General features: G+C 39.6%; 3 protein-coding genes across 4 annotated transcripts; 1 reads left to right on the top strand and 2 right to left on the bottom strand.

The window, feature by feature from the left end:
• Positions 1-4,602: 4,602 nt before the first annotated feature.
• Positions 4,603-63,543, bottom strand: TENT4A (terminal nucleotidyltransferase 4A). 2 transcript variants are annotated; one of them, XM_053990994.1, is made up of 12 exons: positions 62,340-63,543; positions 48,568-48,691; positions 47,113-47,159; positions 46,071-46,191; positions 44,436-44,543; positions 43,615-43,743; positions 42,337-42,550; positions 35,789-35,915; positions 28,231-28,331; positions 27,808-27,980; positions 16,371-16,529; positions 4,603-6,829 (listed from the first exon to the last, which is right to left on the bottom strand). In XM_053990994.1, exons 1-12 carry the CDS (start codon positions 63,155-63,157, stop codon positions 6,650-6,652), a joined length of 2,301 nt encoding a protein of 766 aa, XP_053846969.1. In that variant the 5' UTR covers positions 63,158-63,543; the 3' UTR covers positions 4,603-6,649. The 2 variants fall into 2 exon arrangements, with proteins under 2 accessions (XP_053846969.1, XP_053846978.1); XM_053991003.1 differs by lacking the exon at positions 16,371-16,529.
• A 17,547-nt stretch (positions 63,544-81,090) lies between these two features.
• SRD5A1 (steroid 5 alpha-reductase 1) lies at positions 81,091-92,402 on the bottom strand. The gene is made up of 5 exons (XM_053998233.1): positions 92,020-92,402; positions 89,848-90,014; positions 86,768-86,869; positions 84,495-84,645; positions 81,091-82,375 (listed from the first exon to the last, which is right to left on the bottom strand). Exons 1-5 carry the CDS (start codon positions 92,343-92,345, stop codon positions 82,309-82,311), a joined length of 813 nt encoding a protein of 270 aa, XP_053854208.1. The 5' UTR covers positions 92,346-92,402; the 3' UTR covers positions 81,091-82,308.
• A 203-nt stretch (positions 92,403-92,605) lies between these two features.
• On the top strand, positions 92,606-112,640 carry NSUN2 (NOP2/Sun RNA methyltransferase 2). Its single transcript, XM_053994819.1, has 19 exons — positions 92,606-92,717; positions 92,799-92,956; positions 93,130-93,234; positions 93,344-93,449; positions 94,039-94,110; positions 96,632-96,716; positions 97,583-97,775; positions 98,161-98,235; positions 99,327-99,457; positions 102,479-102,552; positions 105,553-105,683; positions 106,261-106,357; positions 107,469-107,644; positions 108,161-108,253; positions 108,639-108,774; positions 109,998-110,078; positions 110,299-110,437; positions 111,375-111,414; positions 112,072-112,640. Exons 1-19 carry the CDS (start codon positions 92,643-92,645, stop codon positions 112,475-112,477), a joined length of 2,373 nt encoding a protein of 790 aa, XP_053850794.1. The 5' UTR covers positions 92,606-92,642; the 3' UTR covers positions 112,478-112,640.
• Positions 112,641-137,101: the final 24,461 nt, after the last annotated feature.

Here is a 137,101-nt window from a genome sequence, read left to right on the forward strand (position 1 = left end):
TCACTGTTTGGAAGTAGCTATAAATTCTCATTTTCCAGCCCTGTGCATTATATTTCATCCCATATCTATTTACTCAGTACTACAAAACTCCAACTCTGTGTACAGGCCATGTTTCCCATATTTTTCACATTAGGACACTCAGTTCATGCACAGCAGTTCTTGTGTCACAATCATTAGTAAACACAGATAAAATAATCTGTTTCCCAAGTTAATTTTCAACTAACTGCACCACTTTGACCCAAAAATTTGCACTCAGCGCCATCTATTGATGCTCTCCGGGTTAAGAACACCCTGGCTCAGTCACCACCTAGCACTGAACCACACCACAGGCTTTACCAAACAATTTAAATATATAGATATTAATAGCAGCAATACTGGGTTAGGCATTAAAAAAAATTGATAAATCAGAGTTACAATTTGCCTCTGTTTCTAGTTAGCCCTAGTCTGTTATGTGACAGACATAAAAATTAAATACTGATATGAGTTTTCCAGATAAGGACTTTTGACATGTCTTGCCCTTATTAGTATCTTAGGCATCCTGGAACTGTGCTCCATACAACATACTTCTAGTAGTAGCACTAACAGTAGTAGGGGGTGATTAAGTTCTTATTAATAGATCTGCAGCTTGGCATGTCACAATTTCCATTCTGCTGAAATGGTTCTTTTATATTTCTGGTAAAGATCATTAAAGTCTTGGATTCTGTTTCCTTTTTCTTGGTGGAAATTTTCTTTTCTACATATCCACTCTTAAAAAACATTGTTCAGTCTCACACTTCTATGGTGCATTGTAAGGAACAACTCTGACCTAGACAGACACAACCTTTAGTTATTTAGATAAAACTTAGGCTAATAGCAGCTTCCAAATCTTACCACTAAAAAAGCCTTTTCATGATGCTTCCAGCTCCATCAGCAATGTTTTACAAATTTTCAGGGAGTGTAAGTAATCTACGTACTCATGAATTGCAGAATAAAGACAAACAAGCTAATTTTAATTATCAAAAGTTTCCATTATGAATCTTTGCAACTCCCTGGAAAAAAAAGGTGAAAGACTTGGCAATTTGGAATATTTTGCTGATGTCCTACACAAACTACTACTCCCACACACCTTTTCACTGTGTTACCTTTGCAAATGCAAGTTGACTGAAGTCAGAAAAGTCAAAAATTGTTACCAGTAGTAATCATCATCATACAGAGAAGATACAAAAAATTGTATTTCTTGATTAGTAATTTCTGACTGGGGACTACTCATTTCCAGGGATTATCAACTTCAGAAATCACTAGGTTTTTACCTGTTTCAGTCTATTTGTCCTAGAATTTGTAGATACATTTTCACAAGTGCAGGACAAAGCAAAAAACCAAACAATACCTACCTGACTTATGTCCTCATTAAAAAACTTCATAAATCCAGCTGAGAGAAAGTAAAATTAAAAAAAAAAAAAAAAACCAAAAAAAAACAGTTATCTTTTTTTGTGGTATCAGAGAAAAATTTAAGTAGGAAAAGCCCTACAGAGGTGAAGTGGTCCAACAGAACTGACTGAAATTGGAATGGTTTACCTGAAGCCTTGTCCAGCCAGGTTTTTACAACTTCAAATCTTACTACCAGACTAGAACACTTTTATTCCAGTGCTTAACCACACATAATTACTAATGCTCACACCCACACAGCACATTTCCCATAACCTGACTATTCTTTTTTAACAGAGGAATGGGAGGAAAACAGCAAATAATTTTGTTCAACCACTGTCTAAGGAACAGGTCAGAAAACGCTTGCACAGACCTGCTGTTACCCCCTAATCTGAGGGGCAAACAAACCTGCTGGGCTGCCTTGCCTCCCTCCAGGGCCCTTGTGAGGACAGAACAAATCCTGCTCTTGCAGCTGGGAATCTCAACACTGCTCTGCTCATCTACAGAAGACTGCATACACATGTATGAATGACTGACAGAATGATCTTCTTGTCTGTTCTTAAGTCTCTTAAGAAATTCCCCCAAGAGAACAAAGATAATTTGTTGATCTCACCCACAATTACACAGTAATCGATACCCAAGTGACTTTTACAACCTGGACATGCAAACCTTAACAAGGGTGAGATTGCATCTATTCATTTTGGCTCCTGAAATTAGCCAGATGTGTCCAATGGCAATCCTGAAGGAGTGGATGTAGCCCATCTGAAGATTCAGCTTTTCTTTTCTGGACAGGAGGAGCATGAAGCAAGGAATTTTCTGACAAAAATTTTCTCAACAGAATATCCATTGAGGATCAGTGCCAAAGTTTTCACTAATAAAAAGTGGTAATTTTAGCACAGAGGTTATAGACAGTTTAAATATCACTTTCATTCTGTGACACACAAAATCCTGTAATAGGAGCTCCTAAATCCTGTTTGGTTTAGGTCTGAATATGAGTGAGTGAAGTATTTATGTTTTAGTAAATGTGTATTTATGTTTTAGTGAAGCCATGTTTTAGTAAATCCATAAATTTACCTACTGTTCACCTCTCCTAAGTTACTGAAGCAGGAAGCAGCTTGCTGCTTCCTAAGAATTCACGTCAGAAGAACACATCACATTTTGGTGGATAAGGGGAAAAAATAGCTGGTGTTGGAGGAGATGCCCCCTTTGTTTTTCCTGACCTCACACACAGCCATGCATATCATCAGTATGCCCTGCACATGGGCCATTCATAATTTCTTTTTATACTCAGGCAACAATCTGTCAATAGAAAAGTATTATGAAAAAAGCAAATACTTTTTTGAGAATTCTTAATTGATTTGAAACCAAAAGGCTACTGTGCCATAGGCAGCTCTAAGCCAAAACTTTTGCAGTAGCACAACACTGAAAACTGTGAGCAGAGCTTCAGACAGGCACTATCAGTTAAGGTTCTAAGGCATCCTCTGGTATTTTTCTTCACACATTTTCATGTCATCCAAGATACTTTTCAGGCTTCTAAGGCTACTTCCAAAATCCTCCTTTTTTGGTACATCTGCTTTCCACAACACTTCAAACCCCAATCAAAACTGTGTAAGTGCACAAGAGCAGCCATCTACTTGATTGCTCTGACATGTCTTTCAGCTGAAGAATGCAGGTCATAACTTTGGTTTAGTCCAAGTATTACTAAACTTATAATCAGACTATACCGGCAGCAGTCAGCAAGTAGGCAGCTTCCTGTCTTTGAGAGCACAGAAGCTGACACATTTACTTCCCCACACATATACACCAAGTGATCAGTTGCCTGTTAGCTCACAATTTAGGCTTTTCTTTTTACCAACAAATGATGAAGAGCTCACATTGCTTGAAGATAGGCTGTTTTCCAATGGTACTCTGAGTATTGCTATGCCCATTTGCAAGAGGCTGCTCCCATGGAAAGAAACAGTGCTGAATCAGGGGCACAGTACCAGCTGTCACATTTCTGTCTTCTTACCCTGCCTCAGTGCACAAGGATGGAGTTACAGGGGAAGTCCAATGCAACACCAGCATTGACATCTGTTGTAAACAGGAATAGACCACAACTGAGCTCTTTCTATGATGGAATCTCTGGGTCCCATCCCTCTATTCAATTTGCAGCCTCTTCCACTTTTCCAGTCCATGACTAGTTTTGCCTATGAACAGTGTACAAAATAGTCACTAGGGCTGGGATCAAGGAGATTTCTCATATTTTTATCAGAGAATAAGGGTTCAAGGGAGAACCCTAATGCATTAAATGCACACTACTAACAAGGATAGACAGTTGAGCAGAATCTGTGGGAGGAATAAAGCAAAATCAGCATCTGGGACAGAAGGAGGGAAAAGGTGGAGTCTAGGAAGTTACAAAACCAATGTTGCTGCATTTAATCTTCATGTCTGCAGAGATTATGTATCCCTCTGTCAGCCATGTCCCACTGGCTGACTGACAGACAAAATAATCGTTTATTATCCCATCTACTACTAAGTGCTTATTACTTTCCCTTCCCACTACTTCTCTGCTTTTCTCCAGCAGATACTCATTAAGATTGACCAAGTATTCTCCCTGATTGCCAATCCCTAGCCCTGCATTGCTGTCTATTAAAACTTCAGTTCCCTTTCTTGGCATTCATATATATATATATATATATATATATATACACACACTAGTTCCTTCCAAAGTTGCATTTTTTTAAATTTTTAATTAGAGTCAGCTATTGACACTTCAGAGTCCTTTCAGAGGGTTAACAGAACTCAACAACAACAAAAAGAAAGATACATCCAATCTTTGAGGAGGTTGAAACCTAGATGAAGATTTTGAAAGGAATTTAAAAACTACAGGGAGGGACTAGAAAAAAAAAAAGTTAATTAAAAGTTACAGAATCCCAAGTTGATCTCCTCTTGAGAATACTGCAGGCACTGCCTCCAGCTCCTCTGCTTTCTCATTATCGAAGGACCAAATCCACAACTACAAAAGAAATATCCATGCTCATTACTCCCTTTAGAAAAACATCACCATCAATTGAGGGCACCCATCCACCTTCCAAGCTTATTCTGAAGGTGCTCAGCATGAACAATTTAAAGCAGATGTTCAAAGTGTACATCAAAGAATAGGACAAGGTTGAGTGTCACTTCATCCATTAAGTATCCCATAAAAAAAGTACAGAAGAGTGACTGGTCTCCAAAGTTTATTAAAAATCAAAGAATAGAAAACTTTACATAAAAATATGTCAATTTTAGCTTCCACATAGTTGTCCACACAAAAAATTTAAACATTTTTTTAAACCTGTAGCACATAACCACAGTGATAGCCAGGCCAATTCATTTGGTTCACCATGACTGAAGTGTTACATGATACCACTTTTCAAATGAGTTTTGCTTTAAAATGGACACTAGTATAAGACACCAATTAAAGCCTCTGAAGGCTCTTTAATGTAGTTATGCTCAATATTGCTAGTGTGTGAAGACTAAGCAGTACAGGCTCATGTAACAGCCCTTAGATATTATTTATGAATCAGCTCACAATTTTTAGAACTTTTTTATTGTGATGAGTCTGAAGCTTTAAGACAAACTTTCTGCAAACAGATATGCACTACTCGAGTTTGGAATGTTGCCCTCTCTCCCCTCAAGGACCTGCTTGTGTTTGACAGATTCAGTAATAACATGAACTACTTCTGCTTCTAAGGCATACAGCATATTAAAAAGCTTCATGCTTGACACCTCATTTCAATATTCAGATACCAGTTTTAAAACCTTCTATATCTGTACACAGTATAGATGTCCTGTTAACAGGATTCTTCAGCTTTCTCTGCTAGTGGACTTACATAACTCACCTGTAGTTTTCTGTATAGCTTAAGAACTCTCACTTAAAAAAAGGGAAGTCAGAGGGCATGAGATGTGACCTACTCCCAGGACAACTGTGGTGCTTTAAAAACTCAGGGTTAGGCAGGATGTACATTTTTCAAAAAGTTAAAGACAGTGTTTGTCATGGCAATACACACTTGCATAGTATACCTGTATGCATCTGTAAATTAAGTGCCAGCCACTCATACTGTGTACAACACTGGGCTGTGCTCTCCTGCAACACATTAAAAGATACTTCTTGTAATGCTTAGAGCAGCTGAAGTACTTTTTATATATTTGCTCTTAACAGAACTAATGCATACTACTATACAGATTCCTTAATGGAATCAACATATTTCCTTTCTCCACATTCCTTAAGCCGGGTACCTCTGTATAATAGTGTTGTTTCAACCCAAACATTAACAGGTTATGTTACTAAAATGCATCAAAGCATGAAGTTCACAGCTTTTTATTTTCATATCAGGACTTGAACCAACCTTTTTCCCATTCCTCTCAAAAGTTTTACTTCTGGTACTACAAATGTTCGATTTGTTGTCTAGTTAAAGAAAATTAAAACTCATTGGTCAGAGCAAGACGATTGATAGAGGCCAGACAATGAGCTAAAAAACACAGGGTCAAAACGCTTTGGAGCTTAGTAAATTCTTAAAACTGTAAGCCAAATCGCACTTTCGTTGTGAATCAAGAAGCCTCAAATATTACCAAATGTCATGTTTATAACACTGCTCAGACAACCTGCCGAAACTATGACCCCAACTTAGATAATGCAACCTGGGAAAGGATCTGTAAATTAAAAAACCTCTTCCCCTTAAATATAACTTATGTGATAATATGAAATTAAATTAAAAATTCCAAGTTATTGCACAAATCATACTTCCAATATTTACAGAGAAAAAGAATTGAGCTTTGAAAAAAAAAAAAAGCAAACCAGGAGAGCAGCAAATTCATTTTTATGATTTCCCAACTTGATTTGCTGCAAAGAAGAAAAAAAAATAATTCCAAGGGGCTGAAGTTTCCTTCACTTCTAAAATAAAAGAAAAGGAACAGATATAGCCACAGCAAAAAAGCTACAGCATTTGTAAATGTCCTTGAAGTTCTATTGTCAGAGCTGCTTCGGCACTGAATGAACCATTGTGGGAAGGCAGAAAACAAACTTCCACATTTAATAAGGCTTCACAGATAAGCACAACTACTTCTTGAAGATGGACTGAACCACCACACAAAGAAACATGCAAAGAAGTCAGCTGCAGATATTTGGCAACACCAATAAAACGATGTGCTGGACGCTGGTCTCCATCCCTCAAGTCGAGTGGTACTCAGTTTGTCTGAACAGGGAAGGTCATTCTGGCATCTGCCATTATCTGCTCAGACTAATAGGCAAGCTGTCTCTGTGTTTTTTCCTTCTCCATATATTACGATTGTACTGGTGGTGTCCACGGTTACCAACTGGTTGCCTCATGCCTCCACTGCCAACGGGGCTGTAGCTGTTGCCTTGGTTATGTGTTCCTTTCATGGAAAACTTCATTCCACTGTGCTGCTGAAAAAAAATAAAATAAGGTAAGTATTCACTTAGGCATAAAAACAGCAAACAAAACATGTATTACCAGTTGTATTTCCTCAACATATACGTCACTTCCACGAAACACTGCTTGAAGCAACTGGTCTTTTCATGCTTGTTTATTTGTAGCTGTGCAAGTCCCAAGGCACTAACAGCTTACTAAGCGTTTTCTGAAGAAAATGTCCTGCAAATGAAATGGTGCAGATTTCAAAGCATCCTTAACACCCTTGGATCTCAGTATGAAATACACTCACTGTACAACTCCCTTATAAAACCAGAGAATTTCCACATTAAATACTAATTGTGACAGATGTGTATATTTTGGAGTATCTCAGCAAGAATGTTACCAAATGAGATACTTGAGTCCTTCAGAAACATCATGGAGAAATGTAAGGGCATGATCACATGAGCTGATGCATAGGGAGTACAAGTCTGCTTTCCCCATAATCTCAAGTCAGTGACAGGCTAATTAAGCATGGCTTGTGAGGAGCTTGTAAATCCTACTGGTCTGATCATCAGCTTACAGAGCTCCTAGACTGTACCTCATATACAGACCAAGGCAAAACAATTAAGTGATCAGAAATATAGCATAACACTTTCTTTGGGGGATCTCTAATAACTTGAAACAAAAACTGCCCAGAAGGTTTAGTAGCAGCCTGAGTAAACCTATCCCACCATAAGGTACTACAAGCATCTCTATCACTTAGTAGCATACAGTAAGTTGGCTTAATGTGTATGTACTTAAATTAGGTACAAGAGTATCAGAAGATGAAACTGAAAGACTTCCTACAATGCAAGCAACCTTTCCTGATGTCTGACAGCAATAACTCAACAGACAACTGATTGCCTGCAACAAGAGCTAATTCTAACCTTGAGGGGTTGAACAGGAACACAGAGCTAACATTTTGGACAATTGCTTGGAACACTGAAGTAGCTGCAGGTATTTCATATTCTGTATTTCCAAATTAATGTGAAGTAGAAAGAAACGAGAACACCAAGCTACCATTACAATTGTGTGCACAAAAAAACAGTTATTGAAAGCATAATTCCATAAGCAACACTTTACTGTCAAACTGTTACTAGAAGAGACACTGAGCATCCAGAAAGTCAAACTGGTGAAGACCAGTGTTGAGGAACAACCACAGTTAACTGCAGGGTGGCAAAAAAACCTTAAAATTATTTTTGATTTATACAGTGTCCTACAGCAACCTGATCAACCTTCAACATGCAACTTCTAAACACCAAGTGCTGTTCTCAGAGTACCAGTGGCAAAATAATTCAAGGACAAACAGAAAAAGGAAATGCAAGCTGAGAATTTTTCATATTTAAGAGACACTACTTTCCAAACATAATTTATTGATATATGTTTCATAAATAGCTTCTAGTAGATATTTTAGCAAGTAAACAACATAAAACTATAAAAAATTAGAATGTTTTCTATTTTTGGCAAGTGGTCCTTCAAGCAAATACACCATGTCACATCCTTGTGCAAAGTTTTCTAGTTAAGTAAGTATATTTCTGATTCAATTATATACAAACATTTACTTGAAATTACATCAAAATACTAAAAATTACTCTATAATAGTAGAACACTAAAAGTAGCCAGTTGTTACAGTGACCCTCAACTGCTGAAGAAAGACAGAGGAAAACTTTAGTATTGCTACTGAACAACCAGAACAAAATTGAACAAGGAGCACACAAATTTCCAGGAAGCCTATCCATCCACTTCAGTTGAAAATGTGAAAAATCTGAGAATTTCTTCTTCAATATGAATGAGGATTCACCAAAAAAAAACCTACTGGGAGCAGGATGGCAGGTGACCCCAAGATCAGACAAGCAGCACAGCAAATATGGCAAGTGCATCTACCTGTATCCTAAAAGATATAATACCCCTTGTTTGCTCAAAAGGTAAACAAACCTTCAAAGAATGATTAATAACCCAGCTGGAATGTGGACTCGAGCTTGTGATGAAGCATTCTGCATTGTTTTTAAGCCATCAAGATAAACACTGTCAATCTACTGGACCAGGATCTGAATCCATGAGTCTTATGAATCATCAGCTGAGAGAGGTGCTTAAGGAAGTTGACTCAGGGACCACCTCAGGCAGAGATAATACCTTATATTTACCAGTTCTCAATGACATTTTGCACGCTAGTTTGTTCATTTTTTTGAAACCATCAGCTTTTAGCATCATGCATCCTGTGCTATGGCATTTCACAGCTTAAATGAGCATCACATTTAATTTGAGCCTACTACGGGATGATCTATCAGTTCTTGGAGAAAATAATTTCTTGTCAATCTGTTCTCTAACTTTTTCATATACTGCTGATGACCACAAAGACCTCATCCTGTCGAGGTTAAACAGTCATTCTTTCTTCACACAGAAGCAATTCCATGTGTTGGATCACTATTAACATCTTTCCCTATTCTGCTTCCATTTGTGTTTTGACTTTCCTCTGATGAGGAAAGAAATGTCAAAATTATACTCACTGTTGGTGTTCTGCAAGGTGTCATCTTTGCAAGATGTCATATTTACAAGATGTCATCTTTACAAGAAACTGTCTGCTCAGGACATACCACTCTCTGCAAAGTTTAAATTATTTCTCTCCCTCCTAGTGCATCACCTTGAAAGGTCCTTCTGCATCCTTTCTCAAGTAGCCCTTAAGGTGCTTCACACCACCAGCAAACTTCACCAGGCTTCATCCACTGCCTTTTAGGCATTAGGCAGCACAAACCTCTGCAGGGCTTTTCTAGTGAACTCTATCTTTTACAAAAAATTAATTTTTTGTTCCTCATTTTCCAATTAGTTAATTGTTTAAAATGGTACACATATCATTCACTTCAGGAACTTCTTTCAAGATCTTTGATAAAAGAAATTTATTTCATGTTTCTGGAAACCTCAAGAGGCTGTATCAAATATCTTTCTCCTGTGCATAAACTTCTGGACGTTCCCATGCTCAGGACTCACACAATCACTGAGAGATGACATCTGTAGCAGATGATGTCTAGAGAGATCAGATAACCCAAAAAGAAAGCCCTTCATCTGTGATATGAGAGAGAAATCTTTGATTTAGAAGTTTCTACTTCTTTGGATCTATTTCTCTAGACAGAACAATGTCTCCCATCTTAAGGTTATTGATTCAACAAATGAATGACAGAACCGGTTTGGTTTTTAGCTGTGTGGAATAATCTGCAGCATCTGGAGGGTAAACTAAAGAATTCACATTTAAGACAAGGCTGGGGGTGGGGGTAAGGTGAAATTCTTCATCACATACCAGGTTAAAAAAGCTTCCAGGAAAAAAAAAATTAAAAAAAAATAGAAAAACAAACAAACAAAACCCACAAAAACCAAAAACAAAAAAAAAACAAAAAAAAAAAAAAAAAACCAACAAAAAAACCCCACAAACCACAAAAAACACAAAAAAACCCCACAAACAAACAACAACAACAACAACAAAAAAAAACCAACAAAAAAAAACCACAAACCACAAAAAACACAAAAAAACCCCACAAACAAACAACAACAACAAAAAAAATAAAAAAAAACACCAAAAAACCTGGAGGAAAATGAAAAAAAAAAGCCTCAAAAAACTTATGAAAACAAATCTGGTTGCAATAGAAATACCAAGTAATTATTTGCTAAGGAAACTAAATTTCTATTCTTAAATACTGGCAAATTTACTGTACAAAACTGCTGACATTTAAAGACTGCCATTATTCAAAAAGAAAATATATAGCAAAAAAATTCACTACAATTTGAAATAACACAAGTAACATAACAGAGCTGAAGTCTAAACATAAACAGGCTTCTGAATTGTTTTGGTCGGTTTCTTTTTTGCCTGATAGAATTTCTAAAGCAAGGAGAAAAGAAAGGCAGAAAAATGTTGGTAATAAAGTATCTGTGCTCAACTTAAAAATAGATTACACATACAGTGCTCCAAAATGATTGGTAAGTACTTACAGAGGTAAAGGAAAAGCTTAGAAAAGGCGTGAGACAGTTTTGAAAGATCACATATTTACTGTTTTGTTGTTAAGTGGATTAAATGCCACGACTGAATCTAGTCTGCAGCTGATCAGACTTGTAATCAAACTCACACACCTCAAAACCATTTCATGTGAAATACCAGAGTAGTATTCAGTGCTACCTTATGGTACCATTGACATTTTAAGTATCTCTTAAATAACCTATCATGCTTTCTCAAAATCTTTCACAAAGTTTGCAATATTTCCAAATCCTCTATTTTAGGCTTGTAGCACTCACTTATTGACTTTTTGATCATAACATCTGTAAATACACTAAAAAAATTTAACTTCTTTTATGAAATAGATTCATTGTTTTGCGGAGAAATAATGGACAATGACCTAACCAACATTTTAGTCCAATGACATGAGAAATAAGCCAATTATTAGGCAACTTAGCCTCATTACTTTAGATTAGTTAATAGGATTCTGCAAGATATCTGCACTGCTACCTGGGTGTACTCTTAACCTGGTAAGATTTCTATGTGGTTTAGAATTCTAAGCTGAAGTGGAGACAAAACAAAATAAGTTATTCCAAAAGTTGTTCAGTATTGTCAATCTAAGGAAATAAGTCTCAAAGCACAGCAAACAAAGACTCTTCTTTTTGGCACCTACAGGTCACTTTCAGCTACAACTGATAAAATCTTGAGTCCTGAATAGATTTTATAAAATGAGCCCAAACTCTTTTCTGCAGTTATTAAAAGGGGAGATTTATGGAGCCAACCATAAGAACAGCAAAGAAAAGGAAAATCAACATGGGGACTAAAAAGAGCTCAAAAGCAAGAAAGATTTTAGATGTTTCTTACCTTCCAGCACAAGAGAACTTGTAAAAATAAAAGCTTCAAGGGAGCAGATTATTTCAATATTTCATATTTTATTTCACTTCATTACAGATTACTGGCAGAACTACCACACAAGGGTCAAGGTTGTCTTCACCTTTCACAAGAGGTTAGGCAGTATTAGTATGAGCAGCTCCAAGATAAATTAGTATTTGAGAGAGCAGAGGGCCTAATCCCCAGAATGAGGGACTGACAGCAGACAGTATCATCAGCATCACAGCAAATACTGAACTACATTATGGTAAAGAAAGTAGAATGACACATGAAATAAATACCCTTTTTGATCTTGTCAGTACTCTAGTTTCAAAACTGAGGGGCAAGAGTCAAAACAATGCTACAAGAAGACAGAACTCATACTGCAACTTTGCTGCTGTTGTGACATGGGCCATGAAGTTTATCTGCATATTTGTCACTACAGAGAACAAGAGATAACAGCTTTTTTAGCAAAAAGCTGACAGTTTCAGACCTTAAAGAGAGATCTTACCTCACTGAGAATTCTCACTTTTGATTTGGAACAGAAAAACTATTACTACAGTAAGAAAAATCCTTTCCAAATGATGAGGTGATACCAATACACATGAAAAAGTCTGCAGAGGAAATACATATGTGATTATTCAAATCAATCTCAGTTTGTAAGCAAAAATCTGATTACAATGACACCGGAAGATAAAGGAGTACTATGTCAACAAAAGGAAGGTGTGACTTCTGCATTTCCCCAAGTCTTTTATTTATGGTGAGGTTTTTTATGTTTCTAAGAAACTACTATTTAGATTTTCCTGCAACTCAGAAAGCACTCAGGAAGCAACCGCCAATGTGGCCAGAGGATTTCTTACAGTCCTATAAACATCTTGACTGGATGTTTATATGGAGACCTCTGGAGACCACTTAACCCAACATTCTCTTGTAAGCAGTCAGATTAGGTTATCCAGGGTCTGGTCAGGCTAAGTCAGTTTCCATACATGGAAGGATAACACCACATAAAGATTGTCTGTCTAAGTATAGGGCAACCTAGGTGAAAAATCTCTAGTACTGTTTTCACCTGAACAACCTCTGAAACTCAGGTCCAGTTTTTTCTTCTCTTCTTTCCTTAGAAAAGAAAAATAAAATATCATCTTCTCCTAAGTTTTGCATGTGTTAAAAACCAAACGATGTTCTGTCACACACAGAAGATGGGAGTCTGACATTTAGAATCAAAACTGTTTCCAAAGTAGACAACCATAGCCTACTTCCTATGGAAGCGCATGGGCACTGAAAAATTATTCCACCCTAAATGAGAGCATTTTCAATTAAAAAAATAACAAAAATGTCATTTGGTTGAGTGAAGGAGTCTTCAGTACCTAAACAGCTTAAAAATGCCATTGAACATATCAGGTCATTTCTAAATTGAAGTTGACATACTGAAAACATGGAAGTATCTCAATATACAAAGGGAATTTGGCATATTTCTGCACTGACATGAATTAAAATGTGTCTTTACAAACTTATCCTTCATCCAAGTGAGCTACACTTTACTGTTTGCACTCATCTAAAAGAAATTTTGACTCAAGTCCCTGACCAATTTTGTTTGTAATGCTGCTAACTTTCCAGCAATCACCTCAGAGATACAAGCAGTATCAGCAGTACTAGTGAGAAAAAGCAACACCATTAAAAATTGTTCTGGATAAAAGCAATCTCTGAAACAAAGTACGCTAGCCACAGAAGTGCCTGTAATGCAATATAAAAAAGCAGTTTAAGTTTAAATGTTTTGCCTTATTTGACCAAACTCAAAAGAATCTGAAAAAAAAGATTGCAAGTCCCTTTAAAGGTTTTGACTGTAGTATTTCAGCACTGACATTAAGGTTTCACTTCCTAGTTGTCTCCACAGCAACGAACATATTCCCAATCAGACACCACTCATCTTTACTGGAGACTTCCTCGGACACACCAGAAGCCAGCCAGTGCAGCAGAGGGACTGGTGCTTGCTGGCTTTAAATACTTTGGAATCAAAACATAGCCCTTTGGGGGAAAAAAGAAAGCATCTTAAAAGTTAAAGGAAAGATTTCTTCTAACCTAACAAAAAGGAAGTTTCTTCTGTCTTCATTTTGGTAAACTAGTGAACAGTAATCCAGCATGAACTAAACTTATCTCAAAGCAGCAACAGGGAATGTAGTCCCCTCCTCTCCTTGGGAAGTTACCAAGCAACTTCTGCCCCCTCTACTCATCTGGACATGCATGTCAACATGTTTTCCTGCTTATTTCTAATGGGCAGCACTGCTTCATAAACTGTTCTGCTCCCCCAAGTAAAATTTCAAACTGCTATCAGCAGAGTAGAAGAATGATTACCTTGGAAAAAAGATGGATGATAATGATCCTGAAAAACACACAGACCTGTGCCAGGAGCTTAATCACTCCGGAAACTATCTGGAAATTCTCCAATTAATTATGCAGTACATAAATAGAATTGGTAATCACACCAAACGTGTTTCAGAAATGAAAATACCAGGAAGCTTTAAGAGCAGCAAACTTGCCTAGAAGGCAGTAATTTGTTCAAAATACAGTCAAATGCTCTTGGCGCCTCCTGCTTTTGAGAGTTGTATTTGACACCTAGGTACAGCCTTCCAAACTGAACTGAGGTGCAAAAAGTTGCCAGGGAGAAAGCTGAAGTCACCATGCAGACAAATGAGTCCCTTTCAAAATTTTTTGACTATGAAAGAAGACTTGCTTTTAAGAAAGTCTTACACATGTTCAAATCTATCAGGGCAGGAGTCCTCTAGGTAGAGTGCACTTAATTAAGAGTTATAAACTAGCTGAGTCTCATCAACTTAAAAGAAAAGCCATCAGCCTAATCTAGCACAGTCATGCTCCAGAAAGTTGGAAGTGGAAAGGAGGTATTTACAGTATTCTGGGTAAAATGATTTCATTTCCCACTTCTGATTCAATCATAAACTTCATCAAAAAAACCCACTTCTACTTCACAAAATATAAGCTTTTGGTAAATTCAATGCAAATAGCCTTTTATCCTGTTTCTAAACTACAGGTAGCAAGAAATTCTTCTGATTTAATGTGATTCTCAAAGGCACATCTTTGTTAAGCAAAGCCACAGGAAAAAAAATCCTGCTTTTAAACATTTAAGTACTATAAAACTACTAACAGAACAGTAAACAATCACTTGAAAGGACAGCCAAGGAACATAAAGCCAGAAAAAGTGCTACAAAGCAGTTGTTTTCCAAGATTCAAAATTCTAGCAGACATCCAAAATTCACACAACACATTGTCTCTTCACAACTGTGGCAAACACTCTGAATGCCAACTTGTTCTGTACTAACAACTGCATGCCTCCCAACTAGCTCCAGGGTACTTCTTCAGAAAAGCAGAGCTGTTAAGGAAAGAATAATCTACACTAATTTAATCTTTTAGATGAAGTTTAATTTAAAATAATTCTCCAGTTTTAGTCTAAAAAAAACTTCTAAAGTTTCAGACTGGACTGTATTCACTAGCCAGTGAATACTCAATTGCAGACATTATAATAGAAATATATCATTCTATTAGCTTCTAACAAATACATTTCCTATGCAGGTAAGTTGGTATTGCCGACGTGGGACTGAGCAGTAGGGAAAGGAGAGGAAGAATCTGTGTAATCAATTAGAAGCTTAAAATCAAAGGCAAGTCAAGGGAAGTGATAATTTCCCCTCTACTCAGCATAGGTGAGGTCACACATGGAGTGCTGGGCCCAGGTCTGGGCTCCCAAGGAACAGAAATATGGACAAATAAGAGAGCATCCAGTGAAGATCCACAAAGTAGGTGTTGAATCAAATAAAAAAAGGCATTAAGTTGAAAATCTCCTGGCCCTTGATTCCCAAGAACTCTGACAGAAGGACTTGGAGAAGTCAGAAGAGAACCTGACCAAAACTAAGTTTCAAACAAACCAGCTCACTGTTTTGTTACCATAGGCAATCTACAACCCACAATTTGCATTGAGCCTTGTGTGAGGCATGTTTGACTAATAGCTTTAATTATCAAGACTGAGGGAGTGTTTTCTTGCAGAAAGATGCACTGAGGTTATACCAGAATGGATACATTAGCCAAAATACATTCAGGTCCCAGCACAATTATGCACACATTAAATTTTTTTGCAAAAAATCTTGTGCACGTGTCCATAATTAATCTTCTGTTCTCTATCTTTAAAATATATTATAGAATATTACAAGTGTAACCAAATCTAATAATGCAAAATCAAGACAAAAAAAGTAAGTCTAGAAAGGTCAGTACTATTCCTTAAAATTCAAAAACTATCTTACAACTCCACCACCTATATGGCCATATATGGTGGCCTTAGCCACCTATATGGTGGTGGGAATTAAAGAGCCTAAAGATCTACAAATATCCCACAGGCTGGGCACCAGGATTCTCAAATACAACTTAAGGAGTCAGACACCTGACACACCTCCTTTAACTTGCTCCTAGGTGTCTGTGTTGTGGAGAGGCTCTTCTACTCCAAACCCTTTCCCACCCTTTGTTCTCCCCACACCTCTGACACAGCAGTAAGTATTTTCATGACCACATGAAGCTCAGCACATGCTCTATGAAGGCTATCCTCAGAGGCTTTTAGACTGACAGCACAGAGCACATGACCTGCACCTGCCGTGTGATTGCTCGCTCATGACAGAGTTGCTGGCTCATACCTGATTACTGGTGGCCATTATCAGGGCTCTCGGAGGCGCAGATTGGGGTTTACCACTTGGCAGGGGCAATGCGGGTGCTAAACTGGCCATAAGCTGAGTCGGTGCTTGAAGACTGAACTGGTAAACATTAGGAGCTGTGCAAGGTGGTGTATCTGATTCCTTTTGGCAGAGAAAAAGGGGAAAAGAAAAGCAACTTTACAGAAAGTACAGTATATACAGACTATGCATGTGAAAACGCACCCAAATATCAACTCAAGTAAATACTGTAAAATATAATGATTTTTGTTCAATAGAAAAAAAATAAAATAAAAGCCAGCACTATGTTTACTTTATACATCTAGCAAAAGTTTAACTGAATGTCCATTAAGAAGACAATGTCAACAGGTCTATGGCAATCACAGGTCAGTTCCAGTCAGCACAAATCTAACGCCAAAGGTATGTCTCTAGCAAATTCAAACTAGAAGACGAGAACTACAGCTGGGAAAAAACAGAACAAGAACAGCAAGACCGGGTGATAGAAGGACAAGAATTTTAGTTGTCATGACAGATTCGGTCCTCAGAACAGTGTTCTGGAGTGTACTGATTTATATGGCAAAGTTACTCACTGTAATTGCTACAACCTTCTCCCACTCCACCCAGCAACAGCAAAGTTAGGGCTCCACCTCCCAAGAAACAAGCTGATGCTCTGGCCCTCAAGACCAGTATATATGTACCAGTCACACACACCACTGCTCTTGGGGAGTTCTGCTCCCCTCACTTTCCATCTGAAATCTGAGGGACAGTTCTTCAGGGAAAGCAAGATGAATTCAGGATAACAGAAAAGATACTGCAATGGAACTGAAATAACTGATTACTATTCTTCCTCCTTCCAGCCTGATCACTTGCAATCTCAGATGCATCCAAAGCAAACATTGGTGATGCTAAAGTACTGTGTGTCTGGAGCACCTAACATCAAGGAGGCAAGCACAGATCCAGGGGTTTACAGGAATTGCTGAAGTCTGAAAATACCCAACTACCTGAGTTCTTAAATGGTCAATTATTTTCTGAGTTGAAAGGTGGAAAGCAAACTACAACCTTTTAAAACAACTTTGAACACAAAAACTCTTGTAAAACTTATTTTTCAGCCATAACACAATGGCAGAAGTAGCTTCCCCTACGTTTCATTGCTGTTTTTTACCACATTCTTAACTCCAAAGCATTCTGAACTTAAAAACAATGGAAATACCTATTCTTTATCCCAAACCACTAGTGTTTTTTTCCACTGCCAGCTGTTAGGTTCAAAATACAGCAAGACATGGGGGTTGGCCAATTAGTAGTTTAGAAGTTACCACATTAAAAGGCATTATTGGCTCAGGTCATTGCCAATCTTTACTGTTGAAGTAATTACTGAAGTATTCTATTGCTCTGTCTCTAAAGATTAATTGCCTGGAAGCAAAGACTCTTCACTTAAATCACGTAAACTTCAAATAGATCTCCAGCACTACTACTTGCCCTCAAATGGCCTTGTTTTCTAAATTAGATTCTTTAGTTAGAGAATAGGCTGCTCAAGAACAGAAACAAGAAAATGTTTAAAAGCTTTTCTTGAGGAAGAAGATTATATAAGCAAGACTGACAACTGTGAATACTGAGCAGCCTAAGCAATGAGCTATTACAAAGCAAAACTTGCATCCCAGCTGAATTGAATACTCACAGTAGAAAGAGTCCTCAATAAAACCAATTTCTTAGAACAACCGGTCTTTTATTGGTCTGTATAAAGTTGTGCTTACTGAAAAATAAGATCCAGAAAGAGAGGAGCTGCTCTCCTATTAGTTCAACTAGTGACAGAAGTTACAGTATGCCTCTGTGAAGCAGATAAGTGCATCATGAATTCACCAGAGACACATACTTGTAAAAATAATCTGTGCAGGAAGTTTCTTATGTATGAGATCAGATATTTATTCTTTAATAAATATGTTCATCATAGAGGGAAACTACATGCTGTAGCATTGACCAAAAATTAAGCTTTGTTGAGGCCTGGATTAGATAGCATTTTTTTCCTTTGCCCAATCCTACAGTATCAACACTGTGGGAATGGTCTCCACAAAGATGAGTTTCCTTGGACACTTTTGGTCATGGAATTATTAAAAAGCTAATGAGAAGAGGGGGAAATGAGCAGACAAGTTCTAAGTATGCTCACAAGTACCCATGAGCTAGCAGATGGGATGGAAAAAGGGATCTTACTGTCTAGCCAAACCAATGTGCAAATCTACTGCAATGCAGCCTTCACAAACCTGACCAATGAACAATTTCAGTGTTTCCATTCAAAGGATCTCCCCTTTCTCTTCTGCTTAGATCCCTGAAGGTTCACATACCTAACTCAGATGGGATACTTCTCAATAATGAGATTTCTAAAGGGGTTTAGAGCAACAAAAAGTTGCTCAAAAGAAGAAGAGGAGCAGATGGAAAAGAGCATCACAACATTTAACTGAGATTAGGATTCACCACAAACTAAGCTTCTGTTGCTTTATTTTAATTTTGTAAAAGGTATGTTTTTCTGCCTCAAGTGTTATTTACTGAAACACACCTCATACAAGCAGATTGTATCATTTTTCCAGGGCAATCCTGCATTGCCAGTGGCATTACTGTATGGAGTTGATATTGACTGACTTATATTACTGATATTTTGATGCTCTTGATTTCTCAAGAGCATCAAAATCCTTCTGTAAAGAGTAGTATACTCATCTTAAATTGAAAGATCAAAGTTGAATCAGAAAATTTAGCCCAAACAAATTGAACAAATCTGATTTTCCATAAGCACAGCCTACACTGAAGGATTAAATCTTTCTTGGTCTTCTGGACCAGATTCTTAAGTGTAACATGCAGACTTAAAGCACTACAGAAGTTCAGATGACCTACAAGTAAATAAATGGAGGTAACACTTTTGACACGTTACGTACACATCTGGAAGACAAAAGCTCTGACCACTACAGGATGAGGACTACAGAGGTCTCTTTAAAAAAGATAAATGTTCACTAAAGGGGTAAGATCCCTCAATTGATTTTAGCAGATAATGTGGGGATAAAGCTACAAGACTGCATCTCGTAGCAGTACCTCATCCTGCAAGGAAAGTATCTTATAAAGATATGCTTTTGGAAACCAAGAAAGACTAACAGATGCAGGTTTATTCTCCTGGGATCTTTCCATTTTAAAACATGCTCTTTAACCAGTTTCAACTTCCTGATTAAGAACTTGGTATGTGGCAGGAAGGTTTCTACTACTCATAGCCTTGATTACGGTGGACTCTAATTTACTTTAATGCTGGAAAAAGAGAAAATATGGAAGACACCTAGAAACTGAAGTGTTACTGATGAACTTCTGCCTAGACAGAAACAATGAAACACTGCAGTCATATGAAAGATGAAGAACTTAAATCCAGACTTCTCTTCCTGACACAGGAGGAAAACAAAGTAAAATCATTTACTCTTCTGCAAAATGCATCTCCCATTATAAGACGACTCAGGACCCCATCACTACGAGAATGTTTACTTGCCAAAACCTCATTACTAACTAGGTCTGGCCATAAGAGTTTATTTCAATTCCATTAATAACTCAAGGCTTAAGATACCTGGTAACTTCTCAGTTAACAACAGCTACCATTTCATAGCTTTCCATTTTCAAGACAGCATGCTTTCTTAAGAGCTGAAGTCACCTAAGATTAATTCACAACCCCAGTGTGTTTAAGTTCGGCTCAATGGTAAAGGAGTCTAACTATCCTAAAGTCAGTACTCAGAAATAACAACTTAAAACAATAGAATGCAAGTTTCCTGATAGCGTGATGAATTTGAGTTTTCACCCCCACCTCCAAGAATGAACTACAAAAGTCTTGGCAAAAAGATCCTTATTGTTTCCACCCTCAAAATTTCTTCCACTAATTAAACAACTTTTTCTCTTTCCCACAGCATTCAGGAGCTGGAAGCTGTGAGAGAACAATGATCATTTCAGTAAAAATTCTGTTCCATCTTTGAAAGCAAAGAACTGAAAATTGTTGTTTATAGTTAACACTTTATACTGTACATTTTCAAGTGTTCCTCTCCTTACTTAAAATTACAGTGTTTTAACAGATGACTGCTGCCAGTCTTACTCCTTCTGCCTCTTTTCCTGTTCCAGCCTTCTCCATTACCTGTATTAGCATCTGACATTATTATGTGCTAATTCACAGAGGTGAACCATAGAAACAGTAATCACCTTCTTACTAGTTTCACTTTCTGAATCAGCTCACCACAGGATTAGGTGAACACCAGTGCAGAAAAGCAGGGGCAGCTAATGACAGGAAATTTGGCTAGCAAATACATCCTGTTACTGAATTGGCTAGTAACGTGCAAAACCACACTCCTTGGAACATAAAGCAACACCAGAGGATTTCAGACATTTCATAGCTTGTAGCCATGCACAGGAGAACTTCAATGCATGCTCTCACTGCAATGGCTTTAGCCCCAGCCTACTTAACTGGTCTTGATAAACCACCATGCTTCCAAAGGCGACTGTATGATCACCCCCTGCCCTCATCCCATTTCTTCCACATTGCCATTTCCTTTCTTGGTAGGTGGAGCCATAACTTCAACTATGATGTAAATAAAGTAGAATGGAAACAAACAGAATTTCTACTTCTATGGAAGGTCACAAAATAATTTGCATCAATATAGTTACTCCACTTCCACTGGCCAGCCTATAAACAATAAAAGTCTTGAGTTAAGGTGAAATTGGTTGATTTTTCTGCCTTTCATTGCAAAAAGAAAATATCTTGGTCACTGTGACTACCGAAGGGAGGAAATTAAAGAATACGGGATACACAAGCAAACTAAAAAAAATGCATCCTCCAAAAGCATTAGTGTTTGTTTTACAGAAAGACAATTGAAAACATCATCTAATTAGCACGTACCAGATTAAATGCAAGCCCAGTATCCCTTCAACCACACCTCATCATACCCTGAGAGGCCTGACTGCAAGCTTATTCCATGTTTTATCAATATTCACTGGATTTCAGATAAGCCATATTAAATAAAAAAGATCTCAAAAGTGCATAATTTAAAACTTCCTTTGTTGCCTCAATACTTTTATTTCACAGGCTTTCTCAACTGGTCGATATTGCTAACAATATAAGAATATTTCCACTTTGGCTTTCAAGTAATGCACTAAATTACAGGACTCATTATGAAAGCTGAACATGACCATACTAGACTATAAATACTGAATTTAGGTTTTCTTCCATCCTAAAATGGCTTAGGTACCTCTGTGGTTTTTTTTCATGGGAGGGAATGTTTAGATATACAAGATTACAGCTTAGACTGTGACATCAGAAACTAGTCTGAAGTAGACTCTTAAAAAATTATGTGCTTCTCTCCTTACTTCACTGACCTCACAGCATTAAAATCCCACTTGCTGAATTACAGATTCCCTCTGTATCCTCTGCTGCTTAGAATAACTTATTAAATAAAATTACTTTAGAATTTTGTATTCAAAATTGCGCCTTCTGCAGCTTTGCAGAATTTTCACTTCAGAAATCTTACTTCAAGTTGATATGGAGAAGAGACTGCTCAAGGAACTGATACAGAAGAACTGAAGAAGAGCATGAGACAGTATAAAACTCCACACTATCAGAGATACAGGTTAAAAACTTCAAAAACAAACATGGGGCCATACAATGAAGGAGGAAAACAGGCCAAAGCAGCACTGGGAAAATTTGTTCCCCTCTAATCCATAGCAAGTGTTCATAATCTACCTAACAACAATAAGAAAAAATAATGGCATTTCAAAGGATTTGGAGGCTTAAACTCTTAAATGCTCCAAATCAAATGTCAATTAAATGCTTTCCCCCAGTTAATACCAGGTTGTCTGTGTCTCTGCACTGAGTGTTGCCCACTGCTTTATTTGGAGACAAGCTGTCTGCAAGTCAGCACTTACATCTCTCTGAAGAGAAACATTGAGAGAGGCTTTTTAAAGAACTTGTCTGTAGTTGTTCAGGAAGGGGAGAAGCTTAGAACAGAACCTGCATTATTCTAAACAAATATGATCAACTATTTATACATATTTGAACAGTTACTTTGGTTAGGACACGAGAATATACACGCACATAAAAAGAAGAGAGAAAAATTTGTCTAGCTCCTGCTCTCAAGGCTGAGATTTTTATTAGGCAACCTCCTTTTGCCCCCACTCCTTATACACACAATTTCAACTGCAACTCTATAAATTAATCAGTCATTACAATGGATTTAACAAGACTTCAAGAAGAGCTGTTATATATTCTGAAGTGTCTGTCCTTCTACTGAAGATAAGCATGCCTCATGCCTGCAGATTTAATCACTTTTAAAAAGCACAACATTTATCCAGACAAGATATTTCATATACTCTATCACCTCTCTGTGAAGAAGAACAATAGCTCCTGCTAATAAGCTGAAATTTAGTCTGGCTCATAGCAAGGAAGGTTAGATGGTTGATAACATCATTAGGCATGTGGAGTTCAAATACTAAACCACCATTACTGTAAACCAAGTTACAGTTGCAAAAATCAATGTGGATCTTGGATGCATTCAGCAGAACTGTAAGAACAATGAGTCTTATTCTTAGTCATATTTATACATTAGTCTCAGAATGTAAGCATTCAATGAAGGTACTGAACACAAAATACTTCAATACAGTGAAAAGACAGATTCACAGAACACTGAAGGTTCTGCTCAGCAGCATATTCTCTAGCTGATGGGGCTGAACCATGAGCAGATCAAGCACTGACATTCTGATGAAAGGGTTAGCACTGGCATTCTGATGAAAGGGTTACAGTTAATTTCAAGAACCCTCTGAAAGAAGCTACTGTAAATGTTAAAAAGTTAGAAAGTGGCAAGGATTGTGTCATCTCCAAAGCTAGGCTACAGGGGTACTTTGTTCACTGAAACTTTAACTACACTGACATGACTGCAGAACTCAAGAGGTCTTCATAAAATTATCTCATCACAGAAACCTACACAACATTATCACCAGAAACACTGAGATAAGGTGTATGAAATTTGGTAAAAACAAATTTCTAGCAGACAACTTGGAGTTTCGGTGATGGACTGGATATGACATTATGTATCTATAAGGTAACAGGAAAGGGCTTTAAGAATTTCCTGTAAGCCATTTTATCTGCTACTGATATGCGGACATCACTGTCACATAAAAGCTTAAGCTTTATTTGGCATAACATCATTAGAACTGCAGAACATACTTAACACCAGAAATCAAACCAGACCAAAATGATACTGCAAAAACATACCTAAGATTATTTCTTACTTGGCAGAGACTGTTGATCGGGCAGTAGATATTCTCTAGCACTGCTCTAGGACTTCCTGAGCTACTGAAAAGCATTTTTCCACAATGCTTAAGCAATAAGAAATCCTGGTCACCAGTTATAGAGCGCAGGTCCAGAATGAAAAAATGCACACAGAAAAAAAAAAAACCCAACCAACCAACACAGCATTTTCAAGAGGAATTTGGTCACTGCTTGATTGCAAGACTGACATCTGTAACTACCCAAAGCAAGTAGAGAGCTGGGGGTGAACATAGCTCGTTCCATCTGGTTTTAGATTTACATAGCAATCACTTAACTCAGTATGAAGGTGAGATTTTTTTAATGCCAGAGGCTTGTTTTCTGTTGTCAAACAGTTTGACCCTGGCTTCCATACAATCAGAATTCACACACTTTGCGCTGTCCTTGATGACAAAGACATCTTCAACATTTGGTGGATCATGTAGGAATGCATCGTATTGTACAACTTACCTGTTTGCAGGAGTGAGGAATATACCTGGTTTTTTTCAGGGCAGCATAGGGTATTTGAAATCAGCAGAAAGCTTCATTGAGAGAAAACTGACTATACAGATCAGTTTGATAATTAACATAATTGAAAAAAATATATGAATGGTCTAATATGTTCTGATTACCAGATTCCTTGTATCCATAAGTTTTTTTAATACATGTTCTTTAGTTTGCTCCTGATCACTAATATTTACATTCTTCACAGAGCCAAGGTAACAAGGCAGGAATTTTAGTACTCAATATTTTGCATAGAACTATATTAGAAGTACTGCTGAGTGAATCAGAGCTCTGTATTGACATGTACAATGGGACAATCTCATAAACTGAACAGCTCTCCCACTAATAGTTACAGCAATACCTGAAAACAGGCTTCTCTTACACAATATCTTTGATCCAAAATTTACTGGCCCTTTGAAAAGCTGTCCTCTGTGGTTAAGATTTTGCAGTTGACTGGAACACCTACTAAAGACAGCACGGCTATAATTTCATTGGCCAAAGAGTGCTAGACTAAGGCATTTTGTAAATAGCTTTGCTGCTTTGGGAAATCCATAAAAGGATACCTTTTGCTCAAATTATGATCTGGTGTCATTAGATCAAGTTCTTAATTTTGGGCTGTGTAGACACAGTGGCCCAGAAGCATGTTCTCCTGCAAGTTAGTCCTAGATATGCAAAGTTGAAAGCAAACATCCTCCTGAGTTTCAGATGGTATGCTGAGAAAAAGCATTTAAATCTAAAATATATAGGAAAAGAGAAGACCATCCTTTAAGAAGAAAGTTCTCTTGCTCTTCAGTGTTACTTAAGTTCTCATCTTCAAAAGGCTGCCACCAGTATAGAGAACTCAGGGTAAGCTCTTACTACTGTAATCTCATTTTCTTCCATTTTTCTGAGCATATACAGACATTGAGAGGCTGACTTCTGAATGTTATGTCTGGTTTATAGCAATGCAGTCTTGAGAAAAACATGCTCCTTGTTATTGTTCTGTTTTCCTGCTGCCAGTATAAGTCTGTAACTATTGCTTTAGCTGACAGACCCATAAGTCCGAGACACCAGAACAATTATCCATTCAGCTGCTGAACCATATTTACAGATTAAAACCTGTAATGCTGTCAGAGCTCCAAGGAAGCAAATCTGTAAAAACCATACAGCACGCTGCATTGCAACCAACTACTAAACTATAGGGTTTAATAAAAATTCTAGCATCCCTGTGAGCAATACTGCACTGCTCTGATAATGCCTGCACACTCAATATATACTGCCAATATTGTTTCCAGGACACGTTGACAAATATATTCAAGGCCTCCAGACTTATTACCACTGAACAGTGATGCGATGGCTTCAAAATACAGCTACTACTTCAGAGGATGGCTGGAGAGGGGCAATGTGAGAAAGTTATGTCAGAAGTTTTCAAGCCTATTTCCTCTTCCTCAACACAAGTAAGCTGACTTCTATTATACTGGTAGGTAGAACTCAGAAAGAACCACTTGATCACTGCTACCAGTGAAACTTTAGCAGTAAATAGAAAAGCAAATACACTATCTAGTGTCTACAAATTTAACAGATAGGATTCTGCATCTCATAAACAGCAAAAGATATTCTGCAGTCATGAAAAATACACCTCCTGAAATAATGTCTTACTGTAGAGTTTGCTTAAGGTTAATAGTGACATAGGGAATAATATCTTGCTATTAAAATAAAACCTTAATTATTGGGAAGAGGTCAGCAAGCTCTAACTCTAGGGTCTCCCTGTCTCTTGCTTTTTCTTTATAATCTATTCCTTGCTTTCAGTCTTTCAGTACCGGAAAATTTCAGATGATTCAACTTTAAATAAACACAGAATCCTTCCCAAGGAACAATCCCTCCACAAGATCAGAGGTAACACTCCATGTAACTCTAAAGTGATGAGATGCACCATATTTATAATTACCTTCTTCTGAAGCTGACAGAAAAGCTTATCACATCCTGCCTATTAATAATGCACCAGAAGTTCTGGCACAAATACTAAATTGTCACACATGCCAGATATTCCTCTGCTGCAACCTGGGCACAGCACTGTGCCAGATCATGGCACAGATTACCTGACTATGGCACAATAGGCTTCTCTTCCTGAATCAGGTGCAGCTCAGGACTGCTCAGCCAGAACTTTCTCCTCCTCACACACCCAAGTAAGAGTAGGATGAACTCAGTCATTTGTCAGAAACCTGCCATTCCATTCCAAATTAAGATAACATGCTATCAGTCTGCTAAGGACATAATGCCAATATATTACCTGGCCTTTCTCACAAGTACATGTTTTTTTTATTTTGTTAGAAAACTTAGCATTTCCTTTTACTTTATGAATGCCCAAGTTGATTTCAGTTCTATCTTGCTGAGAGCTTCCTTTTCACTTTTCATTAATTTCTCTGGTATCAGGCAATGAAGTTTCACCTTCAACATCAGGCTAAACAGGACTAAGGCGAGTTCATAACTCACCACCCAATATTGTGCACTCCCAATGTAAAAATCAAATACTTGCATTTTTCGTAAAATTTATTACAGCAAAATCTTTCCCACTGATATATTTAAACCAGGAGTATGGCTAATAGCATCACTGGCAAGTATCATGCTGCTCTTTGCTCATTAGCCAGATGGTACAACTAAAACATTTGTCCTGTTTACTAAGGTGGCATAAAAAGGCAATTCAACACCAACAGAACAGTAGCATAAAGTAATTACAGAAAGTAACCAGAACATATATAGGCAGTGCTTGTCCCTCAAAAGTTACTAAATTTTTATTGAATACAATTCCCAATTTTTAATTCCATATTTAACTAGTTTTTGAAAGCAGTCAAGAAACAGGTACTTGGACCTCTCTTGGCATCATCTAGTTATTCACTGTCATAGCTGACTGCAAATTACATCTTATCCCATCAGTGCCTTTACCTATGACAAAATGCTTCAGAAGATTTACAATGAGCCACTCATGCCTTGCAGTGCTGTGCTTTGTAATCTGCATTGCCCAGTTCTGCACTGATTTAACTTTATACCAAAACAAAACCACCCGGCAGAACGTTAAAGAATCTAGGAACATACCTCAAGAGACTGCAGCCTCCTCTTCCAGGAAGTTATAAAGCCCAGCAATTACTTTAAAATAAGGAAGCTGACAAGACTTCATGCAAGTGCTCTGTTACCTTTAAAATATGAACTAACTGCTTGGCTGAAAATAATACGTATTATTCATCTTCACAGCACAATATAATGTTCATGTTCAATTTCAGGTATGGGGAACAAGGATCAGAATTTGACAATGGAAGATTTTGCTTAATGGAAGGATATATGAAGACATTTCTCCTCTTCTACTTTATTGGCTACCGTAAAATTGGGTTGTTATATTTCATTACATCTAACTACTACCACAAAGTGTACCAAAGATTTAGGATAGAAATAAGACCATTCAATTAATAAACAAAAAATTTTGATTTCAGTATTTTTTTCTGAGCAGAGGACATTACTGATTTGCTGTAGCAATTTAGGGATAGTATCACATTAACTGCTATATATACTGCTGTATCAATTGAGGCTTTGAAGATAATCTCTGCTACTTACTAGTTGAACCCATTAAAAGAAAAAGCTTACAATGTCACTGCTGGAGAGCGATGACACAGAAGAGGCAGATGAACCAGAGGATAACTGCTGTGTACTGGCCAATGACAACGCCAAGTGCTGATTGTAAGATGGTTCAGAGTCTCTGTTCTGCTGCTGTTCTCCATTGCAGAGAGACATCGGGTCTCTTATTTTCAACCTATTATCTGTTAACAGAAAACATAAGTATCATTTAAGAGCACAGAATACAAACACATGGGCCTTGAATCTAAGAAGAGCTGCAGTTTAACAAGCTAATTGAAAAACAGGCTCAGAGAAAACTAATCTTGGGTTAGAAAGTTACAGGTTCCTTCTATTTTTTTCCTGTATATCTGAATGATTAATTTCAAGGCATGAGTATTTTGAATTACATCAAAGTCAAGAAAAAATTTTAAGTTGGTTTCCTGCTATACCTACCAAGTTCAGGTGATAAATTAATTTTGCTCCCCCACTTCTTTTTAATCCAGGCCCTGTAGTCAATCACTTCTTGGGTCACTTTGATGATTCTACCTAATGTGCTAAAAAAATTTTTCAATTAAGTATTAAACAAAGACTGTTACATATTTGCAAGCATTTTAACAAGCTACCAAATTACACTAAAAGTCAGTTTAAGATATCCCTAACCAAAGAATCATCTTGAACCTTCTTTTTTTTAGCACACCATTTAATCCACTGAAGCACCACTTATATTCATACGATTTTTCTTTTACCATACTAACATGCAAGCAGTGACACACAGGTAAGATTTTTACTCTGTATTTCTAAATAGAGTGCATATTAACTATAAAGACTGCAGATGCTGATAACAGTATATTTGATAAAAGCATTTTATGGTTCTTGCATTTCTCCATACAGGAAGCTTTTCTAAAGAATCTGGATTATAAACAGGTATGGGATGTACAGAAGACAAAAAACATCACAGCACCACAACTGGCTGTGTGGAGATAGAGACCTTCACTAATCCTTGCTTCTGGATTTACAAAACAACTTGTAAGGTGATAAGGCCCCCACAATTTTAAAGGAAGTACCATGGATTGTGAAGTAGTGGAACAAGAACCAGACTGGCTCCAAAACAAGGTAGAATTTCAATAAACTCGTAACAGTAAGAGGCTCAGAGGAAACGCTTACCTGGTCCTGCTGAACAGTGACCAGTTATCAACAAAGTAGTGTTTTTCCAACACACTTTCCCAACATTCATCTATTTGAATCATACTTCTCGAGTCTTCTTGTTTGAGAGATAAATTTTCAAGCTTTCTTTTCATCAGAGACTAGTCACTGAAACACTAACTATAAACTCCACACTCAAGATACATGAAGAAATTACTATTGTACAAAAATGGGCTGTGCAAAGTTACCACTGTGGAGCAGGTAATGTTATTTTTTTAATCTTCAATGGTTACATTAAAGTTTATTTTGTACTTCACATCATAAAGGTACCTAGTACTGCTACTGGAATTTTGTTTTGGTTTAAGTATACAATGGGAAGGCAGGACATATAAAACCCTAATATATTTAGACTATCTTTACTAGGTTTCATAGTAACACTTTAGGTAGCAATAATTCTCCTACTATCCTAGCGATTACTATCTCATGCAAGACCAAATATCACATGTTCCATGTTAGTATTCCAGCTTTAAAGACATGTTACTGTTAGTACTGAAAAAGTCAGTCCAGCAAACATTGAACCAAATAATACCATCTAAATTACAAGTCTAAGTGCAGCTGCAGATGGGCCACCAGGACAGAATGCGTATCATCCACCATTCTATTTATGTAATGTGGATAAAATTACGCATGCTGGAAAATAAAATCTTGACTTTCACATGCAGAATTAAAGGTGTGGTTGTCACCACTCAGAAATCAAAGATCTGGGTTATAACAGATCATACTTTGGGAACCATGGTTCAATAGCTAAGCAGAGCACACTAAAAGAAGAACAAATGAATCAGAGGATCACATTTTGTTAATGTATACTCCCATGACATAACAGCATTTTAAATACTCAATGCAGTTCTGGTTTCTCAGTCTCAAAGAGTAAGTTGAGTAAGAGGAGACAGAATGAAGACAGGGATGACCAAAACTGCAGATTCGGCTGTGGCCCTAAAGCCACAGCTCCCAAGAGAGCCACACCAGTATGGGACTCAAAACATGCACCAGCTGGGTCTCATCAGCACCAGGACAGGAAAGGAAATCTTGCAGTTAAAAAGTTTCATCTGAGAAGGCCTTCAGAAAGTGTTGAGTTTCTACTCTAGGATTACACATAAATTTCACAACTACCACCAGCTGTGGTCTTAGAACCAGAAAGTGAACACGGGCTGAGTAACAAGCTTATTACATACAAGGAATTTGTCAAACCTGATGCTTCTTGGAGTACTGTCCTGGAAGTAAAGCAAGAGTCACAATTTCATAGCAGAAGCAAAATGAGCAATAGAGGTTGGTATTCTTAATCAGACTAAGTGACTGATATACCAAAGAACAGGCCAAATGGGTGAAGTGACTGCTACACCAACAATTGTGGCAGAGTTGCATACACGGAATGGGGGAATATATTCTCTCACCAGTTCCTTTCAAAGAGCACAGAGATCAAAGCTCTAAACTCTTTTTTTTGGTACAAAGGTAGAAAAAAGGAAATTCACTAAGTTATAAGGTCAGGAGTCCAAAGGCAGATCCATGCTACATTGCTTGTGCAGCAAAATTAAAAACGGTCATTATGAGACATTGGAAGCTGAAAGGTGATTAAGGTTATACAGACATATACTTAATAAAGTAGCAAAGAAAGAGGAAGCAAGTGTGATCAAACCAGGTATTGATCTCAAAAGAACACCATTTCCTATGTATGGGACTCAAGCACATCCATGGGTTCAAAGAACATTTTTTTTAAATAAGCATTTGAAAATTGTGCTTAAATTTTTTTCAACACTGAAAATGCTTAGGAACAAAAAAAAAACAAAAAAAACCAAACAAAAAAAACCAGAACTATTATTCTACCCTGCCTTTATTGTGAAAAATGTGATGCTTTTGGGGCTTTTATTTCAACTGAAGCCTGAATTTCTACAGATGTCTGAGACAAACAGTTCTTCAAATATGCTTGTTTGGAAGACATGAAAAAATACTGTTAACTGGTTAGTAAAATCAGACAGGTCTCCTGAGAAAGATGCCCCTTTAAGTTTTTTCCCTTAATAATATCATAAGACCAGGAATAAACTATTTACAGATCTAGTTTATTTTATAGTAAGAACTCAAAAGCTTCTTCTTTTACATGCTGCAAGACATCAGTTCACAGGGACACTTTCTTACTCTCTTTACAGCACAACTACTGGGCAAATCAATCTTCAGATCACTCTTAAAAGAATCAGAGTGATGACATCACCTTCAGCAAAATCAAATATGGAAAGCTCCAGCCAAGCTCCATATGAACAAGTGAGTAGCAGAGCCTGAAAAATATCAAGTCTATGAAAGAATGGTCAAAATAACTAAAATATCTCCCAGGTATTAAAAGTGCAATATAATCTAAAAGCACAGTAAGGTGCACCTGAGAATGATCTCCTTGAGTATGTGGGTTAAATAAAACCCCAAACCTAAAATCTTTACCCTACCAAATACACTCCATAGGAAAAGAAGGCATTCTAGTAACAGCTCCCAGAGCTCCCAGAACCATTTTGGCCAAACAGTGGCAACCCAAAGCTAACAGATAGACCAGTCAGCAAGTAGATCAGTTGAGATGAACATTAGGAAGAGACCCAAAAACATTCCAAGCACAGAGATGGAAAGATCACTTTCTATCTGGCTACTGTTGTTTTGAAGACTATCACCTGTAAATGACAACTCCAGACATGCAGTAGGAAACTGCCTAGACTTTCTCAAACTCTGACCTGTTGGCATGAGAGGTCTTTCCATTATCTAACTGCACCACGTCTAGCACAATACAGAAGACTTCCAAAGTCTAATTTATACTGAAGGGCATGTGACAGCAAAACCAAGTCCTCCATTCCTTATTGCCTATGACCTCTTCAGCTTCCCAAATGGGCTACAGAGCTGTTTAGAGATGCAGTCTGAGCACACATTCCCAGCCAAACTAGGTGACAGACCAGCGTGTGAGCCAACATCCACATCTGCGAAACAATTAACCTAAGGATGAATTTTTGTCACATCCGGAGCAGCACAACTTAGGGCTGTGAAATGATACAGTACCACACTCTCCCTCTTGCCCCAAATGTGAATTCCTGCTGCTTCTTTTACTTCTGATCAACCCATCATCAACCACAAGCTGGATCAACTTCTTGACATGACAGAAGCATTGAGATACTTGAGATACTGTTTGAGATACTTGTTTTCAGTCAGACTAAAAAGTCAATCTGACTCACCTTCTGACTGCAGGATTGCTAAATCTCATACAAGGCAAGATTCAGACTGAGAAGGAAGGAACAGCCCAGCTGACAGAAGACAGTACACAGGTACTTAGCCTGGGCAAGGTATAATATGAAATTACACCTTAATATAAAGGCCATGGAGAGGGTCATAACAGGTAATCCACTATTTAAATGAACACAAATCAATAAGCAGAGCTTATTGAGAGCTCGTTGTCAAATATCTGCTAAGGTTTCTTGTGGTTCATCAAGAGATAGGACTGGAAAAATGGTCACGGACTCAAAACAGAGTCCAAAGAAGGGCAGTGGAGCTGGTGAAGGGTCTGGAGCACGAGTTCTGAGAGGATCCAGGTTGTTTAGCCTGGGAAAATGGAAGCTCAGGGTAGACCTTATCATTCTCTACAACTACCTGAAAGGATGTTGTACCAAGTGGACATTGGTCTCTTCTCACAGATAAGTGAAAGCATAAGAGGCAATGTCCTCAGGTTGCACCACAGAAGGTTCAGATTAGATTTTAGAAAGAATTTCAGCAACAAACAGGTTGTCAAGCACTGGAACAGGGTGTCCAGGGAAGCGATGAAGTTACTGTCACTGAGTGTACTTAAAAGCCATGTTAATGTGGCACTGATGGACATGGTTTAATGGTGAGCACAGTAGTGGCTGGGTTAACAGCTGAACCCAATGATCTTAGGGGTCTTTTCCAACCTAAATGATTCTGTGAAAATATTATTCCTCACAGACTAAAGAAGTGAGCTCACTTGAGATGGCACACTCTGTCCCAGAGACAGGCTAGGGGCAAAGATCATATGAAAGCTGTTCAAAGCGCATACCGACACCAATCCTTAAGCAGGAAATAACCTGCCCATTAACTGTATTTCATAGCTAGACTCATGTCTCTGTGGCCCTAAATATTAAGAAATAAATCACAATTTTCAGTCACCTCGGCTGAAGACAAAACCCAACTTTACCTTGCATACAAGCTGTGTAAGTTCTAAATGGATCAGTCTCTCTTATTTTCCTAAGAGGAAACTCCTTTTTCCAAGATGACAGCTTGCTCTAATAAAATCAACCAAACTGTCAATTCAAGCTCTTCTAAGCCTTTCTCAGAAAGGGATAGGTGAGATTGACTGGGGACAAAATAGTGTTAAGGTAATTTCTGTAGCTGTAACAATTACCTTCAGGAGTCAGCTGATTACTGTTTCCACTGAGAAGAAAGCTTTTCCATGACAGGAGATAACTTTTAATTCCCACTACAACTCAGATGTTCTATTTGGAAGCCTGAACGATGATGGTGGTAAGAATGATGTGAATCTATCCCTTATTATTCTGTGGGACTTGCTACCACAGAATATGATAAAGAAAAAGTCCTATGCTGCTGAAGGACTTTTTTTTTCCCATTGGGACTATCAGAAGCAGCAACTCTTTAGAAAGCCTTGAATTAATGCAGACGTATTTTTGTGTTAGACTGACCCTGAAAAAGAACTACAACAATCACCAAGAAAGATGTGAAATCTGTTGAGTATCATATACAAAATAGAACTCTGTACACAGAAGCCCTCCCTGGGAAGAGGAAATATGAATTCAAACCCATCAGACAGTTCAAGACCTATTTCACTTAGGAAAAGGTTAGCCCCAATTAGGACCAAACTGAATAAACTCAGCCTGGGGAGTTCAGCCTCCTGCAACTTCCTATCCGTTCAAGTACTCTTCATTTAGTCTTGATCCCTCTAGTAGAACATGTTCTACTAGAAGCCAGTCCCTGGTCTTAAATGGAGCCCATTGTTTATGGTCACAGTTATGCTATATAACCTACCTACTAACAAGTCTAGAAAAGGGAAAAATGGATCAGGACAAAGGGATCCCAGACGGCCAGGTTTTAGGTCAGGCCACCAGAAAGGCCTTTATACAGATATGGACCACTCTGCCTTACAGCAGGAAGAGGGATCTACAGACATACCTGGATTACCCAAGCACATCAGGTTTAACTGAGACCAAACATGGACTGTTGATTTCTGCAACAAACTTGTTACCAAACAGCTTACAAGTCCTTTGGCACTGACAAGACTAGTGCCAGGGGAACTATTTGTATACAGAACTTTGTTGAATGCTGTTCCCCTTGCAAGCCAGTGGCATGATGGGTTCTGAGATTCAGATGTCACTGGCACAGACAGCCCAGAACTCACAGACAGGTCAGACATGACACCTGAACACTGCTACTGGGACTGCTCCACAGGTTTGCAGTTGTGAACAAAATTCAAACATTTCCCAGATACAGTAACAAGTGCAAGTCCAAGTGCACATACTCATGACACCTGAGGCTCCTATTAGATGCTGTATAAATATACTTTTTGATGCCTGTAGTAAATACTGACACCTCGTAAGAGAATATTCTTCAGAGAAAAAGAGAGAAGTTAATGGAGGTCAGGACCCAAGACAAGCAAAACTTCAGGAATCCCTAGGTTACTCTACCTGTACTTAGGTAAGAACGAAGTTTCAGTAGCAAGAACTGGCAGCCAATACACATTTAACAGTGACCTTTAATATCTTAAAACAGCAGTCTCAAATGTCAGTGTGCAACCTCCCTTTCTGTACGTCCATCACAGTGCAGTCTCAACCTTTGTGAATTTAATACCACTGAAAACTAAAGGATTTACAGGCACTCTTAAAGTACTGTCAGCCTTAAACTCACAAATGAAAGACTGCGTCCACTTTGATGTAAACTTACTAGAGGAAACTATTTCACCTTCCAATGACATTAATGCTGAAAGTTTACATCATGACTAGAGTTTGCAGTTGTACTGAGATGGTTTATGTGACATCTTACAGCCATCCTTCCCTGTAATTAGCTGGGGAGCTCAAAGCCATTGGGATTTTAGGGAAGTCTCAGGGAAGAGACATCCTCTGATCTAGCCCAAATTCCCACTAAGGGTTAGAACAAAAGGTGCTAGAGCAGATACATGAATGGAAATACCACATGGCTGCCATGCCTTCATTATCTTTCTCCTCTCTCTTTAAAAAAACAGAAATTGCAAAGGTGAGAGCTCAAAGTACTGGGTGCATTTCTATGAAAGACACTAAGAACTGCATTAAAAATTGCATGTCTAGAAGTATGCTACTTTTATGGCAGTTCTGACATAATGATCAAATGGGACTGATTCTATTAAGTTTTTTTAATACCCTATTTTAAGTCTTTTTTTTTAATTCTTAACTTTTAAAACAGCTTATGGGGGCATTTATTAAAGAACCAGGGAAATTCTTAGCCTTGTTGTCTAGTTTTCTAATTATCTAAACAAGTAATTTGATCACACACATTTCTTTCTGCCACAATACAGACATGCATCATACTAAACATTAAACCAGCAAACCCTCCTTTGAAATATTTCAAGCAGAATGTTGGACTCATCCTGGGTTTTATCATACTCTCTTCATTTCAGTGCTGCCCATTGAGGCATTGCACTCTCCTACCCCTGGGCAGGTTGAATTTCTGCGCAGATTTCAATACAATCACAGTTAAACAATAAATAACAACATTCATTTTATGAATCTAGAGCCAAACATTCCTAACTGGTTACATAGACAAATGGATATTGAAAAAGTGAACTAATTACCTCTCAGAATCTCTATTTGGATATGATCTTGCAAGTGGTGATACCGCATGGCTAAGAACAATGTAGGCATAATCAAAAACTTGTTTCACTTGCATGGCACCGTAAGAACTTCTGCCAACGTCGTTTCCTGAAATAATGTGACAGTCATCAGATCATCTTTTTTTTAATATCAGTTACCAAAACATTACTCTACTTAAAGACCAGAAGCCTCAACAATACAGCTTAACTGTTTAAACCAGTTATCCCATCCTAGCCACATCAGAAACACCTAAGTGTGCCTATTTCAACAAAAGAAGTTAACTTTAGGAATGACACTTAACATTATGCACTCAATTTACCACTTCTAAAATACTTGTATATAGTGCTTGAAAGAAACAGAGCATAGAGATCAGCTTAAAGGTCTTAGAGCTGTCTTCCAGAAGGAACCTACCAAGCTGAAAGCACCATGTCTCACTTACCAGTAGAGTTCCTGCAGGCCAAATTCAGTTTAAAATTTCATTTGTGTAACCTTCATTATGTCAGACAGACTCACATCATACCCTATTTAACCTTATCAAAACTACAGATTAATAAACCAGCACATACAGATATTTATCTCCACAGGATAAGCCAGTTTTTCAGAAATCTATCATAGAAGATTCCAGAAGCTGTTACAGTACTGTTTTTTGATCAAGTTTTTTGATCAAGCACTCTCAACTGCCCTACTTTAGGAATGAGTGACATTTTAACTGGAACTCTTTCCAAATCTATTGCCATGTGAAGAACTGCAGAAGTTCAGAACATTGTACACGTTCTATATCAGTGACAATGTACAAGAACAGATCACCCATCTGATACCTAGAACAATCTTGCTGTTACTAGCAGAAGGCATCTGGGGGCTTTCTGTGGATGTATTTGGCATCAGAGATCAAAATTCACTGTCAGCATTCAATTTAAGAAACATAAAAAGTTCTTTCAAATTGCATAAAATATGGACTAGGTCTTGAGTGGGTAGAAAGCTGCTTACAGTGAAAGGTTCCCTCCTTCAGAATGTGTGAAATGCTGTGAGAACACTAGAAAGGGACAAACCACCAAATGAAAATCAGATCAGAGCCCATGAATAAAAGAAACCAATGAAAAATCTGCTTTGAAAAATTAATGAGTAAAGGACAGAATCCATCCTTTGGAGGACAGAATCCAACAAGACTGAATTTGACTTTAGAGGAACACTTCACTCCCTGAGTGCCTTGTCCAGCAAGCCACTACAGACAAACCTGCTGAGATCTGTCATCCAGGGGAAAAAAAAACAGATTCCTTTCAAAATTCTCCAACCATAATGCCACTCTAACAGAAAAGTATAATCAATGAAAATTAACTGAAAACATAATAGCATTTTGGGAAAACAGAATTTTTCCAGTAATTCACATGGTCAAACAAAAACTGATCAAGAAATATTTCCTGTTTACTGACATAACTGAGTATCTTGCTCTGAATGCACTGCTGTGGTATACAGCAGCTACTAGGATCAAAGTTACAGAAGCCTCTCCAAATGGTTTATTTGCTATTGGACTCTATTCTGAAGTAAAAACAGAAATCAGTGTGGGCCTAGGACAGTGAATCTAGGAGGAAACACATGGTAATGTTCTTCACAGAGGGCTTCACAAAGGACTTAATCCAAAGGTGGCTGAAAAGTGACAAAAATATTTTAGTGGTCATGAAATCAGAACACAATGTTAATTATACTAAAAAAAAGTAATGATTAATTCAGTATGGGCTTTTCAGAGGTAGGACACTTGTGTCCAGCCACATAATGAAATTCTAAATCTAAATATGTAAGAGAATTAAATTGAGAAGCAATCCAGAAATGGAATACATACAAGTGGCTACACACACATAATTGCACCTACCACTAAATTCAAGTCCATATATGGTTGGACTTCATGTTAGGGCTCTTTTCCAACCTAAATGATTCTATAAATTCACATAACACTAATTAAGAATACACACTCAATGCACACTCAAAGCATCTTTATTAGTTTAGTCTAACCCAATGCCAGACAGGTACATTTGGCATGTATCCTGCATAAAGTTATACCAAAATGAAGACAGGGCTGCCACAAAATATTGGCTATTCCTCTCCTCAGTTGTCACTACCTCCTGTGTTGTGCCAGCAAAAGAAATCATAAGCCTTCCCTAAACCAATTACAGTAAACTTGGGCAGTTTAGTTTAAATCAATGAAGTTGTGTTTGAGTCTTGATTGAAGTAGATTTGAGAACCGAACCAGAAAAGCTCATGCCAAACCATGCTTGGGTTCCTGGACTAACTCATTTTGCACCTGTAACTCATTCATAAAAATGTCTGAATTAACAGGTCTTATTCAATTATACAGTCTGCAGAGCTTTTTATTTGGGCTGCAATTGGAGCTACAGTGAACTGCACCTGTCAAGTCTGTATATAAAGATGACCCTAGCCAACCCAAAAAACAACATATTAAAGAAGCCAGAAGATCACACATTTGCATTTGCTGCCCTGAACAGATTTTCTTCTGAGAGATCACTCTCTAATTAGAGAACCGTGTCTTACATAACTGAGAATCCTTCTTTGGTCACAATCTAGACTGATCAGTTAAAGCACGCAACCCAAATGCTGTCACTCTAAAAAAATCATACATACTTCAATCCTCAGATGTATATTAGCAGATAACAATGATGTGTGATTTCATGTATAATTCAATCCTTATTCTTTCTTACAAAGCCTTCATCCCTAAAGGAGCATGTCCAAAATTTCCATCACTTGCTATCAGTATTACCACTCCATCAGGTAGCCTTCCTTTACCTGAAGCAGTTTTAAGAACACGGCCTGAAAAGGTAAAGGTAAGACCATGAGCTAGAACTGAAGCAGACCCATTTATGTTAAGCTATTAGCTAGTAAACAGCTTTTTGCAACATTCAGCATTAAAGAGGTTCTTTCAAATGCTAACTTCAATGAACCTGTGTATTTTTATAAACACTTATGTTTTATACACACACACAAACATATATATTCGCAGGTTCTAATGACAAATAGCTGATACTGAAAAGCTGCAATGAATCATTCTGGGCAGCCACTAGAGCTAGAAGAGATAATCTCCTAGATGTTGCCAATCTCAAATCTATTTACTTCCCAGACTTGTGACCTATCAAGATGCGGAAGCAAGCAACATGAAGCGTAATAAACCCTCTAAGTTAAAGATTCTCTTTTCCAAGAAAACATATTGACTTTAAGGTTTAGAACTTTCATTACTGCCCACAGCAATTCAGAATGAAGAACAAACTTCCCCATGAATGGAGATGCACAGGTAGAACTCCAAGTTTTAAACTTGGTTTAAAGAGTAGCAATTTAGCTATTCTAGCCACTGCCAGTCTGAAGTAGACCAAAAATACTCCTGTTCTGAGCATCAGAAACGACTGGAGGACCTTGACAATCACCTGATTCACAAAGGTATAAAATAACAAGCCCCCCAACAGTCTGGGTAAGTGCCAAGCTTGTTTTACAACTAGAGATTAAAAGATTTGTCAACTGCAAACAGTTATGTCTTCCAAGACAGGATACTGCTGGACCAACTCCAGACAAACCTCTTCCAGGATGACATCATCTACCCTGCTCCAACATATTCCTGTGAACAAACTTCTGAGTGCCTGGCTTTGCAGTTCTCCTTAATAATATATTTTACAAAAAGGACAAGTGCTTTGAGAAACTGAAACGGTGCAGCTACAAGATGTTTATGAAAAATCCCTCCTGTAGACAATGCTAAGGGAATGATTTGCACCTCATTACCCTGTCCTAGGACACTAACTCAAGATGAAAGATCTTAGACTATGTACAAAGACCAAGTATAAATGATTACTTCAAAATGCATCACTGCTATATTAGTCTGATAACTCAAATCTGGACCTCAACAAGCTTCCCACTTGAAGTGTTGACTTCTGACATCCTTGTTGGAATCCTGGTTCTTAAAGCACACAAATTATCTTCTGGCACACAATGATTAGCCTCTGCAAATCTCTGAAGAAACCCTGCAGTATCTAACAGAATCTAAGAAAACCCACTACAACCAAAACAACAATACAATGTGGAACCTAGATGCCTGTTCCTCCCAAATCCAGGAACTAACAGAAGGTAATGAGCAGGTTAGAATGATGTATCACATCCTTCTGATGACACCTTTCATCTCTTAGCCAGCCATCACCCATCATTTCACACTGAATAAAAAACAGTTCCTCCAACTTAAAGAAACTAATCCCACTAAACACACTCCTGTTCCCTACAAGACCGCTTTAAATCTATTATTTTGAGTTATACCCTTCAGTATCCCATTGCTGAACTACTGCATGCACTCACAGGAGCAACTTTTTACACTACTCTGATAATCTTTGAGAAATTGAAAGGGAGAGTTTTGGTTTTTTTTAATCCCTGTACTTTTTGTCTCATTTTGGGATTAAGAAGCCATCTTTTCAAGTATTCTTCCAAGGCTTAACAGGAACCTTACAGACAGTACTTGTGCATTCAGTGCAAAAACAGGTTTGCAGGGGTAAAATTCAGCAGCAGCTTATGCTAATTTAAGTCAAGACATCTGCGTCCACTCTTTCTGAAAATAACTTAGTCCCATCTCCTTCACAGTACTGCCACCAACCCTCAGAGTCAGACATTGAGTGGATCTGAACACAAACTAATCAGAGATGACTTGTAAACTGGGCAAGGACCTGAACCCTTGGGAAAGATTTTTGTACTGGGACAGAAAGAATAACAGAACTAAACTATTTAACAGAATTCTAGACCTTACTAACATACACTTGACAGGCAATTTTAGTTACTGTAGGAATATGTGATTAAGTCTGAATCTAAGGAGGCTGTACTCATCAGATCTGATTCAAAGAGCCATCCTATATGAGCTATGTAATTTTCCTCCTAGCTTCATCTGGCAAGTCCTGAAGGTCTGTGGTAGCTGCTAAAAAATATCCCTATGAGACATAGCGGTCAGATAACTTCAAAATATTGTCAGTTTTCACTTCCATTGCCAAAACACTATCCCCTGCAAGAATTATATTATCTCACACCATAAAAACTCCTAATTTAATTTAATTCTTATCAACTCTGACAGCATACAGCTATTCTTTCTTCTAAACTACAGTTCTTCATTTCTGCAAGATTAAATGCTAGGAGGAACAGTTCAGAGCCCCTATTAGACTCTGTTTTTTCTTCTCCAGAGTACTATTAGCAGTGTTTAAAACACTGCGTAGCACATGCAATTTGTTCTCCTTCAGTCCCCAGCAGATAGAAAGAACAGAACTGGAGGGCAGTAAGGATTTTTGACTCTAAACAATTGTGGCTCATACTGATATTCAAATGGGTCTTCAGGCAAGTAAGTACACAGCTCCTACAGGAAATCTCAATGACAACGACAGTTCTGCAAAATCACACCCTAACCTATGCCTGGCCAAGTACAAGAGTCGTGATAGACAGAGTTGCAAACATATCAGAGACATGGTTAGACAAATGAGCATCACAGCCTGAAACCTGTTTTAGGGAAGTATGAACATTCAGCATATTGAGTATTTAGAAAGGTGCCAAACTTTAGCTCCTGATCCTTGGTATTTGCTTTAAAAGTACTGTAAATAAGCAGTCTACACACAAAACATGACAGTATTTGGACAGGACTTTGATTGCCAATGACATTCTAGAAATACTTGTGCTGAAGTCCAAATTAACTGAAAATTGACTTTGCTAAAAAGCTGGTTTGGAATTTCAGCTACTTGTGATGGTCTAAATAGAATACAAACTGAGTACTAGAAAGCTGGAAATTTTCCTGAGGCACTTAGCCAAAATTAAGCTCAATTATTTTGAGCGTTACTGAATTAAAACCAAATCTAAAAAAAAATAATTTTATGTTAAGTACTTTCAAAAGAACATGCAACTCTAACTGGCATTCCCTAAAGACCTCTGTGCAGCACAGAAGCCAGTTATGCAAAGTGCTCTCCACACCACCACCACAATGCAGCTGGTTTTTACAGATACCCACCCCTGTTCCTGTGCAGTCCCTGTGGTACTGCCCTGCAGGACAGGTTCTGCACCTGGGGCATTTCTTTCCCATATGGTGTGATTTATCTGAAGTATGGCATCACAGACTGTGGCAGTAAAACCTACACCTTCCAATCTCATTCTCACAGCAAATAATGGAGAACTGTTCTGCTACCAACCCTTCTGCTAACATCCCCTTCCAGGATTTCCTGGAATTCTTTCTTTCACTACCTCTCAGCACTGTTGGAGATTCTTATTATGTACTCAACACAGTTCTGGATCTCCAAAGCATTATGCAATTGCACTGTTTGCATGTAATCCAATTTACTCAGGCTAAGAATCTTGTGAGACCTCAGGCCCATATCCCTCAACCCTCCTACCTGACTGTACCTCTACAGCAGCAACAGCCACTTCCCAGTGCAGCTTCTCAACTCGTCTGACGGACTAATGCAAGCTGAGAGCACAAGCTGAGTGAGAGCTCTGGAATATTGCAAGAAGTGTACAGTCTTACCAGGCAGAAGAGGATCTTCAATACATAGCATGGATGGTCTGTATCCATTAGTCATGACTTTCATGATTTCTTCTTTGGCAATATAGGCACCTCCATTTTTTATTCTAATACCAGTTTTCAAGTAGTTAAAATTCCTTCCATAGAGTTCAAAAAATTCTATTAGAAGCATTCCAAGGTTTTCATCAGCTCTTCTGGCATCAATTCTTGGGTGTAGCTGTAACATAAACCAGTTTTTGCATATAAAAAATTAGTAGTTTTCAGACCATAACACAGGGCAACAAAAACGTCTCCTTTAAACAGCTGAGTATTTCTTCACATAAGTCTCAACTGAATAATTCACTCTTCATGTACTTAAACCACTCTCACACAACCTAGAGGGGGCAGCATGTCAGCAGTATCTGAAAGCCAAAGAATTCTTCATCTTTCCTCATATAGCTTTTTGAGGATTAGGGAATTCTTTTCCCTAAAACCAAGAAATAAGTACTGCATACTAAATTATAACCTAGTTAGTAACAAAGTAGTACCTGATCTTCCACAGCATATCATTCCCTCAATGTTTTCAGAAAGTGAGGGGCAATCTAGTTGCCCCAACTGAAATACAGTTTGTGTCTCTAGCTCTACTTATTACATTTGGTACACTAAATCTATAGTAATATTTCAGTGAACACTACCAGCAGCAGAATATGTAAGTTTTCCATTACCACAGCTGCTGAGAGATGCTAACCCCATACCTCATCCTACCCGTAGGAGGCTCACTATCACAAAAACATATTAAGAGAAGTTATAACTTGTTTCTAACATTGTAACTCATGACTATTTCTTCAGTCAAGTACAGCATCTGCCAGTCTTAAGCATGTCAAAACCTAACCACCATATAAGAAAAAGAAAAAAAAATAACTTAACTGTTGGATTTCATCATTTTAATAAACACTGAAATCAACTACTCTGCACATTCAGTACCAGTAGTCTGAGAAGAAAAAGACAAAATGCATCCTGCAGATTTATGAAGCACCATTAGGATGATTCAGGTACAGGCCCTGGTATAGAGAGCAATGCACAGCCTCTCACAAGGCTCCTGCTGCTGTTCCAGTTCACACAAGATAGATGCTGGATGTGAGAGGTAGTCCACAGCATCTTTCAAGAGTCAAACACTCAGATCCCGTAACAGTAATGCTGTGCATTGCAAGGGGCATCTGAAGAAACAGTACAATAAAAGGGCATAGGTACAGAACACAAAATATTTTGAAGAACATGGAATCAAATAAGGAACAGACTTACCTGCAGAAAACTAATTGCCATTAAAATTAGGCTGTAAGAGCTAATTCCACCAGTAAAAACTTCATTCAAATCCCTCTGAAGGAGGAACTGTTTTAATACTAAAATCAAGTAAGGTAGCAAAGAGTATTTCTGCAAAGCAAAACAAGTCTTAATGTAAATCTCAACATTCCAAAACAAAGAAGTACACAATCTCAGCACACAAAGATTCATCTAATACAAAAATATTTCCAGTGGTGTGCTATTCAGTGTTTCCACAGGAAGAACAGAAACTAGAAACAGATGAATAGACTTCAACTCTTATTCGATTGAAGACTTTACGCATCAAATTTATTTCCCACCTAAACAGTAAGACTTTTATATCCTTCTTTGAATGCCAATGTCACTTACTATAGTCAAAGCTTTCACTCTAAATAGTACTTTTACTACAGAGCATAAAAGGCAACTTTTAAGTGTGTAGCTACACAATAATTGTTTTTTGACAGTTCAGCAGGACAGTATTCATAACGCAGCATCACTTAAATTCAAGGTAAGCAAAACTTGAAAAGAGATTTGCTTCAGAAGCAAAGTTTAGTGCCTATTTGTAAATCTAGACATGATCATAGAAGTTCTTTCACTGTGTACAGGTTTATTCACTCAAACACTTAGCACTCAAAGGGAACACTGAATGGACACGAATAGATAATGAATTAAAATATCCGTATTTAACTAGTATTAATGAAAATAGTCTTCAGCAATAAATTGTCAAGCCATACCAAAAAAGGTTAGCTAAGCATCTAGCACATCCTTGGTAAGTAGCATAACATTCAATACATGGCTGATACCTTCATGTATTCCTTGATAAATCGAGCTGCCTTCACACCAGTTTCTACATTAAAACTGATGTCAACTTTCACTTCTGTCTCCTGGTCAGTGAGTTTTATTATTGGTACCTGAAAAGGTTAAGACAAGAATGTGAATCCCCAGAAAAACAACACTAGTACTGTCCTCTAGCTTACTCGAGACAAATGGGCATTAGCAGTCCAAATGATTGCAACTATCAAGCCTGTCTGAGAGGAGGCAACAATCCTAACCTGACTGACCACTGAATGCTTTCTAGGGAGGTGATTAATGTACAACCACATTAACTTACCATCACTTTGGTACTCTACCACAGCCATTAGCTATCTGCCTTCAGAGCTGCAATAGCAGTGTTTCATATGACAGCTTAATTTAATTAATTTACTTAATTTAATGATTCATTCCAATTAATAGGAGATCTTGTAATCTCATAACCTGTGGGAACTGCATTCCTCTGACCCAGTATTGCACCATTCACTTACTGAACTGACAGGAAACCAGCCTAGCAGAAAGTAATGCCTATTGATTTATCAAGATGAACTGGTTCAATGCAGAGTCAAATGAAAGCCAGAAGAGAGAAAGAAAAGCCACCATAATATGGCAGGAATAAATTAATATAACATGACTGAATATGTAGTTTAGCTTCACACCAAGGCAGTGCCCTACAAAATCATCTTAGAATCATAACCTAAACTTCAGCTGATAACATTTATTTTAAATTGAACTCCTCATATTTTTAATCTGAAATGGAAAACAAAAAAGATCAGAAGTATAGCACCATTTTATACCAGCATCAGAAGAAACAAAATAAGAAGGAATACTGAATTGTAAGCCTAGCCTAGTGCTGTTTTCCATCATTAACTGGTAATACAGATTCTGATAATCCCATAAATTCTCAGGTAAACCAAAGACTAACAAAGCTACTGTTATGTACTGCTACTCTAATGAAAGCCAGAGGAATATTATGAACCTAAAAGAAGAATGTTTTAGAGACCACAAAACACAAGCTTGCTAATAAAAGTTTGGAATACTCACCTTAGTCCCTTGAAGAAAACATCACTTGCTCAGTAACATAAAATTCTCATGCATTAAGTTTTTAACATATTCAACATGATTCAGGCTTACAAAAAAGATGCAAGAGATAACACACATCAGTCTCACAAGTGACATAAAGCTCTCAAATAGTATATTTTGGACAGGAAAACCCAATGTTAGGTTTGGAACACTTCACTATGCCATCAGAAACAAGACAACCTGAAAACCATGTTGAAAGCTAGACACCTCTAGTTACTGGCTTAACAAATTCCTCTCAAAGGTCAGTGGAAAAACATTATGCAAATAGTTAACTTATTTTACTGGATATTTTGCAAATACTAACTTTCAGATCTTTATTGACAACATAAATATAAAGTATGGCCTTCAGCAAACACAGTACACAGAATTACCAACATCCATATAAAAAATTCCATGCTATTGCTAAGCACATACAGATTCTACTGAAATCTTGCAGAGAGTTTAAGACAATATAATTTGCTTCAGGAATTAAGAATACTATTTATCACCAATATCTGAAGGGGTCTGAAAGTTTTTCAGTTCCATATTCCAAAGCAATTACTTACCGTAGCTTTGTCAAGTACTTTAATGGAATATGGCTCAGCCACATTGTGTTTTCTCAGTGCTTGCTCCAACAGCTGTAAAGGGGGTCGTTCCCATTTCCCAAAAACAACTAGATCAATATCACTAGACAAAAAGAACACAGCATGAAATCCAGTAAATCTGAAACACAATACACTACCAAAAATATGGTAAGATTGGCATTCTACGTATTACAAGTCATACATGGTGATCTTTTTGCAATTTAAAACGTAGGTTCCCAACAAGCTTCTTCTAGGAGCATTAAGCAAGAGAGTCCACAGTGTTTTAGGACCCAAAGCAGTATTCTAGTTTCTTGCTTCCATTACTCTGATGAGTTTTTCTCTCAGTTCCTTTCCCTTTTACCTTTCATGCTCCCTCCCCTCTGACTTAAACAGTCCAATTCCATCCATCATCTATCTACTCCTGTTGACAGGCATTTTAATAATCCAAAGAATGTCATCAGTGATTGGTATTCACAGAAATGAAATTTCCAGGGCTTTCCTTCTGAAAATTTAATTTATATAAAGACAACTTCATCTTCAAGGCAGAGCTACACAGGTTTCCACATCCAATTGAACCATTAACTGATACAAAATACCAAATTAAGTAAGACATTTTGCTCTCCAAAAATATGGAAATACAACACTGTGATGGTTCTTTTGACTTTACAGAGCAACTCTGTGATAAGTGATACATTCTTAGTAATTTATCTTATTTAACAAAACAATCTTTAAAAGGGGAAATGCCAAACATTCAGTTTCACTGTCTGTTTTTTAAAAAAGCCAAAGACTAACTCCAGACACAAGGAAGAAAAGGTAATTCACCAAAGGGTCAACAAGCAGAGCAGAGCAGTAAGATAATACATCAAATACTTATCGCAAATCCTGAAGTTTAAAAGCTCTTCCCTTTGTCACATGAAATATAAAAGTTTTACTGAAAGTTTGACACATTTGCACATTCCATTCTAAAATCCTCTTTGAAATTCATCATTTCTCTAAAAGAAGACAAGAGTAAACTATTACTTACCTAGTTGGAAGATAAAGCCCTGTACTAAAGCTGCCAAATATCTGGACCTGAAAAGAACACAGCAGGAAAACGTCTTGCAATTATGAATGCTCACTTCCTTTTACTTTCACAAAACTTCACACTTTTCTCCAGTTGTTAAGGATATAGCCAGTAAAAAAGTTACTTTACTATATACTGTCATACAAATACACTTTTTCTTACAGATGCGACTTTAGAGGAAATTGGGCTTCTTTACCATGAAATTACTACCAATACAGCTAGCAGAGAATAAATTTAAGCAAGTTCTTTTCATTATGTATTTCCCGTTTGACAGACATACAAGCTTTTTACCAATTTCCTTCCCTCCTGCTCCTTCCTTTCCTTACAGGACAGCTTTACTGAAACTGAAAGAGTTTAAGGGAAACTTTTTCCAAATTTTTATGTTTAAAAACCAGCAAGTACATCTAAACATGTCATTCAGATAAATATGAATACTACAGATTTGACTGTCAAGAACTATGAAGCAGCAGCAGGTGTTTGTGTGTGGAAAAGCAGGCACAATGAAGATACATCCACAGACCACATCAAATACTTGCAGTGAGCTTCCCATCTAAAGAATTGAAATGTTCTCTCTCTGACACAGCAGAGCCCAATTCACAAGCTCACTTAGTTTTTTGCCAGGCAACACAGGCCCTTTTCAGTGTTTACATCAATTTCAACAAGGTAGAAAAATCTCACTGTGAAGGAAAAACATGGGCAAGGATGAAGCAGATAAGCTTTACAGTATTTTTAGCTCAGTGCTGTAGCCTGAGCCCTCACTGTCTGCCATGGAAGGCTATGAAATCACAGTGGTCTGAAACATTTTTCTGGTAGCTAATGACAATGCTACAATCTGGCAATCACAAAGGTGATGCTAGAAATACAATTTAGAATACGTTCTTTTTGAATAAGCAGACTTATTCACTGGGTAACGAAGTGTTTGAAATTACTCCAGCTTATATTCCAATATATCTCAGGGAGTACAATTTTCTCACTACAGTGGGGCAAAAGCAATTCCTTGAATGTCAAATTCATGAAGAGTACAAAAAATATAATATTCAAATATATATATATATATTCAAATATATATATAAATATATAAAAAAAAATATATATAAAATATAATATTCAAAACTGAATTATACAGAGACAATTTAATAAGCTTTTACTTTAAGAAATGCACTACTAAAAGCTTCACATTCCCAGCTCTCAAAATGAAAAAACATTCAGTACAATTCATTAACCCAAAATCTAGGTTTGAAATGCCCTACTTTTTAAAATAAATTTCCAAATACTGCAAGAACTGTGATATTAAGTCAATTGCCTTAAATTTGAAGAGCTACCTGTTCCTTCCTAAAAGAAAGATAATAGCAAGGTTAAGTGAACCAAGCTATACCATTTACTAGAGAAACAAATCACAGCTGAAGCTGCACTCACATCAGCGGTAGGCCAAAGATCTTTGATGACTGTTTCTATCCTTTTTACCACTTCTCTTCTCATAGCTGCTTCTTCAGGACGAGGGGACATGAAGTCATAGAAGTCAATGATTTCTTCATGCAGTCTAATGGAGAAAGTAGGATCAGTTAAAGTGACAATTGAACTATTTAACAGTTACAATAAATTTTTCAAGAAACAGGCCATAGGCTTTATTTAATATCATCCTTTAACCAAAGAGCTCAGAACACTAACTCTAGTAGACATTTACTAAATTTCTTACTGGCTCAGCAGTGAAGACCAGATTCAATTCCTGAATCTTAATGATCCTTTTCTTTAAAAAACAAAGCTGCGTCTCAAAAACTACATGATGATGCAAATGTCAAGTAGCACAAGATCAACTAAAGTCTTCAAGCAGGTTTATTCTTCCAGCAGTTCTTACTTCTGTGTATGTAGCAGTTTACACAGACTGCAAACAGGCCACTGGCATTAACGAAATTTTGCAGAGGACAATAAAAAGGACATTTGAGTATTTCTTGATGTAAAATCAAGACACTTTGACACTCAGGCCCTTCATTAGCCATTCATTCATACAGAAAACGACCTTCCAACTGAACTCTAAGTGAGAAATGTTAAATATATTCTCAAGTGTAAAGTATTTTTATACCAATGTTACATGAGGAGTCCTGACACTGGAACCTTATACACCTATTAAGCCCTTTTGTTTCACATCTACCAATACTACAGAACTATTGCTGGCAAATTTGAGTATTCAGGTGAATGTCATGTTTGCCTTCAATGGAAAAGCATCAAGCCATGGCAAACAAAAATGCAAATAACTACTGCTGTGACATTTTCCCAAGACATCTTTTTGATGTTGACATATTTCTAAGATTTCTAACTCACGAAACGTACCTAGTCAACATCATAGTGAAATCCAAATGCTCTCCTAAACCCAAAAAATCAATCTATAGTTTATATACTTAGCCTTCCAAAAGGAAAATTTAATACCTCTCTAGTAGAACTCAACTCTTCATCTGAGACTTTTGCAATTCATTTTACTCAGTAACTCCCCTGCTAGCAGGTAACTTCCAAGAGACCACATGCCTAATATTTAAGTGTCAGTATTTCTTCCCATAGACTTTCCCATTCTTCTCACAAAGACTTTTGCAACAAAGCTCAAAGATACTTCCAAAAAGCAGAAATATTTCGAATTACTGTTTGCCCTCTTTTCTTAAACTGAGCTTGGACTCACAACTGAACATTTAGCTACACAGCAGATTGAACTAACATTTCAATTTGCTGAGGAATCCCCTTGATTCAAAATTTTAGAGCAAGACAGAAAATACAAACTAACATGCTCTTATTTTGTTTATAGAAAGTAAACTTTTTTCCTACCTTTCCAAGACAAAAAGACCAATGAATAAAATACTTGAATACACCTAAAAGCAATGGGGACAGCCTAAAGACTTCCTATTCTTCTGCCTATAATAATCTGTAGTAGGCAGATACAGGGTGAAAGCAAGAAAAGCAAAGGGGTAGCCATCCTTCCAATTCTCCAGTAATTTCATCTGGCATACGTTCAGGGTGAATCCCAACCTGATACCTATTAGCTCAAAGAACTTCATTCCGTAGATTTTTCCAGGTCTTTTAGTCCATTTCTGCTTTGTTATTTGTGGCATTCAATGTGAATTTAAGTATGCATCAGAATAAAGAGTGTTTTATTTTAAACTGCTGCCTGTTAATGATTTTATCTGATGGTTTTTTTCCTAGGGCAAAAAAAGTCATTACTGGCAGTTCATCTCAAAACACAAGACTTCTCCAGCTCTCAATCCATTTATCTCTATCCACCACTAGTCTTCCAAGCTACTAATCCTCACGAGGTTTTTGTCTCCTTTGACAAGAGGAAGTCCGAAGTTTGATCACTGCTAGCCTTCTTTGGCTTGTTTTCAATTTGTACCACGTTTTCTGACAGGTGGGCAGAAACACACAGTCAACATGTAATTCTGCCATTCAATCCAGCTCACATACCCGTTTTCATTTTATTGTCCCTACACTTGGAAATATTGCTGCTTGAGGGTACCTGAGTACACAGCTGCTCTTTAAAAGAAACCACAATGAAGGAGCTTCAAGGTGTTTTCTGAACAAAACTATCAACATAGAGCCCACTCACTGTGTGCATTCAGCCTGAATTCTTTTTCTTCAGTCATGATTCTGTATTTACTAGAATTTAATTTTACCAGCAGTTTTATAACCTAATGAACAATGAACTCCCACTGTGTCTGTCTGCACTCAGCTCTAGCTTTCTATTATCCTTTCTATCCTTTTCTCACTCATTTCTTCCCTCCAAGTATTTATGAACATATCGAGCAATAGTCTTGAGTAATTCTATTTGTAACTTTCCCTTATTATAAAGTACATAATTTATTCTTTCCTTTGGCTCTTTCTAAGCACTAACCCAGCAAACCTGTAAATGTTTGGTTTTTACACTCTTCAAAAAGAATCTCAAACATTCCTCTGAAAAAAAAAATCAGCAGTTGTGTTATCAAACTGAACACAGGAATATGGATTAACAATTAATCCTTCAAGAAAATGAGACCTGTGAGACACAACTACCTTAATCAAAACATGCACTAGACCCTTTCTTTATGTTTGGCCATGCAGGAAGTTCTGGGTTTTTATGGCATCAGCCCCATTCAACCAGTCCAGGAGATCTAGACATTTCTGGGGAAAAAATGCACTTACAGTAGCCATCCTGTATTAGGGAAGAGAATAAAAGGGGATCTGTCCCCATCACAACCTCTACCACACACAGCACAGCCTTTCAAAAGCAGCCCCAGTGCATCAGTGAGCTCAGGAAAATAGCCAGCCCACAAGTACTCTCACTTTGATGCCCCACGGAGCCTCTCTTCCAATGACTAACAGTCACAATTGTTAACCACGTTATGAAAGACTCCGAAGAGTACCACTCATCACTAGTCTACATTTTCTTCCCTCATCTGCTCTTTAATATGAAGTCAGGTTCACATTTTCTACTTCACATTGGCAAGTACTTGGTTTAATGTTTCAATCTGAATGGGACAACAGCAGAGATCTAGATACCAAAGCTCATTTAGAGCTCAAGTCATACTCATGGCTAATTACCCTAGAATTCTTTGGCATACACCACAAGACATGGGTGTATAACCGGTATTATTCTGCTGACTGGATTTATACTCTTACTGAGATTATTAAAATTGCAGTTGCCTGGAGTCAAAGCTTTCTTAAGTGTCTTAAGTCCTTCTCTGACAGAAAGCAATTAGTTCACTTAGTTCTTACTACATGGTCTGTGTTCCCCCTGGTGCCCTTTCACATCTCTCTCTGAGCCCTACTGACTCTGGCAAGTTTCTTGCTTTAGATGTGCAAGACTTCCAGGTCTTAATGCATTTGGCAAACCAGTTCTCAACCCTCTGTCTTAAAAGACTTCTATTTTGCTTGCTCTTTCTAGTTTTCCTTAATTCAACAGTTTCTACTTCTTAGAGATCATCTTCTTGGTCTATGTCCTTCTGGGTAAGAATCAATGCTATACTCACAGTCAGCATATGGCAGCACAACCACTGCCATTTTACCTTCTGGTTTACTCCTGAGGAAGCTTCTCAAAACAGAGATGCTTTTGTAAAATTTAATGTTACAGTAGTTTGCATTTTTGTAAACATTTTTGCTCAGATGAAGTTATTGGAACACTGTCACAAAAAGCCCTCTCATGTATATAAAACAAGATCCTGTATGCTGTTCATGACTAATCCCAGTATAACTTCTTACTAGCTGAAAGAATAATGCAGTGTCTGAAAAAAACAGATAACCGTGGAATAGTCAGCCAGCCAATACAGGGATAGTTTTTACTTAAGTATTTTGTCCACGTACCCTCTATGATTTTCATAAGCACTTTTTAAGCCAGGACTGTGACAGTATTTTAATCATTAGGAATACAATTTCCATCTGCAGCACATGATGTACATGCAGATCTAAGTAACATTCTAACTCTTCTTTTTTTTATAGAACTTCCCTCAACATATAGACAAGTAAGTCTTCTCAGTTTCCTTCTATCTTCTTAAAGAATTTGGATTCCCAACAGCATCACAGCAACCAGCAATCTCCCGTAGCATTTTAAGACGCCTATTGTATTACTTTGCTAACAAATGTAGGCCTTTTAATCAACTTTTTCACAAGACAGCTTTACTATATTTATAGAAATACTGTGAAAGAAACTTTTTGGTAAGCTATAACTGTACTCTTACCTAATATAAGATGGCAAAGATTAGAACACAGGAATGAAGAAGAGAGGCTACTTGTACTTGCCACATTATTCAGGTTGCTAATTTTAACAGCCTGGAGGAACCCACCATTTACTGATGTTATTACTGCTAAGCACAGCAAGCATCTGCTGCTTACAGGCTGAACTACTGCAACAAAATTAACATGTTCTGTTTATCAAAAAATTATCCCTTCTACTGTTTAAGGAAAGGCAGCCACTCTTCTAGCCTCTAGGTTAAAATAACACTCAGGTGACATTCTCACTTTTGCCATGTTTTTCCCCAAAGACAGGTTTCTAAGAAAGGAGATCATCCATTTTACTCATTTACTGCAAACATTATTATACATAAGATTGACTTATTACTTCAAGGGCTCACTTCAATGCAGTGAAATGAAATTCTCAATCACCATCAACAAATTAGAAGGTAAGTTAAAACCTACAGAGACTTTGCTCCCTCAAGTAAGCATCTGGTTCCTTTTCAACATGACTACAGTACTAAGCACATTAATGTACTCTAAAGGAACAGTACAAACGTGATTGCATCTTTTATGTGGAACAACTAATACTTCTTAAAAATATATTCTTTATTTACTAAAATGAGTATTTTTCTAGCTGAAGGCTTACACATCACCCAAGTGTGCTTATAAAAGGAAAGAATAGATGCCACAGTTAAAGCATGGGGGTCTAATACTGGGGATGCACAGAAAATGGAGGTAAAGAAATGGGGAGGTACACACAGCATCTCAAAAGAATCTCTGTTGAAATAAAGGTTACAAGTCATAGAATACATTCTTTCAATGAAACAGGAATTCCAAAACACATGTGACTTCACTGTCTCAAGACTAAATGATGAAACGCACGTCAGTCACTGCACATATTTTGGAAATCTGTTGAACTGTACCTTCACCTGTGACTAGGGCAAAGCACAATTGCATTGTCATGGAAATGCAGGTGAAATCTCACACTACAACAATCAAATGCATTCAGTAGTTGAAATCAGTCAATCAGTCTTACGGTCTAAAACTAAAGAACACAGTTCAGTGAAATAAAGGAGGAGACACATATTGATATATAAATATACACAGAGAGAGAGAGAGCATGTGAAAGCAAGAATGCATTCTGAGACAGACTTCTCCCAGTACGATCTAAGATTAAGACACCTGCAAAAGGGGCTAAAATACAGCTATGACCAAGAAGAGATGAACTACAATTCTTCACATTTCCACTCACAACACCCATCAGATGCCTTTACCTTTGTATACTAGTCCTCCACAACACCAGTAAGGCTCAGGTAGTACTACTCTATGCCCTATGCAATGCTCTAAGCTTACAGATGAGAGAAACTATGAAAACACAGTGCTGCACTCACAGACCATATTGCTGCACCAAATCAGTCTCATACTACTACATTATTCAGACAGCAATTAACTTTGTCACTGTAATTGTATGGAAGGCAGCAAACTACAATGACTGGCAGAATAAAAAAAAAAACCTCAACTATATAGTACTTATGAATCAGAGCTGTGAAATGTTTTACAGACAGGTACCCTAAATACCAAACTCAAGAAAGAATTGAGCTTACTCTGCAAGTTAGCTACAAAGGGGATATTAGAAGAAAAAAGTAATTTGCTCTCATCCACAGAACAAACAGTAGTTTATAAAATATACTGTACGTTTTCCACAAGAGATCATATTGTTTGTATTTCCTCTCTAAGCTTTCTCATTGCCCCAGAATCATGCAAGTCAGAGCCCATCCTAACTTCAGACCAAGTTTCTTGCCAATTTGATTTTGCCTCTTAAGAACACTTTGACAGTTGATGCACTCAAGAAACTAAGTTTGTTGGATTGATTTACACTGCAAATTTCCAGACCTAAGTATCAGAATTTGTCTGCATTTTGAAGAAAATCAGAAACTGAAATATTTCTGCAAACTATATCAATCCAATAAAACTCAACCAATTACCTTATTAATGGCTGGATGGGCTCTGAAAAAGCTGCATCATAAAAAAAATTAAAAATAAGCAAATGTACATCTCCAATTTGATACATGGCAATGTAGATCTGCTACATAAGCTTCTGAAGTGCATTATTCCTGACTTGGACTGATGGACTTCCCTACACCACCAAGAAAATATCACCATCATTTTGTTGCACCAGTGAAGGAGAATGTTGTATGTTAAACCTTGGGACTGAATCAGCAAGCTTGCTATGCCAATAAATAGAACCATTAAACCCTGAAATTCCTGTCTTAATACAATTCTTTTCCAAATGCTCAAAGATAGCAAGCGATTAACATCCCAGACAAGTCAGACTGCAACAGCAGAAACATATTAGTGATGAGAAACAAATTATGCCCGTGTAGATCAGGTATTCATTACATTAGGTTAGCCACTGAAACATTAAAGAGAAGCAACTCTTGACACAATTCTGAGCAGCAGACTCTAACTCAAAATGCACCCATCAAAGCACTGCTGGCAACAAACCCTTCACATTCAAAGTCAGCATCTCTGCAAAGCAAAAAAAAGCTAGAAAAGTATTTTCTGGATTTAAGTATTGCTGCAGTTTGCCATATAATAGAGAAAGCTCCTTTAAAATCATAACCAAAAGAACAATGTGTTTCAGTCTTCTAAAGATATCACACTGGTTGTTTAGTGTGCATCACTAATCAGGTTTTAGGAGAAAAAAGGAGCTTTTACTACTTTGTCATAGGATTCCATCAGAAGATGTCTTCAGAAATCCTGAAATCATATACAAAGCAGGAAAAGAGGATTGGAAGATTAAGGCTATCAACAACAATTATGAGGAACAACTTAACGAGATGCAAAGCTATGATTGAGAAAGGCTAAACTAGTTCAAGAGACCAAAAACTTGCTTCTGTTAAGTGAATTAAGTTATCAGTACAGAGAAAGTTAAGTGATTCCAATGCATGATATGTAGAGTAGTAATTTTTTTTTTAATTCCTCAGACTTCCCTGATCCACAACTATGAAAGAAGAACTTGTCCTAAACTTTTTAATAGAAAATATTCACAGCAAAACCTATTCCTGGTAATTCAGTATACACAAAAACTCATACTCACTCAATAGTGCATTTGTACCAGAACAATAAGTAGTTATCATTCTTTTTTTAATTTAAAAGGATTAGCTTTGACATTCAAAATAGTCAAAGTAGCCTAAAGCAGAATCAATGCAATAAGTGAATAGTTATGACTATATCAAGATGCTAATATAACTATCATGAATGGAAGTAGTGTCTTAGAGAAAAAAACAAACAAAAAAAAACAAAACACAAAAAAAAAAAAAAAAAAACAAAAAAACAAACAAACAAACAAAAAAAAAAAAAAACCAAACAAAAAAAACCCCACAACATTCAGAGCTACTTGGAAGAATCAGAGAACCACACAGGAAAATCTATTATTTTCTTGGATTTCTAAATGGCATTTGACAATAGCCCCATACACCCTTATGCAAGCTTATGAAGAAATTAAGCTGCCAGGGAATGAGGGGAAAGACCCCTCATATATATGAAGAAATATTTTAAACAGGAACAAGCAACTGTAACTCTTAGTTTCCATATTAAAGGAAGATCACAGGTGAAGCCTCCAAGCACAAAAACGTCAGGCAAGTCCAACATTAGTAATAAGGAGACAAAGTACAAGATAGAACAAGATAGCCCAAGATGCAGGAATACCATGACACTATCCACACAAGTATGGTTCATATGAATACCAAAGATAAAGCAGGGACTGCAAAGCATACAGAGGAGATAAACATCTAGAGGCAGGAAACAGTTTCAATACAAGAAATTATTTAACAGACTAGAAAACAAACAACTGTCAGGTGATTCAACCTCCCCCCTCCTCCTTTTTCAAGTCCCCTGCAAAAAGCACTCATGGTCTGCCTCTGTAATGCACAGACCTGCAACTGGCAGCCACTACAACCCTAGTGACAGCTTCAGGATGAAAAAAAAAATTAAAAAATCATTACATAATGCATAGCTTTCCTGAGGAACATCTTCCCACAGGTCATTACTAATCCCAGATCATAAAAGATCAAGGCAAGACACATTCATACAAAATTCATACAATAAGCATAACAATGAACTGCCTATAACCCAGGTAGTCCAAGAGCCACTAATAATTTAAAGCTGGGAGATGCTTCCTGAAAATATCACCACAAGCTCATGTTGATATATTCTTTTCCCAATATCTGGCATTGGCCTCTAAGGGTACAGCTGTTGATGTCTTTGTGCCAGCTGTCTCTACTGCCAAAGCCTAACAACTGGCAAAAACACCATGAAGTTAATGCCAGGATTAAACTGCTCCAAACATGTCCCATTCTCCTTTACATGCAGATGTGAGCACCTGTCAGGCAAGGCCTTCTCATGTTTTACTACTGTAGCTCAGCTTTTCTGACCTCTAGTACCTCTGGTGACTCTGGAGCCTACTGCTGCCAAAACATTCCTTTCATTCCACTCCCCACAGCATCAGTCTCTTAACTCTACACTAGGTACCCACTTTGCATGAAAACTTTGTGCTTTACCAAGCTAACGTACATGACCACAGAAAAAGAGATGTTCTGTTCTTCTGGACAATTCATCCAGCAGCTACCCTGGAACTTCCCTCCATACCAACCTTCAGGAATGAAAACAATCCATTTAACTACATCCTGATGCTCTCCCCAGAAATTTACTATGACTAACAGGCAACTACTTCCACACTTCTCCCTGCATACACTGCCTAGTTCTACCCTGACCCTATAGTCAAGTAAAACAAGAATTGAGTGTAACATGCCAGTGTGAGCTGCCAGCTACATTAACACTTCCACTACAGGTGTCCACCTAGCACCACAGACAGCAGACACCAAGAACTGGACAGCAGTGTGGGTGAAGCATAGCCCACTGTGTTGATTCTTTACTAGAAGGTGTTGCAGCAAGACAGCACACACAGTTAAGCACAGGGAGAAGTCAAGAATAACCACCCTCGGGAGGCCCCTAAAGCCCTTATAAGTGCTGGACATCTCACTGCAGACAGTAAAGGCTTCAGAGCATTTCCAAAGTCTACATTCTTCCAGCTCAAAGTACAAGAAAACAAAATTTGCAGAAGAGGCTGACAGTGTGCCATGCCCACACATTATTTACATCTGACAGCTCTGACAGCAGGATAATAAGAAAGGGTTGACAAACATGCAATCACAGCTATGCACAGCCCTGAATGCAATGGATTTTTAATAGTGCAATGCACTAAACTGTAATTAAATTTATCTTAGTTATATTAGTCTGAAATATATAAAAAATACAAAAAAAACCCTCTAAGACTGGAATTAGAATCACTGCATACAGGTGAAGAAATAAAGATGATCTAATATAAGCTTAGCATAGAGGCGCACCACTGTATCTCTAGACATCACTTTTTCTGCACAGTATCATTCAGCTGCAAACTGGTGAACACTGAAACAAGTCTTCTGTAGAAGCACTGTCATAAGCTTACCTTGCTTATGAGAACTCTCCCCAAGTGCCTGCTGTAGCCATTAGGGAATGCTGCCCTGAATTCTCCTTCAGTATAAGGAAATGTAGAGTTCTTGGTGCTCTTGTACTCTATGGCAGGACTTGTGTGTCATTATCAAGAGAGAGTTACAGACAACAGCTAAATAGGGGGGGAAATGAATGCAGGAAATCATCAGACACTGTGCAACACTAATTAGTCCAGGCAGAGCACCATTCCAATGTATCATAACAGTTCTGGTACCCAAACTAATCCTCAACAAGCCAGTTGTGTTGCTTCTGCACAGCACTGTAATGTGCCAAGCAGATATGCCAGGTATTTCAGCACTAATCTCATGCAACATCTACAATTTGACTGAACACTTAATTGAAGGTATTAAGCAGTACAGACTCATATTGTAAAAAATGCTTTAATTTTTTACTTACTTTGTTAAATTCATATTAAGAAATAAAATAATTAAATCTGATGTGATTTTATACTATTCACAAGCTATTACCTACATCTTCAAAGAAAGCACTCCATCAGCTGTGCATCCAAACAAAAGCAGCAGAGGCCTTAGCAAAAAGTTTAGAATAGCTTGATGCCATCTTTTGAAGTAATATTTGAACACTTTTAAACTCTCTGGATGCTTAAATTACTCAGATATATTTAAGATACTGACTTTAGAGAAACAGAAGGTATTTGCTGAACAAATACACACCCTAAGAGGCTAGATGCAGTTTTACACATAAGAGGATACTTTACAGTACCAAGAAATAACATGCAGTTCTGAATATCAGTCACAACAGTTTGAACTAACCTCATAATGTTAAAGGACACTTCTCTGCCTTGCATCTGAAACCAATCATTTTGTCATCCATAGTCCTAAACTAAATCCAGGCACACAGGAATTTCCACTATTGCTATATTAATCGCTCTATTGAAGCACTGGAATAAATATGGCTTCAATCTCCTCAATCCTTACCTTCCAAAATTCTGTTAAAAGCATGACATGGGCATCCAAAAGAACAGCTTTAGGATGAAATCTAATCAAAATAGCTTGTCACACTTGGGAAAAATTTCCTTTACCAAGACTGTCATGCTGCTATCAAAGTGGTGAAAGCATGAGGCCACTGGAAAAAAAAGGAATGATGTATATAAAACAGAAGAAAACACAGCATTTATAGAGTATTCCTAAACATCACCACACCTACCATCACAAAGCCACTGACTACAAGCAGTGTGAATAAAACGATGACTTGCAGTGCTACAGACCATCCTCAGCTCTGAATGAGAAAGTAGGAGAGCACAGTACTGCTTCAAAGCATGCAGGCAATTCATCAGAAGTACGACTGCAGCCTGGGAGAGGGCTAACAGAGATTACCCTGCTTACTCTGTTACCAGAAGACAATACAGTAACACCGTGAGCCACTGCGTATCACTTGGAAATTTCAGCGTGTTGTAGAAAAGCATTGTTTTACAAACAATATTCACAGCAGAGTAAGCTCTACCACTCACGTACAGGGTAAGCCTAAGAGCACCTATGATCAAGTCCTTCTTCAATGCCCAAACCAGAATGCAGCTGAAGATTTTCAGGACCACATTTTTCAACAGTTGCATATACCAGGACGGCAACACTGAAGATGCTCTGTCAACAGATGAGTTATTAAAGAGATACTTCAGGACCCAGCAGACAGTTCCAGGAAACAGCAGGCAACTAAAGGAACATAAGGGATCCACAAGAAACTCCTGTAGGGATCTGTCCCCATCCCAGCCTTTTCAGTGCATTTTCATTTGAATTGCCAAATAACACACCAGCCAGACTTCAGGAGAAAGTTAAACTCACCCCTGAACGGGAATTACTAAAGAAGATAGATACCTAAATCCATCCGTGAAAATATTCTTATCTCAATCATGCAAGTACTTCATAAAAATTACTAACACTAAAGAGAAAATTGTTTAAGAATATACACCTGTTCAAGATTCACCTTGGGTAGCAGAACTCAAATTTTAAGGCAGAAACTGTTTGTCATATTTAGGTCTATGGTTTCAAGATTCATGCTCTCCTTCAGCACTAGTTAGCTCCTTCTACTTTAAGGAATGCTCTGGAACTATAGGATCGCAAATGCTGCAGTTACTGGTATCCCACTGCCAGAATCAGGTCCCACTTTTGTAACAGAGATCCTTGACAGAAGATCAGGAAACACAGCTTCCCTTTCAAAGATATTTAGCAAAAAACTTGTAATTAACACATCAGCAAAAGAACTACCTACATTACAGAACTGAATAGCACAACTGGATCTCAGCTAAACAATTTGCTTGTGTATGGATTCTCTAGAAACTCATACTTGAAGAGTGGCACTGCCACTACTACACAAAAGCTGAAAGAAAATGGACAGAAGATGAAAAATGAAGTTATGTGAAGCATAGGTGGTGCTGCCTAACAGCTACAGGACAGAACTTGTAACACTTTGATTTGATTCACCGGTTTGCCATTTGCCATAGACCTGCTGGATGAACTCAGGCTGCTCCTTCCTCCACCTGCCTGGAGATCTGCCTCACTTCCACTGAGCTGACATAAATTAAATTAAAAAGTTAACTCAGTGCTCTACCACATCTCTACGAAAACAAAAAAATAAAACTTCACACTATTTTAAAGATAGTATTGGAACTTGAGACATACAAACAAACTTCTTAGTATAGGACTCAAAGCTCCTAGCGCAAGATGCTTCTTAAACATTCAAATTCTAGCTTCCTGTAAGAAATTTGAATTTTCAGTGTCAGTCTGAAATTAAAAAGCAGTAATCGTAAGTCTTGTCCTCCCCCTCCCGAGGTTATGGTTTGCAAAAACAGAACTTTTAAAATGTACTTTAATACTTCTTCATAACTTTTAACATACTCAGCACCTGACAGTACTACATGAAAGAGAAAAGGAAGACACAGTCACATAAATCTCTCACTTAAAAATCTCCAGCTCATACCCTGTTATCTTTAGCTATTTCCCCTCTACAAATATGTAATGCCTTTATTCCACAGGCATCCAAGGGTCTTGATGTTAGGATGTTCCAAGAAACTATTTTTGAAGTGACATCAGAAATCTGCTACAGTCAGTCAATGCAGCCAGCAACTTTTCCAAGAATAAAACAACCTTAACTTTAGAAAGTAGCATTTCCCCCTGACTGAATGAAATTTGACAGGTGTAATACAGAAATCTCATAAAGCATCCCAGACACACTTTGTTCAATTTTAGTCCCTTCTCCATGCCAATCAGAACAAACTGAATACTCGGCCTTACTAACTACCCATTTATATGAGAAAGGTATGGCTTACAAGATAGGGTAAGCTTCATAAAAACGTTCTCTTCAAAAAGACAAGATTTCTGTACAGGCATTGGCTGACTCAATTTATCCTAGAACTAAAACACACTTGAGAGAAATGTTCCAAAACTACATTGACTTCCATGTCTATCTCAGACAGAACTCGGCACCTCCCTTTCAAGCGATGTTGCTAACACTCCCCAAGCTAACCAGCTTGCCGCAGCTTAAGCAGAGGCATTTAAAAATTAACACAAAGGTTTTGAGTTCCTCTGAACGGAAGCCTTCCACTTCCCCCTTACAATCAGAATTGAGACCTGGTAGCTTGACAAGCATCCTGCACGCATCCTTGCTTTAATTATTGTAGGTGACCTCTGACAACTTCACCTCTCAATCTATTACAAAGTAAGGCCTAACCCCTTGATTCTACGGACTCCCTCGCACTGCATGAATCGCTGCTTCAGCCAAGAACCACCCAGCCGGCACAGACCAAGGTGATTTACAAAAGGGCACGGGTTTGTGCCCCGCTATCCCCTGCCATCGGCCTCCCTGCCGCGGCCGGGTCCAGAGGAGTTCTTATAATCCCAACCCACCGCCCCCCTTCCCGGAGGGGCCGCAGGAAGGAGGCGGCCGAGGCCCCCCTTCCCTCTGGGGCTGCAGCAGCCCCCGAGGCCCCGGCTGCTCACCCCTGCACGCCCGGGCTGTATTTTCTGGTCTTCCAGGGGGTGCCGGGGCTCTGCAGCGCTGGCTGAGGCGGCTGCCGCTGCTGGTGGGGGGAGTTGTTGACGGCGACGCCGCGGCTGCCGGAGAGCAGATAATTCATCCCATAGGTGCTGGCTTTATTCTCCCGTTTCCTGCGGCCCGGGTGGTACTGGTGCTGCTGGGGAGACGCCGGGGGCGGGTGCGGGCTGCGCGCCGGGTGCGGCGGCTGGTGGTGCCCATTCACAGCGTTCACTTTGTTCTCGTGGAAGTTAAAAAACTCCCCGGGTCCAGCCCCGCTGCCCAGCAGCCCGGGAGGAGCCACCGCCACCGCCCGGGGGCCGCCGGAGGAAGAGGAGGAGCCGCCGCCTCCGCCACCGCTGCACGATCCCGAGGAGGAGAAGCCGGGACTCTCGGTGCCGGACTCCACCGACGAGCAGGAGGACGAGGAAGACACGGAAGGCGACTTCTGCAGCCGCCGCCCTCCCTCGCCGCCGCCGTTCACCGCCGCGGGGCCGCCGGGGACAGCGGGCACCAGTCCGGTCAGTAGGGCCGGCGGGGAAGGCGAAGGCGAAGGCGGCGAGGAAGAGGAGCAGCAGGCGCCGGGCGCCCCGAGCCGCACGCAGCCGTGCCCGCGCGGCGGAGAGGCGGCAGAGTCCAGCGCCGGGGAGTTGAGGCAGAGGTAGTGCGGGAAGCTGGCGCCGCCCCGGCCCCCCACGCCCTGCGAGGTCTCCCAGATCTGCATCCACAGCGCATTCGCAGGTCCTTTCTGCTCGGGCTGGATCCAGGCCACGCGGGGATCCATCCACGCCCGCCCGCCGCCGCCGCCGTCCCTCACTGCCCGGCCAGAGCTCCGCGCCGCCGCCCGCTCACCGCCCGCTCGCTCGGCCCGGCAGCGGCGCTAGGAGCGGCCCGGCAGCAGCAGCATGTGTCGCGGGGAGGAGGGAGGGAGGGAGCGAGCGAGGGCGGCAGGGCGGCCGGAGGCAGAGCCGGGCGAGGCGAGCGCGGCTCGGGAGGAAGCGAAGGCGGCGCAAACTGTACCCGGCGCTGCCCGGAGCGCTCCGCTCGCCGTTCCAATGTGGCGTGTCCCCCTCGCCAGGGCCAGAACCGGCACTGCGCATGTCCCGCAGATTTTAAACCTTCACCGGAGACGGCCGCCCTGGCAACCGCACATGCGCGGGAAGCGGGAGGGAGACGGGAGCTGGGAATGCTCCCCCGCCCCGGCGCTCGCCCGCCCGCGCCGGCGCGGAGCGCGGCAGCCGTGCCTCAGCCGCGGCGGCGGGCGGGGAGAGCCGCGGCCGGGTGCCGGCCGCTCCGTAACTCCCAGGGTCACGGAATGGGTCAGGCTGGAAGGGACCACAGTGGTCCGGCCTCCCTGCTCAAGCAGACGCGTCCCAGAGCACTTGGCACGCGATTGCGTCCGGACAGTTCTTGAAAATGTCCAGGGAGGGAGACGCGACAACCTCCCTGGGCAACCTGTTCCAATGTGGAACAGTTCCGGTTTCCAGTCCTCCTCACACAGGAAAGAGGTTCTTCCTCATGTTTAGGTAGAACTTCTTTTGCATCAGTTGCTGCCCTTTGCTTCTTGTCCTATTGCTTGGCACCGCCAAGAAGAGCCTGACTCCGTCCTCTTGACAACTTCCCTTCAGATACTTACAGACATTCATGAGGTTCCCTCTCACTTGTCTTCTCTTCATCTCCGTGAGCGGCTGGCACAGCTGCAGCCCTGCCTCCGTGTTGGTTTCTCACAAATACTGCATTGTCTGACCCCTCCATGACACATCTCATCCCTTTGGAGAAGTGTAGCCCAGTTCCCACAAAAATAAAAAGGGTGGATTTTGAGGACTAATTCAAGGGAGAAGCAAGTGCGGGCAGACCTTCTTTGGGGAGGCTGAGCAGCGGAGAGTGTGGGGCTGAGCAGGGCTACTCCACTCCCTGAGGGAAAGGGGAGGCCTGGGTGATGTGTCCAGGCAGAACCTTGCAGTTCATAACCAAGGGAAGGCTTTCCTTGGATTGGTAGCACCAAGACAGCACCGCAAAGTGCCACATTTCCACTGGGTACTTCAGTTTTTATTGGGCTTGAGTCCAGGACTGTGGATGGACAGGGCGACAGTGCCAGTTCCAAGGGGTGTCTCTAATGGATGGGTTTCGCATGCAGTGATTACTAAGTAAAATGGACACTGCTATTGGAACGGGATCAGACACAGAGGTGCTGTGATCTGAAGATGGGCTTTAACAGTCAGCCTCCCAGAATGATGTCCGTAATGATTCTCTTTCTAATTCAGTGATTTGCCTATTCCCTTGAGCAGCTTCAGCGTGCATATGGATAAAGTGTCCTCTCCTGAGGTACCCCCAGAAACTCCAGCAGTCTAGGACTCCCCAGACTGTTCAATAGAGCCCTTAATCTGACTGCGGAACAGCACAGAGAAGAGTTGTCCGTGCATAAAGCCAAATACTATCAGGGAATTTTAGTTAGAACAGCCCTCCAATGCAGCTGCACGGTACTTCTCGAATGAACTAGCTGCCGCAGAAGGTGAGAAAAGGAGAGGTCCCGCTCTCCATAATCCTGCTAATTCCTTTCCCTGCTGCCTTGCACAATCCCTGATATTGATCAGTGAGCCAATTTAACTTTTTAATTCAGAGAAGACTGCACTTGGAAGAAAAGTAATAGTTTTCAGCAGTTCATTTTGAATTAGCTTACTTTGTGATCAGAGCTGGCACTAAGGAGGGGGTGGAGAAAGGACGAGAGAGCAAGACTCTCATTTGTTAGCAAAGGATAGCTGCACTTGATGCAGTTGTATTCTCGAACTATGCCCTTAGACTTCAGAGCAAGGGAAACTGATATGAGGGTGACAGCCTAATGTTTATTACCTGAAGTCATTCAGAAAAAGCAGGTCATTTATTTGTTTTTGTTAAGGAATAGGCCTGTTTTCAGGACTAACAGCCAAAGTACACATAAAAGTACACAATAAACCAACCAAACCCAAACCACATGAAAGAGCTATTCATTATTTCTCATGTAGGAGTATGTTCACCACAATTTTTTTGCACGGTCAATGAAGTGTTCAGATCAGCAGAGATTTCAACTTGAGTTACTGATAGCAGTCCTTGGTTTTATGGTTCATTTTCCAAAGGATTTTGGATTGTTTTTGTTTGGTTTTAATGGAACTTGAAAGAAGACAAATAAACAGGCCCCTCGACTCTGTTCTTTTTATAAATGCTATAAGAAATAAAGCAGAGAATTACACTGTCTCTTCTTTCAGCCCTGAATACTTTGCATTCCTGCGTCTATGATGGGCTGGGTACAGCAAGAAGAGGTGAGGATTGACAGTATTTCTGCAAGCATAGCTGCTGTGGAATGCTAACGGTTAGAAGAGTTATTTTGTAGATCGACTGTGAAATACTGAGAAAGCTGAGGCAGCTACAGAGCCAACATCTCAGCCTTTTTATTTTTGTGTTTTGACTTTTCATACATCCAGTAAAGGTCACATCTTCAACCTGCTGAGTTAAAACTCTTAAAATAAAGGAAAACTGATTGGTGTTTTCATAGGATCATAGAATCACAGAGTGGTTTGTATTGGAAGGAACCTTAAAGATCATCTAGTTCCAACCCTCCTGCTATAGGCAGGGACACCTTCCACTAGACCAGGTTTCTCAAAGAGGTGGAGGGGGAAACCAGAAAGACACAATGGCCAATCTTATGGACACCTTTCCAAGCTCAGCAGTTTCAAGACCTGTTTTCTTTATTTCCTTCTCTACCCTGCTGCCTTCTTTTAAAAGTCAGCACTTTCAAGAGGGCCTGATTTCCCTCTTTGCTAAAGTTATCTTCAACTTCGTTTTCAGCTCTAAGTGGTAGAGACCACTGCTTTGTAAGAGGCAGTAACTCAGAAACAGCTTTTGAATGAGGAGAGACTCTCACCAATCCCAACACTGTCTCAGAAGAGGCTAGGCTGTTTCCTGAAGTAGCCACAGAGAGAGTTGTCTCTCACTGGCTTAAGTTGTGTTGGACAGAATTTCTGAAGCTACAGTAGTGCTTTGTCAGTTCTTTGTATGGGTTCAAGGCAGCAGATACTATGTAAATGTAATAGAGAACATGGGATGGATAGCTGGAGACAACATGCTTGTAAGTCCACATTTTAAGTACTTGGAGAAGAAGGAAATCTCTGAGAAATCTATAAGCAATGATTTGATAATACACCATTTTTCCTATCTCACGATGATTTGTCAAAGCTTGTGCCACATCACTGAAATATCTCTGCAAAAAAGGAGGTAATACATGTTTCCTACATAAATGTGTACAATATGGAGAAATAATACCCGGTGGTCTGTTGTGGCATGACAACAAGAAAGATTATCATCTTCTAACATCAGCTTTTTCTCTCCTCTGTTTCTAGCCTCTCCAGTGAGAAATCTAAATAAAGCACATTTCTAATCTTGTCTCCTTAAAGTGAGAATTTCCCTCTAAAACTAGCAAGTGAGAACTTCCTTTGCAAGGATTAAGTTTTTTTTAAAGTCATGTTGATTTTAATTCAGCTGGTTTTTACTGAGTGAAACTGAAGATAAAATTCTCAGAATGTTTGGAAGTCAAGTACAGTTTGGATCAAAAATATCCTTTCTTTTCAATAAAGCTTCATTCCCACCGTTGAATTTGTGAGGATGCAGGTAATGAAAAGTCTCCCCCTATACTTGGCACTGGTGAGGCTGCACCTTGAATCCTGTGTCCAGGTCTGAGCCCCCTCAAATCAGGAAGGACCCTGAGGTGCTGAAATGAGTCCAGAAGAGGGCAGCAAAACTGATGAAGGGTCTGGAACACGAATTCCATAAGGAATTCACCTCAGCTGGGGTGGCTGAGGTTGTTTAGCCTGCAGAAAAGGAGGCTCAGGGGTGACCTTATAACTCTCTACAACTGCCTGAAAGGAGGCTGTAGGCAGGTGGGGGTTGGTCCCTCCTCCCAGCCAACCAGTGACAGCACAAGAGGATACAGCCTCAAGCTGTGCCAGGGGAGGTTTAGGTTGGACATTAGGAGGAATTACTTCACAGAAGGGGTGATTAGACAGTGGAATAGGCTGCCCAGGGAGGTAGTGGAGTCGCCATCCCTAGAGGTGTATAAGGACATGAAATATGGATTTTGGACCATATGACCTTGATTCTGGCCACCTACAATCACACTACAAGCTTCTGATGCATCACCTCCTTCATGTTCACCAGCTCTGATCTCTTTTGTAGCCTTTGTGGCCCATAGCCATTCACTTAAGAGCTGGACTCAATGATCCTTGAGAGTCCCTTCCAACTCAGAATATTCTGTGGTTCTGTGGTGGGATGGATGGAGAAGGCACAGACACTAGGGCTCAGCAGTATATCTGACCACACTCATACCTGATGAAGGCAAGGAGAGGAAAGAACTGAACAAATCAAGGTCTTAAGTTAGATAGGGGAGTGAGAGAAAGGCTGTCTCGTCAAAGGAGGTGCATGTCTAACAAGTGACCTTCAGAGTGTGCTAGTCACCAGGAGATAATGTTGGGGAGGAGGTAATAGGAAGACAGTTTCCTTAGCTGCACTATCATCACTTTTTTTTTTTTTTTCTCAGTAAATACATCCCTGAATAGGAGAGTGGAGATACAATTTTCATGTCTCAAATGTAGCTGATCACAATAGGGAGACAAGTAGAAATCCAGAACATCAGTTTCTAGTTCTTACAAGGTATGATTTGGGGAATTCTTTTAATCTGTTGTCTGGAAATACGGGCTTTTACCTTCTTCAAAATGGCTTGTGTTTCCCATTAAAGAAGGCTGGGCATGAGTAACCCTGAACAGGCTTAAACCATGTTATATTTTCTCCCTTAAATCTTCTACTTGGCTCAGTCCTTCCTCTCTTCAAGGCTCTATGTCCTCTTCTGATGAACAGTAAGCATCAGCCAAATTTAAGTTGTTGAGGTATATTCAGAGCCAATTAAAGTACAGAGCCTGAAACAGCTGTCAACCACCAGCCATCTCCTCTTCCCATCCTGTCTTCCTTGCTCTTACAAGGGCTGCCAGCCCCGTGTCAGAGAAGCTGAACACATGATAAATCAGCAGCTGAACAGCTGCAGCTTCCAGCCAGGCATGTTCATGCACATGAAAATCCTTTTCTAGCTGCCTACATAGAATAGCTGTGTGGTAAATGGAGAAAGCGTGAGAGGCGGTTCACAAGTCATTCCGTTCCCTTTGCATTCAGGGTGGGATCAGAGTGGAAGAGGGTGCACGGACAGCCGGGTGTGATTCTTGCCTCACACTGCTGGATGTGTGTCAATGCTTCTGGTGGGAACTCTGCCTCGGAGACCTTTCATCACTCTGTGCATGGTATGGATGTGCAATACTACAAAGGAGCAAGGTAAAGGTGCTGCCTTGACATTCCCACAGTCGATTTACATTGCTGTATTTGGGACTCTGATAGGGATTACTTTCAAAAGTCTGCTTTATTATGAATGTTTATCTTAGCTTGTTACACAGTACTTAAATACTTAACACAGCATATTTTAACAGTATTTGGTGACATATTAAATTCCTCTGTATCAAGGATGTTCTATGAAAGTTTTAAAGCTGTTCTTGTGTTCTATTTTGTTTCTTTTAATCATTTAGAGAAGGTTTGGGAGCATACAGGTTTTGGAAGGTTTGTTTTTTAACTCAGGGATTGGGAATTCTGCCTTTGAGACTTGTCACTTTTCATAAGAGAGGATGTTCTGCCAGCAGTAACACTTAATTGAAGACAAATCTCACAGACTTTATTTCTTCAAAGCTTTATATAGACGTGAAATTAAATGGTGATAGCAAGCACAAAGAGGGTTTTAAGAATAATTTTAGCTGTAGAAAATCACAAACAAATGAGAGAGATCATAAACAAATGAAGTTTATGCTAAATATCTATAAAGCTTTTGAAAGTACTTTTCTAAGTGGGATCTGTAGAGTTGTATGAAATCAGATGCTCTGTCTTCCTGTCCTGGTTAGCACAGAGCCCTGGAAAGAGTTGCTTTTGTCAGAAGGGTTGCTTGCCTTTGAAAGACAGGTTGAGAGAATATATTAAGGCTACTCTCATGAAAGTTCATAGTAATAAACTGGTTAGAATTCCTCCCTTACTTGTGCTTGTAATCTAGGTGGTCCCATGATCATCTTTAAGTTGTCACTCTCCAGGCTGCTGCAGAGGACAGCTGAAGGCATGCAGAATGTGTTGTGTGAATCCTGGCAGAGGAGATTCCACAATGTGATTGCGTGTGCACTAATACAGAAGGAAAAAGTAGATCTGGCTAGATTGTCTTCTAGGAGAAGAACCTATAAGTAAGGCATTGTTCCTTCTAGCAACAATATTAGAATAAAAATTCTTTCGTCATATCCGCTGGGTGTAAGCTTTCTGCTGGGGAGAGCACAAGGGGACAAGCTGTGACAAAGCTGATGTAGAAGTTGCTTAGTGAGGATGTGCCCTGGAACTCTGATCTGCCATGTTAACATGGCAATCAGACAGGGCACCAGCTGCTTCTGTATTAAACCTGGAAGGATCATTTATGCATAGAAGAATGACCATGGTTAGAATTAAGGTTACATTAGGTGTCAGCAAAAACTATCATTGTGAAAGATATAGCCCACTTTTATTAAATCCCATGCTAGATCAAAGCCTTATTTGATCTTGTACAGATTTTGAGAAGATAATTTATCTTGCATGGTCAGCTGCCTAAGTATTTATCATTGGTTCATCCTGCCCACTGGTCCTCAGCTATAGGCAGAACAGGCACGTACCTACATGAATTCACTCTTTAAATAGAAACTGCTCTATTGCAATGCACCTCCCTCTCCTTAAGTATATCTATGTCCTGCATCTCCACCTTCAAAGCTATTATTTTTAACTGTTCTTGGGCCACAAATAAATCACTTGGACGTCTCAGGAAGGAGATTTCCATAAGAGAAACAGCTTTTTGCCAATATAAAAGCACTGACCTGAGCTGTATTTGCATTGGGCCATGGATAAGTTAGCAGAGAAGTACAGAAGATCAAAGGAGAGCAAGATTTTTGGCAGGTTTTTAGCTAAAGTTGTTGTGCAGCAGCTGTAGGATAGATTAGATAGGGATAAGAAAGAATAATATGGTTTAGCTGGTCCTTTAAAATGAGGATAGGAACAAAGATAGGAAAAGCATTCATGGGTAAGAGAACATGGCTAGCAATTTTATTTGATGTAGAGAAATATCTAGACTAGGAATAAGAGGAGCAAAAGAGGTGGAGTGGTCAGATGCAGATATTGGCCAGGGAGCCAGGAAGACTGTCAGAGTGGAGGCTCATCAGTCAGCACACACATTCCTTTTGCTCTTTGAGGGACCTAAAATCAAAGCCAGGAACCAGAAGAGTATTCAGGCACCTCTCCCTCAGACTTCCTACCAGCACTCCAACTTTCTTGCACCAAATCCTCCTATGGGTCCTATACTGTGGTTCAATATTCAATTGTATAGCACTGTACAACTTTTTCTGCCTTCCTTGTGAAATAAAAAGCAGGCTCACCATCAGCTCTTTCCAGTGCATGGATAGACTGTGGACAGACATCAGCTGGGACTTCTGCAGGACTTCTTCGGCTTGTCAGTACCATTTCACCTTGGGACCTTACACACATGCAGTCCCAACAGACATGCCTTTGGGATCCTGAAGGCTGTAGATGAACAGAGCATGCCTGGGCATTCCAAACCCCCCTAGTGATGGCAGTGCCAGTATCTCCTGTCTGTGGGTGTCGGCAGTGAATCACAGAATTGTTTAGATTGGAAAAGACCTGGTCCGACCAGCAATCCAGTCTGACCTTTAACCCAGCACTGCCAGGTCCACCACTAAACTGTGTCCCTAAGTGCCACATCTACACATCTTTTAAATAATTCCAGGATCCCTTCAGGGAGTCAACCCTTGGTGACTCCACCAGTTTCCCAGGCAGTGTTTGTCAATGCTTGACAACCCTTTCAGTGAAGAAAATTTTCCTAATAGCCAATCTAAACCTTCACTGGTGCAGATCGAGGCCTCGATGTGCTGTAACTTATTGCCTGGGAGGAGAGACTAACTCCCAGATGGCTACACCCTCCTTTCAGGCAGTTATAGAGAGTGATAAGGTCATCCCTGAGCCTTCTTTGCTCCAGGTTAAATAATTCCAGCTCCCTCAGATGCTTCTCATTAAAATCGTTCTCCAGACCCTTCCCTAGTCCATTGCCCTTCTCTGAACTTGCTCCAGCACCTCAATGTCCTTCTTGTAGTGAGGGGCCCAGAACTGAGCACAGGGTTTGAGTACTCAACAGTGCCAAGCAGAGGGGGAGGATCACTGCCCTATTGCTGCTGGCCACACTATTGCTGATACAGGCCAGGATGCCATTGGCCTTCTTGGCCACCTGGGCACACTTTGGCTCATGTGCAGCTGGCTGCTAACCAGCACCCCCAGGGCCTTTTCCAATGGACAGCTTTCCAGCCACTCTTCCCTGTTGGAGGGGGTTCTTGTGATCCAGGGGCAGAACCCAGCACAGAGAAGATGATAGTTACCTGCAGTGGCAGATTCTGTTCCACCGCCATGCAAACTGAGTTAAGGAGTCTGTTCATAATATCAGTCTCTAATTTCAGCAAACATGGACTTCACAGTGTCTATGCCTCTGAGCTCCTGAGCCCATGAGCTCTATGGACATGCAGGTAACATTGAAGAAACAACATTCATTTTTTTTGTGGTGAGAGCTGAAAAGGCATGAGGAAGGGTGAAATGCTAGAATTTAAACAGATTAGGATTTCTGATAGCCTGAGGTTACTGTGCTTAATTTAAGATAGCAGAATATCTGTTGCTCCCTCCAGGCAGGTCATGGGCCAGAGCAAGGAGAGGCTGCCATTCCTGCTGCCAGGTGCCAAGCTGAAGCTCCCATGTAATTTTGTGATGGGGCAGCTTTGCTTTTACCCATGCCTTAAATTCACCACTGTCTCAAAGCATCCAGAAGCCTGGAAACAGCTCCAGGTTCCTGCAGTGAGGCTTCACAGGCTGGTGATCCACTCCACTGAGTCCAGGCAGTTCATTCATGATTCTAGTGCTTCTCAGCTGAGTGAGAGGTCTGACAGCCCTGCAGCCAGGAGCCTGCCTTGGAGTAGTCTGACCTCCATCCAGTACTACAGCTCAAGTTGAAGATCTTTGCCATAGCTGGTGACAGATGACATTTGCAATGGGATAGGCTTTACTTGCAGAGTCTCCTGCAGAGCTCATGGTGTGGTATTGACTGATGCCATCAACAGAAAGGTATTCATTCTGTGCACAGGAACATAAAAGTTCAGCTTTTTTCTTTCGATGTGGTAGCAAGTATGCATGGACCTCCTTCTCCTGGGAAACAAGTTAATTTGGACACAAGACATTTGTCCTGTGGCTCCACGCCTGCCTGGTGGGACACTCTTTTCATCACCAGGCTGTAGCTGTTTTCTCATTCAGGGTTGCCTGGTGATAGCTGTGAAGTTTATCCCAGCTGGTTCCTCATGAGGTGGTGACAGACATGGTCCATGAGACTTATTTTTGTTGGATGGAAATAATCAGTGTAGACTGATCAGTCCCTCTGCCCTCTAGTGGGGACCCTCTCTTGATCCTTCTCTTCCATAACTTACCTTTGAGAACCATACACAGTATCAGTCTGTACCCCATACTACCCAGTGAGATGCTTCAGGAGTTCCATTACATAAATCTATGTGAAGTGCAGACCCCTTCAGAGCCTTCCCTTGAACCGGATCTGTTACAGGTAGACAGGGGAACATACAAGGATCTGTCCTGAAGATGTGGAAGCTGCCTGTTTCACCTTTTGCCCTGTATTTCTTCCTGCTGTTTTCTGCTTTCAGTATCCTTGTGACAAGTGAAATCCTTTCCCCGCTCTGAGTGTGGTATGTTTCTTGTTGAGGACATGTTACGGTTAACCATACACTACTTGGCTCTGCAATATGATTCCCTTGCCTGGTGCTGGCCTGGAAACCATCTGTTACTACTAGCAATGGCTCTGGCATAGGGCTAGGAGACAGGGTGGAAGTGGTTTGACCTTGATTATACCATATAGGATAGACAGCTCTGCCTCGGCTTTCTACCCAGCTACAAAGAAAAAATTCTTGACATTTTTACTGCATGGCATAATTCTTAGTGGGGCCTGATTCAAACTCTCATTCAGTTTGAACTCTCTCATTTAGGCCACATGGAAACCGGCAAGAATTACGGACAAAATGTTTTGATCTCCCAGGAATTACATCTGCAGTTACCCACAAGGAAGAAAAAATGGTCTGTGATGTCTCAGGGCAGATCTCATCTATCATCCTGGAAAGTTTCAAATTGGATTGCTAGAACAAAATATTTACAGTATACATTAGGAAAGATAAAACCTTTTCTAGATCAAGTAGAGCTCTGGCTGAATGCCTAGCCTTGCTGCCAAACAGCTGGCCTTGCTGTTGGACAAAGAGTAGTATGTTTCTCTGGAAGAATCTGTACAGAGGCTAACAAAGATAAGGGCCTTGTCCCTGGAAATGAAAATTACCTGTAGTCTTCACAAGTATCCATTCCAAATCCTTACTGGAGAGCCTTTCAGAAAACGGATTTACTTAAAATGAAAGCCCATTCAAAGGCTGTTGTTTAAAATGCCTTTGGAGATGTGTGTTCCTAGGCTGAAAAATATGGTATTATGGAAAGCAATCTCTATAAACAATAGAGCTGTGCTCTGTATTTTGCATTTTCCCCTACATCTTATGCTACAGTCATCTACTTTAGAACATATTTAAGTTGCAAATAACTAATAAATGTAGAACTCAACTTTTCTGGTCAGTACCAGCATTTCCCTTTCTGCTTCTCCTGTAAACAGTGCTTTGCAAAAATTCACCAGGACAAACACAAACAATTCTGTGATAAAGAGTTTTGATATTATTTAAAGAAAAATCAAAAAATCCAGACCAACACCCAAACAAACAAACAAACAAAACAAAAACAAAACAAAACAAAACAAAACAAAACAAAACAAAAAAAAACACCCCAAAGTAAAACTTTGCTCTGGGTAAGCAATCTTTTCTCCACAGGAAACTCTCCAAGAACCCCTCTTAGTTCATGAGACAGTCCATAAATTCACTGTGTGTAAAACAATGTTACATGAATAAATCATAGAATGGATTTTTTCCCCTGGTGTCATTTTCTGTTTGTTTGTTTTAACTGAACGGCTTTAGTAAAAATCTGAGACAAGAACAGACTAAATATACCAGCAGCCAGGTTGCAGCTGCAGGCCTGTCAGAATTTTGCATTTCCAAGTGGTGTCAGCTGTGGAGGTTGAGGACACAGGGCCTCTTGCTGGATGCCCCCTGTGTCTGAGCACAGTCAATGGTGGATTCAAACTGTGTCAAAATGTGTCTCCATGCATGCATGGGCTGGTGCATCCAAGTGCCAGTAGCTGAGGAAGCTGAGATCCAGGGACAGCTACTGAGCAGACTGGGTGCCTGTGCCCAGCTGCTGGAGGCATCCACTTTGTACATTTGTATTGACATATTTCTCAGAAACAGACAAAAATCTTCCAAGCCCAAACAAAAGTTGTAAGCCTCTGAAAGGCTGAATTAAAAAAATTCTCTGGGTGGGTTTCCATCTTCCCTGGCCTCCTTGGCTGAGTGCTGTGACACCAAAGGAGGGTCAATGCACTAAGTGCTGGCAAGGTCTAGCTATCAGTAACTTGGTAGAGGATGGTGCCTCTTACTGAGGACTGCTATGTTGAGGGCTGGAGGGGAAAGAGATCATGAGCAGGAAGATTAGCACTCCTTGTTGTTCTACATGTTGTGCAACACAGACACAGATGGCTGGTGCAGACCTCTGCTGGTAATTTATTCATGCTTGTTTGGGGGTGCATTCTTGCCTGCTTCCCGGGTCCCTGAGCCAGAGGAGAGGGCTGTCTTTGAATTTGCTGCTGTGAGTAACAATTTCTGCTCTAGGCAGTGCTTAGAGGGGACTGGAAACTATGATGCAATAGGTACCCAGTAAGCCCACATCTGTGCAGTGCCACAATAAGACAATTGAGAACAGTGTTAGACTGAATTTTATATGTAAGGAAATGTTAGATAATCATTTCATGTTTCTAATTAGCCTAGTGTTAATGAAGACACAAAGTGGCAGAAGATGACAGTATTACTCAATGAAAAATAAGTCATGGTTTGTCATCTGCAGTGTAACTAGCAATTTATCTTTTTTTGATCTGATGCAGAAACAAGAACATTCAAGAAGATCTCTGAGGTTTAGCCACCGTAGCAGATGGAGTTGCATCTGCAAAGGAGATTGTTTTGTCTGCTTTGAATTGAAATTAAAAGCTGTTGCAATGACAATTCATCTAGTATGAAGAATTAGGAAACAAAGTGCAATTACTTTGGGGTTTTTTACTTTTAATAGTAACCATTTAAAGAGTAGTAATTACAGCATATTATTCATTGAAGTCTGGAATGTCTACATTGCATGGCAATTTCAGTTTAGGAAAACCACTTAAAGCAATTGACAAAAGACTTTTCCTACAAGTGTTAGTGTTTTATTTTGAACTTTTATAAATTCAAACATTTTATTGGGCTTGCATGGCAAGGTTTTGGTAATAGGGGGGCTACAGGGGTGGCTTTTGTGAGAAGCTGCCAGAAGCTTCTCCTATGTCCAACAGAACCAATGCCAGCCAACTCCAATACAGACCTATCACTGGCCAAGGCTGAACCCAGCAGTGATGGTGGCATTGCTGGGGCAACAGTTAAAAAGGGGCAAAAAGCCCTGCAAGTGGAGAGAGGAGTGAGAATATGTGAGAGGAGCAGCTATGCAGACATTGAGGTGTGCGAGGAAGGAGGGGCAAGGAGGTGCTCCAGGTGCCAGAGCTGAGATTCCCTTGCAGCCATGGTGTGGCAGCTGTGCCCTTGCAGCCCATGAAAGTCCGTAATGGAGCAGAGATCCACCTGCAGACCAAGGAGGACTCCACAATAGAGTAGTGTTCTCTTTTTGCTTATGAAAATAGTTCATTTTTTCTTGGTCATTTAGCTTTCTATTCATAACATTATACTGCTGTATGCTGTCTGCATAGCTACTCATATTTTCTAAACTGCTCTTCCTGGTATTACTTTATTCTATCAGTAATTATCATTTACTGCACTGTTTCAGACTAAATATTATGCTTAGTCTAATACTCTTTATTTCTGAGGCCTAGTAAAATCTGCAAGGATTATTTGAAGTGTAAAAAGGACTATTTTACTCTTTGGTTACTGATTTTATTATATCCTCATGACTGTCCTTTAACACTTGAGCACTTACACTGTACTATTTGGGATTTTCAATTCAGTTCTCCTGTTCTGATACCATCACCATTTTTCAAAGAGACAGGCAGAGAATGAAAGAGGAAATATACTTGCCTTTGAAAAACATTAAAATCCTACAAATCTACACTATTGAACTGGGGTGCTTTGCCTTGCACATTAGCAGGACCTTGACTCTGCACAGCATGTGTCTCTTGGTCTTCTGCAGCAAAAACAACATGTGGAGTGGGGACATAACTGGAAGCCTCTTGGACTGTTCACCAACACACTAATATGGATTAAAAAGGTTAGATTCCAACCCCATGAAGCAGCCAGCAGGACAGAAAGACAGCAGGTACCTGAAGTAGGTTTTTCTTGCTTACATTGGACTGGTCTTTAGTCATGGACAGTGCTGCTCAATGTCTGAGCCCCCATTCCCAGATCACACAGCTGTTTCTTTTCTGGCAGAAGTTTATAACTAAATTTGCGGTTGTTTTCCCTTTCAATAGCCCAAAAGAAATGGAGTGCTCCCTCTCAGAGCAGGTGGAACATGTGGCTTTGCTAGTGCTGTCTCTTTGGATCCAGCCACCCATGTCCTCTCAGAAACTGGACAGGTATTTCCAAAACAAGAGAAAGCAGGGACAAACAACACCACTGAGACACTCCTAGCACATTGGTAAGGCATCATCTCCAGGGAAGCGTTGCACCAAAGGATACCAAGTGTTAGGTTTTCTTTCATCTCTGTGAGTGAATAACCTGTTGCTTCCACTACCCACTTGTACACAACAATGCATCATGTATTAGCTTTGATTTTTAAGCAGACATGGTAAATCAAGCAAGGGATGTAAAAAACATGTTGTTTTAAGAAGTTCAAGAGCAAGCTTCAGTTGTGCAATTCTTTCAGATGCAAACCTTGGTTAAGGCTTTGCCCTTCAGTTGTCCTGCAATAGAAATTTAATTGCTTGCTTACACATATTTTTGTGTGGGCACATGAGCACAAAGATGGTGATAGATATGTTGCATCACTGCAAAAAGTGGTGCAATTTTAACTTGAGATCTGCCTTCCTCACAAAATGGATGTGTGTATGAAGGGCTGCCCTGACAACTGCAACTATTATTGGTAAAACTGAGGAGCATAGAACAGACTGGGACAGTCTCGTACTAAAGTTATTAAAATATTTCAATCACAAAACAGGATATAAAAACTGTGGTAGGCACTCAGGATTTCCTGTCTGCTGGAAGAATTCAAGTTTATACAAGTAATTTGCATACTATCTTCAGTCCCCCAAAAGATAATATCATGCTGAATCTCAGTTAAAATCGTTGAAACAGCAGGTGCTGCAGTTTTTTCAAGGGAGAAGTGATCCAGCAGCAGTTGAGGAACCCAAATAAGCAGCCTCTGCTTCTGTTAATCTTTGCTCTAACTGCAAGTGTAGAACATCTCAGCTACATACTTTGTTTTACGTAACTAAGAATGTATCACTAGACAAATTTACCTTGTGACTTTTAATAACTGCTTTGAGTACATCTCATCAAGATCACACATGCATCTAGGTCATTCTAATCCAATCTTGTTTTTACACTCCCCAAGATCTCAGCTGGGATAATGAAATTGTTGATACAAAAGCCTTGGTCAATCTCCACAAGTTAGAGCGGGTATTACTAACAGAAAAAAAAAAAAGTGTTCAAGCAAGACACCACAAATAATGTTTTATTAGTAAGGGATTTGGGGGAAAGATTTATCAATCTTGCTAGAAGTATCTCTATTAAAAATAGCTACAGATATACCCAATAGAAAATATGCATGTTTTCTCCCTCTGGAATGCGCAGAACAGAGTTCATTTTCACATTACATATTCTTGAGAAAAATATTTCAGTATTATATATTTTCCAAGAGAAAAATCTGTCAGAGCTGCTGAAAAGGGAAGGGCTCACAAGTGATGACAAATAAATGGGATATTGTTTAAACAAAAGACAACTCTAGCATTTGACCAAGTTGATCATATGCTTTCACCAATGTACCTGGTCTTGAAATGTGGGAATCATAGAGTCGTTTAGGTTGGAAAAGACCTCAAAGTTAAGTGAGTCCAACCTTTAACCCAGCACGACCAAGTCCACCACTAAACCATCTCCCTCAGTGCCACAACTACATGCATACCTCCAAGGATTGTGACTCCACCACTTCCCCAGGCAGCTTGTTCCAGGACTTGACAAACCTTTCAGTGAAGAAATTTTTCATAATAGCCGATCTGAACCTCCCCTGGCACAACCTAAGGCCATTTCCTCTCACTCTATCACTGGTTACCTGGGAGAAGAGATGAACTCCCACCTGGCTACAACCTCCTTTCAGGCAGTTGTAGAGAGTAGTAAGATTCCCCCTGGGCCCCCTTTTCTCCAGGCTACACAGTTCCAGCTCTTTCATATGCTCCTCATAAGACCTGCCTCAAATAAAATCTGTACTTTACTTAGGGAAGGCTCTCGAAGTATAATGAGAATATAAAATATAATCACACAAAGCTTCTGGCTTGGGTTTGGGATTTTTTAAATTAATCCAATTAACTAACATTTCTAAACATGCTGACATTCACAGCTCACAGACCTTAGTTTTTCTTTTTCTGCAACAAGAGAGAGAACAGGGATAAGCTGTCGGACTATCACACTTCAGATCCTATCCCACTCTTGACAAACCACAAATTAATGTGGGCAAACCAACTGAACTTTTAGGCAAGATAAATATTTATTAGCATAGTACCAGAGCAAAATTAAGACATCTGTTCAAATTTTCTGGAAACTGTGATAGAAGACTACTGACTAGAGAATTACAGCTCTTGAATATAAAGATGCAATAAACACTGACCTTTCTTTCACTGTTTAGTATTAGAACATTTACCTTTTCAAAAAAGGCAAAAAAAATAGTGTTAGGTTAGACTCTAAAATGCTGCCAAAAAGTGATTTTTTTACTGGGAGGTTGTCCCATTAGTGATTCTTAAACAAATATCCCTGAAGATATAAGATATTTTGGTGGGTTGACCCTGGCCAAATTCTAGGTGTCCACCAAAGCCACTCTGTCACTCCTCTCCACAACTGGACAGGGAGAAGAAACCAAAGCCTAAGCTTCATGGGTTGAGATAATGACCCGGAGAGATCACTCATCAAATATCACCACAGACAAAAGAGACTCAGTTTGGGGATATTAACTGAATTTATTACTAACAAAAACACAGCAGGATAATAAAAAGTAAAATACATCTTAAAAACACCTTCCCTCTACCTTTCTCTTCTTCCCAAGCTCTACCTCCTCCCCCAGGGAGGCACAGGGAGACAGGGAATGGGGGCTATGGTCAGTTCATCACCTGTGGTTTCTCCTGCTCTTCAAGGAGAGGAGGCCTTCCCCTTCTCCAGCATGAGGTCCCTCCCATAGGAGACAATTCTCCATGAACTTCTCCAATCTGAGTCCATCCCATGGGCAACAGCTCTCCATGAACTGCTCCAACATGGATTGCTCAGTTCAGGCACAGCCTGCTCCACTGTGGGTCCTCCCCAGGGTCACAAGTCCCACCATGAAACCTGCCCTAGCATGTGCTCTTCTCTCCAAACATCCCTCTCACAACCCTGTTCCAGCACAGGCTTCCCATGGGTTCACAGCCTCGTCTCAGGCAGCCACCTGCTCTGGCATGAGGATCCTCCACAGGCTGCAGATGGATCTCTGCATCCCCATGGTCCTCCATGGGCTGCAGGGGCACAGCTCCAGCAGGAGAATCTCAGCTCCAACACCTGAAGTGGCTCCTCCCACTCCTCACTTGGTGTCTGCATAGATGTTGCTCTGCCCAAGAACGTATTTTTTTTTCTTTCTTAAATATGTTATTACAAAGACATTACTGTCCTTCACGATGGGCTCAGCCGTAGTCAGGGGCAGGTTGGCCCTGGCTCAAGCTGGCATTGGCTCTGCTAGACATGGGAGAAGCTTCCAGCATCTTCTTACAGAAGCCACCCCTTTAGCCCCCATCACCAAAATCTGGCCACACAAACCCAATAAAGATATTAATTAACCACAAACTATGTTTGTGTTTAAACACCTTGGGTAGATAGTGGTTTTTGAATCCTATATTTTTTTTCCACTAAAAAAGATTTTGATTGGTAGATGATTTAGACAAGAAGATTAAAAAAAATGCTGCAGACATGACAGGATTTAGAAATATCATAAGACTCTAAAATTATCTTCAGAATATGCTTTAAGTGATCCTATTGAACTTTCATTGTCAAATAACTCCATTTTAACATTGAGGAGTAAATCAAACTCTTCACCATCCTCTCTCTCCAGCAATCTCATGACTGCTCATCAAAACCAATCTTACTGCAATTCCCTACTGGAAAACTTAGCATCTGGCAAGATTACGCTACTAATTTGTTTTTAAGAATATAACCCAACACAGAAGTACAAACAGAGCAGATGACACTTGGCAAAAGTTTGAATTCCATTTATTTTCAAATTATGTTAGCAGCAGAGTTTTGTGGAAATTTTTTTTCTTAGTGTTCATTTATTTGTTTCTTAATTTTTATAATTATTAGAATTTGGTTGTTCATTTGGTGGCCTTTTGTTTTTGTTTTTAGTTTTCCCTTGGGTTGTTTTGGTTGGTTTTTTTTTTGGGCCAGCAATTCTAAAAGATTATTATTACAATCATGCAAAAGACATAGATAAATTGAAAATCTGTATGCTTGGGATCCCATCATGTTCTTGAAACCATTCTGGAGTCCTTCATGAGCAAAAGGTTGGGGTATGAGAACAGACACAAGGCTCAGAATTTTAGAATATAAAATCACCTAGAATATTAGCAACAGAAGAAAGAAGACACTTGATTTTTTTTAAATAGCATAGTAAGAATCTTTTTTTTTCCAATCTCAAGGTTTTTTTATAAATTAAGTTAGAAAACATTACACAATTGTTAACAATGCTAGATTGGCCTAAGTATCTTAAGTAGACTTCCAAAACCAGTTTAGAGTGAGAAAACACATATTGCATATTGAGATAGCTATCAATTTTAAGAGGTAGATGAAAATATTAATCTATTAGCAGTACAGCTTTTATGTAAATATCATTAAATATTGTCTATACAGTGTCCCTATATTTGTAAGGGTGCAAAGAGAAGGAAAAACACTGCCTTTCATGTAAAAGCAACTGTATTAATCTAATTCCTTGGTCTACATCACCAGCTCTTCTGGAGATGCAGGCGGCGGGAATTGAAAGAATTAGGAAGGCAAGGAAAAAAAATAAAATCAACCCTATTAGTGTATGTAGGCAGAACACACCATCCAGATTGCAGTGAGGGTGGCTGAGCTCACAGCACAATCCTCAGCTACATTGAGTGGAAACAGTAGAAGCCCTCACAGGCAGAAAAAGAAGGATCAGAAGTCATGCACAGTAATTCCCATGATGCCAATTCAGACTCATTGCCTAATGTATTTATGAAGGTGCTTCACTGCTGGAAAGGCACTTCTGCTCCTATTCACCCTGTCCATCAGACTTCTGGGTTACCATTAAGAGGAAAAAGCAGTAAGTAATAGCAGCACTGATGGAAAGGCTTTGTCACAGTGATGATCCAAGTGTGTTGCTAACCTGCCAGCATCTGTAAAATGTTGGCTGTTACTAAAAGCATCCATCTCAAAGTGTTAAAAGCACAGCTCAGTACAAAAATGGAATGACAATTTTCCTGTCCTTTGGATAGTCTTCAAATTTCTCAAGGTACCATCTGAAAAACAAAATAAAATCTGATGAGTATTGAGTCTTCAAAACACTGCTGAAGAAATGAAATAATTGTACAATGTGTTTAATTTAATCCATACACGGTTTTGTCTTCAAACAAACAAAAAAATGGCATTTACTGCACTCACCCTAATGACATCTAATTACCAAATATAACTAGCTGCCAGTTGGTTTGGAAATCAAACCAACAGATCTGGTAAGATATGTCAGGGAAGGAATAACCCATTCTTTCAAAATGTATGGTATTACACATACTAAGAATTTACACATTTTAAAATTAGAGAGAGAAAAAATAAAATCAAAAACGTGTCATTGCATAATAAGCAAGGGATGCTTCACACACTGGAATGAGAGTCCCATTCTGCACAGAAACGTCTTTGGCTGCAGTTAGAATTTGGGTAATCAAACTGAACATGACAAACATTGCACTTGCCTTATTGCTAACACTCCTCAAAGACCATCACTATTTTCAAATCCAGACAAAAAAAAAAAAAAAAAAAAAAAAAAAAAAAAAAAAAAAAGCAGAGCACTATCAGATATTTGTTTACTCTCAGATAGCATGTTTACTCCCATTTTTGAATATTTATTGTTCTGCTTCTCTGAAATAAAAGAACTAAGTTCACCTGAGCTCCTCAAAGGTGCAGATATTCATAATATCAATAGTTAACTGCAAGATCAAAGCTGGAATAAACAGAACAAAATATGCAATGCACAATAACCTGCATCTTGGGAATACAATTACTACCCTATTAACCCATTTCACTCATTTATTCTAAGTTTTTTAAATAAACAAACTACACTAACATGTTTCTTCACTTACATGGATTTGCTATTTTTAGTTGCTTGGGGGTTTTGTCCTGTACCCCTATTCCATTTTCATGCATTTTTCCTTTAGTGTAAAAAAACTTCCTTTAACAACCTTTAGCTTTTCTTGATGTTCTGAAAGAGGGCCATCAAGGCTTAAGATTGATGGAAACCAACCATGGAATTTGAGCCTGAAGAACGTAATATACAAGGAGAGGCAGGAGAACCTGTCCTTGCTTCATCTGGCAAGGAGGAGACACTCAGAACTCAACTGGATGAGCCCTGGGCCTTGTGGTTTGCCACACACCAGTTGGCTGGACACCACAACCTTCAAGTGCTCCTCCCAACTCAAGATACTTTGCAACTCTGCTCACTAATAGCAGGTGATAAAACAGGAAGAGACGGTCATAGGCAACAGGTTTGGAAGACTCAGGTTGGATAGTGGGAGAAACTTGCTCACTGGGAGGGTATTACAGACCTGGAACATCCTACAAACAATGGGCAGGAAAACCTCTATTTCTGGAGGTTTTTAGGACTCCATAAGACATAGACATGGCTGCCCTCACAGTTGGTTGGTATTTTTTTTTCAACCCATTTTGTCCTTAAATTCATGTTTATTTCCTCTTATGCCACTAAATTTCAACATGACAACCAAAGCAGGAAGCTGAAAATAACCAAAATAAAATTAACATGTTCAAATTCTCTTAAGCATGCTATTCCTTAATGAGAATCCCTTCAGGAAACAAGTCTCCCCAAACTATGGTCCTTCTTGTCAGCAGGAAAGCCACATTATAAATACAGTACATGAGCAGTCAGAATGTTTAGAGCAGAGACTTCATTAAATATCATCTATCAGAACTGTTTTCATAATGTCCATACAATTGATTATAGACAATATGATACACACATGACTACAAAGTGTGCCTGTTAAAGACGGCTTGGGTGATTTTCAAAAATTTATATATTAGAGAAACAAGTTTGAGAAGAGAAAGTATAATATTTGATTAATTAAGATAATATTGATAAACTTGTCTATAATCTTCACAGATCCAGGATGTACTGTCTTCATTTAAACATTATTTTGACCACCTTATTGTACTGTGTTTATGCTCTGAAATATTCTGCTGAAATTCTGCAGTACTTAATCTTCTCAGAGTATTCTCTATCATTTTCTGCCCTACAGCAGCAGTCTCTTTCACAAGACTTGCTCTGCAACATCCCTGTAGGATGAGGTATAATTTGTGAAATGGAAATGCAGTGGGGCATAGAGACGACCAAGCTGACAAGGCAGGAACACTTACTTGTGGTGTTGTCTTGCCCTTGAACCCAGGACGAAAAGAGTACACAATGCAAATGCAAGGCTTTCAATGGTGCAGCAGGCAAGGGCAAACCCAAACCATTCCAGGATCTCTCCAAAAAAGTTGGCTCCACTGACATACTCAAACATTCCTCCTGAAAGCAGGACAAAGTTACTTCAAAATACCTTAGTAAAGATGTTCAATGTTACCTCTCTGTGCACCAAGTACGAGCTATATCACTAATACCTCTATTTGGTCTTTAAAGGCATTGGAGACAGCATTTTTCAGTTCAAGCTGTACTATGAAGGATCACTTCAGACCTCATTCTAAGACAGACCTTTTGTAGCTCCACTTTTCCTCTTTAAATAAAGAAAGAAAAGCAGATTTACTAGGATCAGAAACAAGTACATGCCTTTGTGAATAATTACTTAATGACATGTTCTTTGATCGTACACTAAAACTTCTTTAAAATATGTAGAAATAGAAGACATACTCCCCTTGAGTCCCAGAAAATACTGGGTTAGTTAGCCTACAATTTTTAATTTCTTTAAGTACTTTAGAAAATAAGTTAATTATGAACAATACTATTATTATGAAGTTCCAAATTTATTCTCTAGCTTACAAAGTTATTGCGCTTTTGTCACCATTGCTCATCAGATCTGCTGTTTCAGCTTCTACACTCAGTGAAAATTTGGTAGTCTGTGTTAAATCAATTGTATAGACAGTTGTGCATAAACAATTGGTACTCCAGCTGCTAGGAATTTTATAAATTAAGAATTTCGCCCTAATTACAAAGTTGGTGCACGCATGTGCTTTACCAGTGGGACTAAACAAACAAGTATTTGGAAATGTAATAAAGGACGTGTTTTGACCTTGCTCTAGTTACACTACTTTTGTGACAAAAGTGAAATTCTAGCACTTAAACTGGATAAGCAACATCAAAAAGATTGCCTCCTCCTGATCTTACAGCAAATAACATATTTCCTTCAGAACCATTTTGTACACTGAACACAGTATAGTATGTTCATATTCATTTTTTCACATGAGCACTTCAATTTACATCTATTAAAATTATAATCATTGTCTTCTTCTTGGTGAAAAATAACTACCTTATATATCTTAGTCTACCTTATATATCTTAGTTCTTACAGTTTTATTTAAAAAAATAACAACCAAGAAAAAGCAACAACTAAGAAGAAAAATCTAGTGAGATAACAGAATTCAGAGGTAGTATTATCTTTCTGCTCTCAGTGAGCGTAATGTACCCAGAAGAGTGCCTGTTTGCAAAAGTGATAATAAACCTTAACACTTCCATATAGGCTCCATAAGAAAGCCTTTCACATTCTCCATTTTCCCATGAAGGTCAGAATTTACAATGCCAAATTCATTTCGATTTCTGACCTCTTTTCCCTGTGTCTCCCTTTTCAAAATTGCTGCTGTTCTCCAATTACTTTAGGTACCTCCCTCTTATATCAGACATGAAATGGGTCACATGCTGAGTACTTTCTTCATTCCCCTGCTGCTCCTACACTGAGTTAATAATTTAGGTCTTTCTTCTCCACCCACCTGCTCATTCTCTGAAAAGTTGGGCAGTGCTGTTACATTTTTACCCCTTTTCAAAAATACAGCCAGTGTTGGTCAAGAAACCCAAAGATTTGCACAAGGCAAGTGATATAATGAAACAGATTCCTTACAGTATTTGGCTTAAGAGGAAAAAAAAAAAGTTTCCCAAACCATAAAATCACTTCCTGTGGTAGAAAACAAAATGCTATTTCCAGTTGCCTCTTATATAACAAATTACTATCTCCTCTAAAATACACCAAGCTTTAGAAGGCCATTTTCACACAGAATCATTTTAGGTTGGAAGGGATCTCTTGAGATAATCTTGTCCAACCACCACTGTTGAAGCAGGATCAGCCAGAAGAGGTTGCCCAGGACTATGCCCAGTCTGGTTTTGAGTCTCCCTCCAATCTCTCTGAGCAACCTGCTCCACACCTGTGCATTTGACCATCCCCACAGCCCAAAAAAAAAAAAAAAAAAAAAAAAAAAAAAAAAAAAAAAAAAATCAGATATAAGTTTGTGTCCACTGTCTCTGGTCCTGTCACTAGGCACCACTAAGGAGAGCCTAGTTCTCTCTTCTTTGTAATATATAAACTTTGATAAGATCTCCCTTGAGCCTTCTCTTCTCCAATCTGAACAGTCCAAGCTCTCTCCACCTCTTCTTATATGAGAAATACTTCTTTTTGTTGTGTTAATTTCTGTACCATTTTACTTACCTCTTGGTATCTTGTAACCAGTTTCCCCAGGTTTTCTCAGATTTCTGAGAATATGATCAGAATGAATATTGATGGCCGTGCCAATCAACCATCCTAAAAAACCTATGGAGAAATATTAAAAATACTATATTTAGTGTACTGTGTTTGTTCAGAAAACAAACTACAGTCAGATATCACATTAGGCATATTGTCTCAAAGCAGTAGTAATGTAAGCAGCATGAACAAACAGTTCTGGTGACATCCTGCACAGTCCCAGTCCCACACTGTGCTCTTCAATCAGTAGAGCTCACAGTATCAATAGCCCCCTAGATGGGAAATAGCACTGTAAAAATGAAGTTTATTCTTATTTGCTAGACTTATATAAATGTATGTATGTTCATATATGCAGATGCAACGTGTATGTTCCCCTAACTTCGACACAGAAAAACAAATATGCTAAAATTTTACACACTGAAACAAACAGCCATTTTTAATCTTCCCAGAGGGACACATCTTAGCCCCACTCTCCTTTTACTGTTTTACTGATAGTGTATCAAAATTTCCCCAACAGATTTCTGTGCAATAAAAGGAATACAACTGTGAAGGAATTAAGGTACCATTTACTTGTGCCGTTCAGCAAAATGGTTTAGCCATTTATTATAGCCTTTCACAGAAACTGACATTGTTGTCACATTCTGCATCCTTATGTTGCCATGAGGGTGGGATAAATCAAAAGGAATTTAGGATTGAAATTCATTATTTTTATCCCTTGCCAACATGTTGCCTATGTTATCTTCTGTTGAAGGCAGCATTGATCAGGAACAGATAAGGTCTATGTTTTGAGGTTAACAAGTGCCTCATCTCAGATTCTGTGATTAGTTTTTACAACAAGACACAGTCTGGAGCATCCAGATACCTATCTATATTAGGAGAGACACTTGTAACCCACATCCCTTGCCTACAAGATGATAATCAGATTTGGACAACGCATACACGCTCTTCAGGTTTGATGTGTGAAGAGAGCAGAGGTGACACGTGTGCTTAATTGCCTCATTGCCAGATAAAAAGCTTCATGCAACAGGTGAAATGCTGATGTTCTGTAACCTGCACCTTGTGAGTTACAGGTGCTGTTCTGCTTTGCAGAGCTGCTACTAAAGAAGTGTTTTGATGCACAAAAGAGTTAGCCATCAACATTCGAAGGAAGTAGTTGAATAGGGACTTAAAGGAGTAAGAAAAGACATAGCATGCTGCAAAGGGTTTGAAGATGCTAAAGCAAGCAAAGGAAGAAAGCAGTTTGCAACTAAAAGTGCAGATAGATTAGGAAAGGACACAAGGGTGAGGCACAGACGTGTTAGTGTCCTATTTGTAGCAGTCACCACTTCAGGGTATCACCAGCTTTCTTGGTAAATTCACAAGCTCTTTATTGGCATACAGGTGTAAGGTTCATGCTGAAAGATTATGACTTTGTTCTTGGTTTGCAAGCTCATGGTTCTGCATTTGCAGCAGAACAGTCCTGTTTCCTCTGAAAACAGACAGGTTCACTTAGTGGTACTAGAAATATATATATAAGCATATATTTCAAACTGGTATTATTTGGGAAAAAAACAAACAAACAAAACCACAAATACAAATCAAACTAATTCATTCACAGAAGTATTCATAACTGAAAGCAGATGAACCTAACTAGTGTCATTTATACATTTGCATCTTTCAGAAATCCTTGAAACTTAAAAAAACCCAAAACCTGCCCAAAAGAACCCAAGGAAACTTGAGCAACAAGTCTTATTAACTTGATTTTTTTAAAGATATTTGATTAAGGAGGAACTGATTTATAGCTCCTTAATCATTATTCATTCACAGCACTGTATTGAGATATCTTTCAACTAAGGTACTGAAAACAGCGCCTGCCTGGCTTCAGTCTTGAACAGTGTTGATCAAGAAATCTCTTAATCTTTTTTTTCTTTTGCTGGATTCTGATTTAAGGAAAGTGGAAATTTTAAATCACCAAGGAAATTTCAAATATATTCTAGTGTCCTCTGAAGTCATTCCCTTGTACCTCAATTTCTCTATTTTTAGTGCACGAAGAGAACTGCCTCCTGACCTTGGCAAGAGAATCTACTTATATTGAAATTTCTTCAATCTTATATTCATGACAGCATTCAGCACAGTTGTCCTCTATGTCATCCAAAATAACACTGGAATAAAGCCAAAAAATATATTTTTTATTGTTGTAAAAGGCTTGAGAAATAAAGGAGAAAGACTAACTTGCTCTGGCTACAGAATAACAAAAAGAAGGGTACCGACTCAGATCAAGGATCTACACAGTCCAGTACTCTGCCTTTGATGAGGCAAAATATTCTGATTTATTTTCAGATGAAAATGATCTTTCTGTAAAGATTTCATTAGGAAATGATACTATCATTTTGACAGTAGGCAAAAGTAGATGCCTAGGAAACAAAAAAATTGAGTAAATAAAATACTTTGTCACTAAATACCTTAGTCCTTTAATCATATCCATTGCTTCAAGTATAAATGTAACCTCACTTCCCAATTGGGAGTTAATGATCAACCCTTCCACCCCTTCCTTGTGGGGCCAGTTTTGTCATTTTACAAAGCCACTCCTCAATTACAAGGGCAGCTGGATTGGTCCTTGTGTGTATCCAGTGTAGATATCCTGACACCAAGGACTTCTAGCATTTGCCACGGTATGTCAGTAGTTAGCAGCTATCCTTGATAGATTTTTCACTCCACAAATTTGTTACTTTGGTTTAATCTACATGTTACACAGAAAAGCTTTGTTTCTTCTAAACCTGCATGTTGCTGGTTCCCTGTAGGGCTTCAAGCTTCTACGAGAAAAAAAAAAAATACATGACCTGGATTTACTTAGCTGTTAGAGAGTAAAAATGACAATCAGATCATCTAGCACTGCAGAAAGAAGTGTGAGTTCACAAGTTAAAAAGCCTTAAGCTACACCAATGAGAAAATTATGAGAAGACTTTTAAAATGGCATTGGTGATACTGTGGAATCACAATAAAAAATTAAGAGCTATGAAGACAGAGGAAAATGACACCTGATGTTCTCATAACATGATTTAACTCGCCTGTAATGAAGCGTGAGTCGCCCAGCCAGCCTGGAGGGTAAGTTGCATAGGTGGTTAAGCTTCGGCCCTGCAAGTACCCGTTGAAAACACAGAACAGAAGTGCTAACACAAAAGTGAAAAACGGCGTTGGTTTTCCTTCACGGATCAGCAGAGGAAAGATGAGTGCCCTATAAAAAACAGAGAAAAGAAAATGTATTGTATTAACCACAAAAAAAGATAGTTTTGAAGTCCAAACATTGTCCACACTACCCTACTTTACAAATTCTCAGCACCAGCTCTTGGTGCCTGTTTGAAAGGATAGCTGCACTTGCTTTAACATCTAAAACATTCTCTTTTTTTTGCCTAGTTGGAATTACAAGACCAGTGCTCTCTACCGTATGGCAGAAATTTTGAACTTTGCATCCAAAGCAATTACTTTGGTGAGAGGAATAAAGACAACTGATATTACGCACAGTCCACATTTGTCCCTAAATCCTCAGTTGTATCATCAAGCTTTCTGAGATGAAACGAGGACCCCTCTACTAAATTCCCCCAGCATTTCCAGGGGGAAAGTCAATCCCCTTTAAATTAACGTAATTGACCTCAGTTTCCTCCCTACTTTGTAAGCCAAAACATTAATTGCTTCACCTTGACAGTTTTGGTCAACTCTATGACACCTCTAAAGATGTGACAAACCCACAATTGCCATCCCATTTGGGAAAGGAATCTTGATTGCTTTTCCTGGGAAATTATGCAAGCAAACTAGCTCCAAACAAGAAGAGCAGGTGAATACTCTTGTGCTCTTTCTTGTGGAACTAGCCAACTCCCAATTGTCTATTGATTTAATTATGATCCATAATGATACAGAAGCAGGATCACAGAAGCCTGAGCATTCTTCACGTGTTTTCCATCTACCCAAGAATGACTGCTTCAAAATAGCCTTTCCAAAGGAAGTCCAATTCTAATAGCTTTCAAGAAAGGGTAACAAATTCATCACAGGATTATTTAAAGCATGCAATGCTACAACAAACAGAAGAAGATAACATAGAACGTTCTTCCAGTTTACATTCACCTACAGAAGAGTCCCTCGGGTTTGGCAATAGCAACAAGCAATTGGAAAAAAAGAAATTGCCTCACATTCCTAGCTATTCCCAAACTTCAAGGATGAGTTAAGATCCCATGTAAAAGCTAATGTCTTTACACTTAAGAGGAGAAAAAGGGGGAGCAAAGACACAACTGCAGGTTTTCAAAGGCAACCTCCAGGCCAACCATATGTCATATACCTCCCCACCACAAGGCTGCTGGAATACACTTGGTCAAAAGCAAGAGCTTTTCTCAATAAGCACCAGAAAATAACCTATCAAGTGGCTTAAAATAAACTTGACAAATCTAACCCTTCTGTCTTGGAGACTAATTTACTTGTGGAGTATGACAAGCAGCTACTGTCCACAACTTGAAGGGAACAGCAAGATCACACCTGGGCTCCAACTCAGCTGCCTTCTCCAAGTGTTTTTACAAAATGCCTGAATACTATTGACTACCTGGAAACATAGGACACTCAGCCTCAGCTTTGCCAGTACTTTAATGAATCATTGAATATGCTGAGCTGGAGGAAACACACAAGGTTCATCCAGTCCAACTCCTGCAACGAATGAATGCTACGTTGAAAGACAATGTTGAACGATATAATTAGAAAATAGCTATTGTTTAGCAACATCAAGATTATATCACTACACAGTGCTGACCTTTCCTTGTTGTAACACAGTGACCTTAAGACAGCCTGGTCAATCCCTTGCCGAAGCGGGAGTCACCACGAGGCACAGCAGCAGCAGCACAGGGATGAAGCGGCGCGCTGCGGGAGCGCCAAGCGCTCCGTTTGCACGCCGGAGCATCGCAGCGCACAGCACAGCGCACACAAGGGAGCCGGCACCGCATCGCCACAGCTATTTACCCAGACACCATAACAACACACGACATATCTTAGCGTAGCGAAGCAGAAGGGACTCAGTAACTATTATATTAAGCAACACACGCTAATTAACAGAACCTCGACCCCTTCGGTCGGGAAGCAGCAACCAAGGATCTCTTAAGAAGACCGATCCCTTCTCCTGCCTCCAGCACGGCAGGGAGCCCCGGCCATCCGCCCCAGCCCCGCCTGTGCCCGCGGGCAGCGCCGCCCGCCCGACCCCGCACCTGTGCGCGTAGTGCAGGAAGAAGCAGCCCAGCAGGACGCGGTTGGGCCGGGCGGCCGCGACCGCCCCGCCACAGGCGGCGAGCCCGAGCGGGACGAGGAGGGAGGGCAGCTCCTGCAGCGCCCAGGCGGGGCGGGCGGGCAGCAGCCAGCCGAAGCGCCGTGAGGAGTACCGGCCGTAGGGCATGGGGATGAAGCAGAGCAGCAGGGCGGAGGCGGCGCCCAGCGCCATCAGCCCGTAGGAGGAGAGCTCCAGCAGCCGCCGCTCCTCGGGGCCCTCGGCCCGGCGCCACAGCGCGCACACGCCGCCATCGCCAGCAGAGCCCATCGCGCTCCGCCGCCTCGGTTCATCTGGCACCGCCGGCGCCCGCCGGGGGCATGGCCGCCCCAGCCCCGCCTCCGCCCGCCAGTTGTGGGTGGGGCCGGGCCGGGCCGGGCCGGGCCGGGCGCTCGGGAAGTTCCGCCGGGAAGCAGCGCCGGGAGAAGGCGGGTCCGCGCGTGCGCGCCGGGAGCACGCGGCAGCCGCGCGGTTCCCTCCGGCCGGCCGGGAGCGGAGGCGAAGCGGGAGCGGCCGCTCTTCCTCACGGCGGGACGGGTGGCGCGGCTCGGCCGCCGCCTGGCTGCCATGGGCCGCAGGGCGCGGGACCGCCGGCGGCAGCAGCAGCAGCGGCAGGAGCGGGGCGGAGGCGGGGACCAGGCGGTGAGAGCCGGGCCGGGGGAGGTGAAGCGGGGCGGGGAGCGCCGGGACCGCTGGGTTGACGACGGCGGCGCTTTTCTTCAGGGCTGGGCCGGCGGCTACCCCGAGATCGTGAAGGAGAATGAGCTGTTCGAGCGGTACTACCGGGAGCTGGGCATCGTGCCCGCCGGAGAGTGGGACGCGTTCATGGCGGCGCTGCGGGAGCCGCTGCCCGCCACGCTGCGCATCACCGGCTACCGCAGGTACGGGCGGGGGGCTCCCGGACAGCGGCTGCCAGAGCCCTGGCACGGGGGAAGTGTCACGCCCACGGCAGGGGGGTGGAAATACGCGATCCTTAAGGCTCCTTCCGACCCGAACCGTCCTATGATTGTGTGATTTTCCATCCGCTGTCCCTCCGGGGGTCTCTTGCATGCAGCCACGCCAAAGAGATTCTCCACTGCTTGAAGGAAAAGTACTTCCGAGAGCTCCAGGACCTGGAGGTGGATGGCCAAAAAGTCGAGATGCCGCAGTCGCTGAGCTGGTGAGTGATCTAGAGGCGAGACTAGGCATTCTGCGTGTTTCCGGCAACCAGCCTGGCTCATCGGTCTCTTTCTTCTGCCTCTGTTCTTTTCCTGTCTCTTTTCCACCAGGTATCCTGAAGAGTTAGCCTGGCACACTAACTTGAGTAGAAAAATCTTGCGCAAGTCCCCCCAACTGGAAAAGTTTCATCAGTTTCTGGTTAGCGAGACAGAATGTGTAAGTTTTGGATAGATCTTGATTTTTTTCTGGCATATCCTGAGCAATGTTCTATTGAAATATATTGTGAAATATGGAGACTCTACCTTTTCTCTCAGAAGTTGAGTAGCTCAGACAAATGTGGATTTTGTTGGCAGTGATACATCCAATGATTCTGATGCATGACTGCAGCTATAGATACTTGCCTAATTGTATTTTTTTATTGTTGTTGGGGATATTAAAATGTTAAAATAATCAGGTGCTGTTAGAAACAAAATGTTTAAACCTGGTAAAAAGTGCATGCATGGGCATGACGACACTTAAGTGATGGATATTTGTCACTTGATTTGAGCTAGTTTCTCCTCTGTTTTGAGCAGAAACTGCAGAAATAATACAATTGGAGTAAATACACAATTATTAGAAATCACAATTGGTTGAAATACTGTGATTTTTTTTTTGTTAAATTCTAAAGGAATTAATCCTAAGTTTATAGTAGTGTGCTTCTGACTGCTTTCTTATTTTATTACATAGCAAGTTAGAAGCTTTATTGCAGAAGAAATGTATTCTTTCATGGAATAAAAACAAATTTAATTTCTTTTTTCATTTCAAGGGAAACATCAGTCGTCAGGAAGCTGTTAGTATGATCCCACCTCTGCTGCTTAATGTTAGCCCTCATCATAAGGTAAGTCTAGAAAATGATGTTTTTTCCATGAAATTAGCTTAATTGAAATTACAAATCACAAGAGCAGTATCAGGGCTGATACATGGTTCTGTTTCATCTTGATACATTTTATGCTTTCTGCACATCAACAGCAACACTCAGCTAATGTTCAGATCACAAAAGCACTATCAGAGGAAAATCTACTTTTTCAGCTGTGTGCAATATCCTGCAAAAAAACGCTTTGATTTTAAGCCGTTGCATAGTCTTATTTTAAAAGTGTAAACGTGTTTAGCTGCATCTGAGTTATGTATTTTTGCTACAACCTGCTTTTAAAGTAAGGTAGCTGTTTTTAACTTCTCCTCTCCATCACACTCTGAACAGATGTAGTTTTTAAGATGCAGGTGATAATATTCCCTATCTTGTAGATTTCACTCCTCTATGCCTTTTGAAGAAGCTGAAAAATTCTACTCTATAAATAATCTGTTAGATAAATTATTTTGGGTGAGCTGAAACATGCTGTTGTTGGTGGCTAAACACTATAGGGTGCTAACTTTAACTGAAGTGTGTAAGGAATGCCCATGGTCTTTTCTTAGGGCATACCATAGGACTGAGGATATCTGGTAGCAGAGTTTCTGTTCTGACTTTGTGATGTTTTCATTAATGAGCTAGTTGCCTTGCTAACTCAAGCAGCCACGTTGTGTTCTTCTTTCTTAAATTTTCATACTGTATCTTAAAATTTTATGTTTATCAAACTTTTAATATGTGTTTTAAAAGACTAGTTTGTATGCAGTTTTTTTACATTAGCAGTACTTAGCATACATAACTTTTCACCTTTTTTTCTCCTACTTTCACCCAACCCAGTGTATGACAGCTATGTCATATCCTGTTTTATGTGAGGCAAGATCTTCTCATCTCTTTTAAGTGAATAGTAAATTGAAAGTCTCAGTCCTGATGTGTCACAGGTGTATTTTGATTTTTGTCTGGAATTGAACACGTGGTGAATGCATTCATCTTAATGTAAAACACAAATTGTGGGGATATTTTTGCACACACCTTACATTGTATATGATAAGCTAGCAGTATATAGGCTTTACATTGACTGTTTCATTTGGGTGAGTACTGCAGCATTTTCCAGAAATGTGTAAGATTTCATAAATCAGATTAAGAATAAGTTCTTTATCCTCTCTTGTGCCAAAACAGCAAATGTTTAATGATCTAATGATGCCCTGACTTGTCATTTAGGACCTTTCATGGTCCTTAGTGCCTTAGCTTAGGAGATGCTTGTTAGGACCAGAATTGCAGGTTATTTTTGCTTAACCAGCATGTTCTGTATGTCATGTCTAACATGCTGATTCCGTCTTCCACAACGATAAAATTAATGATTGTCAAACGTTCCCATAGCTGTGTTCATTTTTAATCTATTTTTCCATTTAGTTTTCCTCCACCATCAATTTGCTGGACAGTTTTAGCGTGTGTTTAGCCTTGTGTATTCTTCATCATCTTTTGCATTATCTGCAAAAGTAGAAAAAAGTAGCATCACATCTCTTAATTTAAACAGCAGATCTGATACTGTCTTGCAGGTTGTGATTCATGATGCGTTAGCGCTGCTGCACGACAGCAGTTGCCCCACATTCCCTGGAGCTCTCTTTGTGTTTCTCTGGGGTCTGTCTTCTGGTTTAGTCTTGTTTGTGCCGGGGGCTCACATGAGGATCTGAGCAGATCGTTCCCATCCTTTATCCTGTTGCATGATCTCAGCTGATTTTTACTGGAGCCAAAGGTCCAGGAGATAGACATAGGTTTCTGAAAATCTATGCCTAGGCAAGAGGAAAGGCTCTAAGCTTCCTTGCTTAAGAGAACAGTGTGAGATGTCAGTTGTTTTGCTGTGAAAATGACTCTACCAATAACTCTATCACAAGCTAAGTTAGTGATTAATTAGGAGGGAGAAATACACTAGAATTTAGGTGTGGGTGTCTCTGCTGTTATGTTCAGTGGCCTCAGGATAGTTCAAACACTTCCTAAGTGCTTCTTCCAAGATAAAGAAGCAGGACACTCTACTGCCCTGATTTTGCACATTGAAATGTAAATGTGTGGGAAGGGACAACAATTAATTTTTATAAAATCTGTATAAACTGCTGTCTCTGATTAATTTATTAATAGTTTAAAGAAAAGTACTATTTGCTCTTGAATGTAACTTTGTCTTCAATATATGTGTATATATGTAATGTTGCAGATAACTTCATTTGGAATTTTTTGTGAACTGATAAAAGGATCATATCCCCAGATCTGTATTCAGATTCCTCTTTCAGATTTTATTTCAGCTGATGTTTTTGTTCCCTACAAAGTAAAGTCCTTTTTATATTTTCAACCTTTAAAGTAAAGCATACAAGAAACAGAATTGTACTTTGTTCTTTTCAAATTGGTGTTCAGAACAATCACAATTCTGCATATTCAAAAATACCTAATTTAAACAAGAACATAGGAAATTTCTCAAGTGCTGAAAAAGTATAAGAAAATTTTAAAAATTCCTGTCTTATGTTTGTAGATTCTAGATATGTGTGCGGCTCCTGGATCTAAGACTGCACAGCTCATTGAAATGTTGCATGCAGACATGAATGTTCCTTTTCCCAGTAAGTCTGGAAAACTAAAACTTGTGACTTGTAATTTCTGCTTTTTCTTGTAGTAGCTTGTTTCTAATGTCACAGATGAGTAACTGCATTTAACTACATACTGAATTCCCCAAGGGGTTGTTACGAGATTAAAGGTACCCATTTGAAGCTTCATGGGCTTCCTTTGCTTGAAAAACAAAGGAAGTATCTTTTCAGTTCAGATTATAGTACATGTGATTAGAGCTTAATTTCTGTATAGAAATCGGAATATCTGATTAAATCAGAATATCTGATTAATCAGATATTATCTGATGTTATCTGATATTATCAGAATATCTAATAAATCATCTGCTTAGTAGATGGTGGCCCATGAGCCTCTGTGCTTTCATGGTATCCTGCAAACATTGGATTAAGCTGCTTTAGACTTGAAGAAATTGTGATAATTACAGTTTTTGTAAGCTTCAGAATCTTTATTTTTGGTTAGATGCTCACAGAAAATACTTCCCCTTGACACTGTAAAGTTGTAGAGAGTGTGTGTATTCCTTCTGCATTGTGCTGAAAATTTGCTTATGTAGAGATTGTCTTTGGTGACAGTGGGCTTTTTTTCTGTTTTAGAGGTTTTCCTTTGAAAAGTTGAAGGGCCCTTGGCTGTGTCTTAGTGCCACAGGATGGGAGCTAAAACTCTTGAGACTATGACACATCAGTTAACCTTCAATATGCTTGAAGTTATTTTATGCTCAGTAAGGGCTCCCCTATTCATGAGCAGTCTTTTAAGTAAAAATCTCTAGTGAAAGGTTTACAGAACTTTCAGAGACAAGGTAATAAACTATGTAAGATTATTTATTTGTTGAATACTAAAGCATTTTCCCACTATCTTGTGTTCCCAGGCGGTTTTGTAATTGCCAATGATGTCGACAACAAGCGCTGCTATTTGCTGGTTCATCAGGCTAAGAGATTAAATAGTCCATGCATCATGGTGGTAAATCATGATGCCTCCAGCATTCCTAACCTTCAAATAGATGTTGATGGAAAAAAAGAGATCCTCTTCTATGACAGGATTTTATGTGATGTTCCCTGCAGGTACCTTGCATGTAAACTTGAATACATGGATTTTATTGCTTTAAGTGCAGTGCTAAATTTTTTATGTTACTGAATTGTGCATTTTGAGTAGGTTAGTGAGTTAGGATTTATAGTTCAGAATGTCTTCTAAGTGTGGGGATGCAGAATTGAGGTGAATTTTTTTCATTCCAAGTAGTCCTTATATTTGATCAGTTGAAGGGCTTCAAATTTTGACCTTGTGTTTGGGACACTGAAATACAAAGACAATGAGGAAACAAAACAGAAGAATGTAGGAGAACTAATTACAAGGGAGAGGGACTGGTTTTTTTTATGCTGCTTTAAATGACTTTGATATGGAAAGAGTCTTACACACAAATAATACAAATCTGTTTGACCTCTGCTGCAGCGGAGATGGAACCATAAGGAAAAACATTGATGTGTGGAAGAAGTGGACAACACAAAACAGTTTGCAGCTCCATGGGTAAAAATGCTTATTGCACATCTGCACTTCTTTCATTTTTCTCTCCTTTTTCTATAGCTTTAACATCTGCATGCATTCACATGTTAATATATGATCAAGCGGAGACTAGGAGAGTCATTTTTCTCAAATCAAGAGCTTAGTGCTATTGGGAGGAAGTGTAGGGTTTCAGATGTGAGGAGGGAAGCATGTGAATCTAAATTGCTTGTGTTGTTACAAATATCTGTAATGGAAGTATTAATTGAATTGATTTAGACAGGATAGCTAATAAAATGGAACAAACCACTTGGTTAGGATTCTTAGCATTTAAGCAGGTAAAATACTGCTGGAAAATACAGTAAGTTGTAAAATTTATTAGTGACATTTTAAAGTCTTTAGGATTCTAGAGATCATACACAAATTCAGTTATCTGAGATGGATTTATGTAAACTGATGGTGAATGAGTACTTAGCCTAGTGCAGGCACATGGTAAAATGTAGTGATTGAAACAGATTAAAAAGCTCAGAACATTTTACTGTGTATTTTTAACAAGCTGGGGATGCCATTGGTTACTGTGATTCAGCTGACCTGTGACTTCTTGGCAACTCATTCATTATTGCAGGTTTAATTTCAGTTGGAAGTATGCAGGTAGGGTTTAAACTCATGGTCCAGCTCAGTGATGCCTTTCTCAGAAGGCCACTGCTGGTTAAGCTATGTTGTCCATAATATTTGTAATAGAGTACTCCTCATTTTAACTGGATTTCTGAGAAGAGTCATGTTTTTGGGTGTTATTTTTCTACTGTTGAGTACTTCATAATAAAACTGATGAGGCACTAGAAAGAACAAAATAGAGAATGTTCTATTCAAAGTTATACTGCATTAGTGTAACTGTTTGACCTAATTGTTGCTTTAATTTAATAGGTTTCATTGGGAGTGTGTCTGCAGTACAGACTGTGCTAAGCTGACTTAGTTCAACACTGACTATAATTTGTGTACTGCTGACAGCTGTAGAACTCCCCAAGTGCTGGCTTAGTCCATGGAGAGTTGTGTGTCTGCAGTAAAGCTTTTTGTGGGTTCCTGAATGATAGCTGGCTAGATCAAGCGTGTTCTGTTAGATTGCAGTTGAGAATTGCAACCCGTGGTGTTGAACAGCTGGCAGAAGGTGGGAGAATGGTGTATTCCACGTGTTCCTTGAATCCCATCGAAAATGAAGCTGTGATCGCATCTCTGCTGGAAAAGAGTCAAGGTGAGAATGTAAGCTGGAACAGAGTGAGGAACTCTGTCTTTTTATTTTTTTTTCCCTCAGCCCAAAAAGGCTATGTGTATGGTGGTACTAATGATGGGCTTAGTGTGGGTAATGTGCTGCTAATTTGCACAACTGTGGAAATCTTTTGGTACCATAGGATTTCATTAATGTTGCTATGAGCAGTCTTCTTAAATCAGCTGCAGATACAAAACCTGAAGAGTTGTGTTAATGATGCAGAAGACACTTCTACAAATCAGTGGCATTCAGTCTCTGTTATCTGGCTCCCACTAACTGCTTTCACTGGTTGGAATCCACGTCTGACATCTGTAATTCCTTTGGAAAACTCAGTGTGGGACATTGCTGCTGTGCACTATAGGAGTAAAAAGCCTGGAGTGTAGTTAAGCAGCTAAAGTGAAGTAATTGTACACCAGTAGGTGGGAGTCACTGATACCTTTAGCATCCTTTGCCCTACATTTTGACATGCTTGGATTTTTAATGTGTTTAAACTCACAGGGTTATTTTTGCATTTTTGGCTTGCATGTGAAGGCTGAGGTTACAAGAGGTAGAGAAAGTGAGATGAACTGGGAAGCTGCACTGCATCACTTTGTGATAGAAGAGTTCAGTAGCCCATTTAGTAGCTGGTGTATACTGTTTTTTTTCTCAATCAATAACCTGAAATTTGGAAACATCTAATTGGATTTGGCAGGAAAAGTTCCACCGTTTTTTTAAAGTTGAGCCTTTTACAGAGCAGAAACAGCTCTATTGCTCCTGGAGCTGCACTTACTCTGGAATTTGGTAGCCTGTTTTGTGTAATGTTTACTTTGTGCCAGTAGCAAATTATGTGTGAAATTTCATTGTCTTAGAAACAACACTTTAGCTTAAGTGCTTGCAGGTTAATTAGGAATTGACTATGTAATTTCTACTCCCACACTTCTGTGCACTGGGGCAGCTTCATCTTACGGCTTGTGTGCAGTTTTGATCCCTTCAATATAAGAAAGTCATTAAACTATTAGAGAGCATGCACAGGAGGGCAACAGAGATGATAAAGGGTCTACAGGAAAAGCCTGATGATGAGTGGCTGAGATAACTTGTTCTGTTCAGCCTGGAGGAGACTGAGGGGAGACCTCAATGCAGTCTGAAACTTCCTTGTGAAGCGAAGAGGAATGGCAGGTGACCTGTGACAGGACCCATGGGAATGGCCTGAAGTTGTGTCAGGGGAGGTTTAGATTGGATATCAGGCAAAGGTTTTTCACCCAGAGGGTGGTTGGGCACTGGAATAGGCTCCCCAGGGAAGTGGTCATAGCACCAGCCTGACGGAGTTCAAGAAGAGTTTGGACAACGCTCTCAGGCACGTGGTGTGACTCTTGGGGTGTCCTGCAGAGGGCCTGAGTCAGACCCGATGATCTTGGTGGGTCCCTTCCAACTCAGCTTATTCTGTGAAAGGACATTTTTGTTTAGAAGTAGTTTCTTTGGTAATCGTAGACACGTTTCCAGTAAATTACAGTATGCTTGCCTTATTGAAGGCCATAGTAAGCAAGCATTAATTTTAACAATGGGAAGATTGGAAAGCATTAAGAACTAGTTGGGATAGGAACACAAAAGCAGTAGGATGTGGAGGCCAGCAATTGCAGCACCTGTGGGAAATTCAGTACTTTGAAGGAAGGACTGGCTATGATGTTCAGGTCTAGTCTCTGCCCAGTGGAGGTATTTTGAGGCATATTTGGAGGCTGTGATGTGTCCCAGCAAGTGAATGTTATCCTTGAAACTTGAACACAGTGTAGGTTAAGAAGGTAGTAGTAAAGAGGCAGTGCCCTGGTCTGCAAGGGGCACTGCACCTCAAGAATTAGTTCAGGTCAGTCCAGAAGATTTGTTGGTAGTTTCTAGCAGAGTTACCGTGGTGAAGCAAAGGTGTGGAGCAGATGAGAGATTGCTTTCCCTTTAGGCATGAGGGAGTAGGGAGAAGGCCTTTTTGTACCATGTAGCAACTATTGGAAACTGTAGCACTTCTGACAAGACTCCTCAGTGCCTGATAATTCTGATGTAAGTCTTGAGACATCAACTGAAGTCATGCTGTAGGGAGGCAGGAGTGTTCAAAGGATGGATGCAAAACATCAAGTGTAATCACATTTGAGATGTCATTTTTTAATTTTTCTATGAATTCGTGTATCTCCTTTTCATTTATTTAAAAGACTTGCTTAAGTTATCACTGTAAGAGTAAGTAGTTATAAGCATGTAGAGCAGGTTGATAAATTGTGTACAACATGAGGAAAAGCCTACCTGACTGTTAAATAATTTAAGTATTTAGAATCACAGAAAAGCAATGTTAAAAGTTATTCTTTTCTAGGGAGATCATCTATTTAAACAGTAAATGTTTGTATCATTCCTTCTGGACTTTGGGCAGCTTGAAGGTTTTATTCAGTAAATTAAGCTATACCCTGTTGATGTTTCTTGTAGTAATTTGACATATTTTAGGCACATAGTCTTTTGTCGTGTTACTGTTAAACAGTTTGGAATTTTCCTTTCCATTAAAAAAAAACAAATTCTCTTTCCTCTCTCACTGGAATATATTGAGATTGTAAGTTTTTTAAATTAGAATATTGTAGGCATTTCAGAAGGCTTGGTTATACCAAAAGTTATTCCCTGAAAAACACTTAATCAGTGTAGTAAATCCAAATACTGAGTAAATGAGAATAAGAACTTCAATTATTTCATTTCTTAGAACACTAGTGTTTAATGATACAGGTTATAGAGTATTTCTCTGCAGCTGCTGCAAAAATATCTAACCATTATATTTTGAATAATTTATAGTTGCATCTTATGTAGTTATTATTAACAGTTCTTCTCATCTTCTTTGTTAATGTAAGCGGTAGAAGTTGTATAGCATTTTATTTCTTGAAAGTTTTAAAAAGTACTATTCATAAAACAGCTTAAAACTTTAAGGAAAGCTGTTTTTATAAAAGTCAATTGGTGACATAAGTCTTAAATTCTGTTTTCAAAATGTTTATATTCTTGGGATTTCAGGTGCCTTAGAACTTGCTGATGTCTCTTCTGAGTTACCAGGTTTGAAGAGGATGCCAGGAATTACAAAATGGAAGGTACTTAATCTGATATTTTTGTAAAGTTCTTGGTCTGTGGTAGAGTGTTAAATTAGGGAAATTGTGAAGTGTAACATTTCACAACATTCAGTTGAGCTGCATTAATGGCAGTGATTTGATGTTTAGGGGAGAGAGCTAAGCTGAAAGTCTTTGTGAGCATAGGTTCTTTTCTCCTCATCTGCTCTCCCCTTACCTCTAGGTTTCTTTCCTCTGTCTCCTATACTTCCTTGCTACAAGTCCCTATTCCGTTGCATGTATGTGGCCTGTAGATGGCAACATAATTTCATCCTCTTTTGATGTTAGCCATCCATCTCTGTCTTCAGGGTCCGTGAATGTTAGATTCTGCACTTCTTCTGCTGGTCTATTTTATTTCATTTGGAAGTCAAAGCTCTGAAACTGTTTCTGCAAATAAGCTGTAAAGCCTGCAGTGATGTGACTAATCCTAGAATAGTAATAGAATCCTGTATTTTGTTTCAGGCCTTAAATGATTTCAGTTCTGGAAATAAACTAATAGGGAGGGGCAAAAACCCCAAAGCTGCTTCAGGTTCCTGTCAAGAGTATAGTCAAGAGAAATAGAAGGCCATCCTGGTAGTGGGAAAGATACTGATTAAATTTTAGTTATGAGTGTGTGCCTGTGCAATGCCATTGGGTGTTCTGTCTTACCATCTCACTAGTTTCTTGCAATGCCAGGTAGGTTTATGCCTGTGTACAGGCTAATGAATAAGATGCAGGGTATAAAGATTGGTGTATGTTCTGCCACTGGAAATGCAGCTTAGAAACTAGTTGATTTCTTTCTTCTTACAGTTCCTAAAGTTTGCACTGTATACTTGTACCTGAAGAATAAATGTAATGCATAACTGTGGCTCTGTGATCTTAATTTTACTTTTTTTGGTACTCTATAAAGGCATTATATATATATTTATATAATGATCACTAAAGGTATATTCTATTCCCTGTAGCATCTATTTCTCTGTTTGCAGTTGAAATATAAATCTCCCTAACAGGTTTTAAAAACTAGTCTGATAAAATGTGCTGAAAGTTTGCCAGACTTTCTTCAGACCTAATTTGCTGCTACTGTATATTTTCATGCCTCACTGGCTAGCATGTCACTATGGATGTATTTGCTTATTTCAATGCTGTTTTTACTTGGTGTAGTCTTTTGTTCCTTGGTGCAGCATTTGTTTTCTAGGAACTCTGTAACCAATTACATTGAATATTCCTGAACATCAGTTGGCTATAAATCTCTGGAAACAGCAAAAACAGGAATAAGGTTTTGTTCAGGGGACATTTGGGTGCTTGGAAATAGCATTCAGTACTCCCTCCTTAAGCCAGATGATGAGTGAATTTCAGAGAATTATTTTGGGCTTGAAGAAGACACCTTTTTAACTCCAGATTTGGTCATCTGTTCCTGCAACACTTTTACTCTTCCTTCTGCTCTAACAGGTGGTCAGTAAAATGTGCAATAGTGATGAGTTCAGAGTGTTCTTTGGTGCTTTGTTGTTCTAACAGTCACACCAACTTACCAGTTAGGCTGGTAAACCAAAACTGAACGGCACAGGACTGCTAGGCAGTTTTTCTAGTAAAACCAAAATACTTTTCTTTTTTTTTAGACTTTGGTTATTTATCCACTCCTATTGTTGATTTTTTTCAAGCTTGAGTTGTGACTTCCAAAGAAGAGTAGAAGTACAGTCTGTCTCGTCTCAATCTATGAGCACTATGAAATGTAGCATAATTTGACTTGAAATACTAATTCTGTAAGTACAGTAATTTCTATTTCAGGAAACGTAGAAAGGCACAAGGTGTGATCTGATCAGTGTCTGAGAAGTGCCAGACTTCATGATGCTGAAATCTGCATTCCAAAGTTTTCAGTGAAACTGTAGTCTAGATAAATGTTCATTTCAGTTTCCACTAGAACACTTGCCTAAACTTTCAAGACGATCACAGTGAGATGCATGAAACCACTTCACCATACTTGCCAGTCCTGAAGTCACCATCACTGCAACTGCCTTACTTTGATGCAAAAAAAACCAAAAATGGGCCTTCATTTCAGTGATTAATTTTATGCATTTGCCCTGTGCATCCCCATTTAGGACCTTTCTTAGAGCTTTAGCATCCAGTACAAAACCAGGCATCTAGAGTTCTGAAGACAAATTTTCCCTGGCTTATTTTTTCACTTTGGTATCCTTGCTTGAAGAGCATTTAGAATGCCTTCCTATAAGAGTTGTGGCTCTAACCTTCTGCTTGTATCTTAAGAGTCCATCAAAAGCTTTGACCCTTAGCCAGACTGAGGTGATGTTACGTCTACACAGTGTCTTAGAGCAGATCTGTAGGTAATTTCTGAGTTCTAAGTAAAGGTACAGATGCTAGAAAATTCATGGGGACGTTTCTTCAGCAACTCTTCACAAACACATCTCTGTCAGTGACTCGTATATGCCTGTGTCATGCAGCTTTCTGCCTACCAAGCTGTTGTGTTGCACTCTTACATATTTCTTATGTAATGAAATTGGGATTCTTCAGTTTTGATCTTTACTAGACTGCAGTAGCTCTTTTCCCTTGTATACTGCTTGGAAGCTGCCTATAATACAATGTTTCACAGCCAGTCTCATGGGAAAAAAAGAAGTAGTGTATCTTAAATCTGATGGTTTACTGATCTTATGTGTTTCACCACTGTCCTTCCACTGGATTTTGGTGGTTCACATGTTTTTAGCAGGTTAACAGAGATTTTTGTAGTTGATTCAGCACCAGTCTGCACTTTGACTGTATGCTTTTCTTTTGAAGCATATGAAGTGGAGCAAAGAGCTGCAGCTGGCAAGAATCTCCTACTCTGAAGCATACAAATACAATGCACAAAGAAACAATACACTTTAAAGAACTTAATTTTCTATACCAGAAAATTACTTCTTTATTTGGTGTCTGAACCTTGGTTTGCAAGTATTTTAATTAAAACTTCTAAAATGGTGACCTATATTCTTCATTGAATTTATATTTACCCCTTTGAAGGTGATGCTGAAAGATGGACAGTGGTTTGAGGACTGGAAAGATGTGCCTTCAAATAGACAAACACAAATACGTCCTACTATGTTTCCAGTGAAAGATGAAGAGAAGATAAAGGCAATGAATCTGGAGCGCTGGTAAGTTTTCCCAGAATAGATCTTATGAAGATTTGATGTAACATGTATGGTTGTGGGCAATTTATAATTTGGTCAGATTAGGACCAAATAGGTCCTAATGTGTAGGTCTGAGTATATTTTGATTGCTTCATATGTAATGGCAGTGCATAATATTTTAACTCGAGTAAATCAGGAGAAATTACTGTAAGTTGCATAAGAGGAGTAAGTGCTCACTTGAAAAGGTCAAATTCTTTGCATACAATAGAGATAAACAGTCAAAATTACTGAAAATGTAAAACTTTAGCATATTGACAGTGTGACTTACTTGCTTTTAAAGACTTTCCACAGCTGTTCTAAAAGTATTGTTTAGATATGAGTCATTCAAGCTCAAATGTGAACGGTGAATGAATGTGTTGCGTTGATGGAAGTAATTTTGCCAGAATGCTCTGTTTAGATCCTGTTTGATAAATTAAATCTACACAATCCTACTAGGAATACTTACCTTATCCTGAAAGTAAAACATGTGGGCCTTCTGGTATTTTGTGATTCTGAATGCAGTTATGAATATGCTGCAACATCTTTTTTCTTTTCTCTCTAGTCTTAGGATATTGCCACACCACCAGAACACAGGTGGCTTCTTTGTGGCTGTCTTAATAAAAAAGTCTCCAATGCCATGGAATAAACGTCAGCCTAAGGTAACTTCCTTTAAATTATCTAAAATGTAAATTACTAATGATGTTTCAGGATTTTTTTTTTAAGTTTGCACATAATCGAAGATATACTATAACTGTTGTGTATCTGCCCTTCAGTTACAGTTCAGTGCGTCAATTAAAACTAAATTCCTAAATCCACGAAGTACTTAAAAAAAGACCTATGAAAACTTTTATAATAGGAAAAAAAAGAAGAAAGGGGATTTGAAATGGTAGTAAAACAAGCTAAATCTTGACCCTAAAATTAAGGCCTTGGAAGAATTACAGAAGCAGATTATATCAGATAGCTAAAGCTGTCACTTCCTTCAGCTGTGTGTGGTCCTCTGCTAAAAAGCTTTTTTCTGCTGTGTTGTAAGCTAATTCTGATGTCAGTTTATCTCACTCTGTGGCTGGTTGCTCAGAAGTGATTCACTAACAGATTAGCAGATCAGCAGGATGGGGAATGGATGTAAAACTGTTTGGAGCAGCAGCTTCAGCCATCTGACTTTAATCCATTTGTTGTCAATTGTCTTTAAAATCCTGTCAACAGGGTTTTAAGTTGATGGAATTTATTTAATCTCTTAGATTGTCATGTCTGTGAGAAGAACTTTTCGTGTGAATCCCTTTAAGGTGTTTATTCGATTTGCTTCAATAGAACAACTTACGAGTAAAATATATGTGGCAATAGGGAAGAAGCATTTATTCAGAAGTAAGCACCCTCCAGATACTTTATACTGGTCTAAGTTAAAACATTGTAGCACTCTTACAGAAGGTGTGCAGCAGCAGGATGCACGTGTCACTTTGAGTGTTAGGAGGAAAACAGCAGATCCCATTTTAAAATAACCTTCTCTGAGTGCTTGAACATGATTTTGTAGATGATACAAAAATAGCTTTCTTGGACAGTTGGTATGAAACTGTCCAGATCAGTAGTGGAGGTAAATGCAATTTATAGTGGTATCTTGATCTAGTAATCAGGTTAACTCCCTGAATGGATCTGTGTAAGCACTTGCATACAAATTGACAAGAATTAAGCACATACAAAGAGAGAACATAGGTGCCTTCTGTTACAAGTTGGATGCTACTTTTGCTTTTTTGAAAATACTGTAATTTGAAATAGGTTCATCAGAAATTGCCACAAAGAACAGAAGATACTGAAGTGACAGCAGCTAATTCAGGTAATGGTTCTGACTGTATTATTGAAGAACCAACACTTGCTGAAAATGAAGAGTCTAAGAAAATGCAAGAATTGCAGAATTTGGACACTGAGCAGAGTAAAAAGGAAGGAGTGTGTGGGTAAGGACCACTTATAAATATTTGTCCTGTGACAGCTCCACAATTGCTGAGTATTCTGTAGTTCTTTTGTAATTTAGAAATCAATCAAGAAAAATTAATGAATTCATTCAGTTGTCTTGCATTTCCATGTTTTCTGTCTTGTCTGTGTTTATTCAGCAAGTTGAGAAAATAACCAGTTTTCTTATTAGCATTTGTTAAGTCTATTAAAACTTAATTCTCTGTTAAGGGAAAAAATACTTTCAGAAGTTGGAAGATCTGTACTGCCTTCACAATCATTCCATCAGATATCTCTGTTTACTCATTTTTGTGAACTCTGTTTCCAAGCACTGCTTCACATCCGTATTTTAACAAGTTAAATTGTGTGTAGTGTTAGTGAAGCACAAGAAAATGCCAATATTCTCTTTGGCATACTGTTTTTACAATAAGCCAAGTGTTGACTAAATGAACTGAATATACTGATTTTAAAGCAAGTGAAATTTTAGTGAAATTGACAATGCAATTTTATTTCCTTTCTAGACCGCCACCATCTAAAAAAATGAAGTTGTTTGGTTTTAAAGAAGACCCCTTTGTGTTTCTCCCTGAAGATGATCCATTGTTCCTTCCTATCCAGTAAGAAAAAAAGATCTGTCTGTTTTGGCAGTAGGATTCCTATTAGTTCAGGGATGTTAGTAGTTCAAGTTCTGTTCATTACAAAGGATGGGTCTCGTTGGTCTTGCATAACAGCTTTTGCCTGACTTTGCACCAGGGCCCCCTCTCCTCAACACTTAAATGAAAATAGCTAACTAGAGTTTGCACTGGAAATTTTCCAGTGTGTCTCAGTGTCTATAACAGCTTGTCTTTTGTGATGTCATGCAGCTTAGAAAGTCTAATCTTTGTGTTCTGAAGCCAAAGTGCTAAGTGTTTGCAGAGATAGCTGGAGGAAATGGGCTAAACCATGCATTTTGAGTATGTGATTTTATTGCTCAGTTAATCAAAACAAGTATTATGGCCACAGGAAGTTTTATGCATTGGACCCATCATTTCCCAAGATGAATTTACTGACTCGAACTCAAGAAGGAAAAAAGAGGCAGCTGTACATGGTTTCTAAGGAGCTAAGGAATGTGCTTCTGAACAATAGTGAGAAGATGAAGGTATGGTTCATAAGCATCAGTGTATATCTCCTTGGACTTGCCAAGTGTACTGTTTACACAGAGGATTAGCCCTCTGACAGGCTATATATATTTTTTTTTAAGTCTGGATTAATGTTTTCCTCTCTGTCCCTCCCGTGTTAGAGATGAAAAGTTGACTCTGAGAGGTAAATAACAGTCTCTGAGATGAAAATCGGTATGTTTTTGGTGGATGAAAGAGAACTTAAAAGTAGAGAGAGGAAATCTATAACTTGTGTGTGTGCGCCAGCATTTTTATGTAGTCTTCAGGTAACTTTACAAGTTTACATTGATGATGTTGTATTTATCAGCCCCTTAATTATATAAGTATTAAGAGCTTTGAAAGCCAACCAAAAAGATAAGTTCAGCTGAATTATTTACTGGCTGTGTTACATAGGAACATTGTTTCAAAGTAATTTTAACAGTTAAACATTTTGAAAGTTCATTAAGCTGACTGATAATGGGATAATAAGTAGTTTTTTTGAATTAGAGGGAAATTTTTTTTATGATTTCCTGTGGAAAAGGTCTTGCAAATGCTAAAGATTTGTCTCAAAAGTAATTGTGTAATTTAGGTTGGAATGAGGTCATGTAGTCCAGCTTCCTTCCTACATCAAACAGAGCTAACTTCAAAGCTATATCAGATACATTCTGGGGCCTCATCCAGTCAAATCTTGAAAATTTTTGAGGAAATTCAATACATCTTTGCAACAGATCTTTGAAATGGATAAACAATTATTCTTTTATCCTCTATGCAGGAAATGGCTATATAATTGACAAAATTTTAAGAAACTGGTGCATTATATTAGGCAGTGAGGCTTTGAGTGCCATAAAGGATAGATAGTGTCCAAATAGTATTCACTTGTACATTTTTAAAATCCTGTCCTTGACTGACTTTCCCAGAATCACACAGAGAATTCTTACTCAAACTAAAATTAAAATTAGATATTAGTAGTTTGTTGCCCTCTTTTTAAAACTGCAACTTCCTCACACTGTTCAGTTTTCAATATGCAAAGGAGTAAAAGACATTTTGTGTTGAGGGAGTGACACGTTTTTATAGCAGGAGTTCCTTTTTCCCTTGAATGAATTTTCACATTAATTCAGTATTCAGTGCAAATGAACTTTTAGTTGAAGAATTGAGGAGAAAAAAGTTGAGGGGTAATTTAGAATTTATGCTCCCTACTGATGTTTATTGGCTTTGCTGTTTGCAGGTTATCAACACAGGGATAAAAGTCTGGTCTCGCAATAGTGATGGTGAACAGTTTGGATGTGCATTCAGATTAGCACAAGAGGTAATTGCATAGTACTGTGATCTCAAAGGAAATAATTTGGTTTCCTCAAGAGCCTATAAGACAGCTGGCATTAACTTTGTCAGATGAATGGTAATTTACATTTTCAGTATGGTTTAAATTTTTTTTTCTGGTATTAGGTAAAGTGCATACTGCTTTTAACATTTTTCCTTCAGAAATCAGTTGTTAAATTTTGAAATCATTGTCTTTATTTATTAAACAGGGCATTTATACTCTGTATCCATTCATTCATGCAAGGATTATAAATGTCTGCATAGAAGATGTCAAAATTCTCCTAACCCAGGAAAATCCATTCTTAAGTAAATTTAGCAGTGAAACACAGAAGAAAGTCAAAGATCTGGGTAAGCCTACTAATTTTGCTGTCACAAAATTATTTTTCTACTTTGCACAGAAGGCTATGTTATCCTGTAACATTAACTGTGTTTGCTAAAAATTTTTACTAAATTTATCTTAAATATACTTGTTAGGTAAAAGTAAGCATTACTGAAAGCCACTTGCTGCTAGAAATTGTAGTCATTTCTGATTGCAGCCTCTAAGGTTTTTGAGCTTTAGAGAACAGAAGAGTTGCCAAACTTATGACTTCTGCAAAGTAGTGCGAGGCAGCATTTTAAATATCTGATGAACAAAGATTTTATATGCGCTTCTGGTTTTTCTGCCTGTTAATGCTCCAGTTGAAGCTGTTTGTTATCTGCAATTGCTTGTCATGACCTTATGTATCAAATATAGTTACTCAGATTTTATTTTCTTAAATATGGGGAACAATGTCTACTCATATTAAACTTTTCATTTCCTCTACACTGGATGCTTCAAGATATGAAAATTGCTTTTCAGCCTTTTGCTATTGTTTTATTTCCAATTCATTGGTCATCCTTGGACTTCCGTGTCTGATGAGACAAAATGGGAAGAAAAAATGTTCTGAAGTTTGGTCTGGCATACTCTTACATTCATTTTAATTAAGTTAAAGTTTCTTGCTAGATTCACTGAGTGAGTTAATCCACTGTGTGGATTTTGTATTTTAATTTGTTTATTTGGGATCTTGGAGGAGCCAATGTTGGCAATCGCATCTGTGATTATATAAATACTTCGGCTTGAAAAAAAAAAAAGGGAATAAAATCTGCTATTGTCTATAGTTCAGTGTACTGATGTGGATAACTGCTAACCATGTCATGGTCTGTGTTTGTCTAAAAACTTGTTTTATTGAACATTTTCAGATTACAATCATTGTATCATTGTACCAAGTAACACATCTGTTTTGTTTTTGTTCCCCCTTCCCTGTAGCGATGGGAAGTATAGTTCTGAAGTATGACCCAGACCCTGAGTAAGTAGATGTGTTGCTTTCCATTTATGCACTTCTAAGACCTGGACAAGAATTTCTTTTCACTCGGCAAAAACAGAAGTAGAGGCATAGAGCTGCAGTGAGGGAAACAGTAAAGTCATATAGGATACAGAGAGTAAGACAGGGAAAGAAGCTGTCTTGTCTGTGAATTCTTAAAACAAGTATAGAATTTAACTTCATAAAGGAGAGCTGGTAGTTGTGCCAGGGATCAGCAGATCACTGCATGTGATTTATTTGTTTGTTTCCCTGTAAAGTCCAACATTTGGAATGGGAAAAAGTTACTTTTTATTGTTCCTTTTTGTAGACAAAGTAACTTCTGTGGACAAAACTCTTGAGAGTTTTCTTAATGTAAACTTTCGTTTTGCTGTTCCTTATATTAGTTTTGAAACCAGAGCCAAAAAATTATTTTGCTTGTTGCAGAAACTTAATAGCATTGTTTCTGGGTTTTTGGCTTGCTTCCTTGCTTGTAGACAAGCAGGTGCCTGTGTAGGTGTTGAAGTTAAGAACAATGTACTTTCATCTTCTATGAATAGTTACAAAATGCATTCAGTGTTAGAACTGGATTGGTGTATGGCTATAAAATGAAGTTTTGAAGATGAACTTTCTCATAATTGACTGAACTTAACTGCTTGTTTGCAGAAAACCTCATGATCTTCAGTGTCCAATAGTGCTGTGTGGTTGGCAAGGGAAGACATCACTGCGTGCCTTTGTGCCCAAGAATGAGAGACTTCATTACCTGAGGATGATGGGAGTTGAAGTGTTTAAAGCAAAGAGGAAAGAAGAGGAATTGGAAAACAAAACTGAGGAAGAAGTTCAACACAGACTGGTGCAAACAGAGGAAAGAATGGATGTGGAAGATAAAGAACATGATTTAGTAACAAAAATGGAAGCAGAAATAGGTGAAGAGTCTTCCCAGAGTCCTGTCAAAAGCAGTGCTATGGAAATAGAAAATAAAATTGAGGATTTAGATCAATCTAGTAAAAATGCCAACACTCATGTAAGCCAGGAAGGCAAAGACACGGATGTGAGTAATGTGAAAGATTAAGTTTCTTTCTGTATTGCTTGGCAGCTTCCATGAGGCTCACATCCAGACTTTTGCTTTTAGCATGAAACTGTATTTTAAAATTTGGTCAGAATGGAATGTTCTTCTTTTAAAGTTTCACCTATTTTATATTTTAAATGAAAGCTATAAAGAGATTTCCCTTCAAGTGTGTCTTCTTTTCACCATTTTAAACTCCTTTTTATTGGTGGGTTTGTGTGTCTGTTGCTGGCAACAGACCAGGCACCAGTAAAATCTCAAGTCTGTATTTTTAATGGGGCAGTGGTATGCACAAGTGCACTGCATGTGTGTAACTGGTCAAAAACTCCTTCAGAAGAAAAACCTGGGGTTCCATTTTAAGCCTATAGATTCCAAAACCATTTTTTTCTCCTATGATTCCTAATTCTCCTAATTCCCCACCTACCACCTGATCTGGTTACTGTTGATAACTGCAGTTTCTTTAAAGGGTAAGAGAATCAGTGTGAGTATCCATACAAGTGCACATACATATCTGACTGACAACCTGGTGAATGGTTATTCAGAAGAAAACCATGTCCAGCATCCTGGGGAAAAAAAAGCAGAATGCACTTTATCAGAGACTGATGTAATTAGGTTCTTCTTAAAAGTAATTAATTGCTTGACAGACCCAGCTGGTAAATATTGTTAGATTGATCTTCAGGTGTGCTGAGTGTGCCTCAGACTTCTGTCTTGAAATGTGCCTGGGAAGAGTGTGACCATTACTCAAATCTGCTGTGGTTATCTGTTCCTCTGTCAGTTCTTCAAGTGGGAGTCATCTCTAATTTTTATAAGGTAACTTGTTTATAGCTGAAATAATAGTTTAAAAGAAAAAGCATGTTGGTACATATGTTGTTATATAGTAGATGTTTAAAAGGTTATTTAGGTCTAGAAGGGTAATTTATTTCATCTGACTTTAAAAAAGTTGCTACCTCAGAGACTTGGAATATAAATTCTATGCTTTGTGGCTTAGTTTCAGCAGTACTCTTACTTCTGTCAAGTTGGTCTGAAAGTGACCAGCAGTACAAGGTACTGTCCTCCTCTAGGACCATAGTGATGCAAATATTTGTTATCAGATATTGCAAATATTTGTTGTCAAGTGGAATTTTACCATGTGTATTTTTATTGATGAAGTCTTATGTGGCTTGGATCCATTTGCTATACCTTGCTACAACAGACTTTTTGATGTCTGCCCTTGAACTACTTCATCAAAGGGAGAATTCTTGAGGGACAGACATAAGAGTGAAATAATGCCATGTCCTCTGATGAGATATTAGTCTCTTGCAGTGAGGAACCATTGACAGGACTCATTTTCCTCTTGGGAGTCCATAAAATAGGTTAATAAAAAATCAGTTCTTGCCCTTGTATTTTGTAAGGTTTGAGTTTGTTCTTTGACTAGAGAGCTGTGATGGGACAGCTTCTGTTCTGGCAGCTCCTTAGGCTGAAGAACAGCACAGCAGAATTTTCTTTTGAGCAGAGATGTGTGCAAAGTATATTTTTTTAATTCTTAAAGTATATGAGGAAAAATATTTTGCAACTTGAAACTTCAAGCATGTTTTCATATCTTTGCATTTATTCTGGCATTTTGGACGGACATTTGAAATTGAGGAAGGGTGGAAAGACCTGTGTCACAAGTCATCATGGTAGTCTGCAGTACTCAGCCCTGAGGATGATTTGAATCCATCTAATCTTTATGTTCTGATGATCTCCATAAATTATAAAACGGTCAAGTGTTGAAACCTATGTGAAGAAACGAAAATTTGTTTTGAATTATGCCTGCTATTACTGTATCTACTGATGTTCCTTAGCAGCAGCTTCAGCTTCTTTTCAGACAATGGTTCTAAGCATACAAGTTTGAGAGGTTAAGCTGAAAAGAATACTTGTTGATATAGACAATCCAGCAGAAAGCAAACTATAGAAAACAAAATGTCCTGGTTAGTTTTTTTTGACTAAGCTTATGACAGGCAGACTAAAATGAGAGTAGGAAGCTTTTATCTGGGAGCTAAAGAAAAGTAGGTTCTTGTATCATAAACTGACTGAAATTGGGTATAGCTTAGACTTGTAATAGAATAAGAGCCCATAATTTTAAATGGTCTCAGTAGTCCCATTTTCCTGTGTTATCTATATTTTTTTTTGTTTTTTGCTTTGCCCTTGGCTTTTTGGAGGTGTATTTTTTTGCTGTCAAGTGCAAGTGGGAGAAAACTAAGAAACTAGGGGTCTTATTTTCTTGTGCTGTTCAGCAGTTTCTATATCTCCAAGCAAATCCAGAGATTGCAGATTTATTGTATTTTTTTTTTTAATACTGAGTGTTTCCTTACATCAATTGCTCTGTCCCAGTTGATCTTGCCTTGATAGCCAGAAAGGAAGATCCACAAAATTGTGTAGGTAGTGGCTGAAAGTACTGTGTCCCAGTTTCCTAGGCTGGGAGCCCCATGAAATAGGTGTGTTCTGTTTGTCCTGGTGGTTGCTGCAAATAATTTGAAAGGGAAGACAAAAGAAAAGTGATAAGCAATCATATTAAGCTTGAACACAAATTATGCAGTCTGTCCTCATAAGTAGTCCGTATTAAATTTTGCAAGATTTCTCTAGTTGGCATTGCTGGTTTTTAGAAACACAGGACTGTAGACATTTGCACTGATGGCAGTAGGTTTTATATGTGATAGAGGGGAAAACAAAAAAAATCATGCATCTAAATGAATAGTCTGATGATGTGCTGCTCAGAGAAGTCCTCAGTAATAACTGCTGGATCGTTAAGAAAATCTGCTGACTGAAAAGCCTAGAAAGCTAAGGAGAGAACAAAGGGAACTCACCACATGGGGTGCTTTTCTTCACCATTTACCTTATGCTTGTAATTTGTTACTTTCGGACATTTTTTAGAATTTTCTTACTTCAGTTTGCCGAAAAAATAATATACTGTAGTCTAGTGCCACTGAGGTGATTTATTCTTTTTCCTTAAAGGTCTGAATCCTACCAAAAGTCAATGAGGCTTCTCAAAGTATACAGACCCCTTGAGAAAATCCTGCCCATGAATTTCAAATTTAGATTAAACAGTAAAAGAAAGCAACTTAGCTCGCTTAACAACCCCTTTTTGAAGCTGCAGCAACTGAAAATCAGGGCATTTCTTTCTTGCAGTGGGAAAACTCCGTCCCGGAAAACAATCGGCGGCGTGCTCATGCTGCCCCGCTGCCGGAGCTGAACCCGGTACGCTCTCTGCGCCCAGGACGAGCCTTGTAAACAACCCGCGGCGAAGCGAGGCGGACACAACAGCGGTTCTGTTATTCCCAGCACATGTCCCGATAGCGCTGGCCGGCGTGCCCGCACGCCTTTGCCGGGCTGTGCAGCTGGGGCGCGGCGAGGCCGCTCCGCACGCGTGGTGCCCGCAGCCGGCACGGGCCGTGTCGGAGGGAGCGCAGAGCGCGCAGCATCAAACACGCACCGCGCCGCGGACCCTGCCCGCACCTTTCCGCCTCCAGCGGGATTTGCCGCGCCTGTGACCCACCCTTGTGCCACGTACGTGGCTGTATTTAATAGTCATTTCATTTGTTGCTCTGCGTTTCTTAAACACACCCCAATGTTGTTTTTTTTTTGACGAAAATCTGGTTTTCTTCTAGGGTGGGGCTGCTTTTGTTATAAATTTAAGTTTCTTTGGCACTTGGTATTTCTAGTCACTTAACATTTAAGCAAACTGTTGGTTACATAAGTGCTTTCCCAGGCAGCCAAATTTTTTCTTTAAATGATTTATCCATGCGTGGTTTTGGCAGGATGGGTAACTCCATCACTTGAAAATATGCCTGTACATCACCTGAATACCTCCTTGTATTTCTGATGCTTTGCCTCTCTCCTCCCATTTTTCTGCTTGTCACCCCTTGAAATTATGGACGTCTCCCTAGATTTTTTTTTTTTTTTTTTTTGTGTCGCTCAAATGCTTTCAGGCATATTTTGCAAGAGAAATCTTGCAAAATAACAGACTTTTGCGTGTTCTCAAAGGGAAAACCAATATGACTGGTGGCCAAAACAATTCTTGCAATTTATGTAAGAATGGGGTAAATATACAATGATGCTTGCCCAGAATATTCTTCCAGACTCCAGGAGTTTCTTGGACCAGAGATTATGTATTTGGGTTTAATGGTCCTTTTTGTATTTGTCCTCCATACATTTGCTCCCTGAAAACGTGGACTTTCAGGTCTCATGACATCCTATAGCAGGGATCCCCAAAATCCTACCTCCTATTGTGTGAAGTATTATTTCAGCACCTAATAGTTTTGTTTAATGATCCCCATTTCTTGCACAGAAAGCCACAACAAGCAACTGACTGCTGAGTAGTTTTTTCAGGACACTTGTGATTTTATTGTCTTCTGTCGTATCCCTTATCAGTCATCTTTTTTTCCAAACAGAAGGGCTAGCCAACTTGTTTATTCCCTCTATGGAGACTACTCCAGATCTTTCGTCATCTTCATCAAATGTTTCTGAACTTTTCTCAGTTTTTATGTCCTTTTCCAAGGGGAATAACTGCACGTGGTGCTGAGGATGTGGTGTTTGTGGAAGCATGTGCACACTCTTCTCTGCTCCAGGACACTGCTTGGTGATTCTTCATGCTACTAAATATCAAGCTGAATTTTCACTGGAATTGCTTGTCATAGCCTCATTATTATGATCTGAGTGAGAACCTGGGTTTTTTTTACATGTGCTGATAGCATTATTTTTCCCCACATAAATCACTTTTGTCTGCACTGAGATTTGTTTGCTGTTTTGTCACTCAGTTGCCTTGGTTTTGTAAGTCCTTCTAAAGTTCTTTGAAGCTGGAGCTAAACCAGTAGTTGCTGACTGAATTGTATCCCACCCAGAACAGTTTTCTGGGAGTCTGCAGGTCCTTAGTAACTCTGAAGGGATCCTAAAACGGTTGTTTTGTTTTGACTAGGTCACAGGAAAGTAATTTTGTATCAAAATGCTGATGAGCAGGATTATCAAGCCCTAAGACACTATAGTATTTTCTTTCTAATATTTAAGTAATTAAATATACATCCACAAAATACTCTCACAGAATGTCTGTTGTCTGGAAAATAGTAACTTATTGGAGGTAAAAAAGGTCCTTTGGAGCACAGCAAAACTTTTGACAATTTCCCCCGAATTTTTTCCAGGGCTCATCCACCTAGAAAACTACCAAGGAGGGTCTTGAGAACTACTCCCCAAACTCTTCTATGGCTTCTCAGGCTTCAAATTCACCAACTAACTTGTTGTGCAGCAAGGTGATATTCTGTACATTGAGTTACTAGGATGTCTCCCAGGCCAGCTGTTCATCTGGGCCAGCTGTCCAACTGTGTGTCCATATTTTCAACTGATAATTCGGGGCAGTGAAGAAGGAGTTAGAAACAACCTGAAATACTAAAAATGTCTGTGTCATTTGTCCCAAGTGACTTTTAAAGACATTTTACCCTATAGAAAGCTTTGCATTTTCTCTATCTTAAAATTTCCTAACTTTGAATCTGAGTATAGAGAGACAAATGCACTCAGCTGATCCAAAATGGTCTTCACCTTAGAACTATTTTTCTTTTACACCTTAGTAATATATTTTATTATGGTGTTTAAATTCATTGCTGCAAAATCAGCTTAGGTTATCTGGATTTATATTTTTTTATTGGTGAAAATACTGTAGAGCTTGTGAAAGGTGGCAGATTGACAACCTTGAAGTTAAGCTGATTATTCCATTATTTCCCTGCATCTTTCAGCCTTTTAAAGACATCTGCTCTTTTCTAATCTCCCATACTCAGTTTTTCAGATGACTGCTAAGTCTTCTGAGTCATTGAAAGCTACTTCTCCAGGTATCCTTTGATGATGTTTATCAGGCTTGTCTAATTTGTGAAGTTGTCTGATTTGGTTTGGTGTAACTTATTTCATTACTTTCTATCTTGTCCTTCCTCTGGTACCTAAGAGGAAGAACATCCATTGATACTATGTGCATGAACAGCCTCATATTGTTAAAGGGCTAGGTCATAATTTTAGATACATTAATTACTCTATAAAGAATGCAGGTTCAAAAGAGATAATAGTTAACTCAGTTTGAAATCATCGGCTGATCCTTTTTTCTTGAATATATTTATCAGCATTTTTTTTGGGCCATTCATCAAGGTAAGAACAAACTGCAGAGAATGGTATCTTGTTATCCTGAAATTCTCTAGCTAAGTGGAATCTCATTTTGCAAAGGCACTTCTCAGTGCAGAGTGATGTGACTCACAGCAAATGATACAAAGATGCAGCAAGGGAGGCTTCAGTGGGACATGAGGAAAAAATTACTCCCCAGAAAAGGAGCTGAGGACTGAGGCAAGTGGCCCAGAGAGATATGGATCTCCATCCTTGGAGATCTCCAGAACTTGTCTGAGTGAGGCCCTGAACAAGCTGACCTAGCCAGGAAGCTAGCTCTGCTTTGAGAAGGGGGTTGGACCAGCTCTCCAAAGCTGATTCAAACTTTAGTCTTTTTCTGATTCAAGGATCACTTCCCAGATGAATGCCTTCAGTCAAGCACAAACAGCCACAGCCCCCTGAGCCTTTTTGCTGAGTACACCTTCACCCATCCTCTGGCTTTTCAGACGTGGAAATTTTGCATTTAGTTACCAGGGAAGCACCTGCACCTGTCTAACTAGAGTTAAACCAGCCTGCAGTGGTCTAACAGCTCAAATTACTGGATCCCCTACTGACTACCTACAGTAGTTTGGTATTGCCAGTGCTTTTCATTTTCTGTAATTCAAGCTGATTCAGTGGAATCTGTCAAAATGCAGGAAGAGTAACTTCATGGTTCTTTCAACTATATCATAAACCAGAGGATAAAAGAGTCAAAACTGCTTATGAAATGGTTAATGTTAGATTGCTGTGGTAGAAATGAATCTCCAGGGTGGAATTTTGTACCGCTACCACTATTTTGTTACTTCCGGAACGCTGCAGAGGTACAAGGCTGGGGAATTGTGTCCTGTGTTCCAAAATGCTGCATTGCTGGCTGAGGAGAGCTTCAGCATATGAATAATGTGAGGCATCTACAGATCTGAATTGTTCCTGTTTTCATTAAGTCATATGTTCAGCTGTAAATGTTATGTTGTCTCTAGAGGCAGAGGATGAGTTGTACATAATGACTGTGAATTTCAGAAAGAAAGGGCAGATCTGAGCAGTTTTAGAACTATTATATTCCCTCAAAAAAAAAAAAAAAGTGGGCATAGTTATTCAGTTACTAGATAGCACAGGAAAACCCACGCCCCTTTCAATTTTGGTCAAGAGATGGCCAGCCACCCCAGCAAGCACCAGCCCAGGCCTGAGCTTTGACCAGGGGGGATGTAAGAGACTGCTCATTGGTGTGTGGTAAAATCAGATGGCGCAGGAAATTCAGTTTGTTCATTATCTCAAAAAGGAAGTGACGGTACAAAAGAAATGGCAGCTGTGAGACACTTTTCCTAGTGGGAGAACAGGATGTTCCAAGGAAGTTGGGAAGTGCCTCTCTAGGGAAGAAATACCAGTAGAATGTGTTGATAGCAGGCAGGTGGTTTGACTGTCTTGAAAAGAAATGTTCTGTGGAGAGAAGTATCACATATGTGTGCTGATGGTCTCCTGTAGGTCGTAGAGGATGTCAGCCAGCCCTGTGGAGATATTTCTGGTGCTCTGGAACATCTTAAAGACAGGTGGGGACAACATTAAGGCAACTGAGCCTTACTTCCCAGTGGGTGGGACTTCAGTGTTTAACTGAATTGCTTCTGGTATTAGCCAATCTGGGTTTTTCTTTCTGATAAAAAAAATTGTTCGGTGGGGTGATTTTTGCTTGGCTTTTGGCTTTTTGTTTTGCTTTGTATAGTTTTGTTTTCTAATCAAAACATTATCAAGCAACACTTGCAAAAAAGGGGAGAGAAAGAGAAACATCAAAAATGTGTGTCAAATAACAAAAGCAGTCATCACAACTGATGAACAATTTATTTGATTCCTATGGAGAATCTCGTTATTCTGCTTTTCACATCCAAACAGGATTTGAATTTACATCCAATGTTTGGAAAACTCACATAATACCTTACTCAAAAGCCTCAAAAAAGAACTAATTCTTGAATGTGTTCCTTCCTGTGACAAATTGCAACAGATCATGGATGTGACACACTTTGTTAAGGACTGATGTCTTCCAGTAGGGTTTACAGGGTTAAAATAATATGAAATTGCTGATCATGCTATTACAGAGACTGTGTTGTTTCCTTGGAGAAGAAATAGGAGGGATCATGTAATACAAATGGTGTGTCTGAACACTGAACAGAGAGAATAACATTAACATTTTGTACTCCAGGCTGCCTTGGTACAGGGCTGTGATAACAGGGTGATGCTGTTGACCTCCATAGACTGCATTGAAAGGAAAGTCAAACTCAGCCTGATTCTTTCCTGAAGTTTATAGAAAAGCACATTAAATCAGATTTAATCTAAAAAAGTAAACATCATGAAACAGGGCATTTCCCTGCTATATTCTTTGTAGCATGCCAGCCATCTACAAGAAACTGATGTAATTTTCCGTCTCTCTAGATTAATTTCCGGGCTCTGTTCTCGCAGCGAACGAGACTGTGTTTAAAATCAGCTCTGTCCCCTAAACCAAGCAGGTAGGACTGAGCCAACAGTAGAACAGGATGGGCTGGAAGGGACTAGGGGAGGTGGTGCAGTGAGCTTCCTGCACCACTAAGGGCCAACTTCCCTGGTTGTTCAGGGTCTAGGTGAATCTTGGGTATGTCCCAGGGTGGACTGCCTGGCTGGGCAGCTGCTTCAGTATGGAGGCCTCCTGTATGGAGGCCATTCAGCAAAATATGGCAAAAAGACGCCAGGCACCTGACCCTGCCATAGAAGCATGGAATAATTCAGGTTGGAAAAGACCTCTATGATCGTGAGTCCAACTGTCAACCCAGCACCACCGTGTTCACCACTAAACCATGTCCCCAAGTGCCACATCCACTTACCTTTTGAACATTTCTGAGGACAGTGACCCCACCACCACTTCTCTGGACAGTCCATTCCAATGCTTGGCAACTCCTTCAGTGAAGACATTTTTTCTAATATACAATCTAGACCTTCCCTAGAACAACTTGAGGCCATTTCTTCTTGTCCTATCACTTGCTACTTTAGGAGAAGGGGCTGACCCTCATTCACTACAAACTCCTTTCAGGTAGTTGTAGAGAGTGGTTAGGTCACCCCAAGCCTCCTTTTCTCCAGGCTAAAAACCCCCAGTTCCCTCAGCTACTCCTCACAGGACTTGTGCTCCAGACCCTTCACCAGCTTTCTTGCCTGTTTCTGGACATGTTCCAGCACCTTGTTGTAGTGAGGGGCCCAGAACTGGATGCAGCAGTTGAGGTGTGGCCTCACCAGCACTGAACACAGGGTGACAATGACTGCCTGATCCTGCTGGCCACAATATTTCTGATACAAACCACTTGGGCACATGCTGGCTCATGTTCAGTTGGCTGTGATCCAGCACTCCCAGGTTCTTTTCCAATGGGCAGCTTTCCAGGCACTCTGCCCCAGTCCTGGAGAGTTCTGTGGAATAATACTTTATACAGCTGTACTGGAATACTGTGTTTTCCTGAAATACTGTAGATGTGTTTTAACACAAAAAAAAAAAAAACAACAAAAAAAAAAACCAAAAAACAAAAAGAAACAGTACATAGGATGACGGCGAGGTCTCAGTAGGAGATGAGTAATTACCAACAAATTGCCATTGATTTAGAGAGGGAATATACAGATGATAACTTTTGTCAGGCCCACTGTTGAAACTGCCAATAGAGGAACCCTACTGTGAAAGAATGAACAGTAGATGCTAGTCATAAGATAAATATAAAAAGTCTGAAACAGCTGGTAAGGACAAAACTTGTGTTTATGGCTGACTGCACCAAGCACGGATGCCAACTACTGTTTCTAAGCAAGATCCAAGAACAAGAATCTAACAAATGCACTGTGATTACTGGAAATCACCGTATTTGCCTCCAGACCCCTGACTGGGATTGAAGGTCTCTGACAGAAATACTGGCTTTGGCTCTAGAGCTGCTCACCCCCTTCTGCCTAGAAGCTGAGTGCTACCAGCACCAAACTGCTCTCATGTATGGCACAGGTCAGGGATGCCCAGAAACAGCCTCCCAAAAGAAGCCAAAGCAAAGGCAGCCTCTGAGAGCAGCTTCACAAGCTCTCATTGTGTCAGTGCTCTTCAGAGGGGCATGAACTTGTTCAAGAAACTGCTGAAAACCTCTGCCTCCCTCACCCCTGGAGGATGTAGGATGTGTCTGGAGGAGCCCAGGGTGCTGAAGAAGCCCTGAGTAGAGCAGTGTGCCCGAGCAAGGCTTCCTCAGAGATAGGCAAGTGGAACCATTGCAAATGCCAAGTTAAAGCTCCTCGTTTCCATAAGCGCTGCGCCCCCGCAGTGCTTTCCTGCGGGCGGAAAGCAGGCCTGGCTGTGGATATGCTCTTAAATGCTGTGTGCCTGTTTCTTCCCAGAGGGATGCATCCATTCACAAAGGGCTTCCTAGCAGGGAGGTGACACAGGGAGCCCCCAGGGAGGCTGTGAGGCAGGGGAAGCTTCAGGGAGAAGGGATGAACAGGAAGGAAAGTGGGAGGGCAGAGGATAAGCACTAGAATAAACTTGGGAAGCTGGGAAAGATTGCTGGGAGCCAGAGGAATCCTGCAACATTAGGAATAACAAGCAATTCAAAAGTATTGCAGCTGTCTGTGGGTGAGAGGAATGTGGAAGGATTTTGAAGGTCAAACATCTGATGTTAAATGGAAAAGATGCCTCTGGGGAATTGTGTGTATGCACTGGAACTGCTGCTTTCCAGGACCAAGCAACGTGATGAAGCACTGATGCACTTACTGGCTCCAGCTCCTGAGGGAAATGTGTCCATGCAAGAGCTGCTCTCTCTGGTGCTTGAAGGGAGCAATTAAGGCCATTGCAAGGCAAGCAATGCAACTTCCTAACAGCGACCGCCTCTGCAGACAGTATTGAAGAGATGCCAGTTCTGGGCTCAAGAATGATGGTAAAGTCTTCTGAGGATGGGAAGTACCAGAACAAACTGGTGAACAAAATAGGAGGCACCAAACCAATATGGCACATAAAAGAGCAGCCTGTTCCAATAGGCCCAGTTGACTTGTGCTCGAGAGTGCAGAAGGGGCATAAACTGGACTCTGAAGAGATGCAAATGAAATTATGTCATAGTATATAACACATGGTAAACTTCAATGCATACCCTATATTCAATGTTATTAAATGTGTATATATTCAGATTACCTTAATTGATTTACTTTATGTTAAATGTTTGTATTTATTTATACTTTAAATCTATTATTTTAAAATTTTACTGATTACTGATAAACTATATGTATTTTGTATTATAAACTATATTACATACAGTGTATACTCTATATGTGTGTTCTTATAGGATTATATAACAGAGGGTGTATAATATATGCACATGTTAGTATAATTATATGTGTTAGTTTAATTATATATAATTATATAATATACTATGTGCTATCAGATTACACAATACCATGCCATATATTATTTCACAGAATTATGGAATGGCCTCGGTTGGAAGGGACCCCAAAGACCATCTCGTTCCAAGCCCCTTGCCATGTGCTGGGACATCTTCCAGTAGACCAGATTTCTCAGAGCTCCATCCAACCCTGACTTTGAACACTTCCAGGAATGGGACACCCACAGCTTCTCTGGGCAATCTGTTCCAGTGCCTCATCACCTCACAGTAAAGAGTTTCTTCCTAATATCTAACCTAAACCTACTCTCTTTCAGTCTGAAGCCGTGTTGCCCTGTCCTGCTCTTGTAAATACTTACTCTCCATCTTCCTTGTGGCCTCCCTTCAGGTACTGGAAGCCTGCAATTAGGCCATCTTGAAGCCTTTTCAATTTATCATGATTAATTATGTAACACAATGTAAGCAGTTCTATTTACAGTATAGAACGTATAAAATATATGTATAGTATTGCATTATATAGTCTATGTATATAAATAATATTACATAATACATAAAATAGTATCGATTACATATTAGACCTTACTTTCTCACTGAATCCTGATTTTATGCTAGAAGGTTAAGGAGACACAAAATGCTGAGTGTCTGTCTTGTTCTGCTTTTTTTTTTTTTTTTTTTCCCAGATAAAAACCAAGATTTCTGGTTGATCCTCAGAATCAAGAGCCAGTAAAACTTATGCCTGCAGCTGGCAAATAAGTTTAACTGGTCATTTGAAACAAAAAACAAAACAAAACAAAAACCCAAACAAACAAACAGAAATAATAAAAAACATATATGAAGGACAACATTATGCAATCAATTATTCAAAAACCTTTCAGGAAGTCCTTTCTTAGCAGCTATAAAAATGTAGAATTTTCTTATGGCTACAAATCTGGCCATGATACAGCAAGCAGAGTAGAACAGACAAATCAGTTTTCAGGGTGGCAAAAAATGAGAAACATCAAAAGGTTTAAAGCCATTAAGCTTCAACAGGTGATCTACATAACGTATTAGATATGTGGACATTTGGAAAGGGGATGTGAACAGTGAGTCAGCAAAATCATTGGAGACTTCAAGGCTATTTGTTTTGGTCAAAGCCTGAAACTATTACAAGGCAAGTTGAATGAAGAAGAACCTAATGAGAGACAAGTTCCATGACAAATGGCCCTACACAGTCAACATAAAGGAAAGAGAAGTGGAAGGAAAAGATAAACCTCTTCAAACACTTGAATTTTAGAGGGAGAACACCAACATGGTGCTGAGATTTGGGCATTGCTGTAGGCAGCTCATAGAGACCTCTGCTTGGTGGGAGATTCCATGAGGATAAAACACTGAAATGTACCTTGAGACACAAACTGGGAAAATGGAGCCATTCTTCTCTTTCTTTTTGAACTGGTTTTATTCACTTCTCAGCAACGCAGGCCTCTCTCAGAGGTTGCCGTAAAGAAGACAAAAGCCAGCAGCCGTGCTACTGACTGGACATAAGGAAAAGGGGAAACTCCCAGAGGGTAACTAAGCACTGGAACTGGCTGCCCAGAGGGACAGGGAAATGTCTACCTTTGGAGTTATTTGGAATTCAGGAGGATAATGCCCTGAGGAATCTGATCTAATGTCCCAGATAATCTTTCTTGGAGCAAAGGGTTGAATGAGATAATCTCCATTCCAACCTGAATCATTCTGATCCCCAGGACAAGATTCTGACTTTCCCCTCTGAGCCATCAGGACACAGAATTAGATGACTTTCTCATCCAGCTGTACAATTAATTTGTAGCAATCTCAACATTTCTATATTACACCAAAAATACAAACCAGATGCCTCTTTCAAATCTCACCTAGTACAACATAAAGCAGCTGTTTTTATTGCAGATAGTGAACACAGGCTGGAATTTGCAAGTAATATTGAAAGATTTTAAGATACAATATATAAATATCATTAGGCATTCTTTATGAAAAGCCTGTATGTTTGTAGAGCATGTTCTGAGCCTTCAAATATCCTGGCAATAAAGTTACCAAATAGCCAAAGCTGCCCCACATGTAACCATGTGAAAACTAAGATTCCTTTTTGATCAACTTTGAGCAGAGGGATCAGATACAATAATAGACAAAAACAAAGCTCTAACTGCAAACTGAGAAGTTTTGATGAATGTAAAGATGGACATGATTTGGCAATGTGTACTCACAGAAAGCCAAACTGTATCCAAAGTATGTCGTGGGCTGCATCCAAAACAGCGTGGCTAGGGGCAAGGGAGAGGATTCTGCCCCTCTGCTCTGCTTTGGTGAGACCCCACTTGCACTGCTGCAGCCAGCTCTGGGTGCCCCAGCACAGGAAGGACTGTTGGAACAAGTCCAGAGGAGGGACACAAAGATGATCAAAGGAATGGAGAACCTCTGCTGTGAGGACAGGCTGAGAGGTTTGTGGTTCAGCCTGGAGAAGAGAAGACTCCAAATAAACCTTTTAGAAGCCTTCCAGTACCTAAAGTGGGCCAACAAGAAAGCAGGAGAGGGATTTTTCACAAGAGCATGAAGTGATAGGACAAGGGGAAATGGCTTCCAACTGAGTCAATTCAGACACAAGGAAGAAATTTTTTATGATGAGGGTAGTGAAACACTGGCACAGGTTGCCCAGAGAAACTGCATGCCTCATCCCTGGAAAAGCTCAAGGTCAGGCTGGACTTTGACCAGCCTGATCAAGTTGAAGATGACCCTGATCATTACCAGGGGCTTGGACTAGCTGAGTTTTAAAGGTCCCTTCTAAAGCACCCCATTCTGTGATTCTCATCCTTTTCAGTTTCTCCCTGAGGATATGCACAACTCTGAGGCAACGCTGGTGCCTTCTGGCATCCTTCAATGCAATACCCAGTGCTGAATCATTTGGAGCAATCTGGAGGAGCCATCTTGTCTTCAGAACGACACAGGGATCATGCTGAAGTTGACACCAACTCTTAATGATTTCCATAAGGTCACTTTCCACTTTCTGAAATAGTTGGGTCCCTTTACGCTAAGTTAAAAGTTATTTTTATTTGAGTGAAAAACATGCTTGTAACTAGTGCTGATAAAATGGATAGGATTTTGTTGTCTTCTTTGGGGGTGGGGATGTTAACTACATTTGTCTCTGAAAAGGTGAAGCTTCCTTTTAAGTGGCTGAAAGTGTTACGTTGCTCAGGAAGGAAGGAATGGATACATGAAGGGAGGGCAAGGTATTTCCTGGCAACTGAGATTTAATTGTATGAGTCCCTTTTATGGATGCTTGCCTTACTGATAGAGAGTGACAAAAAGAGAGTGCAGAAGGAGTGACATGAGGGTGGTTGTCTGTCTCAGTTCAATTCATTTTCTTGTAGCTGATTCTCTGAATCAGCTACAAGAATCTGATTGCTCCCTTTGGCTAGATCAGTAACATCTTTGCAAGTTGGTCTGTATTAACTTTGCTTTCCTTTCTTCTCCCTTACCCTGCCCCACTCTTCTCCTTCCATTTCTACCCCAGCACAAGGAATCTGATAGATTTATTCTTAGGCACCAGCAGATGATTCATTTAGAGAAGTAAAGAAATGGGAAGGGAAAAAAATGTATCTTTTCCATAGGTAGCCTGTAGACAAAGAGATGTCTCTGGTCAAGGAGCTGTGAAATAAGAAACAGTCTCCTATTGCATCTTTCCTTCTTAGATGGAGAAACTAAGACTTCACATTTTCTTACAAGAGGGTGGATTCCATCAAAGATACCTAAATGCTTCTCTTCCAGAGTAAAAAAATTAATCTTGTTGAAATAATTTACTACAAGGTGTTACATTTTGTCTAGTTGTTTGAGTCACAGAGGATAATCTCTTTGCATTACAGATGTTGACTAAACTTTGCCAGTGTTGTCATCTACTGAGCAATGGTATTTCTGGTTTGGCAGACTGTGAGGGCACCAGGGGCAGGACACGTCTGTGGAGCTGGAAGCAATGCACAGTGGCAGGGGAGTCTGTTTAAAAGATTTTTTTTTTCCCTTAAAACTAGCCTCTGTAAAAAGTTAAGGACATTCCTAAGGATCCTTTGAAGACATTTTTTATTGGAAACAGGGAGGTCTTATCCTTTTACTAGTTTCTGCTTATGTAGAGAAAAATCTGGCTAAATGTTTAAAAAACCTTCTGTGCTTTGCTCACGTCAGTTTAATCTGGATATGCCAGCTGTTTACTTTCATGAGTTAATGAGTATTCTTAAGCTTTCCTCATTTGTTTAAGAGCATCAGCATTAGAGGACAAAGGGATGTCGGTACTGGGAAATCAAAATGCTGCTTCAGTTTCTCCATTACATTAGAGCTCTTGTTACACGTCATGTGGCAAAATCTCAGATCACTTGACAAAGTGTCCTGAAGAGAGAATCTATTTCTTGAAATAAATTTCAGTGACAGAGATGAGATGACCTTGTTATAAACCAGGACTCTGTACTCTCAGATTCATACATCTAGGTCTAAGAGGAGATGGTTGCCAGAATTGTTTTGATCCAGCAAATCACACAACTTGAAGCCACACAAAGGCTGCAGCATGTTTCTTTGTGGTCATTAAGCTAAACACACACTTCAATTTACTTTTTAGGGACAACTTTCCTCTCTCATTCCAGCTGGTACATTGCACAAAACTCCCCAAAAAATGTATCAAATTAAGTATAGCTCTGCAGTTACAACCCCTGCTTGCTTAGCTGAGCATGCGGGGAATACACTAACATTTCTGAGTGCTCTCCCTCCTACCAGCAATTTTACATTTAAAAGGAGTCTGGCCTTTGATGGTGTCACTGACAGAACCCCTTGAGTACAATCCACATGTATTTCAAATCACTTGGGAAAACACTAGGAAGCTGGAAAGGCATATTTAACAGAATAGCTGCTCAAGGCATATGAAGTAATGTAGGACAAAGAGCTATAATGAAGAATTTTCTGGTCATCTTTCAAATATCTAGGCAACCCCTGACTTCTCATCCATCCTTCTTTGGCTTTGTTTACTGGCAGGAATTAATGTTCTCTGTTAAAAGAAGATTTCAAGAGAAACCAACAGCATAAACTGAAGCTTCTCCTTTAGGAGGCTGCAATAACTTCTGGTTCTTTTCCTTCCAAAGAACCTGTGAGCTTTTCCAGGAACTCAGTCAGTAGGTGTACTGAAGGGTATTTCTGCCTCCTCCTTTGCCACCTTCACCATGGTGGATCCTCACCACTTGTACCCTGGTTGGTCCAGTTACATTTATGCTTCTTCCAATAAAGAATTTACCATGGGTATTATGGGCAGCATCCAGCTGTGACTTTTTGAGGGCTGGTGCATGAATTGCAGATAGCTCCAAATAGCAATGATAGATCACATCATCTGTCCCTGAAATTCATGTCACAGAATACTTGGACTCTTCATGTCACTTCCAGTGGGCAGGAACCTTTAAATGTATTACTGCCAATACAGAAGGAAGAGCAGAAATGGCCCTAGATAAAGTTCTTATTTCTACCCCAAGTCCTGCAGAAGATGTCTGTGTAGTTATGCCCCAGGTCTGGAAACCTCATGGGGATTATGGTCAAAAGAATACCAGAACAGAGTCTGTTTCATCTTTGATTCATCTTGATTTGGGTCCAGGGTTCATATATATATATATATATATATATATATATATATATATATATATATATATATATATATATATATATATAAAATAAAAGTGCACCAGGAATAACTGACTACCCATAGAGTAACTGTTCAGAAGGTCAGGATGAGGGTCAGATTTTTTCTGCTTGGGTGATGGAGGAGAGGGGAGAAGCAGCTCAGCACAGGTGCACCTTGTTTGCAAGAGCCCTGTAAAGGCTGGGCACCACTTGTGCTTGCCTGGAGCAGCAAACCTGCTCTTGCAGTGCCTGACGTTCAGACTGAGGGCACTTCCAGTATGACTCCATTTTGCGGGTTGCAGAGGATAAGGGAGCTGAATCACAGCACTATTCACTGTGGCAACGTTACCAGCTGTGCACTAGGGCTACTCACTTGGAATAGATGAGCCCTTTGTTCCATCCCTTTGTTTTTCCAAGTGCTCTGATTGTCCTTGTGAGGGAGGGGTACTTGACAACACAACTTTATCTCAGAAATAGGGTCAAAATAAGTGAAATCAGAGAAGGTTTTTGTATTCGGGTGCAGTGATGTAAAGCATACAAGGGAGCAGGGAAGGAAAGGTAAATCCAGGTTCTCATATTGCCTGTAGAGCCTTTGACCCTATGAGCTGGACAGGGGAAGTACATGTATTGAGCCAACTGGGATCTGTTGTGCAGCAGAATGTGGACACCAAATGCAAAGCAGAAGAACTGTACTGTGACATGACCTGAAGGTGTGAAGGACGTGCAGAAATAGTAAGAAAGTTTGAACCAACACTAAACTGGAAGGAACTCCCCCAAGGGCAGAGAGGCTCTGCAGAGAGACCTTGAAAAATTAGAGAGATGGGCAATCACCAATTGTATGAATTTTAACAAGGTTAAGTGTTGGATTCTGCACCTGGGATGGAGCTATCCTGGATGTGTAGACAGACTGGGGAATGAGATGTTGGAAAGCAGTGCTACAGAAAGGTGCCTGGGGGTCCTGGTTGATGGCAAGTTGACCATGAGTCAGCAGTGCCCTGGCAGACAGGAGGACCAGGTGTGTCCTGGGGTGCATCAGGCACAGAATCACAGCTGGGCAAGGGAGGGGATTGTCCTGCTCTGCACTGGAGTGGGCTCACCTCGCATGCTGGGGGCAGTTCTGGGTGCCACAATATGAGAAAAACATTAAAAACTGTTAACAGCATCCAAAAGAGGGCAACAAAAATGGTGAAGGGCCTCGACGGGAAGCTGTATGAGGAGCAGCTCAGAGCTCTTGGTCTGTTCAGCCTGGAGGAGACTGAGGGGAGACCTCATTAAAGTTACAGCTTCCTTGTGAGGCGAAGAGGAGGGGCAGACTCTGATCTCTTCTCTGTGGCGACCAGTGCAGGATTGGAGGCAATGCCCAAAGTTGTGTGAGGGGAGGTTTAGGCTGGGTGTTAGAAAAATGTTCTTCACCCAGAGGGTGAAGGCCAGAACAGGCTCCTCAGGGAAGTGGTCACAGCAGCAGCCTGACAGAGTTCGAGCAGTCTTTGGACAACACTCTCAGGCACAGGGTGTGACTCTTGGGGTGTCCTATGCAAGGCCAGCAGTTGGACTTGATGATCCTGGTCGGTCCACTCCAGTTCAGCACATTCTATGATTCTATGACATGACATATTACAGGAGAAAGTCCCTGTCCAAAATGTCACCAAAATCCTTTTCTCCTCAAATGTTAATCTGCAGAATGTTTAGAGGAGGTAAAACTAGAGCAATATTGAGAACAGAGGCTTTGGCCCTAGGAACTCAAGGATAGCTCACCTTAGCAATCATGAAAGACTTGCACTGTCACACAACTTCAATTGGAGTAGCTTGCTTTCTGTCATTTAAATATCTTTCTTGCAGAAGATTCCCTCTGTAAGCTCCAGGCTTGCTTTCCATGACTTCTACTGAGAGAAGTATTTTTCAATCTTGCATTGTAGGAAAACAGACAACATGACAAACCTGTTAAGCTTAAAGTTCTTCAGGGAAAGCAGAATTAAAAGTTCTCTCAAAACACCCATTTATATGGAAAATACTTGTAACAGTGGAGTTGTAGCTGGTGTAGGTATGCAAGAGTTTTAGTGTGAATTAGTGATACCTTCAGCAGGTGTTTGTACAACTTCATACTCCAACATCCATGCAGTGAAGTTAGAGCACAGGGTGCTTGGAAAGGGATACTTTATATTTTCTGGAGGTTAGCAGCTTTATGAATCAAGCATATTATTTTCCCAATACCTCTGAAGAGCAGAATTTTATAATACATATAACAGAATCATGGAAACATTTAGTTTGGAAAAGACCTATGCCTGTTTCAAGCATGGATCAGGTTACTCAGTGCATTATGCATCTGAGTCCCAAAAATTTCCCACATTGGAGAGTCCACTTTGGGCAATCTACTCTAGTGCTTGCATGGTTGGAAAATGTTCTTCCCTTCAGACCCTGAACCTTCTTGGTGCCATTTCAATGTCAAAAGGTGCCATGGTCTGGGGGCCCAAAACTGGATGTAGTACTCCAGATGTCAACTCACAAGTGAAGAAAAGAATCACACTCCTTGACCAGCTGGCAATGCCTTTGCCAGTGCAGCCCAGTGTGTGGCTGGTCTTCCTTGAGCCCTTGAGACAGGGGTGCAGTGCTGATCCCTTGCAACTCCTCCCTTCCCAGGACTCCAAGTTCTTTCCGGCAGTGCTGCCACACAGCCCCAGCCTGTCCTGGTCAGTTGGGTGGCTCTATTTGAATACAGGGTCTAATGCCTGTCACTGTCAAGTTTAATGAAGTTCCTGTTGGCCCATTCCTTCAGCTTCTGATCCAGGTTCCTCTGAATGTGAGCCCTGCCTTCCAGGATATCAATTACTCCTCCCAGTTTGCTGGGATTTATCATAAATTCTATTAATACATTGCAAAAGTATATTTATGTAATAATAAAAAAAATAAAACCTCATCCACTATAAGGCATTACCTGTGTTGTATTGTTACCATACATTTTCAGAACTAAATGATCCTGGCATAAATGCTTTAAATTTCTTGTAAGGATGGTTTGCTTTCATTCCTGAGACACATGCTAATCCAGTCAGCATGGATTTTGTGCTGAAATTGAAGTCTTGGTTTTGTTGAGGAATATTTAGTAAAAGTCTGCAGATCTTGCTAATGCAAATGGCAAGTGAAGTATGCTTCTAAATCACCCAGGCAACTAGAATTGGTTCAGTTACATTTCACTGCTTTGTGCCAAGAGGACCTGCAACATACTTCACGTATTTCTGTTAGTGAACACAGGAGGTCACTCAATAAGAAAATACAATAATATATGACAGAAAAAGATCATGAATGCTATGTGTGGTGGCAAACACTGAGTATAAAATGCAAAGTTTTCGGAGTTCGAGGAGTTATCTCTGAATTCCCGTTTGGTGAAGCACAACTGCAATGAATATTTATTGCCACCTTATTTAGCAACATGAACAAAAGGAACTGTTATAAATAAACAAACGCTATGACAGTTCCACTGCTGTTAGCTTGACGTTCTCGTCTGCAGTCAGTCAAACTGAAAGACAAAGCAATCAGCGAAAAGACAAAGTCAAACATCCAAATTACAGAGGTTCTATTTTTGTGTTAACTTCCGTCATCGCTGATTTGTCCATGACTTGTGCAAGGAAGCTGCTGGTGAAATTTGACAGGCATCAGCATGGCATTTGCGTGCTTCCAAATTGAAATGAAGGCTTTTAATGTAAATTTACATGACTTGTTTCCTTGGCATATGAGTAAAACTTCGAAGGGGCTAAAATTTACAAAGCAGAGCAATGTACACTTAAGAGGATGCAATTAAGTAGTCAGCAATGTGGGACACACACACATGACAGAGGAAGGCTGTCTTTTTAACATCTTGCAATGTTCTGCCGGTGACTCTCCCTGCAGTACCTCACCTCCACCCTTTGATGTAAGGACGAAACCACCTCTACAGTGCAACTGTTCTGATAATAGCAGGTGACTCATTTCTAACCTATTTGTGCTCAGACCTAGTTTGACAGCCACTTTATTCTTCAGAGCCAGCATAGCAAAATTTTAACTGTGTTGCTAACTTAGAGGAAAACCCACAGTGCATATTTAGTAACCCATCTGCTCTGCAAGCAGGAACTTGGGTCAGAGGTGTACTGAACCCCTGGATTCAATCCAAGTAATATGCATGCTTCTGAGGTGCTTGCAAGGTCAGTATTTGACAACAAGACAGGATGCACATTGTCTAGGTAAGCTCAGAGGATTGCTGCCCCCCTCATCCCACAGCCGGCACTTTGTAGGGCAGTGCATGGTCTCAGTGCATGTGCACAGCCCTCTCTGTCTCTCTTGTTCACTTAGATCAGGGCTACATCTTCCCCTCAGGAATGTACTGGGAAGGCTGGAGGACATAATATCCAGGAGTTTTACTTCAGCATTGCTACTAATTGTCATCCTATGAAATGTGGTGTCTGTAGCAGACTATTTGAGTTGGTGCTTGTCAGGGAGGGAAAACAAAACTGGAAAATTATATTGTGCCAGCAGGTTGGTCTACTTAATTCTATTTTATAGATCATAGCACAGTTTCAGAGGAACTCCTTCACCAGAAGTTACTGCATGGAAGAGACAAACTCTTCACTCTGACTCTATGCAAATGCTTCCCCAGGATTTCAGCTAAGCTTTGGGATGCCTCTGCATGCATCACATCTACCTACGTAACACTGACAAGTAAATCCTCAGTGCGTCTGCCAAGCTACACACCCAGGCATTCAGCTGGAAGTCAGTTATCCTCTAAAAACTTCTCCAACAAAAAGTATGCTCCTCACCAGAGTCATGTAAATTACCACGCTGATCATACTGCCAGCGTAAGATGAAGACACCTGTGGCTTCATGTGGGTGCCTGAAAATCTTGACAGAAAAAAAAAATTAAAAAGTGGAGAAGAAAAACCATTTACTTTGAATTAATTCTTTAAACCCAAAGCCAGTTAATACTACACTATTTTTCTCTGTACAGTCAGCCTATCAAGAAGCTATTTCTCTCTACTGCAAGTTCCTGTGGAATGGAAATTGCAAGCACATCGGAGCATTGGCCATCACAGCCATCACTGCTTGGCAGTTGTGACTCTGTCTTTCTAAATGATTTCTCTAAAAGTATATATATGTTACATTGTCATATGTGTATTTGTCATACTAGAAAGGCTTTGTTCCAACCCTGCTGTTCACTAAAGAAGTTTCAGTTTAGGATCTTATGCACTACTTTTGAGAAGGATAATGAAACAAGTCTCTTTTTTTAACATAATACAGTATCACAGCACCAAATAAACAGACCATACCTATGATCTTTCTCTGGGCTCAGGACTGAAGTTTAGGCTGGAATGAAGGAGACACGCTGTGTTTGAGACAGAAAACAACATAAATTCAAGAGGTCTTTGACTGCTAAAGTTTCGATTGTTGAATTTTTAGGACCAACTTCTAATGACACAGAAATACATTCCCATATAAATCATCAATTCTGTTCCTCGTGGAAATCTTTCAGCATTTAGGTATTAAGGGATAGCCTTCTTCCCTTATCATAAGCTTGCTTTTCTCAATGCCTGTACTTATTCAAATAGCTTTCTCAGTCTCAAAGAAGATCCTCCAAAAGGATATATTCTAAAGAAGCCAGGAAGTAACTTCCCAATACAGCTTCACACCTCCCCAGATGATAGGTTCAAATTAATCATCTGTTCTGGGGACAGCAGATGGAAAATAATGTTCCTGGTAAAATGGGTCTAATGAGAGCCGAAGGACCTGTGCTGACTGCTAATTTTACAAGAAATCCTAAGGAGACTTTTGATTGGATAAATGGGGAATATTGAGGTTTGCTGTCTGCAAAAGACATCCTCCCACTTTGCTGATTTTGAGGAACTTTGACCAAGCAGATGACTGTCCAATCTGTTTTCATTTTGGCCTCCTGGAATTTAGAATCTGGGAATGACACTTGGGTTTATTTCTCAGTCACAGAAGAGACGTGATGGCCTGATTTGAGTTCCACAACAGAGCTCCAAATCCTAACATCCTTCTTCTCAGTGGCTAGGATAGAACAGGGAATATAAACAAAAACAGGGGATACAAACAAAAAGGATATTATTGGATCTTAGGTACCTGGAGCAGCTCTGCAGTAAGTTCCTGCAGTATGTCCTCCCTAAACTGCTTTTTCTGATGCTGTGCTGCTTCCCTCGTTTTACACCCTTCTATTATCAGCCTTTTTATAGTGTCATGTGTTTTACTTGTCCAGTTATATTTTCTCCAGACCATACACTCTCTCTCTCTCTCTCTCTTTCTCTCTCTTCTCAGGTCTTCCTCTTTTCCTTCCCCTCATACACTTTCCCAATTTCTCCTACACTTTTCTTTTAGGCTTATCTGTAGCAGAGAAAGTAGAACTTGTCTAGCATACAGCTAGACAAAAACCATGAACTAATTTTCCCTAAAACAGATAAACTCTCTTTATAGATCTCTTAATTAACCACTCTCCTAGCCATCTCCCTCTCTCCCTTCCTGCTCAGAAGCACAAAGCTTCTGCACTCCCTGCTGTCCCCTTTTTCCTGCATGCCCCCAGCACAGGCTGCTCCTTCCATAAGCCATCGTCTCTTTAATAGCAGCAGGATTATTTTTGGTGCAGCAGGAACTTCATCCTGCCCTAGTTCATGCAGTGTACTTTGCCTTCTTTCCTCCTTGCACGAGTTGTTGCCGCAGCTTATGATCACACGCACTCTGCTCCCCTTCTGCTACAGCTTCAAAGCACTCCAGATTTTTTGATTTGCCTCTCCTACTGCTCCAAGACACTGAGTGATGCAGAGAACCTCCTACAGCCAGAAAGTAACTGTGATTTTTAGCGATGATGTTTGCTCTAACTATTTAAAGCACACTTAAGAAGACACATAATAAGTAGGTTTGAAGGAAGTGGTAGCAATCCACCCACTATGTTCCTTTTAGCTAACCCTTTAATTAAATATTAAAGATATGGTTCTCAGGAAGATTTAAAATAACCCACTGACAGAAAAAAAAGAGATAGGTTAAAAAACAGCAGAAAATGAAATAATCCCCCCAAAGACTTACCACACCTTCATGCTGTTTTTAACATAATTTTACTGGGCTGATGAGGGAAGAGCCTTCCTGAAGGGAAATAACAAACCTTATGATTTCCAGTGCTAGATCACTCTCTATGTTCTCAGGGAGTCCTGCTAGGGATTACAAATAATTTGATGCTTAAATAAACATACCAGTTTCCTCTTCCACAAGAGAGAGCAAAGAAAGTTTATAAAAGTTGAGAAAGTGAATTACTTGAAATGTTATTCCTCACTCAAAAGATACATTCTGCTGCTGCATGCACAGAACTGATACGCAGTTTGAGGAAAAGTACATACATACACTTCTTATAGCCTTGTCTCCAAGTATAAAGGAGAGTGAGATAAATGGCAGCAAGATCTGGGCAGATTTGTGGTATGAAGCATTTCTCTTTGTAGCTGAGTTAAGGCACACCACAAACGAT

Source organism: Vidua macroura, chromosome 1, assembly GCF_024509145.1.
Source record: "Vidua macroura isolate BioBank_ID:100142 chromosome 1, ASM2450914v1, whole genome shotgun sequence".
In the NCBI taxonomy this organism is placed as follows: domain Eukaryota; kingdom Metazoa; phylum Chordata; class Aves; order Passeriformes; family Viduidae; genus Vidua; species Vidua macroura.

Bases quoted from the DNA above. Each gene is read 5' to 3' on its own strand.
- TENT4A (XM_053990994.1), bottom strand. From the start codon at position 63,157: ATGGATCCCCGCGTGGCCTGGATCCAGCCCGAGCAGAAAGGACCTGCG. The intron at 44,544-46,070 runs GTAAGTAATTGC...TAACCTTTTCAG, and splicing joins AAGTACTTGACAAAGCTACG to GTACCAATAATAAAACTCAC. The intron at 6,830-16,370 runs GTATGAGCCAGC...ATTTTTTTTCAG, and splicing joins TAATGGCCACCAGTAATCAG to CAGCACAGTGGAATGAAGTT.
- SRD5A1 (XM_053998233.1), bottom strand. From the start codon at position 92,345: ATGGGCTCTGCTGGCGATGGCGGCGTGTGCGCGCTGTGGCGCCGGGCC. The intron at 86,870-89,847 runs GCGAGTTAAATC...ATTTCTCCATAG, and splicing joins CGACTCACGCTTCATTACAG to GTTTTTTAGGATGGTTGATT. The intron at 84,646-86,767 runs GTAAGTAAAATG...TCCTGCTTTCAG, and splicing joins TGGTTACAAGATACCAAGAG to GAGGAATGTTTGAGTATGTC.
- NSUN2 (XM_053994819.1), top strand. From the start codon at position 92,643: ATGGGCCGCAGGGCGCGGGACCGCCGGCGGCAGCAGCAGCAGCGGCAG. The intron at 102,553-105,552 runs GTACTTAATCTG...ACCCCTTTGAAG, and splicing joins CAGGAATTACAAAATGGAAG to GTGATGCTGAAAGATGGACA. The intron at 106,358-107,468 runs GTAACTTCCTTT...AATTTGAAATAG, and splicing joins GGAATAAACGTCAGCCTAAG to GTTCATCAGAAATTGCCACA.